Source organism: Pseudonaja textilis, chromosome 2 (genome assembly GCF_049901715.1).
Source record: "Pseudonaja textilis isolate UNSWEBS1 chromosome 2, rPseTex1.2, whole genome shotgun sequence".
Taxonomy (NCBI): Eukaryota; Metazoa; Chordata; class Lepidosauria; order Squamata; family Elapidae; genus Pseudonaja; species Pseudonaja textilis.
The window spans coordinates 81,280,323-81,410,506 of record NC_141991.1 but is presented as its reverse complement, the minus strand read 5'-3'; the positions used below and the strand labels follow the sequence as shown (position 1 = coordinate 81,410,506).

Below are 130,184 nucleotides of genomic sequence, written 5' to 3'. Positions count from 1 at the left end.
CCTTTATTAGTCCTTTATTTCAGAAAGCTGTTCACTAGATTTATGTAATTGATTTATTCTTGTTGCTTTTCTCTTGAATTTTCCTTGGTAAAGCAAAATTATAAATGTGACCTTTTATTTTATGAACCTCTTTCAGGTTTGGCTCTTCTTCAGGCTTGTCCTTTATTTTTTCCAAGGAAATATGGTCACCGTAACTATAATTCAATTCATACCAAATTATGGATTGGAATCTGTGAACACAGGTCATCTCTTATTTATCCAGTATTATTTAACAGCATCAAAGATACTGAAAGTATAGAATAGCTATGAACCAGAAAGAGTTCCCTAGCAATAGCACTTAGACTTATATATCACTTCACAGTGCTTTACAGCCCTTTCTAAGTGGTTTACAGAATCAGCATATTGCCCCCAACAATCTGGGTCCTCATTTTACCGACCTTAGAAGGATGGAAGGCTGAGTCAACCTTGAGCCGGTGAGAATCAAACTGCCAAACTTCAGGCAGACAGCAGTCAGCAGAAGTAGCCTGCAGTACTGCATTCCTACCACTGCGCCACACTGGCTCTTAAGTAAATGAATTCTAGAGGTTTATAATGATATTCATCTAGTCAGGAGCCCTTGAACGGGGCGGCTGTGACTTGCTCTTAGCAGTCCTGACATTAATACAGAATTTCCCTCTTCCTCTAATACTGTTGAAGGTCAGCCTCAGGATGGAGTAAAATCAATGAGATTTTGCCCCTCATTTCTTTGGAAGGAAGTCAGGTGCCTGCATTGCCTTGGAATAGAGACAAATGGAAGCAAGAGAAGGATGGGTAATGGGGATAGCAAATTCCACCCCAGACTAGTTTTCTGCACAATGTTTTCTCATGAATCATGTAAATGCTGTCTGCTGAGCCTGGTGACGCCACCCACATCAGCTAGCACCAAAACTGAAATGAAGCAAACAAACATTTTCAGTACTACTTCATTGCATTGTGCCTTGAAAATCCTGGGTTTTTTCCACTATATAGTTCCAAAAGAATGCAGCGCCAAGCTACCATATGGTCAGTTATTAACTGTTTTGCCACATCCTACTTTCAAACACCCACTATCATTTACACATTATTTTAAGTGATTTTGCCTTAACTGAAGGACAAGTAAAGGGTGCCAGGTATGTAAAGCATGGATTGGATCCCTAATTGATAGGTCAGAGGTGAGCAGTAAAAGTACACACGTTTATTTAAAAATAAGTGCCACACTGTTCTCTGAGTTATAGGCCAGATCGACACCTTCTGACTGAGCTGCATAAGTCTACGCCATTCAACATTTCTTGAGTACAAGAACAGACATAAAGGTCCCCAATCTCTCCTCACCCCATGCATATACACTTGAGCCAGAGTTTGGAAGTTGGATGTTGGTTCAAGTTAGTTCAAAAATACTATTTTCCCTCGTGAGCTACCATAAATATCCCAATAATTGATGTACAACTAGAATCATTCCAATTGCAATGGAAAGTGCACGCTGAAAAGGAGAACATGTGTGTGTGCATGCGTGTATCTTGGCAGAAACACTATGGTTTCCCAAAGTAGTACTATGTTTCAGAGAAAGAAACCCAAAATAAGAGACTGTACAGTCCAGAATTGGATCTGGAGCAGTGGTGGGATTCAAAAATTTTTACTATTGGTTCTGTGGGCATGGCTTGGTGGACATGGAAGGTGAAGGATACTGGAAAATCCCATTCCCTCCCCACTCCTGGGGGAAGGTTACTACAAAATCCCATTCCCTCCCAACGCCACTAACCTGTTTTCCAGCTCCTTTCTCCTCTGCAGGGCAACAAAAGAAGACCCATCTGATCAGCTGGGACTCTGGAGGCAGAGAATAGATGGGGCGGAGCCAGTCAGAGATAGTATTTGCCGGTTCTTTGAACTATTCAAAATTTCCACTACCGGTTCTCCAGAACTGATCAGAACCTGCTGAATACCACCTCTGTACACATTCCTCTCTCCAATGGGTGTTTGCTCCTAGCCTGCTGGGCTGCTATGTTCTCAGCTGGTCAGTAGCTTCCATTTCTTCCAATTGATCCAACAATAGTCCATAAGGAACATGGAATCTAGTAATCCCCTTGCCACCATATTGTCCACATCCCCACCTTTTCTGTTAACACACTTCAGTCTTTCGTTTCATCCTTTTATCTCCCAGAGGGTGTGAAGCATACTGTATTTTCTTCTTTTTCCTACTCTGTGCCCACCATACTACAATTATGGCTCCCTTTCTGTTAAAAAAAATATTTACATTGAAACATAGTCACACCGGAACAAAGCTACGAAACTTTGACAAATGCAACTTCTTTGCTTTTGTGAAATGAATTCTTCATTACCCTGCTGTTTTTATGGACCTACAGTTGAATGAAGAAACATCTTTTCCTTCTTTTAGTCACCATTTTATCAAAACAAAAATGCTATGATGGGGAGGAACAGAAAAGACTTGAGTTAGTCTCAAACAAGAGAACGTGGGAAGGGGCTTGGGAAGACATCCATGTGTGAAAATGTCTCAGAAAGCAAAGGAAAAGAACTAGTGAGAGATGAACAATCTGCAAAAGAAAACAACAGACAACAGATGCATCCGCCCTGAACACAGACTGGCCAGCAAGGGCTTCTGGTGTCCCTAGTCCAGATTGAGTACCAACCTGGCCCCATTACCAAACTATTCGGTCCCAACTGTAATTTGTTAAGTCCGCTTTGGAACAGCCCAAGGGACTAGCCACTTGAGGGACCTTGTGACCATAAAGCACACTAATAGTAATAAGGGAGAGGGTATAGAAAACCCTGCTTGCTTCTCTCTACTGGATGATTAGGATTTTGTCCCCTGGATCTGTTAACTTTAATTCAGAGATTCTGCAGATGTTGACTATTTCAGTTATTTGAAAAAATGAGAACTTTTTCAGAGACATTATTAACTCTGCTTGAGCCTGGGGCCCTGGATATGTAAGGCAGCCTTATTATCTACCAGAGGCAGACCTCTGTAGTTTTAAACTCATCTGCTCTCTTTCATTCCCCCCCATTCCATGTTTAAGCATTTTAAACACTTCGAAACATTTCCTGCAAGGTGAAAGAGCACCTTCTAGTGGCCAAAATCACCCCTTCCTTCTTATTCCATCTGGCCTTCTAGCTGGGAATCAAGTAACTACCCTTATCTTTTTTTGGTAAGCGCAGTAGAGTGCAGGAAAGCGCAACCACAGCTTATATGCAAAGGGGGAGAAAAAAACCAACAACTCCAGATAAAATCTCAGTAGCAGTCCAATCCTATAAATACCTGTTCCCAGGTAAGTAGGTTAAAGTTGACAGGGCAGGTATATTAGGAGGTATCAAATTGGAGCTGCAGAAATCCGAGTGACCACTAGATACAGGTAGTCCCCACAATTGAGCCCAAAATTTATGTTGCTGAGCAAGACGGTGTTGTTAAGTGAATTTTGCCTCATTTCACAAATTTTCTTGTCCCAGTTAAGTGACTCATTGCAGTTTAGTTAGTAACACATCTGTTAAGTGAATCTTACCTCCCCATTGACTTTGTCAGAAAGTCCCCAAAGGTGATCACATGACTTCAGCACAATTCAACCCTCATAAACACTTACCAGATGCCAAGGGTCTGAATTTTGTTCCCATGACCACACACAGGGATGCTGCAGTGGTTGGAAGTGTGAAAAATGATCATAAGCACTTTTTTCAAGGCCATTGTAACTTCAAACAGTTTCTAAAGGAATAGTTGTAAGTCAACGACTACCTGTAGTAGCAAAGAATAAAATATCTCTTTATACTTCTGCATCCATGAAATGACACCCAGACTTCTGGTAACCTTGTATAGCTGAAAATCTCAACCTTGTAGTCCTTTTTGTCTCTACCTCACAATCTTGTTTTGCCTATAAACAAGTTGTGTGCTATTTGATTCGTCCTCAACGGAACGTTTATACCACAAACACCTGAATCCTGTTCTCCCTTTGGGAGGGAGAGCAATTGCTGTTGTTTTTATTATCGTTCCATCTCAAGCCTTATGTTACAACCTCTGGATTACTGTCCCATTTCAAACCAATCTCAGAGTTTCAAAGAGGATAGGAATAAGAGCACCAACAAGGGAGCAGGGCAGCCCAAAACCTGTCCAGTCCAGGCAAACATAGCAAGATTGAAAACATTCTGACCTTTTGTGCTACAGAAAGCCTGCATGAAAACGTTTATATGTTTATCAAAAAAATTTAAAAAAACTCCTCTTATGTAAATATTTTTTTTATTATAAAGCCCTAATCAACTTTATATAATGAGGTTTTATTATTGTTGCCATGCATTTTCTCTTTATATAGTATTGCTGTTTTATTTGAGGACTTTTTTAAAAAATTAACAGTATGACAGTATATCAAACATGAAATAAAATTGTACAGCAAAGCTTGAAACAATTAGCAGTGTGAAGGAGATTCCAGGTGATTTTTACAAGCCATGGCTACTGTTAAAAATTTGGTCATCACTTTGGAAATGGCTGAACTTCGATCTCATAGGAAGCAATATCTCCTAGGGCCTATGGAACACATTTACCTTCTTACTGAAGTGGTACCTATTTATCTACTCACCTTTGCATGGCTTTGAACTGCTAGGTGGGCAGGAAATGGGGCAAGTAATGGGAGCTCACCCTCATTGCTTGGGCGTTTGGGTCTTGAACCTGGACTGTCAGATTTCTAGCTGACAAACTTGGTGTCTTTAACCACTAAGCTATTGTGTCCTTCTCCCATTTTACTTCTGTGCAGCGTTATTAGATTTGTATCTTGTTCTCTCCTTCTATTTTTTTCAATGAGGTGGATTGGGCTGGGTTGAGAGATAATGTGTGGCTGAGAGTCATTCAGCTGCCTTTCATGCCTAAGAAGTCAAAATCTCCTGGTTTCTTGTTCAGTACCTTAATTGGTACACCAGACTGGCCCTCTTTGGATTTGTACGGAAGGAAAGACAACAGAAAAGCAAAAATATTGGTTCAAGTGAGAGGACAGGAGAATCTAGCACAGACTAAAGGCCTGTTTAGCCCAGCATCTCATAAAGATGCATGAAAGAAACTGAGTTATATCAGCAGTAGGGAACTTATCGCTCTTCAGCTATTCGATCCCAACAACTCACATTAGCTGCCAGGTTAAAATAGTGAAGATGGTTATTGCTGCCGCTGCTGCTCATATATGCTTCATTGTGTAAGACTTTTGAAAAGCTGTTGAGTACATCCAAGGTATCAAAGTCCATCTATGGAAATGATGCAGTTATCTTTCCCCAACCTCACCCATTATTATATTTGGAATGATCATGTTGCATGCAAATGTAAACTTTGCACCCATGAGTCATGATTAAGGCACTAATTGTGAATGGCTAAATTTGTATCCCCCCCCACCTTTCAGCTAAAATAAACATTTGGGGGCTAAATCAGTATTAGATTAAGCCAGCACATCCCTTTAAATCCTACCATCCAGATTTTGTTCACAAAGATCTGCAAATGTGTATTCAAGTTACTACCTCAGCCATTACATTTTGAAAAAAAAAATCTTGTCTCTGCATTATATCTACTTTCATTTCACAGGATCTGCAAATAAACTTGGAACAGTCAGTTATTATTTCTCATATACCTTTATTTCTACTGATAATTTGAAGTTAAACATTAATTATCCAATGAAAGAGCTTTTCTTATATAAAATATTGCGATTTTGATATAATGTGCAGTGTAAGTGGGGATAGAAATAGTGCTTGATGAATTCAACAACCAAAAGCAGTTGTTTGTTTGAAAGGCCCAGGTGGGTTGAGGGGAGAGGCAGAGAAATTGCTGAAGGAATAATTTACATGTGTATATACATATACACGTAATACACAGACAGACAGACAGACAGACAGACAGACAGACAGACAGACAGATATAGATATATATGTAGGTCTAGGTGTGTTCGGGTCTTTTCCCATGTAAGATTAAGAGTATCTTGGTGATGTTTCAGCGAGGTCTCACTTGCCATCCTCAGGCTGGTGCTTTCGGCTTCATGGCAGTGCAAAAGGGAAAAGACCCGAACACACCTAGACCTACATACCTGTACCCGTGAAAATCTATGAAAGCAAATATATTTGTTTTCTCAAGTTTTCGTGGGCACCCACATGTATGGCATTCAGCTTTGTTCGGGTATTTTCCCGCGTCATTGTAGTTGTGCTTTTAAAGTTGTAGCTACAACTTTAAAAGCACAACTACAATGATGTGGGAAAATACCCGAACAAAGCTGAATGCCATACACACACACACACACACACACACACACACAATATATGTATAGTGTCTGAGAGATTTGTATTAGGAAAAATTGGTTTCCAGTGGGTCTGGGCACACCATGAATATGATTTGAAAAGTGCTTCAGATCTCATGTGAACACTGAACATCTCTGCTATTAATTAAAGAAGGTTTCTGCATGGCCTTAAAAATGCAGTTAGTTGAAGGAAAGATATCAGTGAGGCAAAGACCTTTTTTTAATTAGCAAAAATGTGACTGCTCATCTCTGCACACGAGACAAAGCATCTTCTTCTGAATCATTTCCAAAGCATGCACAGTTTCCACAGCAGGAAGTACCTTTATCCTACATACTTTTGCATAAGGTGTTGGGGGGGGGAGGAATAAGACAACAAATGTAAGTCATATTTTATTGCCATTGGGAATTATATTTAATTTCCCAAATAGTAATATGTATGTATGTATGTATGTATGTATGTATGTATGTTATTCAGCTTTGTTCAGTTATTTTCCCATGTCATTATAGTTGTGCTTTTAAAGTTGTAGAACGCTTGCAGAATCTCATCTGCCATCATCAGGCTTCTGTATTGTGATGATGTAGCCTGATGATGGCAGATGAGATTCTGCCAAAACGCTGCTACAACTTTAAAAGCGCAACTATAATGATGTGGGAAAATACCCAAACAAAGCTGAATACCATACATGTAAGTACCCGTGAAAACTTAAGAATATATATATATATATATATATATAAAACAAGTGGAGTGGAGTGGAGTGGAGTGGAGTGGAGTGGAGTGGAGTGGAGTGGAGTAGAGTAGAGTAGAGTAGAGTAGAGTAGAGTAGAGTAGAGTAGAGTAGAGTAGAGTAGAGTAGAATAGAATGCAATTTCCTTCAAATTTCAATGTACTGCCCCTGTGGAAAGTCTGTGTGTATATCAGCCCACCCATCTCAACTGAAGCAAAGAGAATTCCTCTCTCCTGAAAAACAAATTGCTGTTAGTACCTGCCCTGATGCTTTTATTATATTGTTTGTATCTAAACAAATTGCAAATACCAAGGGTGTGTCATGAATATCTTTAGTGACATGCTTTTTTGTTGGTACTACCAGTTCAAAATATCCACTACGAGCAAATTGCTTGCTTTGATTCACATTCAAATAAAGCAACAAAGGACACCAAGGAAATGTAGGTCAAGCAACTTAAATATACAAAGCCACAGGGAAACATAAAGTTCTCCATGAAATGATGTTTTTTTTCACAGAATAAGCATATAGTAGTGATATTTCTGTCCCATGATTTGCGGGTTCCAAGCTGAATCTAGATCAATGGTCCTAGATAGCTTAAATTCTGTGTTCAAGAAGGTTCAGAATATAGCCTGATTTCTGATAAGGCATGTTCACAACAATGCCAGGAAAAGCTGAAAGAAATGGCTAACTGCCATCATTTCCTCACAAAAATGTGTATAAGATTTTCAGGCAGTATATGCTTATGTCATTGACCCCAAAAGAGCTCACTTTTAAGTACACACATGCACACGCACACGCACACGCGCACACACACACATTCTTACTTCTATGCTTCCTTAAAAACAAGTAGTACTGAATCTAAAGAGCATTAGTCACAGCAACTAGAAATAAAATATTGAAGAATTTTTTAAGAACTGTACTGCTGAGTAATCATGCAGTGGAATGCTACATAAGTATTTAGAATTTTCCAAAACAAAATTGTTTTGTAGTTCCTGGCCAAATAATACTTTACAATGAGATGAAAACTGGCTGTCTATGCTATTTGGCTGTCAAATAACTATGCTACCTACTTGTTGAAAGCCAAAAGAACAACAACTAATAAGTCACCCCAGAGTTCTCATTCGTGGCACATATGGACAGGTCCAACTTATCCTACTTTGGACACTGTTATTCAAAGATCCAGCACTCTGGAGAAGGTTCTAGTGCTGGAAAAGGCGGATGGAAAGAGAAGACCAGCAGCAAAATGAATGGATTTGGTTATAATGGCAATGAGTGTACCGCTGGGAGGCCTAAAGGTACAGGTTAGATATAGATTGTCATGGAGAAAGTGATAACTATGAGTCAAAAATGACTTGATGGCATATAATCAATCAGTTTAGTAGGACCTTTGAGAATTTTACATCACATTCTTAATCTCTTAAGGAAGAAAGATTTCCTCACTTCTCTAGACATTTCTTCCCATTGTCTTTCACATCTTTCTTACTCCACAACCTCTTGTATTGTAGTCTGTTAGCTATTGTTCCCTGGGAACAAGGAACAAGAAGTTTTCTTTGAATCCATTCAGATTCATGTGTTAAGAAGAAACAGCAAGAAAGAATAATCTACATACAAGCTTTATCTTAAAGGTCCTTTGGGTCTAATCTATTTCTTCTCTAACACCCTTTGCAAGGGATAGCAAGCAACCAACTGGTTTGAGTCATTAGATTGTCTAACTATGTCTAACTCAGAGGTAGGTTGCCTGTTACACTCTGAGCAGTAATATTACATGTTAGCTATCTTTTGAATAGGATGAATTATCTATAACTAATCCAATTCTCATTATATGAGAAGTATTTCTTCTGCAGAAGCAAATCATATTACCATATTGGGAAATGAAAACTAACCCTTCATGGAAAAGTTCCAATTGCTTTGTTTCAAGAGTTTTAATAATGCATAATAATATATTCCCTCCTAAGAAAGGAAATTACATTATCAGTTTTAGATGGCACATGTTTGCAGGTAAGGAAAACTGTACCTCAGAGGTGCAGTTTTTAGTGAAATAGAACCCCCCCCCCTGTTTTCTGACAGGAATTCACACTTATAAATAACATTGTGAAAAGTGGTCCAGTTTTATTAGCAATACTAATTATCAATATTAATTGGAATTTTTTTTAGTTCAAGATGGGGTACCTGACCTTTTTTTGGTTTTTTTCCCCACAACAACTGTGACATGAGCTGAGCTGAAAAAGATTTCTCAAAATCATCCAGCACTCCTGCATATATAAACAGTCAAAAGTGTTGGATTCATTAATTGCATATGACCAAGTTGTTGTCAATTGTTAGTGCCCATGTAGATTAGTATTAGAAAAGAATTGGCACCCCTCCCCTTTGTCTCAAAGAATCCCAATTTACCATGAAATATACTGAAACTGATACTGTAATATCCACCATTCTTTAGTCCATAATCCACAAAGCAGATACTTTGATGCATGACTTAACAAACATCACCGAAGTGGAGGGGTACTAATATTTTTGGATGCATCTGTACATGTTGAAAAGGCTCCCCTGATTTTATTTTCACATTTACAGGGTTTTATTTAAACAAAGCTGACTCTTCCTCCCATTTTTTTCCAATGAGAACGAAATAGATTGTTCTACCTCTATTATCACTGTCTTGTGTTCTTCCCATTCTAGAAGTATGAGAGAGGCTTTTTTAAAACAAGAACTGTGCAATCACCTGTAGCTTTTTAAATGTTCTCATTTTTTAGTATCAGAAATGAGTACTGCTGAAATAAATATAATTAGAGCAAAATGTTGCACAATTAAATGGCCAAGGGAAGGATGCTACTCTTGTGTATTGATGATTCTACTAAACTGGGAACCGCATTTCATTTAATGAATCTGGCTGATCCTAAAAGCTGTGATAATATGCCACGTTAAGTGTAGATTATCCAAATTCTGTAGATTGTGGTCCCTGGAAGTTATTTTAAAAAAATGTGAACAGTAAATATTTACATCTCCTCCATATTAAAGCACATTTACTGCCATATTTTGTAGAGTTTGATATATTATCCCATGCACACATGAACACACATATCCAAAAATAAGAAGCACTGCCTTTATTAATGCAAGGTTGATAACAAAACATTCTGAAAACCACTGACCTTGAAAAGAGTTTCACAGTAGTCCAGTGAAATGCCACAGTTGAAAATTGAAACTAGTAATGCGGATTAAACAACCAAACTATTGTAAACAGATATGCTAGCCTGTTTGTCCATTTTGTTGTAGAAGAACAATGGATTTTTAAAAAGATCATCTGTGGCATTCAAAACAGTTGTAAAGAAAACTACATCAGAGAAAGAGATGTGTCTTTAAAGCTGTTGACATTGCTATATTCCCAACCAAACAACGTGGATTTTGTAGGCATGCATGTATTCCACTCAAGATGCATTTGCTAAATCTGTCAGATGTACAAGTTTACAAATATATATTAGTTTATATTTTTGCTTTTCCGCATTACAAATGTGTAGTTAAATAATCATTTGGCTTTAAAGCATGGTCCTATAGATTTATGCTTCAGTTTTTACTTATATTTTTTCATTTTCCAAAGTATTTAAATGTCTTCCATGAAATATTTCATATATCTGTGAATGCATTTTAAAAGTCAAATCAGATAACAGCATTCGGTTAAGGAAGTTTTTTTCTAGGTAAGGTGATAGTACCAACAGGGATAATTATATTTCTGTTTGTAGCTGAACTATTAACTACAGTTACTACAATGGATGGTGATCTAGATTGTACCATCATGTTTCAGTTCATGCAAATTTTTCAGATTTAAATTGGCTTTGGCTTAAAAACATAATATAGAAATAAATTCCATCATGATAACAGCACTTATACATTGTACAAACAGCACTAGAAAGGCACAAAATTTCTGTATACATTTACTTGGAATGTTCTTCCCTGTAAACTCGTATCAGTTTTGCAGTCCTTATTTAATTCCACAGAGTAATTGATTGTATTAAATCAATATACACAAAACAACCATACATTTATTTGTAAAGTGGGATCATAGCCATCTCATTTATATAAGGCTTACATAACAATTTATGAAAAGCATTTTTAAATCTCTAAGGATTTGATGTTGAGAATTTCACAATAAATTTAAGATCCTATACTGAATAGGCTGAAACTGTAAACAGATTTATTTCAAATGTTTATACAATTAATAATATAAAAATAACTCCTTAAGTTGTTCCATTCCTTCTTGTGTAAAAATAAATATCCTAAATAGAAATTTTCTTACTATATTTTCAAATGTTTTTAGGACAGAATATTATAATTGTCAATATATTATCAACTCAAGGTAATTGTGCAATTAGGATTGTATGCTTTTTCTAAATAAAAAGTCTTAACTAGTCATATAACTGTTGCAATGAGGTAGAGGTATTAAACTTCTTTTGTTTTAAGTTGGCATGAGCTAGATTTATAATTTCATTACATATTCTACACACAGTAAATGCATAAATATATTTAATAGAGGCTTTTAATTTTTTATAAAATAAATTAGCCTTCAGTTGGCTGCTAAAAGCCACGTATATTCCTTTTTTCCAATTTATTTTTAAAAAGTTAATGGAAAAGTATCAGTCTGAAGTTTTAGATTGTAAACAAAAATATAGTTTTACTACAGTTGCCTTCTTTTCAATTGCATAAATCAGATCAGCTGAAAAATAGATTGATATAAAATGGGACCTTGTTCAATTATTGTACAACAAATATTTCCAAACCTAATAAATGGCACATCATTAGGAGAGGGGAGCTACTACAAATAAATGTGTTTAAATCTACTTTAATAGAATAGGATAGGATGCCAAGAAAAGATAAAAATATTTTTGTTCCCATAAGAGGACATTTAAAAGATTTTGAGAACAGCATGCATGAATAAAATATATTTTTGTTTTGAAATAAATTATCTTGTATATAATGTTAATTCTTAATTCTATCAGTGCTGACTCAAAAGTCTGTCCACTGATTTCAGCAGGATTTTTTCTCAAACACTGCAGGACTGTTGCCTTACTAAACTGATTTTCATGGAAATTTGCACCTAAATATTACCTTTTGTTGGAAAAAAACAACAACTCCCACCTAATGGATAAAATTCAGATGAAACTTCAACAATTCACATTTAATAAATGAGATTTGGTTTAAAAAAATCTGTCTTATCAAATGCTGGAAAGCAACAACTATCAAGTTAAAACACAATCCTATGAATAACCTTTCCTTTTTCCTCCTTAGACTTAAATTGAAACACACTCAAAAGTACAAAGCAAAATGTGTTTTTGTGAATGCGAGATCTACCCAAGTCTAATTAAATGTTGGTATTACTCGATTTCAGTGAGATAAGTGACCAAAAAACAATTCTGAAATTGGTCTATGTTTTGATGCAGTTTCCTTCTGTTCTTCCTCGAGGGCCTGAAACAAGGAAGAAGAAGAAGAAGAAAAAGCTCTTTGAGATTTCAACTTCCTCCTAGGGGCTGTGGCAATGTTAAGAAATTTATTGATGGGAGCCGGTTTCTTCAAGCCTTTTGTCAGTTCATAGAAAGCAATATCGTCAGATAAAAGCCCCAGGACAGTGCTGGTGGAACTCAAGATAGAAGCAGCCACTTTTATGTTCTTCTTGGTGGAAGGGTTCTGTCCGGGGTTGGTCTGAAGACCAGGGTCATTTAAGAGATGCCTGACTTTAAAAGAAGAGCCTTCTTTTAAATACTGGAATGGTTTCTTCCCACTGTAGTCTCTTAAATTGACTTTGGCATTGTAAACTTTGACCAACTGGGCAATAACTTCTTCCTGCCCATGGATAGCAGCAATATGGAGTGGAGTATAACCCCCGAAGGACTTAGCATTTACATCAAGGTGAATGCCTCCTTTCTCAGTCATTTCCATGACTTTGCTCAGTGTTCTGCAATTTCCACTTTTAGCTGCCCAGTGGAGAACTGTGAAGCCGTTCATGAAATCTCTTTTGCTGGCTAGGTTCAAGTCACTGAGGAGCAAGCCATGAAGTTGCTGGGACCACTGGCCAGCTGTGGCATTCACCACCCACTGGTGCTCAGCAGATTCCAAGGACCCATTGGCCGTGCTGTCCACCTCCTCACCCACCTTTAGTGGTTTTGACCCCTTCCTCGGGGATTTGGGCCCCATTTCATTCAGCTGCCGCCTCTTAGTCCGAGGGGAGGCAGACGGCAGGATGGCAGATCGATCCACTTGGAGACCATCTTGGATTGGGATACTGTCTTGCTCAGGACTCAACCCCTCCGATCTCTTAGCGTTGCTGGGAGGGGGCACCGAGCGCACCGGCAGCATGCAGGGCTTTGGGGAGGCACCTCTGGGGGCCAAAGGGTCTTTGACACGGGGAACTTTGAGGATTTCCGAGCCTCCCCTTTGAAAGAAGCTCTTCAACTGGATCACAGGGAGACTCCGATGCGCCTCAGGGTCCTCCTCCTCCTCCTCCTCCTCCTCTCCAGGCGAGCTCCGAGGCGACACCAAGCCGGCAGGGCAAGCGGGCGCTCCAGAATCGGCGCCTTCTGTTTCCTCATCAGACAGGTCCCCGAAGGCGATCGATCTCGGTTCCGCATCGGAGGAATCCGGGACCAACTGGTGCCTTTTTTTGAGCACGACCAACTTGATCCCCTCCGAGACCTGCACGACCGCCACGCTCTCGACCAAGTAGATGAAGCGCTGGCGGAGAGCAGCTCGCACCTCCGGCGAAGCCTCGGGCACGTCCAACAGCGGCTTGAAGTGGCCGAGCAGCAGCGACTTGCGCACCTTACCGCCGTGTTTCCGAAGGAAGCCCACCAGGGCGGCTTGATTCAAGAATTCAGCCATGCCCGGTACGGCCAGCTGAGGGGATACGGAAAGGGCGGACGACGGGCGTGGGAGCCGCGGAGAAAGAGAGCGAGAGAGACGGTGACCGCTCCCCGGGAGGCTCCAGCCACCTGCCGCCGCTTCCTCGGCTGTGGAGGAATCTCTCTCTGGCGCCCTCCTTTCCAGCTGGCCGAGAACGCCCGAGGTAAAGTGCGGGACAAACACCGCCCGCCGCGCAGCCGGCTGGGATTTGTAGTGAGCAACACACCTGAGTTCGAACGGCGCGTTTTTTTTCTGAAGCCCAAGGCGGCTCCTCAGGCGCAGCCGCAGATCGTCCTGCCTCCGCTTTGCCTCCACGAGCAACAGGCGGCTCCCGCCTCCCGTCCCACCACGTGCGTCAAACTAAGACGAGAAGCGCCCCCGCCCCCCAATTCCTTGCTTTGGGAAGAACAGACCCCACCCCACCCCAAAAGCAGGGGAGCGTTTCTGTGCTTTTGCAGCTCCCCCCGAGATGCGCGCAGCCGTCTTGGTATGGCCCAGGTAAATCAACTGCTCAGTGTGGTAAAGAGGCCTGGGCAGCAAAATAACTGGCAGCTAGTTATTTTGAAGCACTCCCAGTCACTCTTTTACGCCTTTTAATATATGGCACTGCGTGGGCTTGGCAGGAGGAATCGTTCTGTTGACATAGAAATATGCTCTGGAAGATAGTGTTGGTCTGCAGCTCTCTGCAGTGTCAGAGAGTGCCAGCCTCCTAGAAAGGAGCAAATAGGTGTGAATATAATACAGAAACGCCCTTTCTGCTGGTGCCATACATTCCCACCCTTCTCCCATCACTTTGCCTCTGTCTAAAGCAAGAATGGGCTTTGGGGAGCCCACTTGGTGCCCTTCTCCAATTGATGCTGTCTAATAGAGAATATATGTGCTTCAGGGTTGAACTGTGTCTCAGTGCTTGCTTGCTTGCTTGCAGACGTTTCATTACTGGCTAGGTAACATCATTAGTGCTGGTGATTTGCTCCCTTTATACAGTATACAGTCACTTGCCCTGCCAGTGTTGGTGGAGGCATGGTCTTCTTCATAGTTCTTGAGCCACAGTGGTGCAGTGGTTTTAGAGTGCAGTACTGCAGGCTACTTTTGCTGACTGCTGGATGCCTGCAATTTGGCAGTTCAAATCTCACCAAGCTCAAGGTTCATTCAGCCTTCCATCCTTCTGAGGTTGGTAAAATGAGCACCCAGATTGTTGGGGGGGCAGTATGCTGACTCTGTAAACTGCTTAGAGAGGGCTATAAAGTGATATATAAGTCTAAGTGCTATTGTTATTAGGATATTGTTTTCTGTTTCTTTGGCATTCATTCCTGCTTATCTGGCTGGTGAGGAATGTGTTCTGGGCTTTTTGTTTCCTTTTTACCTTTCTTATTGTCTGTTTTGAATTGTTTGTAAATGTGGTTTATCTCTATGTGTCTGTTGATGGCTGATGTGTCTGAGTGCCAGGTTTAAAGGAATTCCCTCATGTTTATGGATTTAGCTTGGTCTAGGATATTGAGTTTCCCAGTTGACACTAAGATTGAGTCTGTCCCCATATTGTGAAATTAAGGAGTTTTCATTGCGTCTTCTGACTGTTGGTTGATATTCATGGATGTGATCTGCTAGTCTTCTGCCTGCCTGCCTGCCTGCCTGCCCTACATAGGTAGTGGCTGTTACAGTGTTTTGTAGATTACTCATGCTCCTCCCCCACCCCCAGGCCCACTGAGTCTTACTTAAGAAGTTTTGGAGGGCTTTAGTTGGATTGTGTGCTATGGTGATGCTACATGCTTGTAATAGTGAGTGCTTATTTCTGAGATACTTTTGATGTGTATCGGTGTTGTCCTTCTTCATAGCTTGAGATGGTTGCTGAAGTGGGTTGAATGGTTAGGCACTTTTTTTTAGATAAGTTGCCTGGATATCCATTTTGTGGAAGATGCTGGTCTGTTCCCTTTTTCTGGTGTTTTAGATTGCTGACGTGCGTTTGTGCTCATCTGAATAATGTTCTTACATAACTCTTCTTGGTTGTTACTTTGACAGTGGAGTGCTTGGATAGTGTGGGTGGGTTTTATTGATAGAGCTGTATTTTTAATGTGCTACCATTTCCTACGCTGCTGAGAATATCCAGGAAAGATAGTGTGTTGCTGTTGCGTAATTCCCTAATGGAATTTATTCTTTCTGATTGATGTTGCTGATTGTTTCATGTGTCTTCTCTTGTTGTTTCTTTTTTATTATGACGAAGGTGTCATCCACATACTGTATCCATATTTTTGATTGCATTTATGGCACTGCTATGGTATATGTGACCATCAACGGAAGCAGTATGCCTCCATCTCATAATTGGGTAGACCAGGTTGCCCTGATAGACCGGTCCCACCAGAGAAAAAACACTAATGTATGATGGTAGTGCTATATTTCTAGATGTTGCATTAGAGTCTCTGCTAGGAGTCCTACGAGTGGTGATCCCATGGATGTTCCTTTGATGTATTGGTATATTTGACCATCCAACTGAAAGTAGATAGGCAGAAGTTGAAGAGATCTATGATTCTGGGTATTTTGGTCTTAATGTATTTGGTAAGGTAAGATGTGTTGTGTAGTACTGCTGCTTTGGATTCTTTCACTAGTTATGAGTTTATGGATTCAAATTGTGCGGTGACATCAAATAAAATTATAATCTTACCTTCTCTTATTGAGTCTGATTTTCTGGACCAACATAATGGGAAGTTGTTAGAGTATTTGCTCCCCTCTGTAAGATGTCCAAGCTTTTTTCCAATTTCTTTAGCTATGTTGTATGTTGGGGTTCCTGGTAATGATGTTAAAGAGATAGGTTGGACTTTTATATTTTGGGGCATTCATAGAAGCATGGGAGGATGGGACCACTGCTTTTCATCCACTCTCTTCTTCTTTTCTGATTTGGCCTGATTTGTTAACAGGCTTGATCAGGTTGTCTACTTCCTGTATTAGGTTGTGTTACAGGGATGTAGGTTTCTTTGTTTTCCAGTAATTCTTTGGCTTTTTGTATATATAGTGACATATCCATGATCATTGTGGTACATTCTTTAACTGCTAGGAAAGGGATGTTGGTTTGATCTTTCTATAAGTTTTTGTGGGCTGTGCTGTCCTCTGATTTGGTTCTTATTCTTTGTTCTTCTGATCTGTGATGCGATTGTCTGTGTTATGTTTCCTTGGGTCTCTATGGCAAGTCCAGTGATTTCAAATGCTGCTTCTAAGGCTGCAAAGTATTCTAACTAATTAGCATCATGTAATTACAGTGTAGTTTCTGGAAGATATCACATTCTGGGGAAAATTCTTTTTGAATTTTCTTTTTTAAGAATTTTGAGAATATTGTGTCTGCTGTCTTTAAGAAATAATTAAGTAGAGAGCTAGTGTGTTCCAAAGCAAAGTACCAGATATATCAGGGGCTCATTAAAGTCCAGCATGGTGGAAAATACCTGGAAGAGCTATGGCATACCTAGGCAGCCATTTGGGGAATAGGAAAACATCTCCCATGACAGCCTTTTGGTGACTGCATCTGTCATATGGTCTTAAAATTCCAAATGTGCCCACTGATGAATTTCTAAAGAAAAAATGCAAGGCAATGAAATGAGATAATGCAGATTCAGAGGCCAATTATATTGCCTTAGAGTAGGCATACCTCTATGCCATTGTAAGGGTGTGAGAAAGAATTAAGGGTCTGAGGCAATTCATATGGCCATGAATGTTCCCATCAATAAGCAAATGTCAAACAACTGATGTCTTTAGATATAAGCACAACATTTAAAAAAATATTTTATAAATATTATTAATCCATTTTCAAACCAACTTACATAAAATCACAGATTTGTACTTTCTATTGAGTTATAGTTTGGTTAGTGATTAAAGAGCCACGGTGGCACAGTGGTTAGAATGCAGTACTGCAGGCTACTTCTGCTGACTGCCAATTGCCTACAATTTGGCAGTTCAAATCTCACCAGGCTTAATGTTGACTCAGCCTTCCATCCTTCTGAGGTGGGTAAAATGAGGGCCCAGATTGTTGGGGGCAATATGCTGTCTCTGTAAACTGCTTAGAGAGGGCTGTAAAAGCACTGTGAAGTGGTATAAGTCTAGGTGCTATTGCTGTTAGTGTTTAAAGGACTGATCTAGAAACTAGAAAACTGGTGAGTTCTAGTACTGCCTTAGGCATGAACTTTGGGTAGGTGACTTTGGGCCAGTCATTCTTTCTCAGCCCAACTCATCTCACAGGGTAGTTGTTGTGGGGGAAATGGGAAGAAAAAGGAGTATTTGGTATATTCACCACCTTGAGCTACTTGTACAGTAATAAAGGTGGGATTTCAGATCTAATAAATAAATATACTAACCACTTGGAATTTAACATGTTCAAAACAGGGATATAAATGAGCAAATCCTTGAAATAAATTCAGAACTCATAATGGCTGTTCTAAGAGACCACTTGCACTGATATTTTTCTGTTCATCTGAATACTATAGGAGGTATTAAAAATCATCTGAAGGTGGTGATGGATGAGGAGAAACAATGAAAATGTAATCCAGCTAAAAATAATCTAAAAGCAAATACAAACTGAGCAAAGTTACACTTAAAAATATGCACAATAAAATTGAGGCCTCTGCCTTAGTTTCTGTTGTTTTTATGGAGCCAAATTTTGTTAGATTTAGTAGGAAATAAAATGACCACAGTATGAACAAATGTGTTCTTTAAAGGCAAGACAGCAAAGAATACATATGGCAAAACTGCCTTGGCTGGTAAAATGTTTGCTTGATTTATTTCTCCCAGGATTTCCTTAAGTAATTAATTATTTTTGTTCCCAGTTATTATGCCAAAAAACCACAGCTTTCAGAACAATTCCTGAAGCTTAGAAAATGAAGTTCCTTTTATCCTTAAGGTGTCCTTAAGAAGTATCTGCTTAAGCTGCAGTTTTAAGGAACGCCTAGCATGCCTATTTATTTGGAAGAACATTTATACCAGGAATCTGCACCCTTTGAGGTTGAAGGACCCATTTTGAATTTTGGGAGCATTTTATGGGCACAAAATTGCTGCCATAGTGAACATGACTAGTCATCTATGGACATTCTCAGTTATCCAGGTCATCGTTGTCCAAAAGGTGCTTTTTCAAGAAGCAACTGGACTTTTTTGCTTTGCTTTGAAGACGTTGCACTTCTCATCCTAAAAGCTTCTTCAGAGTTGAAGAAGCTTTTAGGATGAGAAGCAAAACATCTTCAAAGCAAAACCAGAAAGTCCAGTTGCCTCTTGAAAAAGCATCTATGGGACAGTGTGACTAGTCACAAATCTCCTACCCAACAAGAAGCAAGTTGGTGAACTTGGATCCCCACTATAGTTTCTAGACAGGGGTCCTTGGTTGTTTTCTTGAAGATGCTTCATCATCCAAACTAGGTAACGTCACCAGTACTAGTCAATGATTGGGTAATGAAACATCTGCCAGAAAACGATGCTCAGAGAGCACCAGGAATCCTTCATTTCAACCCTGAACTACAACTACTCATTTTTAATTTTCTACACTCTCGGGACATGTTTCTGCAACAGTGATGTCTATAATAGGGGTGTCCAACTCACATCATCACATTGTCGTCCCGTCACGTATCATGACTCCGCCCCCTTTGCTAAAATGAGGGTGGGCGTGGCGTGCTTGTGATGCATCCAGCCCATGGGCTGAGAGTTGGACACCCCTGGTCTATAACTAAGGAAAACAGGGACTGATTTTCATGGTTTTATTTTTATCCTGTACTGAACTTAGTTATAACTGGGTTAAATTAAAAAAAAACAAAACACTGCTGCTGCTATTAATTTCTAGGCATCGTAGGAACTGTTTGATTAAGATATTCTAAGTTAAGGCAACCGCCAGTACTCCTAACAGTAATAGGACTGGTGGTAGGACATGTACTTATAAAATACCATTATAAGAAGTGCAGTTACCAACGTTCTTAGAACATCCCAAAAGGCTCTAAGATAATCTTAACTCTTTTCCATAGAGCTGTCTCGAGCGTCCAGGTTGGGAGGAGCTCCAGTCTCAGCTCTCACAGGCTGAGCTTGAGATTGAGGAACGCCCCTCACCATCACGTGGTCCTCGGGCGCTCCCCTTTTTTTGCTCAGCCTCGTGGCAGTCAGGCTGTTTTTCTCTTGCTCCGGTCGTTCAGCATTCTAGTTTTTTTTTTCTTATCGCTTCTAAGTGGACCTTCCAGCAGGCAGTGCAGGAACTCAGGTTGGAACTCCCCAGGGAGTGCTTTCTATACTGAAGGAACCGTTTCATTAAGGGGAAAACCGAGCGCGCCGAGCGCTGCCCCCTTCGCTTTGCCGCCTAATCGCTCCGTGCGAAGCCGCTTCGCTTCCTCCTGCCTTTTTCGCTCTAGCCGCCGTTTCCCCCGCGAACGCTTCTTTAGTCCAGGGAATCACTTCCCTGTTTCTCCCAAAGGGTTTTTTTCTCTTGTTTTCCCTGGGAGTTTACCGCCGCTGGGGTTGCCTCCGTTACTTGCGGCCTCCATTTTGGGCCCCCTGTGGCGTCCGCCATCTTGGGTGTGCCCAGGAACAGCCGCCAACTTGCGAGTGGCCGCATGGCCGTCCGCCATTGCCAGAGGCCCTTTTTACAGGCCGTATCCTTAATTGATCACTAGGCAGCCTGGGACTGCCTACATCTCAGCCTGCTCTTCATCCTACTGACAGGCCTCCTGCAGAAATAAGGGTCCGTTGGCTCCGCAGCCCTTCCCCCAGCAGGCGAGGTAGCAGCTCTGCCACCCCCCTTCCCCGGTCTGTCCGGCAGGGGTAGCTGCCTGGCGTTCACCTTCTGGCTGATTGGCTTCTGCGCTAGGCCCTGCTTCGTACCAAATCTCTATTTTAAACAAAAAAAATTTTTTGACTAAAAGGGGGGCGCGAAACGTGCGCTGGGATTCCCGGCCTCTACGTAGGCCGCATCCAGACGTGCCTCCAGCTTGCATTACTTCCAATTCCATCTTGCTTGTGGCCCCAGGGCCGTCTGCCACCGCTAGAGGCCTACCTGCAGGCTGCGTTGTTTTTGATTCCTGGGCAGATCCTCGGACTGCCCAAATCCTTGCTGGTACCTTGCAATCCTACCTTGGTACTCCTCTAGATATAAGAATCTCTGGCTCCATAGCCTCTCCCCAGCAAGGGAGTTAGCAGCTCTGCCATTCCCCTTCCCCGGTCCGCCCGGCAGGGGCAGCTTATTGGCGTTCATTCTGGCTGATTGGCCCCTGGGCTAGGCCCTACTTCTCAACAACATTGCAAAACATCTCTGTTGCCTTTGATAAAAGGGGGGTGCGATACGAGCACTGGGAGTCCCGGCCTCTGTTTAGGCCGTATCCAGACCCGTTAACCGCCTCGCATTAATCAAAATTTTTTCCTTTTTTTCTCCTCTCCAGATGGCAGACGACAATACCTCTCGTGGCACTTCCCTGAAGGCCAAGGCTAAATCCCACCACCTGCGCAAACAGGCACAGGGAGCATCCAAAGCCTCCCAAAGGGATGCCCTCAGGCGACACAGGGCCCTTGAAAGGGAGATTGACAGATGCTCTAAAGAGTCAAGCTCTGTGCCTCTGGACCCTTCCACTCCCTCAACCTCCACCCATCCTCCTCTCCCCTCCTCCCCTGCTTCTGCTTCTTCCTCACAGCCTGGACAGGCCCCTGAGGCCACCTTACCCACCACTGCTGTAGGACTGCGCCCGGAGGAGCCTCACCCACCCCCCATGGTGGAAATCCCCAAAAACCTGAAGCAAGCGATGGAGCTGGCCATCCGGCAAGGGATAGCGCAACAGATTCAGCAGCTGGCCGGTCTGGCTCCTCGGCCTGCGGCCCCCGAGGCTCAAGGATCAGCGGCTTCGCATGGTCAGGCAGCTCCCCACGGGGACTTGACCTTACCCTTGGAGATGGAGGAGATGGAGGCCCAGGAACCCGGGGACCCTACCCTCTTTGGGGACGAGGAGGACCTCGAAATGGGGTCTCTCATAGACAGTGAGCTCTTCTCGGGAACAGGCCCCCTAGAAGGGGACATGTCGGAGGACGAGGGCCTCTCTCCAAGCCAGCCCGCTTTTTGGGGCTCTTTAAACCGCACCTATTCAGGTCCCTCCTGTTCAAGGCCAGGAATACCTCGGGCCTGAACCCCACCCCCACCCAATCCAGCGGCGTCGGGGGTTCCTCCCGACTCTATTTTCTCCCAGCCTGTGGTGGAAACCGAAGTGATTCCTGTCCCACCCATATTCTCTGACATGGTCTCAAGGCAGTTAGCCTCCTCGGGGCCCCCTCCCCCCCCCAACGCCCAGGACAAGCGGTTTTTTAATCTGGAACCGCAGTTCTCTACCTTGCTCGATCCCCTCCCTGTGGACGAGCCCGTAGTAGGTCTGGCTTCCCGCTCAACTCCCAGCGAGTCACTCGAGGCTCTCCAGCCCGAGGACAAACGAGCTGAACTGGCCCTGCGCTGCGCTCACCTCTCTGACGCCTGGGCAGTCAGGGCTTCCACTGCCGCGTCTTTTTTCACCAGGTCTTCCATCAAGTGGCTCCAGCAGCTCAAGCAGCATGTTCCCGCAGCTAATCTCAGAGCGCACCAGGACATTGCTAAGATCCTGGCCGCGGCCGAGTTCTCGGCAGACGCCACCTTCCAGGCTGCAAAATTCTCCACCAGGGCCATTTCGTCCCAGGTCACTGCCCGTCGTCTACTCTGGCTCCGCCACTGGCAAGCGGACGTAAAAAACAAGGCTAAGCTAGCATCAGCCCCCATCTCTGGGGGGAAGCTATTTGGACCGGTTCTCGATCCATTCCTGGCCAAGACCCGTAACAAACGCAAGTATCTCCCTTCCCTTTCTAGGAGGTCTGACTTCAGAGGTTCCTCTCCCTCTTCTCGCCAGGGTTCTTCCCGTTCCTCCTCCTTTTCCAGATACTACCAATCCTCTCCCTACAGGCCTCCCTACCGATCGGAACTGGACAGGTCCGGAGGTACCTCTTCCAGGAAGCCCTCCCGGGGATCCGGGAGAGGTTCGTTCCATCGTTCCCGATAATGCAGTCGCCCCCAGGTGGCTGCCCTCCAAAAAAAAAAAACGAGAAGAAGGAGAGCAAGAAAGCCAATCCCCCTTCGGCTTCTCACCTAGTCAGTCTCTACTCTGACTTTTAACCCCTGCCTGATGCAGGCTCCTAGCCCGGAGCACTCTTGCCCTCCTCACCTTGCCCCAGGGCAACTGGCCGGCAACACATTTACCCCCATCCCATGTTAGCTGGGGTTCCTCTCTGTGCTCCCGGTCTTCACAGCCTCATAATCCAGGTACACGGATCTCTAGTCCTCACTACAACCCTTATTCCCAGCCAAGGCGGCCCTCGGCCAGCTGGGCCCTTGAGCAAGGCCATCCGCCTCGCCGTTGGGCGGAACCGAACCTGGCTCCCACCAGGACAGGCCACAGTTTCGGGAACTCGCTACGTCCATGCAATTTGGTTCTCCGGGGCCACCCTGATCCTAGCGGAGGGGCCCCTCCTCCTCTCCTGGGTCATGGAGGTAGCCCATTGCCGGGTCCCCTCGGCCCTTGGATTTTAGGGCACCTCCACGCCTCCCCTCCATCACTCTGACCTAGAGTTCTCTCAGGGGGGTCCTCAACAAGGGTCTATCTCATAATACCCTAGGGCGCCATATCGCTATCCTCGCAACGGTGGCTCTCCGGTCATTGAGGGTTCCTCCCCTCGACCCCGGCTAGGTCTCCCTCAGGGAAGATTCCCACCCTTGCCCCTGCCCGGGCTCCTCGACCCGGGTCCCTAACAGGGTCCTGGCCGATCTTTCCTAGTCTCCTTGCTACACGGTCCCAGTAAACATCTGCTGGCGTCCCCGGCAGGGCTGCCTTCTGGACAGCCCCGCCTCCTTCATTAGGCCCTCTTGTTGAGGCATTCCAACCTCCAGGGGGTTCTCCTGTCGGGCATGCCCTCCAGCGGGTCATCAGGGTTCCAGGAGAGGTTCTGTTCCAGACGGGAGCCCACCCGCAGGACTAGCCAAGCTTTGGTATGTCCCAACCTGGACGCTCGAGACAGCTCTATGGAAAAGGGGCGTTGGTTCTTACCTGATACGCTTCTTTTCGTAGAGCTGTCGAGAGCGTCCAGCCCCACCCGTAGGCCGTCTGGTGGGAAACCTTGCTGTTCGACCGAGCGAACTAATATTTTTTTCCTGAGTATGATGAGAACAGGACTTTCCTTCTCGTCTTCGCAAAAACTGGGGAGCGCCCGAGGACCACGTGATGGTGAGGGGGTGTTCCTCAATCTCAAGCTCAGCCTGTGAGAGCCGAGACTGGAGCTCCTCCCAACCTGGACGCTCTCGACAGCTCTACGAAAAGAAGCGTATCAGGTAAGAACCAACGCCCCTTTTACTTGCAATTGGAAAAAAAAAGGCAGAAGTGAATTCCATAACCCTGACCAACCTTTAGTGAGGTTAAGCTCATTAATGGAAGGGTGGGGGCTCTATTCCAGTCTAAACTGGCTGCAACCATGGGCACTGGCAGCTGCACTCAAAGTTAACCCAGTCAGTTTGAAATCACTTTGCAAAGAGATTGGCTGATTGAGGTGGCTTGGTCTACCTCAGCTTTTTTGCCATGGCAGAACAACTTGCCTCTGCTGGCAAATCTGCACATTCTTCATATTAACTATTTGATTAATATTAAATAGCGATTAAATACATTTGAATTTTGTTCTGACTCTGCCCATTTTACTTGGAATGTAGCCCTGAGTGTGTTACTCAAAGGCCAACTCCCAGAAACTTCTCTGCTTGACATAATTGTCTAGAGTGAAACTTTACTCCACTGTCATATGTAGACAGACTGTCCTCCTATAGACCCTTCACATCATTTGGGTCCCTGTTGTCTTTTCTGTCACTGTCAGAGTTGGAGGCATTGAAAAGCCTCACTGCTCTATTGGGCCACTCTTTTAAGAACAGCCTTTGACTGAGAGAAATGCCTGCAAAATTCAGTTTAAACTCCTTGATGTCATTGGATGTTTATTTTAAAGTGTGACTGGATTATAGGCTGTGTGCAACTTCATATTCCCTCTTACAATTCAAAGTTCAAATGGAGGGAGGGAAGGAGGGAGGGGGGGAAAAAAAAAGAGAGAGAGAGAGAGAGAGAGGTCATTTTTGTCCAAACCAATTTGCAACAAATTCTGTGCTTTCCATGCTAATACTCTCTTAATATAATGTAATCCTCATGTTGTCTTTTCAAGTTTACAGGCTTATTGTGAAATTTTGTAGCCCTGCCTTTCACTTTATTGATGCATTTACCCCACCATTTGCCTAGGATCTTCTGGTGTATGTGGGACTTTTATAATAACATCTAGATATGAAGGTTTGTTCCCGGAAGTGCACTTTATCTAAACATGGAACTACATTAAAACCTACATTACCAGCCCACCCCATCTTTCTGTTTGGTTAAGTAAATATATAGGAATACAATAAACAGTCTTTCAAACTAGTTAACAAAATACACAGAAGCAATGTTATTAATTAAAACAACTGCAGGGCTCTTAAGGGAGTATCCCGTAAGGGTGTGTCTGAATGTATTCCTTTTCTCCTTATAATGATAGGGCCTCTCAGGCATTTGATGGACTTTTCCCTTCCAGACAAGACTGTAACATTTACAGATGGTCGGCATTGTGACAAAAGGGAATTCAACAGATTACATACAGTAAATCTCTCTTCCCCCTCCCTTCCCTCCCTCTGATATTTGTTGAGCTGCTTGGTGATAAATATAAATGTTATCTGGTGAGAGCAGAGATTAAACAAAATAAGGAGTGGAAATTTAAGTGTCATTCTCTATTGTAGATTTTTAATGCTAAATTACATGCTGGCATTGTTGCGTTGCTCCAGTCTTCCACTGTTGGGAGCAGTTGGATGCAGAGTTGGATGCAGAGATCTAGATATGTACAACGTGAAAAGCATACTTTTCAAAATCCATGAACCGGTACTATAATGTGTCAAAATATATTAAATAATGAGATTTCGGTGGTGCAGTGGTTAGAATGCAGTACTGCAGGCTACTTCTGCTGATCACTGGTTGCCAGCAGTCTGGCAGTTTGGGTCTCACGGGCTCAAGGTTGACTCAGCTTTCCATCCTTCAGAGGTGGGTAAAATGAGGACCCAGATTGTTGGGAGCAATATGCTGACTCTGTAAACAGCTTAGAGAAGGCTGTAAAGTACTGTGAAATGGTATATAAGTCTAAGTGCTATTGCTGTTGCTATTCCACAGACCTTTACCATTGAGTCCGGGAAGAAGCAAGACCAAGCTTACAATGCAAGCTGATGTAGGCTTAATATAGGCTTAATCAAAAATAAATTCCCATTGGATTTTAAAATACAAAAGCACTCAAGATATGAATTATTATTAATGCAGATAAAAGAGGATTTGGAAATAGGAATCTCTGGCCCAAAGTGCTTGCTGTTTCAACATCAGAGGAAGGGTAAGTGAAATACAGGTAGGACGAATGAAAGAGAACAATGTGTGTATGTGCGTATTTCAGTTTATGCTTGCTCTTTGTAAAGGTCACAGAGGACAAATGACTATGTCAAAAACATAATCTTTTAGTTTAACCTAAAAGTTCAGGGTCAGTATGAGAATATTTCTATCCTGATATTCTTTCATAACCAAACTTTACTGCAAGCATTTGAAGTATTTTTCCTATGTTGTACGAAAAATGTAGCACTGTGTTGCAGTACTGTTGGAAAAAGGAGTAGCAAAGGCATAATACAAGTTTTTCCTTGAAGCTTGAATGTTACTGAACAGAAAATTGAACATTTTCTTCGCGAATGGTGGAAAAGCTGGTCCTTATTCTTCATCTGTGAGAGTAATAGGGTGGCATTTTTAAGACTTCAAATCAGAACTGATCTGCTCCTGGAATACGATCTTCTATTTTATGGGCAATGGAATCATAACAGTCAGAGCTATCAAATTATTATATTTTCCTTTGGAACAAAGGATATGCTGTGTGAAGGCAAACAGTTCTTCAATTGTTTAGGGGAGAGAGTGGCAAATTTTGAATAGACCAAAATAAATAAATAAAAATAAGATAGCTTGAGGAAGAGACAACATTCACAGATAAAAGGCACCATTTAAGTAGAGATTCACATGAATCAAGAGCCAATTCTACAGTGTATTGTGCCATGGAAAATAGTGGACAATATCACACATTGTTTTTCAAGAAGGCAAAGACATCACTGAATTGTGTTATTGTTGAAGTATAATATTTTGTCTAAGCTAAGTATTTTATTTAAAGTGGAGTTATACTTGAGATGGACTTGACCTGATCAATATTGTGAGATGATATTTTTCAGAATTCAGGTGGAGAAATCATAAGACAAGATTTCAATCTTCATTTTTTTTTTGTTCTGTAGGAAAAGGAATATGGAATTCCGAGTGTCTACAGTTCAGCTTTTTAAGATATAGAGGGGAGAATTATGGAAATGTGGTATTTTTTCAGCTGCTTTCAGAAATAATAAGAAAGAATTATATGACATTCATTTTCTGAATTATGTATATGCGGTTTTGATTTCCATGCCTGGGTAAATATGAGAGAACAGGATGGGGATAATTTTGTTGAGAGACATGGAATTTGACATATTACTGTAAGTATTCTCTAGAACAAGTTTGTCAAACTCACGGCCTGCGGTCCGGATGTGTCACGTGCTGGCCATGGCCACACCTGGTTTAGCAAAGGGGAAAAAAGTCCTGATACGTCATGTGATGACACCACGATGACACGAGTTTCATACCCTGATCTAGAAGAAGAATAGAAGTTAATGATGATGATGAGCTTTAAATTTCTGCTTGAAGGATTGAAAATCGAAGTGGAAATACAAATGATAAACCAAGAGAACAATCTGGGCAATTAATTTTTATTGGATTTACAAAAGAAGAAGCCTTTGGGATGGAGAAAAATAAAAAAAATTGAGAAGACACCAAACCCCGCAACAACAAATAAATTAAAGATCAAAATTATTAGAAGTAAAAGGAAGGGATATTTTTGTTTGACCAAAGTTAAAGTCAGACATTTTTCTATAAAGCTCTGGTAACTCATTAGGTATTTTTTGCTGATACCATTACTGAAAAGTTGATGATTTATGAATTTGCATTTAGATAAGAGATAGGTTATACAGGAAGAAGAGATGTTTCTTTGTAACTGTTTAGGGGTGAAGAGTTATTTGTTTATATCATGATGAAAATAAAAAATCATTTATCTTACTTTCTCCTTTCTCTTTTTATTTTTTCTTTTCTTTTTAATTTTTTTCCTATTCCTCTTTTTTGAGTTTAGTTTGTATTTGCTTTTACTATAGTAATTAAAATCTTCAATACAATTTATTTTTAAAAAGGAGAAGGATTAAATTGCATATTGTACTAGATTAGTTAGAAGTCAAATGACTACTAAAAGTATTTCCTTTTGTGTGCAGGAAGTTAAATGAAAATGGTACAAGAAATTAAACACTAATAAGAAGAGGCTTTCCCCCCCCTGAGATTCTACTGGAATAAGAATGGAGGTAAAAAGCGGGGGTGTAAATGACTTGCTTGTACAAAATTCAGCTCTTATTTTAATTTATTTAAATCCATCGGTCAATCAAAGATAAGGAAATACAATATGTGTATCATTATGAACGATGTCTAGGTGTCCAAACTGTAAATGATACATTACAGAAATGTATTCCTCTGTTCCAGAGAAATTTTCTTTCTACTGCATATGCCCACACTGTGAGTCAGAATACAGTGTTGGGGTTCTCTACTTTATAAAGTGAGATGCCTAGATCACAAGCTCTTCACAAGGTAATTATGAAGGGGAAAATAATTTCTATCGAAACAAGGGAGGTGCAGTTAAATGTAACAGAATCTACAATTATTTAGGATGCAGGATAACTGGATTATAAGTTGCCTCACTGATTCAAGCATAGCCACAATAAGAATACAGTGACATAGAAGTGCATTTAACTTAACTGGATTGGTATATCTTTGGGCAAGTTTGTTGCTCTTGTCCATTTAGCATCTATGTAGGATACAAAGGCACACTGTCATTGGTTTCTCAGAACACGGATCTTCTTGAGTAGCTAAACCTTCAAGGAGATGGTTTTGTTCACGTTTGCTTAAACATGGGTAACAATTGTGGAATTAAGGTTATGATTTAAACAGAAGAGATGTGTGCGTGAGGTTACCTGCAAAAGTATCAGGATCCTGTGTCCCTTACACACAAGTGATATAAGTATGGAGAGCAGACAAAGGATAGGCATTTAATATTCTTGTATAAAAGAACATTATGATATGTCATGGAAAGTTGACCTATAGCTAAAATGAACAGTCACAAACCAGGAACGTATGGAATTTATATTTTTGACACTGCCCTGTGGCCTTCTTGTTTTAGATTGTAACCTCACTATGGCATGTGATGAGATCTTATCAAGAGTCGAACTTTTTACTTTTTAGATACTTAGATACTTTCAGGTACTTGCAGCCTCATGCATTGCCATCTTACCAGAAGTTGGATACTAACTTAGCTAGCACAATCCATCTAAGTAAAGGTTCATTAAATAATTAACTGAAACCAGAAGAAGAAAATTATTTCATTTACTGATCAGCGTGTGACATGAAAATGTTTGTACCGCTCATGTATAAAGAATTATATTATGCAGTCAATTTATCTCATGTTTTTGTATAACCTGGGATTGCATATATACATTCAGAATATTAAGACCCATTAAACAAAATTTATTTCATTAATGAATAAGACTACATGGAAATGTAGATTCTAAAACAGAAATAAAAATTACCAGAGAATATACAAGTAGTCCTTGTTTAGAGATGGTTTTGTTTAGCAATCATTCACAGTTATGATGGTGATGAAAATATGGGGGTTATGACTAACCCTCACATTGATTACTTTTGCAGGTCTGTAAACAAAGAGAAGCTGAAGTAAGATCATAAGCACAGTTGTGTTATATTGTGAATGCTTTGCTTAACAACAGAGTGGCCAGTCTCAATTGTAATCACTAAACAAGGACTACCTTTATATGCATAGAATAAAAACTTGAATATGACCAGAAAAAAACACAAACCACAAATCAGCCAGCGTCAGCTAGTCAAACAATTGATATCCAGTTCTTTGTTTATAAGCTTATATTGCATCTTTCCTTGCTTAGGGCTGATAGCAGTTGTTTTTTGAAGTGTTTGTTGTTGTTGTAACTATTGCTAGTTTTTGTCTAAATTTATAAGTGGCAACCATTACCTTATAGGGAAGAAATAATTAAGGAAATAGGTAAGGAAATAAGATATTTTTAGACAAACAGAACAACAGTTAGGTTTTTCCTTTTATTAGATATATTCTGATAAATATGCAGCATATTTCCTTTTCCCCATAGATTTCAAGAGTAGTTACTTTTGATTAACCCATCCCACATTATATTCATAGACAGACCTTTAGTTCTCTTCATTTTGCTTTCTGTTTTCCAGATATAATGTTAGCTCAAGAAGGCTTGAGGGTTTAGAGAAGGTTTAAAAATTAGATTTTAAACATGCTGAATTTGGTACTAGCACACCAGAACCTTCCCTGTTTTTGTTATTTTCATCTATAGCTGAATGTCAGGATTTGGTAAAAGGGTTAGAATTTGGTGAAAACTATGTTCTGACTCACTCTTTGACCGGGAAAAAATGGGGTTTGATGTTTTGGAAAATGGAAATGTGCAAAAAAAATGGGATGAGCATTGTTTGGTTGAGGCATCTCTGTGTTCCCCTATGTCACATATATTGGTTCCAGTTGTTGGGTTGACAGTGCTGTGTGCAAGACTGTTAGGAATAACATAGGTTATCTTACTGGAATAAACTATTTAATTAGCACTGTGTATCTGTTTTACTGAGTGTAAGCTACAAAAACGTTTATCTCACATATTTTGCCTGACTGACTGACTGCTGTGCAGATTCTGCTAGGGTGTATCCCTAACAAAGACTCACAAATGTACCTTTGTGAATACAAATATACAAATATTATGCCCTATATACTAAAACAGTCTATAAACAGCCTCTAAATCCAGGATGCCACTAGGCGGGGATAAGCCATTGTTATCCTCAATACACTATAGTTCCTGTTTGAATATAAACAGGCAAGAAAAATTAGGAAGTGATTCCTAAATCTTGTGAATAAAGGAAAAGTATTAGGAACAAATACTTTAGGAGACTGTAGCAAATTTATGTATTGACATTGTAGTTTTAACTGTAGAATGTGTTATTGTGTAACAAATGAAAAGCATCCCATAAGAAGGCAAAACATAAGAGACCTAATACAATGACACAAAAATAAAAATGGCATTTTACATTGTAGCAGAGTAAAAAGAATGAATATACATATTGTATCCTGATCTTTGATTGTAATAATACATCTGATATACAGCTAGTCCTTGACTTACAACAGTTCATTTAGTTTGACGTTACAACGGCAACTGAAAAAAGTAATTTATGACCTTTTTCACAGGATTGTTGCAGCATCCCCATGGTCATGCGATAAAAATTCAGTCACTTGACAACTGACTTATATTTATGACGGTTGCAGTGTCAGGGGATCCTCTTTTGAGACCTTTTTTCTTTTTTCTATGCTATTGAAGCAAAATGTTATGCTAGGATTGTGCTGAAAGAACACTCTAGAACAAGGGCTGCCCACTGGGCTGCCCTAGAAACAGCAAAGGATCAGCCCGCGGTGCCTCTGCCAGTGAAAATGGGGCATTGCCCCCCCCGTTTTCACTGGCAGAGGGCTAGCAAAACAAGCTAAAAACAAAAGGAGAAATGTTTCTCCTTTTGCTGAACATGCAAGATGGGTCAGGAAAGGAGAAAGGGAAAGAGGGAAGACAAAGAAAAAGAAGAAAAGAGAGGAAGAGAGCAAAGAAGGAAAAATAAGGAAAGAGGGGAAGGAAGAAGAAAGGGGAAGGAAGAGGGAAGGAAAAAGAAGAAAAGGAAGGAAGAAGGAAGGAAGGAGATTATAATGTGAGTGAGTGAGGGTCTGAATGAAGACCTTCTTTAGGTCAACATGAATGATGTCGAACCAGCCATGCCCACCCTGGCCACACCTACAAACCATCCCCCGGCCCTCCGAGGTCAAACACAACCCTGATGCAGCCCTCAATGAAATAGAGTTTTGACAACCCTATTCTAGAAACTATTAGAATTAAAGGATTGTTGAGACACAATGCCATATACAGTAATGGAGCCATTCTGCTTCATTGGCATCCTTGAACATTTGCCTCTTCCAAGTATTGGGCTATTTATCTACTTGAATTGAACTGTCAACAAAGAAACAGCAACAATAAAGCCCAAAGACCCAAGAGATACTGATGAAAAATAATTCTCAGTGCAGTTTTTAAGATGTGCCTTCAGGGATATACAACCAGCGTTGTTTCATGGTTGGGTTGCTAGGCTAAGACTGAGGAAATTACAATGAAGTCCCCTTCAGATTGAATTTATCTCCTGGGGGTTGTGTGAATATGCCCAATGTTCTCTTGACAGCAACACAGAAATGTTTGCCATCGCCTTCTTTCAGTCTAGTTTGTAATGCTGGCCTTCCAGGTGGTTTCTCATCCAAATATGGTATGTCTTTGATTCATTTTTGGAGATCAGCCAAGATCAGCCAAGCTACTTGGCATGACTCAGATTTTAAATCTCTGCTCAGATACAACATTCACTGGATGATACTGGCCTAGAGGGTATATCTTATCTCATGTATTTGTTATGAAGTTAAAATGCTGGGGGAAAGAGAAGCTACCAGCACCTTGAATTTTGTTGAGGAACATAAAAATATGAATGCAATAAATAAATGATACTATATATGTCTTTTGGAGAATGTTCTACTTAGCTCACTGAGATTTGTTCCTAAATAAATGAGCATAGAACTACAGCATCTGAGTCTTGTTTTGGAGATAAGGTTGGACAAAATTTAAAAACATCTGCAATAAGAATTTCTATGATCCCACAAAACTGTTGACTTGAGATATAGTAATTAAATAGAATCAGGTTTCCAGTCCTATTCAACCCACAGTTTATGGCCCACATACCATCATCACACTATCCTTGTAGAATAGAATAGAATAAAATAGAATAGAATAGAATAGAATATTGGCCAAGTGTGATTGGATACACAAGGAATTTGTCTTGGTGTAAATACTCTCAGTACACATAAAAGATACATTCATCAAGAATCAAGAATCATAACGTACAACACTTAATGACAGTCATAGGGTACAATCAACAATCAAATCATACTAGGAAGCAGTCAAGTGGGAGGGGATGGGTGATAAGGAGTGGTGAGAAAGATTAACAGTAATAGTAGTGTATACTTTGTAAATAGTTAAACAGTGTTGAGGGAATTATTTGTTTAGCAGAGTGATAGCTTTTGGGGAAAAAACTGTTGTTTTTTGTGAGCCTCAAATTCTAGAGTATATAGCTTTAGAATGTGCCACTTTGTTTTTTTGATGTGTTATCTTTCAGATCTTTTTGGATTTTCCCAGGTGTTTTTTTATTTTCTCCAGGCCCCACCTGCTTTAAAAGAACGTTCTCCTTTGCATGATATTAGCAAGGGTTTTCTCCCCAAAACTGTTGCCCATTTCTGCAATATCCCAATAAAGCTTCCTTTTACATTAAGCAACTTTTTAAAGACAAATTATTACCTCTCTGGACCCCTGCACTCTGAAGTTAAGGAACATCAGACTTCCTTACAGAGCTGTTGCAAAGCGATGATGCTATATGTTAAAACGAATGGCGCTAGAACATGATCATCATAAATTGATGTTACTTTTATAGCTCTCTTACACACACACATCCGCACAGACCCGCCAAACAGATTGCCCAAATCCTGCCTGGGATCGAGGCAAGCAAAAGGCGATCGTTCCCAGCATTCCTTCGATGGAATGCCGGATAGCCGCAATTAAACGCGGGGCTTTTCTCGCCTCTCCGCCGCGACTTCAGCAGCCGGAGAGGCTCGCGGTGGTGGTGGGGTTTCCCTCCCCAAAGCGCCCTCCTTGACTTTCCCCACGGCTGGGAGCCCCGGGCGCCAAGGGGCGGGCCGCTTCTGCGTTCTCCTCAGCCGACGAGGGGGAGTTTCCAGGAAGTGGCCATATTGGATTCATTCAGTTGCATCAATCGAAAGAGGAGAGCAGGTTTGGGGTGAGACGACTTTTTTTTTTGGTTTGTTTGTTCTGGCGCCGGAGAAGGAACTCCTGGCCACTGACCTTCGGAGGTGCCCGGCTATGGCTGCCACGGACTTGGATCGGTTTTCTGTGAGTAACAAGACTGCGCTGTCCGTCCCTGCCCCCCCCCTCCCGCTGGCATTAGGACAAGGGTAGAGGCGGAGTGCGCGCTCGCCTTTCGCCCGGCGTTAGGAAAGAGCTGGATAGGTTTGGAGCAGCCCCGTCCGCCGCGTTGGTGGATCGGGGAAATCGGCTGGGTAAGGTGGAGGGAGGAGGCTTAGATCCCTGTACCCGGGCACTGGGATCTTTTTGCTTGATCTCTGTCTCTCTTGAGAGAGACTTGCGGGGGCCAAGATAGCGTTAGAGCTCGGCTGAAAGGGAGTCGCCTTCTGTTGCGAAAGCGCTTGTACCTTAAGCGCACTCCTGAATCGGGAGTAGTTACTACTACTGCCCCCAGCTTAAAATGAGGTTTTGGGTTTGAAGCAGGAAGGTGGCTCGTACCGGGGAAATATCTAGGACCCGAGCGGAAGGTCTGGTAATTTACTTAAAAGAGTGTGTATAAACAAGGTGTGCAAACTGAACACCGAGGATCTTGTCCATATGCATAACCAAACGCTCTAGTTTAGTTGATTTGGTCCCTGTGGCCAAGGAAGCATTGAGCTGTTAGGATGACACCTATTATCTCTTTTCTCCGGTTGTTGGGAATCTGAGCTTTCCAATGGATTCTGCCTTGCAGTATTTTTTTTTTTTTTACAGTTCTGCTATGGTAGATCACTGGTTGGGCTCCAGCTAGCAATGATACTAATAGCTGTAATTGTGAGCATATGTATTACCCAGTCCTTGAGATGTTTACATCAAATAAGGTCACATTTCCTTCAGAGGAATTTCTTTCACCCCAGTCAACCCTAGTGAACCCCACTGAAAGCAGAAACTAATGTGTGCAACTGGTAAAAAAAAAAAAAGGCAGCTGTGTTTAATTGTGGACCCATCTTTCACAGGTAATGGAATGAATGAGATTTCCCCTTGTATTTAATGACACCTACTTAGTAGCATGAACAATATCTATAGTTGTTGAGCTTTCCTGCTTACAGATTAAGGCTATCTGGTCTGGTTTGCAAAAAAATAATAATGAATAATTTCTAGATGACACTAAAGGACACTTAACTTTTTGCTACCAATTAATGGTTATTCAATTTTTTTCCAGATTTGATTTGGGAACTCTACTATGTTGTCTTTGGGTTTTAAATGTATTCAAATAGAGTTAGTGGACCCAAATTAATGTTCTATTTGATGGATTTTATTCCAAGGGATTTGATTTTATAGATAAATTGATAATGCTACATGTATTCCACTGAACAATTACTTCAACTGTAGAAGCCCATTGTTTCTGTGAAGATACGTTTTATTAATAATATTGCCCTTACATTTGAGGCAACAACTTCAGGATGGAAACCAGTTCAGAGTTTTAGCTACAAGAATTTTTCTTTTTAAGCGTTTAAGCATTTTAAGCATTTCTTTCTGCAAATGATTTCTTAGAAATCTGCAATACATTGGGTAAGGTAGAGCTCACTCAACATGGATGAATGAAGCTTGATGTTTGTGGTGCATTCCAAATAACCAGTTCAGGCTGTCTTTCTAATCTTTTTAAAGTAGCTCTGCATAGGAATGGGGTATTTATTTTTCTCTAATCTTTCAGTATTCTGCATGTCCTTTGCAAAACAAACAGCTGTTTCCCCCACTTTCCATGAAACATTTTACAAGCTGATTGTCAGACTTCTATCTGTGCCATTATGTTATCTCGAATACAGCTAATGTTTTGTTTGGGTGGCCAGATGTCTTTGGCCACTGCAATCCTTAATTGTGTAAATGTTGGCATTCCAACAAGACAGAAGTAAGGAATGCCTTTCAAAGCCAACCCTGTGCACATCTCTGAGTGGTAAATTCAATTAAAGGTTGGATTTGCACATTCATAAAACACATACTAGACTGTGGCTGGCTGTGTTTGGGATCTCAGATGGAAAATGAGGAGCGTGTTCTGTATACTGACATGTTGAGTGTGAAAGAACACTCTTGTTGAGAATAATTGGAATATTATGTACATATTGTGCAGCTGCCTGCATATATTGAATACATTGTATAAGGAGTGAATACATGACTCTCAGTGGAAAACTTTGATTAAAGGAATTTGGCATTGCCTGTAAGTTTGTAGAGTTTCTGACTGCTCAGTTGAGTAATTACATGATTTCCCGCAGTGCCTTTTAACTTGTGCTGTTGCACCCAAGCATTTTCTCCTCCCATCTGGAGACATCTCTCTTTGGCATCCCTTGGCAGTAGCTAATTGGAACTCTGTGTCATTAAAAACATGCATTTTGGTTTATGGCAGCCACACAAATAGCAGCTTGGGTTTGGCAAGTTGGGTTCTCTGGCAGTTGTTCAAAATGCCAATTCTTTAAATGAATTTTGTTAACAAAATCTTGGAAAATTCATCTTGAGATGAGGGAAAACTAGTGGGAATCAATTTTGACAATAATACTGGTAGATTTGAATGTTTAAAGCAATGGCTTCTTGGAGAATGTGTGAAAAAGATAGTCTGGGTTCATATTTATTTATTTGTTTGCATCCTACCATAAACATACTTTTAAGCCTTTGTTTAAAGGGTTATGTATTTCTGTTTTCATCATGTTTGCTTGTTCAGGCATTGTTTTCCATGGCAGTTCTCCACTAGTTGTTGCTGAATTGCCTGCCTTAGATTGATAAGATCTATTAATGGAAACTAAAACAGTATTGTGTACCATGGTGTTCCTTGGGAGAAAATAATTTTAATATTTTCTCTAGGGTGTTTGATATTCATGTGGATTTGAAGGGTGGGGTGGCCCAAGGCAACTAAGAAGGATACCAAAAAAAATTATGACTCTTTTAGTGAGTTGCGGCATATGCTTGCAAGTGTCTAATGTATGCGAACAGTGAACCAGCCAAACTGAGAAGCAGCAAATTGGTTTGAAGTGAGATTGTGGAAAGGTGATCACACACAAAATATATTAAGGAAACAAATAGTGCATCAATTGAAATGTTGCCTCTTACCTTTAAAGCCTGTGATTTAGCTCCTATCTGATGTAATTCTAAAGGATTTGAAAAATCAGTTTAATTGTTTGGATGAGTCTGGAAAAAAAAAAGCCCTACTGGATTGTCTGATAGATGAGGAGGCATCCAACAGAAGCTGTTACATATGGAGAATGAAATTGTCAGTAAAAATAAAGCTTTGCTCTTCAAGACATCAATCATTTAGAGGCATATGGTCATTAGGGATATACACACACACACACACACACACACACACACACACACACACACAGGGCATCCTTGTGCCCAGTAACACATCCTTTTTCTACCTGTCCTTTTAACTATAAAGTGAAAATCTAAAATTAAAGTGTTTAAAATTTTTAAAATAGGTTTTGCATTTTTTCTGAAGTTTGGAAAAAAACATATGTTTGTTAGTAATATCTCTCATTTATAGAATTCATCAATATACTAAAAGAGTTTTGGATTTTGCAAGCCTGGAATAGAGGGTAGCTACTATACGGTATTTTTCGGAGTATAAGACCTACTTTTTCCACCCCCAAAAGGGGGTGGAAATGTCTGTGTGTCTTATACAGTGAATGTTGCAGAAGTCCCGCCCACCTGCCAGCCCTGACCCTTCAGCCTCTGCCTCCCAGCAGTTTGCCTCCTTGCAACAAACAGCCTGGTCAGCTTCAGCACAAGTCTGATTAGCAGAAGCAGCTGATTGTCGGTTGGATCGGCCTGACGATTAGCTGTTTCAGGCTGCAGGGATTGTCATCGTCTGATGCCACCTCTGCATGCCCCATTTTCAGCCTCCACATCCCATTTTTGGCCTCTGCGCACCCCATTTTTGGCCTCCACGTGCCCCATTTTTGGCCCATTCTGATCCCCGCCATCTGGACAGGGCCAAAAACGGGGCGCAGAGAGGCCAAAAACAGAGCATGCAGAGGCTGAAAACAGGATACAGAGGCCAAAAATGATGCGCATGGAGGCAGCAATAGGCGATGGCAATCCCTGCAGCCTGAAAAAGCTGATAATTGGGAGGCCCATCCAAGGAGGCAAATGGCTGGGAGGCAGAGGCAGTTTTTTTCCCCCTTGTTTTCCTCTCCAGAAAATTAGCTCCAAAAAATACAGTAATTATTTTGCTCAGGCCAAAGATGAATCTGTTTTCAACAGATACTGGAAATAGTTCTGTATCCATATTTAATTGATCTCTTTTTTGATAAAAAGGCAAGGAAGAGGATTTACAAGCCATTTGGTCAGATTCCTTTGCAAGATTTGTCGCAAGTGATATGTCACAGGTCTTAAAAAGACATTAGTTTTGAAATAAGAAAGGTAAAAATAGTATTTTTTTACAGTTTTGCTTTGATGCCTTGAAAGCTTGCTCACATGGTTGTGATATTTCTAGCTCAGAGGAAAATTATTTCCATACATATGTTAGAAGCACTTGAAGTTGAAAATGTAACAAAGAGATAAATTAAGTATTGCTTAGGCTGAGCTTGATCTTTTTTAAAAATGGTCTAAAAGAATGTTTAGAACAGCTGAAGCATACAGGTGGCATGTACTGTATAATTATTCCCATACTGTAGATGATTGGTGATGTTCAAAAACTTACTTTATGGTTAAGTTCTAATGGAATTTGAATAATGAACAACAAGGTAAATATTCTAAACTAAAGCAATGATAGAAACAGTTTCATGAATTAACACTTTCCCTTCCAAATTGCAGGTGTCTTTTCTCTCTTTTTTCCTCACACATATGTTTTTTTTTTTTTTGAACTTCCAAAGTTTTCTGAATAAGAATATGCAGCTTGGGGAACTTTTGGGGAGAACTAACTTGGGATTTTTTTTTAATAGCTTCTGTTGAAAGGACAGAGTAGCAAAATGGGTTGATGTCATCTGGGTATTTAATTGTAACATATTTTGACCTAAATCTCTGTGCAAAACCTGGTGCCTGTAGAGATTTTGGATTTCAACAAATGACTCCCTTGTCCTTCAAGGACTTTCTCAAAAAACCAAGCATCCTGTGAAGGTAACAGTCTTTCTTGATAATAGGTTAATGATGGCAAATTATGAAAATGTGATTCTTCTGAAGTTGTTTACATGTAAACTGTATGTGTAAGGTAGCCATAAAAATAGCATATGGGTATAATAATCTTTCTATCTGACCTTGTTACAAAAGATTTTCAAAGCACAGTAGAATATTTTGGATGCAACAATGTCTTGCTGGCCTCCAGATAACATCAATACTAATTAGTGATGTGGCCAACTAATAATCTCTGTACATTCATGAAGCTCCGTAGCTGGTTTGACATAAAGCATGATTTTTAATGTTATCTTCCTACTGGAGGGAGCAAACATTTTCTTTCTCATCTATCATCTATCTATCTATCCGTCTTCCTTCCTTCCTTCCTTCCTTCCTGCTGTATATATATTCTAAAAAGAACTATGATTGCCTTGCTACATATGTTTGAAAGTCATGTTGACCTTCATGGGACTTTCAGCTGAACAAAACAAAAATAAGATTGTGCTGTACCTTTCATTGAAAGATTTGGAAATTTGAATTTTCCCTTTGCTTACATGCCAAGAAGGTTACCAAGTACTTTTAAAATATTTTTTACTTATTTACCATTACTAAAATAAAGATGAGAGAGCTCCATAGGCTGAGAGCTTTATATATATAGTATTCAGCTTTGTCCGGGTATTTTCCCATGTCATTATAGTTAAGTTGTAGCAATGTTTTGGCAGAATCTCACGACTTCCACAAAAGCAAAATCACTGGCCTGATCCACAAAAACACATTGAGACATAATGGAGACTTAGAAGATGAACAGACCTATGGAACAGCTGTCCTGCCCTACATAAGAGGTACTACAGACAAAATCAGTAAGATACTACACAGGCATCACATCAAGATTGCCTTCAAAACAGACAGAAAAATAGCAGCCATCCTAAGAAACCCCAAAGATAAAACTGACCTGGAAAACTAAGGCATATATTAAGTTCCCTGTGCATCATGCCCGGCCACATACATTGGACAGACCAATAAAAGAATAAGTACCCGCCTGGATGAACACAAAAATGCAGTAAAAAAGCTGGAACACACTTCCTCACTAGTCCAACACATGAAAGCCACAGGTCATAGCATCGACTTCAATGGCACCAAAACCCTAGCCACTATAGAAAACCCCAGCTACAGAATTATCAGAGAAGCCATAGAGATTGAAAGAAGACCTGAAAGCATGAATAGAAGAGATGACTCCACCAGACTGTCAATTATCTGGAAGCCTGCACTCACAAACAAAAAAATCTCCACACCACTAGCAGGCAAACACCTGGGCACAAACAGATCCCCCCTGATACCTCCAGCTCAAACACACCCCAACCAGGCACCCAGATGAAACCTAGCTTCCTATTAAATGATAGCCGCCCGTTTACTCGGAGCCAAGCCGCAGTAAAAGCCTCCAATACAGGAAACACAATGTTGCCAGCCAACCAAGACAAAAAAAGCCACAAAACAGACAGAAGATATTAGAAACACCAATCAAGCAGAACACAGCAAACTCCAAGACCAATCAACACAGACCAAGACTCCCAAACATTCAGGATGAGGAAAAAAACCATTCTGGCACAGCAGTAGGCTAGCCCCAAATTTAAAACAGAAATGGCTGTGAAAGTCTAACTCACAGACGAACACAATACAGAAGCCTGATGATGGCAGATGAGTTTCTGCCGAAACGTTGCTACAACTTTAAAAACACAACTACAATGACGTGGGAAAATACCTGAACAAAGCTGAATATATATATATATATATCCATCCATCCATCCATCCATCCATCCATCCATCCATCCATAATTCTGCTATGGGTAGTTCAAATAACCTCTTCCCAGTTGAGGATCACTTTTGATTCTTGAGTAAACAGTGAAATTGTGAACGTGTGTAAGAAGTAGTACACATAAAGTTCTGTAGATCTTGTTCATACTTATTCACAGTATTAAAAATTTCAGTCCTGGATTTAACATTCATGAATTCCTTCATCTTCATTTGAATTGTTGATAAATCAAATATGATCTTTTCACCTATACTCAGAACCAAACTGTTCTTGGTTGTCTATTCACTGTAAATGGACAATACAATAATTTTCCGAAATAAGCATGTTAGGGCATTTAGTAGACGATTTCATGATAACTTTAAGTTCAGGTCATAGTAGATAGTAGGGAGATAATATTCCTTCCTCAGAAAGTGAAATCTTTGCATAATGTGTCCAAAATATGACAATTTGATTATCTGTGCCTTGAGTGATTTCTTTGTTTTCTTGGATAGCCGTAGTATTCTCAAGAGACTTCTCCAATATCAAAGTTCGGAAACATCAATATGCTTTCTATTTTGCTTATTCAGAGCTCAGATTTGCTTCTCAGAAGTGTCATACATTGACTGTATGATGCTGATCTTTTTAGGTATGAATATATTATATGCTATTTATCAGTTAACAATTTATTATTTTACTTTTTAATGTGCAGAATATATGTTTACAATGCAGAATTGAACTTATTAGAAAATAAAGCTCTTTGAGTTTAAAGGACTTCTTAGCAAACATATTTAGCATTGAAGAACATGTGATGCTGGAAACCTCAATTTCTCAGTTTGAGTGAGGTTGAAAACCTCAACTTACCAATTTAAATGTACTGAAAACTCCTTAGCTGACCACAGTGTACTGAAGAAAGCGAGAGAGAAAGAAAAAGAGAGTGCACACGAAGGGAAAATGCATTGAGTTCTTAGAAATAGTTGTCTATGCTATTTATTATATTCTTGTAAGGAAGTTTTCATGGGTTATTCTTGAGTCTCTCAAGCGTTAAGAATGCTGTTGAAAACACAGTAAATTCTCAAAATAAAAGGTCCTTTAGCAGTTCTGTGTGACCTAGAAAATAGCAGTGTATGATATCCTGAAGAACAAAGACTGAGTCACATCTTAAACATACAGTTGTAAATATCCAGTGTGAATTACCTGCTCTTCAGTAACAGCATGGAACTATGCATTGCAAGCACTGAAAATAAATATAGTTTTTTTTAAAAAAAATCACTCTTCTGTAGTGCTTACTCTCAGCTTGACCCTTTCCCTTTTCCATTGGAGTTTTAGAAAACCTTGTAAAAGATTATTTTACTTGAGCATGTATGTATTGTTGGTGTAACTCCCAAAGGTCCTTGTTCAAAAGGTAATTAGACTGTTTTGGATGAGTTCTAACTCATCCAAGCAACTTCTTCAGTCAGACCTGAAGAAGCTTCTTGGATGAGAAGTGAAACATCTTCAAGGAAAAACAAAAGTCCAGTTGCTTTTTGAAAAAGTACTTTGGAATGACTGAGAATCACCTGGATGACTGAGAATCTCCATGGATATTTTGCTGGTGATACTGGATTATTGACATTCTTTTAAAAAAAGGAGTTCAGGTTCTATTGGCTTAGTATCTACAGGTAGTCCTTGACTTACAGTCATTCATTTAGTGATTATTTGAAGTTACAACAGCACCAAAAAAGGACTCATGACCATTTTTCACATGTATGGCCATTGCAGTCATGCGATCAAAATTCGGATATTAGCAATTGGCGTGTATTTATGATGATTGCAGTGTTCCAGGGTCATCGCCTTTTGCGACATTCTGACAAGCAAAGTCAGAGGGGAATCCGGATTCACTTAACAACTGTGACAAAGGTTGTAAAATGGGACAAAACAAATATCTCACTTAGCAACAGAAATGCTGAGTTTAGTTGTGATAGTAAGTCGGGGATTATCCGTATTTCCATTCCTTAGTGCTGTGGCTGAACTTTGGAGCACCCAGCAAGGGAATCCCTTCTGGCCATCTGTTCTCTGTGTGATTTATGTAGGATGGTTTTGTGTGGAAGGCAGAACTATTTTCCTCCTCTTTAGTGGATCCTATCAAAACTTGTTCACTGGAAATGACCCTGTTATGAATATATATGAAAGAGACTTGCTCTTATACATACATACACACACACACACACACACACACACACACACACACACACATATATATATATATACACATACATACATACATACACACACACACACACACACACACACATACACACACACACACACATATATACACACACATACATACCGTGTTTCTCACAAAATAAGGCCGGGCCTTATTTTTTTTTTGACCCCTGAAAAAATGGCTACTCTGTCTTTTCGGGGGTGACTTAATTTCCTCCCCCACCTAGAGCGGCCCATACGCATGTACCTTGCCACGAGGGCGAGCGCACACACACATTCCCCTCGCCGCAGGGCCGCTTCTACTGGCCGATCGAAGTGGCTGGTGACTGCACTTGGGGAGCTTCCATTGCCCGAAAGAGACTGCCCTAAAGGCAAGGGGACACGGGTAGCCATGCCACGCCCTGAAGCGGATGGGGACTCTGCCTTCGGGGAGCTTCTATCGGCTATCAGGGTATTCTAGCCTAGGCTACCTGCAGGGCACTCCTAAAGACAAGTTGTCTCCCCACCCCCCACCCTTCCCCCCCATTTCTCTTCACCTCGTGTAGTTCTAACGAACGATGTGAGAAATGGCAGGGAAACGCATGGTTTAAATAGGCCTAAATTTGGGGGGCGGGGCTTAATTTTACCTTATGCCTAGAAATCATGCTGGGCTTTCCTATTGGTGGAGGCCATAGTGTTGGAGAAACACGGTATGTACTTTTTTCTTTTAAGAATTTAGTGTGTATTTTTAAGGGAATGTACCAAGCAGAATTCGATTGAAAATAGGTATGTGGTATAAAATAGAGGTTAGAAAATGAATGTTAGAACTGTAAAGGTGTAACTTAAATTTTTAAACAAGATTTGAAAAAAGATACAAAGGTATTACACTCCAGTCTAGTAATTACAGGGGAAGATTTGTTTTATGAGAAAAGATAATATGAAATTATAAACAGGACAGACAAAAGTATAAAAACATTGATTAGAAAGATTTTAAAAATTAGAAAAAGATATGTAATTGAATTAAGAAAGGAATGAGATAATTTAAAATATGGCTATAGGAAGTTAAAAAAAGGGAAAAGCTATTGAAAAAATTGAGAAAATAGTTATAAGATATGGATTAGAATGTATAAGATAAATATGTATTGAGTTTATGTGTGTATGGAGAAGTGATAACCCGGGGCCATGCTGTTTGTATTTATATGTGTTGTGAAAACTTAAATAAAACTTTTATCAAAAAAAAAGAAAGAAAGAAAGAGACTTGCTAAAGTGGCAGCCTTTGGTGAATATTTTGTCCCTTCTTGTTAACTGTTGACCCGTCTGAAACATTTTACATACAGTGGGGTCAGGATAAGCATGTTGAGTGACTTGGGGAAGTTTCCATTGCTTCCAAATCTGTCATCTCTTTCACACTATCCGCCCACCCTCTTGGCTGAATGCAAAAATGTAAGTGAAGGAATTATAAGAAGCTGATACCAACATTGGATAATGTGAGAAGACGGACTTTCCACACAGAACTTGAAAACATTTGCACGGTTGGGCTTAGCTAGCTGCATAATTATACTGCAAAGCTTCGCGATGACAGCAAGCCCTTGGCAAATAAAGGAATTAATTTTTAAAAAAGGTTCAACAATGTTACAAACATCTGATACTGGAGTGTGAGAACTGGTTATATGCTACTGTGCTCTCATTTCATAGCAGGCCACAACTGTGAAATCTTCTGAGGGTTGGTGTGGGAAAGTTGATGGGTGTGATTTCTTCTTCTTCTTTTGATTGCCTTAGAACTGGCTTTTCATATTAGTTACCTTATAAAAGATACAAGGAAGGAAGGGAAATCTAAAGCAGTTGAGAAAGCTGTAGGGTAGATTTTTTTTTCTCACCACGGCATATTTTTGCTTTCTTTAGTGCCTGAATTATTTTTTACTTTGGCTAACCAAAGCATGCTTGTATCTTGGTTGCTTTGCCCTAGGGAATTTCTTTATAGGGACAGCATTCTTTGCAATGATAAAAAGCAGCTCATAATTGAAACAGACGGATAAGGATTAAAACAGAAAGAAAAATTTAGTACAATAGAAATCACCAGCTCTTACTGTACCCAGGAATATATGGATGAATCAAAATGCTCCTGTGATCTTGGAATCATTTATTGCTACTAATATATTTCTATACTGATGGTTACTTGTCTCGTGCTAGTTTTAACAAACCTTCTCAAAGAAGGTTGAACAATTGAAATAATTCAGATTATTAAACACCAGCTGGTCACCAAAATGATCATTGTAGAGCTTTTTAAAAAGCCACTAAGCATGTCCTCTTTTATTTCTAAAAATGCATCGCACAGCCTAGGAGACCCCTCGTGGGACTGAATAAGCCATGAAGATCATGTAGAAGAGGTCACTCTCTAAGATGAGTTGTATCAAAGGGAGTGCAATGAGATACCAGTGAGATGAGCCTGGCTAAAATTTGAGTGAGCTCAGTGTTCTGAGTCACATACAAAATGGGTAAACCATACATAGAAGGGATTGTAGTAGTAATTTTAGGGGTTACTACCACTACAACGTTAGGTGGTTTTCTAATCCAAATGGACCCAGATAGTGTATCAGCTAAAGCTGTTAGAAAGCATTCCTAGCTGCTCTGTCAATTTGGGATTCTGAAGTCAGGGTCCAAATCCAGAAGCACCTGCATTTGCTCTTCTGGAGGATTGTGATCAATTCTAGAGCAGGAACATGCTTTTCTTTCTCTCCCACGGCAGCTCCATCTTCTTTGCATTCACCTTTCCTGCAGTTAGTGCTGGTCTGTGTCAAGGTGAACAGGTCCCCACCTCATTTGACACCCTGTCCAAGCAGTCTCTGAGAATCGGACACGACTGAATGGAAGAAAAATAAATCTTCATTGGAAGGAGAATGCAAGTGTATATCTTGTTGCATTTCCTTTATCAAACACCACAGCCATAGGCAGCAGTCAGGAATGTTAGATTAGTAAACGAGGAAAGGAAACTATTGTTTTTCCCTGCAGTGGAGTATGAGTAAGTGGCAGATGTAGGGTTGTAGAAAGAGGCAGGAGGCGGGATGAGCCTGTTGTTTTGAGATAGAATGCCCGAGTTTCATCAGAAATGTCAAACAGAAGCAGATGTGGGAAACCAGATTAGACAGCTATATTTGAACAAGATGAAAATGCATGTTTCCCCATTGCCGAAAAGAACCTCAACGAATCCAGTCAGATAGAATTTTAAAACCTCCAAAAACTATAGGTAGTTCTCAGCTTAAAACCAAAACTAGGCTTGAAAAATCGTTGTGGTTGTAAGTTGAGGCACTCAAGTGACTTCATCTTCCACATTTTTTTGCAGTGGCCATTAAGTGTATCACCGCAACCATTAAGCAAATCACATGGATTTTTTTTTTTTAGCAAATAACACAGTTGTTAGATAAAGCTGTTCTTCCAAATGGGTGGGGTGGGGGGTTTATTTTTTTGCTGGTTTAACATCAGAAAGATCATGTGACCATTGGACACTGCAATCAGTCATAAATGTGAGGATCAGAGCTGGGTAGAATACTATCCAGTATGGCATGGAGCATTATTGTCACTTCCTGTTACCTTAGCTTTGTACCAAGGGGTGGGATTCTACCAGTTCAGCCCAGTTCGGGTGAACCAATAGCTCCAAGGATCAGCTGGCAGCAAACCGGTTTGATTTGCTCTGATGATCAGCTGTTGGGCCTGCCTGCCCGCCTGGGCTCTAGGCTGTGCTTTATATCCTGCTTTTCAAGCTCAGCTGATTTGTGCAGCACAATGGATTGCCAGGCGTCAGCTGTTTAACACACAGGGATTGCTGGGGAAGGTCAGTAGCAAATGCGTGCACGAAGCAGACACTTAGTGAACCGGTTGTTACACTGGTTGAATCACACCCCTGATTGTACCTCTGTTGATGCAGCCCAAAACTGCACTGGCTGTTTTGGTAGCTAGGGCATATTGATGGATCATGTTTAATGTGTGGTCTACCAAAACCCCCAGGGTAGAGGGGTCAGATGGGCATAACAAGAAACCTCCCAAGTTGCCTGCACTGCCATATTTTGAACCGTTTGCTTCATTGGAAGATTAGGCTATAGGGAAGGCTTTAGATCAACGGTGTCCATCCTTTCCAGCTCTGTGGACCAGTGGTGGTGGCGGGAGTGGTGTGCAGAGGGAGGATGATTTTGTGTGCACATATGCTGCTTGCACAAATGTAATTTGTGAGCTTGGGCACTCACTGCTTATGTGGCCCTGTTCCCAACTGGCCATGGCCTGGCATCAGGCCATAGCCTGGCAGTTGGGGACCCTTGCTTTAGATGTTTCCTGAAACCATGAGTCCAGGCTCCAACACAGGGATCAGAAAAGAGTGGTTCTTCATAAGCTCATGATTTTCACATTTAGATTTTAAATCTGAATTAAGGGAGCAATGCTGGTGCCAAGTTGAATATCAGTATGGTGGAAGTTACAAAACAATCACATTACAGAGAATTTTAATGGGGATAATCATTTCCTCTTAAACTGTGGTTGCCTCAGTTAGCCCACAATTCTGAACAAGGTGCCTGAGCTTTAGACATGGTAAGCTTTAGATTAGACATAGCTGCTTCTTGGTTGTGTTAATGATTTGGGTTTGATGTTCCTCTGCTGCTTTGTATTTTAACTTTTGCAATGTTTGTAATTGTTTGTAATTCATTTTAATTCTGTTCACCAACCAGAGTCATTGTTGAGATGGGTGGTCATATAAATTGGATGGATGGATGAACAAACAAACAAACAAAATGCTTCAGGATGCATGCAAGCACCAGCATAGCCCCCCTGTCTTTAACCAAAGGAGCCACACCTTTTCTGCAGCAGGTACAATCCTAGGAAAAGGTGCATATGTTTTAATAAATTGTAGCAAGGCTTTGTTCACAAGCAGTTCTAAAGCTAAAATCAACACCGCTGCTCAGAGTCAGTAAATGGTGGTTGTCTGAGATCTTTAGAATAAAGTTTTTCAGTAGCCAAAGTCAAGACAAAAGGCAGCATCGTTTCTGTTTCTCTCTGGATCCTCTGATTAACTTGTTGCCTTAATTTTTCCTTGTGTCTTTGAGGATCACAGCTTGTTTGGCTTGCCTTCTTGGAGTTGTTTTTACTGCTACCTCATTGTTTTACTCACTTAAAAAAAACACACCACCACCTACTATCCCTTCTGCTGAATTTTGTGCTCAGACAGGATATAGTCACCATGGGAGAAAAAGTTTGTACTTTCCCCCACACCCCCAGCGGTCTCTCTGATGGGTGACCCTGATCTGACATGCATATCAGCTTCATCTGAATGGCAGTAATATTTCATTTTTTAGTTTCTCAGATATATGCACTGAATGCCTTTCAGTTTGTTTGGTTTGGCATTCTGTGAATATTTCAATCATCAGAATTGTGCAAAGTAAACAGGAAAAACCACATTACGACAGTCCAGGGGATAAAAGCAAAGAAGAAATATAGATTCACGTGTCTAATGGAGGCCATTTGGATTATAATTCTGTTATTCCTAGAAAAGTTGGGGGTATCCAAAGATGCACTGAGTACTGAGTTCGTGGCTCTTGAATATTCACTCTTCTGATTGAATAAAGTTTGGGACCCCTTGCAGCTAGGGTATAAAAATCTAAAAGCAGAGTACAGCCATTTCTTATGCAGAACTGTTTGTACTTACATGTGCTACACAGTTTGAATAAACAGCATTTTGCAGTCACACTGTGAAAATTCAGCAGCACAATACTTGAATCTGAATGGCATGATTTTTAGATTAAAATAGGAACTCTGGTACAGTCCTGTTCCTGTTCATAACATCTCCCACCCAATTTCGATAGGACATTGTCCCTTCCCTCATTGGAGGGTTTTCTGCACTCTTACTAACCAATCGGGAGACTTAAGCGCGGCCTTTGACCTGAAAAATATTGCTCATCACAGGATCCAGGGACCCTTTTGCACAAATGTAATATAGTAGATAGAGAAGGGATCCTGTACCAATAACCAGAGATGCTTTAAAAAAATCAACAGGACTTCCTTGGTTTTTCTTGGAAGATGTTTTGCTTCTTATCCAAGAAGCTTCTTCAATTCTCATGGAACAGTGAACTGAAGAAGCTGCTTGGATAAGAAGCAAAATGTCTTCCAGGAAAAACAAAATTCTGTTGTCCTTTGAAAAAGCACTGTTGGGTTAACTATGACCTGGATGGCTGAGAATCTGCGTAGGAAAGGGATCCTGTAGCAGTGGTGGGATTCAAATTTTTTTTACTACCCGTTCTATGGGCATGGCTTGGCGGGCGTGGAAGGTGAAGGATACTGTAAAATCCCCTTTCTCACCCCACTCCTGGGGGAAGATTACTGCAAAATCCCATTCCCTCCCTAGCCTTTAATCTGCTTTCCAGCTCCATTCTCCCGTGCAGGGCAACACAAGAAGACCCAGCCCATCACCTGGTACTTGGGAGGCAGAGAATAGATGGGGGTGGAGCCAGTCAGAGGTGGTATTTGCTGGTTCTCCGAACTACTCAAAATTTCCACTACCGGTTCTTCAGAACTGGTCAGAACCTGCTGAATACCACCTCTGTCCTGTAGGTATTTTGGACAACAGGTCCTTCAATTCTTTGTCATGGTGGCCAAGATGGGATAGATTTTAAAATTTGAGCAGGGAAGCCTTTATCTTCCTGCTCAGTTTGGAAGTATGTTTTCCTTTTTTGCTCTGACCCTCCCCCCGCCAGAGTTTCCGTGAGGGTAAATCTCACAAATGCATTCCTTGAAGAAAGGGCGTTCCACTGAAGGCCAGGGGCTTAAGCATTACATTCCCTGGAATTTGTCTCATCCAGTTTTAAGCCAAACCACGGCTCTCCCATTTGAAGTCCTAGATTTCAGGTTTGTGTGATGTGTTAGAAGAATATTTTTTTCAGCACTAAGGAGGTCTGCGCCTCACAGTGCAGGTTGAGCATACTATCAGAGCTCCAACAAATCCACCCTCATTCAAATCAAAAGTCTCTAGCTGCATCTCAGAGAAAAGTAAATTGATTTATTAGGAGTGGCCATGTTGGTGTAAGCTGGATGCAGCTGATACTAAATTACATCATACATTTCACCCTTGACCCTGGTCTTCCCCCCGCCCCATGGGTGTGACTTCTCCAATGGGACACATCCATCTCCAAGAGTCATCCATCATGCTCTCCAATAACCTTCTTATGCTCCGACAACTTTGGGCTGCTGGGTTGATTATCTAGGCATTTAAGGAATGCCTTGTTTTCCCCCCACTCCCTTTTTCTGGCAGCTCAAAAGACTAAAGGAGTATCTTTTTAGTTGACACATACCTTCTAAGATGTTTCTTGAGCAGGGCTTGTTAACATTACTAATTAGGCTGATTTCCTTTTATTTTCCAGGGTATTCTCATTTGGGGAATGAAATCCTTGTCCTGCTAAAATTATGAACTCTCTCATGCTTTAAGGTCATTCTGGAGGAAATGTCTTTCATTCTTTCGTTGCTTGGTTTCCAGCTGCATGTTTAAAGCCCTCCCAAAGCCTGGAGCGGGGGATCTAAAGAAATATGGCTGTGGACAGCAATGGAAGCCTAATTGGCTTCACTTATACCTGGCCACTTGAAGATAATGGTGGGGATTCATATTTCAGGTTTTCTTCAAATACAGTAGGTGGCTGTATTTGGAATTCAGCATGGAAAACTAGTGTTGTGCAGTGTTGTCTTTTCTCTTTTCTGGAGTCATAAAATTGAAGCGTCAACAGAGTCATGAAATAATCCGAATCCCAACATCAAACTGAATTGGAACCCAGGTTAATTAGTTCTTTTAAGCACAAGAGTGGAATGAGATGGGTCCCTAAATTGCCATCCATAAATGCAACAACAAATCCAACGGGGCAGCATTCTTTATTCTGCATCATTTCTGAAACTTGACCCAAACTTTTGAATGACTGTATGTGGATTAAGAGAGGGTAGAATTTGATCTGAATTATTTTGTTTAACCTGGAGAAGATGCCGCTGGTTTTTTCTGTAGACTTCTTGTTTCTTAGCCTTTGCAATTCTTAGGATATGTGGACTTCCATTCCCAGAATTCTGCTGCCAGACTGCACATAATAAAATTGCTAGGTTTTTCAAACCCTGTCTTACAGAATGACTTAGAGAGCTCTGTGAGTGGTTGGTGGATAGAAGAATAGGCATTGATAGTACCTTTAGAGATCCATAGCCCATGAACTGACTTGTAAATACATCTTCCCCAGCCTGCCTATTGGTACCAAGTTGAGGAATGTTATATTTTTTCATTTGCTCTTGATTTTGATTGCTTAAAATACAGTATAGTTGGCGGAGGAACAAAATGCAGATTTGTTAAAAATATGTGTTTTTTAGAAGTCCAGTTTTTCACAAGGTAATTGGATGATTTTTATTATGTGGAAAAGCATTCTGTATCCGTTCAGAATTGTTTCTTTGTGTATCTGGTGTTTTGGGTTTCTCTCTTCAACTCTACACTCATTTCTTTTGCTCAGAAATATTTTTTGAGGGAAGCAAAAGCTCTGGTAGAGAACAGAGTGCTTGCTTCTATTCTGCTTAGCTCTTTGAATGTCTTACCTGGTTTGTTTCCATGTATCTTTGGTATGTTGGCTCCATTTCTGTTTTAGTTGAGGAAACAGTAATAAATCAGGACTGTTCTTTGTTTCCATATACGAAATGTGTGGCTTAATTTATAGGAAAGCCGAAGCTATAATTTGATCTCGATGAGATGTATTATTTTGTCCAACTTTATAGTCAGGTATATTGTGGCCTTGCATTCACATCTACCGAAGCTATTAACTTAATCCAGAGTAAAAGAAAGGACAAGGGTGTGAGCGTGGAATCATTTCTTTGCCAGAAGCGTGGGTGTGTATAATGGGCTCTGCAACCTGGAGAAGGCTTGTTTCTAGACCAAGTAGTTATTTCACAACTGAAGCTTTTGCTAACTGTAGTACTGTGTGGCTTGATGGCAATTAAGATGTGAGGAATTAAGCAATCGTTAAGGCAAAGGTAAGCAATGCATTTGCATTAAGAACAAATTCAAGATTAGTCTTTAATATATGCAGGCGATTAAATGTGACACATGCCTTTATTAAGCAGAAAATGTGCCTTTTATAGAAGGCAGCGCAACGCCATTATATTGTAGTTAGCTCTTTTCCAAGGATGCTAAGAATAAGTCACTTTATTGTAGTCAGGTTCATTCGAATGAGACCCAATAAGCCACTAGAGGTAGTCCTCCGCTTATGACCACATTTGAGACCAGAACTTCTGTTGCTAAGTGATGCAGTTGTTAAGTGAGTCATGCCTGATTTTGACTTTGTGCCACTGTCATTAAGTGAATCCTGTGGTTGTTAAATAAATCCAATTTCCCCCATTGCCTTTGCTTGTCAGAAGCCCCTTGGAAAGGTGGCATAGGATGATGGCATGTCCCTGGGGCATTGCAACCTTGCTAAGCCTGAATTTTGATCAGATGACCATGGGGAAGCTGCAGTGATCATAAATCCAAGGACCTGTCATAAGCCATTTTTTTCAACACTCATAACTTCAAATTATTGTTAAAGGAATGATCTTAAGTTGAGGACTACCTCTATAGAACATCCCAGTAGGAATAGTCAAGGCAGAGAAATATTGGTTTTCTTCAGGGGTGGGTTTCAATCTTTTTAACAACCGGTTCTGTGGGTGTGATTTAGTTGGTGGGCATGGCTTGGTGGTCATGTGACTGGCTAGGCGTGGCCAACTCAACATCACTTACATTGAGGCACGCATCTCCTCGCCTGGCCTCATGACTGTGGGGATGCTGCAACAGTCATAAGTATGAAAAATGGTCATAAGTCACTTTTTTCAGTGCCATTGTAACTTTGAATGGTCACTCGACACAAGCAAACTACCAGCAAAGGAGGGAAAAAAACCTTCAGAGAAGTTCCAGAGACAGGAAGTCTAGTCCTGCCAAGAATGTAATAAGGGTTAATGGAGAGGCAGTTTCTGTAAGCAACACCAGAATGTTTCCTTCCTGCCTTCCTTACAGGATTAGGCCAGTAATTTCTTCTAACAATCAGTTCTCCGAACTGCTTAGAATGTTAACAACCGGTTCTAGAGAATAAGTGCAAACCTGTAGAATCCCACCCCTGGTTTTCTTTGTAAATAAGTACATACATCATTTTTATTTATATAAATTTCATATTTTCAAAACAGCCATCTCCCTCAGACAGTATATTCTAACATGGTTTGTTCAGTTTCAGCTTCACATATTATGTGAAGCCAGTTTAACCAGGATTGTAAACTGTGGTTAATGGCTTAGAGCAGGGGTGTCAAACTGGCGGCCCATGGGTTGGATGCGCCACATGCAAACCATGCCCACCCCAGCTCTACGAATGGGCAAAACGTCACGTGACAGTAATGTGACGTGGCAAGTTTGACACCCATGTCTTAAGAGTGATACTCATGCCGCAAGTGTAACTTCAACAAACTTAAGGTTTAATCAGAGCATGGCAAAGCTCATTCTATGATATAAATCTATCTACCTTTGTGGATTACACAAAACCACTCTTTAGGAATGCAACAATGAGTTTTGGGATCATGAGTTTTGTATCCTTCCTATCTTTTGTTGTGAGGTCCTAGAAAACATTCTGTTTAAGTCAACCCAGTTTACTCTGTGCAGCGAGGCCAACAGCTTTATTAGTTTTGCTTCTGGGTAACAGGGTTGGAAGTGTGTTTGTTTAGATTTAGGGAGAAGTAGCATTTGCTAATAATTGTATAATTAAATATGGCAAAGAAAGTCTCCAGTCTTTATGCCAGAGGAGCAATGAGGACTGGAGAAGTGGGTATGATTTTAAATGAACATTTATTGCATGGAAACAAGTTTTTCAAAGCATGGGTATAACTTCATGGCTAGAAAAATATGTGAATTTGGGATGTCCTTGCCACATTTATAGCACTTTTATCCATTGAGATTTGGCATAAAAGTGGTTTTGACTAATTCCATAATGCTTCAATTTGTCATTTGAACAATAAGCAGTATAAACTGATTCCTTTCCACGTTGCATTTCAAAGGGATGGAATTTTGATTTCTTAAAAGATTTAACCTGTGGATTAGCAATTGTGTTGCCTGGAATGGTTTTTTAAAAAATTATTTTCAGAAAAGAATTGATCTGTTTCAAATACAAGTTTAAGCATTGTGATAACTGAGTTGACTACTCTGAGGAGCTGTATAATGAATATGTGATTAACTTAATTTGAATATTTTTATGTCATTTTGTAACATAGATCAAACAGAAGAAAATGATCAAGCTGCAAGTATTTTTTTTCCTGTGGGGAAATTGTAGTATTATTTAACAAGCTAATAAATACGGACATAAAAGTTACTTGCAATTGTTTATGTTGCACAAAAGATCATAACATTTCCCTGCATTCGTATGATACTTTGGAACATCCGTCATCCTTTGTCACTTACAAGGCCACTCACATTTAGAGAAGTTTTATAATTCAACCTCCTTGGAAGGCCTCCTTAGTATTTTTAGAATGCATATGGGAAATAATACATGTACATGTTTTGCCTGTGAATGTTTATCTTCCTATAGAAAACATATGGGTAAACTTCTGCATCCTCATTTAGCACTGGGTTTCTTGCTGTAATTCTGCCAGAATGTATAATGAATAAGCAATTAAACCCAAAGAAGCCAATTGGGTTTCTTCAGGTTTCTGTTTTTTTAATCTTGGGAAAACAAGATAAAGAAGATAAACAAGATATGAAGAAAACAGGTTGGACTTTTTTTAAATAAGTGTGAACATGGTAATTGTTTCTAATTTTTCAGTCTAGTAGAAAGGGACATCCAGTTTTCACAGCAATATGGGCAACTTTTGTGAAGCATTGAATCCCATTCAGTTTTGTGACATGTGTTGAGAGCTTCCAATCAATAGATTCAGGCAGGGGAAAAAAAACCAAAATATTTCTGAAATGTGACTTATCACATGACTTAAGAGTGACTTAAGAGTCATTCATCATAAATTCATACTCCCATGTGTGTTTATTGTATTGTCACACTTTATCCCAATTGGTCTTGATATTATAGAGTGACAATTTTTAACAGAGTCACTACCAGTTTTGTAGCACTAGCCCTGAAATTTGGTGGCAGATGAGGAGAAGGTTGTTGCAATTGTTAATTCACAAATTGATGGAAGGCTGTTTTTATAAAAGACCAGCCTGAAGCTCCTGTTTCCGGTGCATAGACCTGCCCACCTTATCAATTAATATTAAGGCTGTTAGAAAGAAACTAAAAAAAAGTATCTCTACCTAAATTAATAAGGAGATTAATTGATACTAAATGGAAAATAATTCAGTAGCTGCCATTTTTATAATATCATCCCGTAGTCCCTCTTCCCAAGAGAAGAGTCTTGAAAATCTTGCTTGGAAGGAATTACTTTCAGTTTGAGTTAACAAAGGCAGTTTCTTAGGAAAAGGCTGTAGGGTTATCATCTTGATGCTTTCCCAGTTGTCAGAGAATGGATAGAAAGAAGCCAGTTAACATATGCAGCTGAGGAATGAAAAGAGTTCTCTTGACTACTACACAAACACAATGCAACCTGTAATTACAAGACTTTATGTGTATAAACTCCTTTATACAGGTAGTCCTTGAATGATTACAATTGGGACCAGAATTTCCACTGCTAAGGAAGGGATGTTGTTACGTGAGTAACACGCAATTTTATGACCTTTTTTTTTTTTTGCTACAGTTGTGAAACAAATTCTGCAGTGGTTAATTGAATTATGGGATCGTTAAGCAAACCAGACTTTCCCATTGATTTTCCTTGTTGGAAGCCCGCTGGGAGAGTTGTAAGAGGTGACCACTTGACCTGTTGGACACTGCAGCTCTCATAAATACATGCTGGTTTCCAAGCACCTAAATTTTGATCATGTGACTGTCGGGATGCTGGGATGGTCCTTTTGTGGGGAGAAAAAAATTAAATTTAATACTGTAAGAGATTTTGTCATGTCCCTGTTGGAGTCTGACTCTGAAGGAGAGATGGAACAGGACAGGGAGTGGGATTGTGGCTCCTGTGGTTGTGGAGGAAACTGGGGAAGGGCACAGGCTGGATGGGCATTCAAAGGTAGACCCAGGCCCATCCCCTCTTCATCCTAGGACACGCAGGGAGGAGCGGATAAGGGAGAAACATGAGTGGCATGGTCTGGGGGGGGGGGAAGGGGCACTGATCCCCTTCATGGGCTGCAGCTGGGAGGACTGTTTAAAAGGACAAACTGTGCAGGGCAAAGTTGCTGGAAGCAAAGTGTGCATTATTCTTGTTGGAGTGTATCTGTGTTTTGGATTCCTCCCAACGGTGGTTGCTGCATTATCTGGTAGAAGTCTGCAATTAATCTTCCTTGCCTGCCGTAGTAATTCCTTCACTGTGGTTTGTGTTGGTTTTTTTTTTTTTTTTTTCAAATTAACTTTACTTTGGGTGCAGACTGCATTTACTCCCTCCATAAACTGTTTGATATCCAGCCGAGGATAATTGGACATTGGGGCCAAGTTGGAGGCATTAAAGGGTCTTTATTCTATTTTTGTGACTTGGTTGTTTTTGTGTCATGCCCCGAGTCATCACAGATTTTGCTTGAACTCGGAACTCCTATATCTTCTCTAGGCCAGGGATCTCTAACCTTGGCAACTTTAAGACCTGTGGACTTCAAGTCCCCAGAATTCTGGGATTTGAAGTCCACAGGTCTTGAAGTTGCCAAGGTTGGAGACCCCTGCTCTAGGCATCATTTTGCTAACATACCATTTGGGGACTTTACATGATCCTAATGAAGAAGTTGTAGTCATTCACTCTCTCGCTTATTGAAATAGGAGAAGGTTAGTTGTTTATTTAGCCTTTGTGGACCTTTTGGAGAATTTTTCTCCTTTAGCTAAATCAGCTTGCTTGGTACGTCAGAGAGCCTTCTGTACATTGACTGGGACAGCTTTACTGCCTGTGCATGGTAGACATTTCTCTGAAAGGTCAGAGAATGTCATTGCTAACAGAGCATCTGCTTGGCTGAGCAAAAGCAAATTGCCTTTGTGTGTGTTTTCAGTAGCATCACTTTATGCTCTGCAGACAGCAGAGCATAAAGAGTCTGTTGACTGTTTAAATATATCTTGGAGCAAAAGCTAAGGGTTAGGGGAAACCTACGGGTTAGGGAAAGGGCAGCAAAGTGATTTATTATAATCCCACTAATCATTGGTGGGCAGCAATTGATTTAACAACCGGTTCTGTGAGCGCATGCTTCACGAGAGGCACAGCATTCAATAAGCACCAATTTGAACTTCTCTAGCTCACTTTCTAGCCTTCCCGGGTAAGTAGAACAGCTGAGGTGCGGTAATCCACATTGTGGAATCAGCTGAGCTGCAAAAGAAGGAAATATAAGATAGGATAGGGTGGGGCCGAACCAGCGGCAACCCACCACTGCCACTAATAGTAAAACTTGCTGTAGGTGGCTGTGGTGGATGGCAGAAGATAACCTTCCCCAACCTATCACTGTTCCAGATGCTTTTTCAGTTGGTACTAACATAGGACATAGGTAGGTATTCAACACATAATGGAGGACATCAGACTGGGTAAGGCTGCCATAACCAGAGTGGGATATTACCACTGGTATATTTATTTATGAAATGTGTTGGAAGTGGGGGGGAGTGTTTAAGAAAATAAAAGAGCAAATTCAATGTAAAATGTCTGCTTATGTGAAGCTTTTTAAAATGTTTTCATGATGACGATGTTTTTTACAGTGGCTATATAGCAGTTGTGGGTTTAACCGAATCTTATGCAAATCTACATACATTTGCATGTTTGTATATATTTTGGTTCTTGGGATTTGCTTGCTGCTTTTAAAAGCTACTATTTTTGAAATATTTTGTAGGTAGATTTTTTGTTTGGGTGGTGTCTATTACTTTTATATAAATAAATATCTCACTTGGCACCTTGCTTTCCCCATCTAAAAAGCAATAGGATTTTATTTTGTGAGCCCTGAAATTATAGCAATACTTTGAACATTTTTCTGCTTCATTCTAACAAAATTACTGTGCAAAGAATTTTTCGCTTTGGAACTGCACTGTCTGCAAGAGAGAACAAACTGAGAAGAATATAAATCTTCTCATGTTCTTTCTAAAGTCACACAATCTGTCCAAGTTGGCTACTGTGTTGCTCAATATAGATGCCATCTGGATTATTTGCTTTTTGGAAGTAATTTTTTTACTTGTTATTAAGGAGGTAGTTGTTTGAACAGAATTTTTGGTGGCTTTGTTCTATCATTATAATTTGTGATAGATACCTGTTTGGTTAGGTACAAGAATATTTTGTTTGGAAATGAAGTAGAAATGAAGCAACCTGGAATTAAGGAGAAACTTCCTAACTGTGAGAACAATTAACCAGTGGAACGGCTTGCCTTCAGAAGTTGTGGGTGCTTCATCACTGGAGGTTTTTAAGAAGAGACTAGACAGCCACTTATCTGAAACACCATAATATAGGTTCTCCTGCTTGATCAGGGGGCTGGGCTAGAAGACCTCCCAGGTCCCCTCCAGCTCTATTTTGAATTGAAGTGAAGCCTCAGTTCTCCCTGAGTTGGTCAAAAGAATCTGTGGTACTTACCATTTTATATAGTGAATTATTCCTAAATAAAGAGATGAGGATTTCTCCTTGATTATTTTAGATTGCTGAAGAGAAACATTCTTCCTCCAGTACGGAAAACAGCAACAGCAGCAAAAAATGTGTGAGGTGTAATTTGTTCCACAAACAATTTAACCTTTCAGTTTCACACATAAAACATTTTAGCCCTTGGGCTGGTTTTACTCATATCTGGAAAAACTAGAACTGGTCAGTGCTTGGTGCAATATTATTGCACCTTTTAAAAACTGCCAGATTTTCTGCCTGCAGTTAATCATTAAGAATAAGTCATTGCAAAGTCATCTCTGGCTAACAAGTCTGCATTTAATAGGTGGATTACAGTTGATGGGAGTTGCTGAGGCCACATTTTCTGCATCGACAGAAAGCAGCACAGACTAGACAGAACTGCTTTTTCTGTTTGTGTTCTGGAAAGCTTCAAATATTTGACCAGCCAGCATTAGACAAATCTGGATGGTTGGGAAGATGGGGGTGGGATGAGGCCTGAAGGAAGTATGACTACTTCCTAAAATGTCCACACGTAAAAAGTTTTAGACATTGGGAATGAATGTATCTGCAATGCTCCCTTGTGTTTTAGCTGTAGAATAAGTATGATGATAACTTTAGAATGCCATTGAGCAGTTTGCCAACTGAGAAATATCAAAGGAGCAATGGACTGCACTGCCATCACAATTCAGTATATTTAGTTGAATAAAGTTGTTTTAAGGATGTATGTGTCCAGAGTCACTTGTTGAAATGAGCAGCTGTAAAAATTAAATGAAAATAAACACCCCAAAAGTTTATAGGAGCTGTATGCAGCAGTCATTCCTAGCTGATATTTTGTCTGTTATGGTATACATAACAGACATGGTATACATCTCTTCTGTGATGCTCACGTTTTTCTTTGCTCAGTGCATACATTCCTCTGCAATTCTGTGCCCATAAATTAAAGAGGGTTAGACTCCTTTTCATATATACCATCCATCCATCCATCCATCCGTCCAATTTTTATAGCCACCCGTCTAATCCAGACATTTGAGGCAGCAAAAAATTAATTTTAAAAAATTATTAAAGCAAAAAACAAACAAACCCAACTAAAGCAGCACTGAGACTCAATAAAAACATGAAACCACTAGAACTGTCATGCTAATATCCAGATCCCAATGCTTAAAAGAAGAACCAGGTCTTTGCAGCCTTCTGGAGAGCCAAGAGGTTAGGGTCTGTCCATATTTCAGCAGGGAGGCTGTTCCAATGTGACCACTAGTATATAAAATGAGAGCGAATCCCACTCTCTTCTAACACTGATGATGTTACTTAGTTTGGTAATCAAATGTCTGCAAGAAAACAACCGTGCTCAGAGAGCACTAAGGACCCCACAGTGTTGGTTATGCTTCATGTGTATCCTGGAAATAATTTTTTTCTCATGGGCATCAGCTTTTAAAGCCTTGACCCTCTTTCCAAAATTGTTGCTTATGTCCTGCCAGAGTTTTCTGAAATTGAAATAGCAGTCTTTATTAGTTATTTATGCCAATAGATTTACACTGTGGATACATCCTCCAAGTAATTGGCACCCTGATGGCTTAACCAGGTCAGAGACTGTTTTCTGCTGGTTTATTTTTAAAATAATCAATGGGTCCTGTAAAGTGCTCTAAATTTTCTAATTTGAATGCACAACTAATTGCTATCACTTTGAAAGTTAAGGAACGTGTGTCTTCATAAAAATATAATTTGAAATATTTTGGTTTCCTGGTAGAATGATGGGCCCTTGCTAATTTCACTTGATGATTTATCTGTCACATAAGACCAAATTGCTTATCACGGCATAGTAATGCAGCACTGGATAATTTCAAATAATACAGCCAATCTCCTAATTTTCATATGGTCTGTGAAATAAACACACACACATATGGGTCTGAATTTACAGAACATATTTAAGGTAGTTGTCAAGATGCTATACTCAAGAATTGTGAAGTAATCTGTGGATTTGACTACATTTCCAAGATTGGTAACCGCTGAAGATACATTTACCAGTCTCCTGATGAAATTGGTCATTTTTACTTACTGCATTATTGTGAGAGAATGTGTATAGGTATGTATTATCTCGGTTTGAAGTCCATTCCAATGTTTTGGATTCAATTTGGAAGAATTACATTGGAATTATGCACAAATTCAAATGCACCACCTATTTGTGATTCATTAAAACAGCTTCATTTGCAGCAAATGAAGTTGCTTTAATGAGCCACAAACTGGTTCTACATTTGTGCGCTGACACCACATCTTTCAAGGTACTTTTTCCAATTTGAACATGTAGCATTGCACAGCCATACTAAATATCGTTTTTTACGGTTTGCGCTTTATAGCTTGCAAGCTTATTCTTGGACATTTGGTGGTGGGTTTCTCTGAAAGGGAAGAACCCCTCTGAAAACATTTTTGTTTTACAGCAGGTCTAAAGATGTGACAGAATAAATCAGTAAAACTAATAGAATAGAATAGAATTCTTTATTGGTCAAGTTGTGGTGGGACACACAAAGAATTTGTCTTGGTGCAAATACTCTCAGTTTACATAAAAGAAGAGATGCATTCGTCAAGAATCATAAGGTACAACACTTAATGATCAGGCATGCAGATCAGTTTCTCTATGCTAGATAATTCTTACACAGAACAGAGAGAATAACAGTATCCCAACATAGGAGCTGGAATAGTATAATGACTTAGTAGAAGAGAATATATGCAGCTTAGGGTCGAACTGCAGAGTCCTTGCTGCTCTCTGAGCTTGATAGAAAGAGAGAGGGAACATTTAATGTAGATAATTGCCAATTTTTAATGCTTTTTATGTTTCCTGTTTTTTTTAAAAAAACAACAACACATAGTTTCTATTTTAAGGTTTATACCCTTACCTGAAGTTTGGTTTTCGTTGGACTGTTAATTCTGTCATGTAATTAATGATGAAAAGATGAGTTAAGTTTGGGTTTCTTCTGCCTCCAATGTATTTGGAGGCCTCTTGCCTTAGTACTTTTTCATGGAATTAGAGAGTCCCCCTGGTATCAAAATTAGAGGCCAATTAAATTATTCCCGATGTAATAGATCATGCTGGATGACAAGACAAGAAAGGAGGACATTAGGAACAGATTCTTTATAACACAAATTAAATTAATGTGGTTTTGCTGAGACAGCATATCCACAATTATTTGGAGATGGGAGTGTGATTGATTAACTGGCTTGTAGTTCAAATCCTAAAATCCCCCATCCTTTTGTTCACTTAATATCCTTACTTGAAGATCCGAGCTTCATTTCTGCAGCCCGCCTCAGGAGTTCCCTTCTGTGTGTGCTCTTTCGCTTTGCCCCTTAATGACCCACTCAAAACAACTACAATTGGGGGAGCTGAGATTGTGGTCATGTGGGCATCATGTGAGCATCTGACTTAACTATCACTTTATTCAACAATTGAGATTTTGGTCCCAATTGTGGTCATAAGTCAAGGACTACCTATAATAAAAACTTTAATCTGTGGAGTGACCAACAAATTTGATCTAAATTTATATTCTTGTTTTTTTTTTAGTTTTTAGCGGTAGAAATAATAATAAAAACCTTTCTCTTTTAACCCTCAGCCTTTGTCAACTTCACAGCTGCTTTGGCAACAGGCAAGAAGGATTCCGAATATAGATCTATTGTGAAGCATCTAAATATAGTTTCAGTTATTCAGTTTTCCAGCCATTTTCACAGAGAAAACTGACCACTTGGTTTTGGAATATCCACCTGTACATATTCAGACCATGATCTTTGATTTCAGAGCGGACTTATTATTATTGTTTGAACATTTGCTCTTCCTTGCAAGATCAAAAACTGCTTTGAAACCTTTTGCATTCCAAATGCAGCTTGCTGTGATACTTGAAACAAATCAAAAGCCTTTCTTTCAAAGTACAACATTAGAGACGAGACCTCTTTATTAATTTACAGATTACAAGTGTTTATATCCTACCCTTCAAACAACAAATCTAACACATCTTGCAGAAGAAGCTTACAAGCAATATAAACTATTCTTACTATATAGTTTTACAAACAAACAAAAAATTATTAGATGCTTTTCTTATGGCATTTGGTGGGATAATGCTGTGGATGGATGTGGGTTGAGTAGAGCAGGCTTTTGGGATAATTTTGATTTCCTTTCTTTTTGCCTCCATTCCCTTCAGCAATCCCTGTTCTCACTTGACCATCAGAAAGTAAATGGATCTTATTTTTTTAATACATCTAGGAATGCATTGTTACTGTAGGTCAGGGTCCCCAAATTTGGCAGCTTTAAGACTTGTGGACTTCAACTCCCAGAACTCCCAAATGTTAAAGTTGCCAAGTTTGGAGGCCTCTGCTGTAGGAGATAACCAGGCTGAGCCTGAGGGAGGGGTCAAATGCATCATCAGTCATGAATCCTTTCATGTCCATAAGTGATCCCACCTTGAATTCCATTGACTTTTATCAACCACCAATTTGTTTTGGTGGTTTAGTAGTTCAGATTCTTGTAGAGAGCTTAAGTTTGCAATACATCTTTATACCCACTTGAACTGCCTGGATCTTCTGATTTTCCTTGTGCTTGACAGATATTAGTGACATTTTGGTAACCATTGTGACAGACCCCTCCCATCCAAGCTGTATTTGATTACAGTTTGGCAAAGTGAGACATCACTTGACTATTTTCAACCCTGATCTCCTCTTCTTAAACCTTATAAGAAGGAATATATCCTTTGGACAATTGCATACATGAATAAGAAATAAGTTAGTAACAAGCCCACTTTAATCTTTTCTGTAAGCGTCTGCTCTTTATATACAGTAGTTCATTTTTGACCCAAGGCCAAAAGGTAGTTAACTATTTGAATAATGTTATTTTCCCAAAAATAGTTGGAGACAATGTAAAAATCTAATTTATTTAAAATTACAGTGACCCAGAATTATATTAAATGGAATGAATGCTTTTCATATGATTGCTACCCATGTTTTCTATAAGTTAAAATATCAATTTGCTTGCAATTATTGGAGGACACATGGAGTCCTCATTTGATCTTGGGCTCTCAGCTTGTATATTGTTGTGACATTCAGGGCAGAGGAGCCTTTGACTTGTTCATTATTAAATAGTTTATAGTCAGCATTCCAAACAGCTCCTCTGTTTCTGTGTGGTCCAAGATAGCATTGAAGGAGAAAAGTGCTCTCTTTGTAAAGGATGCGCGCCTGTCATTCACTGTGACAGATCTCTTTCCAAGCTGTATTTTTGAAAAGCTCTGCAGCTAAAAGACTGATATTTGCAGCAATGAAAAATAAAGGCACGGTCCATTTATTCAATGGATTGTAGACCCAATTGCACTTGCCACTTATGAGCAGATTGTCTGTAGACATAGTTTTGTAGGGACGAGTATAATAAAATATGGGACTGGTATATACAGAATGCAGTAGAATATAAATATACATACACATATATAAATGTATTAGAGATATGTCTGTACTGGAATAATATTTGAATTAGACAACTGTACATAGAATTGTAATTCATTGTTGTTATAATGACATTCTGTTCCCACCCCCCCTTTTTTCATATTTTTCACTTGTTTGTTAAAGCACTTTTTAATATTTTTTCCTCCTCTTTGACAATTTATTGATCATCATCACTATTTTCTTTGTGTTTTGCTCTTTTTTTTTCTTTTTTGGTTATGAATTTAAAAAACAATGAATAAATACAAGCTTTGTTTGTCTTGCTTCTTCATGGGAAAACCAAAACTGACAGAAATGGGTACCAGCCTAAAGCAGGGCTCACTTTGCATTAACAGAATTGGAACAAAAGACCCACCTCATTTGAGGCCAAAAAAAAGACACCCCCCCAAAAAAAGTGATGAGTCCCACTTGAAGAATCAAGATGTGCTTTCTGACTGCATCGAAGTGTTTCCTTTGACGCCACTTTTGAAAGAAATATCCTTCTGGGTTCAGTTCCAAGTGGGGAAAAAGACACTGGAAACATGGAGGCTATTTGGAAAGATGGTTTAATGGTGGACAGCAGGACCACATGGCTTGGAGCTCCAAAGTGAAAAAGAAAGGATGATCACATACTTCAAGTTGAGAAGGTCAAGAAGGGAAGACCACGATGCTGAGAGACTTTTATATAACCTCTGTTGGGCCCCTCCTTAGTGTTTCCTGTTCCTATGTAAGAAATATATCCCATTGGCTGTCAGACTCCCAGGGGTGGGGGTCTTAGCTAACTTTGTAAACTTTGTCTGGACCACATGGCTTCACCTGAGTGTTGGCTGATACAGTCTTTCCAGGCCAGGTGGTGAGATGGGTAGACCCTTTATTATGTAGAATACTCTGGCCTAGGCCTTAATGGCCCATTAGCAAAGGTGAGGGGGCTGAGTTTCTGCTTCCCTGAGTTTCTGCTTTACTCTTTTTAGAGGAAATATTCTGCCTTTTTAATATTTCCCAGGATATTTCATTTTTCTAGGAGAGGGGTGGGTGTTAACTTCCTACACAACTAAGTCAGGGGTGTCAAATTCATGTCATCACATCGGCTTCATATGACGTATTGGGACTTTTTCCTCCTTCGCTAAACCGGGTGGGGGCGTGGCCAGTGTGTGATGCATTTGGGCCGCGGGCTGCCAGTTTCACAGCCCTGCGCTGTTATGCCATACCACAGCAGAGCATCCCTTTGAGACCTTGGATAGGCTGGACTTTAAAAAAAAATTAACTTCCTTGAATGCAGATATTATACTTTACTCCTTTAACAAGAACAGGGGCCAATGATTAAAGTAGTCAAGATTTAAGACTGTATTGATTCACCGCAATTTGAAAAGTAGAGTCTTGTATTAATGATATTCTCTTAGCATGCTCCATGTGGTGGACAAAATATATGCACTGAAATATATAAACAAATTCTTATAGCCAAATCAGTAATTTTCAACATTGGGAATATGAATGTTAGAAAACAATATTATTTTAAAATAAATATATCAATATCCAGAGGGGAGATAGCTGAAAAGGATTGGGTGGTCAACTACAAATTGAACAAATCGTTGCCCCAAAGGCACGTTTCCTGTTTCCCTTTCCAGATGATCTGAGTTTGAGACTTCAGGCTTAGCAGTGAGAGAGCTCTTTTCTAAACCTGCCTAGCACGGATTCTGGCTGTTGCCTAGGAACATCTCTCTGGTCTTTTGGTGCATTCATATTCTAATCATAGCACTTTGGCAAAGCTTGTTTACTTCCTTTCCAGGCTGTGGAGATGACAGAACCTTTGCATATTTCTTGGGTTTTTTTAATTGTTCAGAATATCAAATCATTTACATATTAAACAAAGTGAGGGTGAAGAGTTCCTAGCACATAAGACAGCATTTGTTAGTCAAAATATATTGTATATACAGTAGTTCTATGAACATTCATAAATATATTGTTCATAGTCTGATAGTAGAAGTAGTTTTGAAAAAAATAACTTTTCTGGTTTCCTGTGGTGTGGAAAGAAGGGTTTTTCAGATGGCCAAAACAAAAAGGCCTGGTAAATCATGAAATACATTCATTCCTTCATACCACCATGATTACCAAACTATACATTACACAAACATTTAATGTACTATTTTGAAAAGTATAATGTGGGAGACAAAACTGGGACATTAATAGAAGGGGAGTAATCTTTCTCCTGTATGCGACAGTCCTGCAAAACATCAGGTTCTCTCCCCCCCTCTCTCTCCCCCTCCCTCCCTCTCCCTCTCCTTCCCTCCCTCCCTCACACACACAGCCTTGCCAAGAGAGTGAAACAAATGTCAGTCGAAATGGCCTCCTCGAGACTATGTAACATCTTTTTGTCTGTGATTTTCATTAACAGTAGGGTTGGATAATGTACAAAATCCAACTCCATTGTTCCCACTTAGTGCTTGTGTTCTGAAAATCAATGTAGAAATCCTATGACTAGACAGCTACAAAATTCAGCTCAAATCTATTATAGGTGTCTTGTTAATGGATGGATATGTTATGCACAGGAAGTCCTTGTGTAAGTTGCAGCAAATGGACTAAGGCTCAACAGCAATCTTTCTAATTTTCACTCAGTTTAAACTTTTTGAAAGAGGTGTTTCCTCTTGATTTCCTATACATAGAAAGAGGCTTGACTGTGGTTCAGCCTTTAGTCTTATCACCTGTATTTCTCTTCTTTCTCCTCCATGTGTGTTGGAGAAATTCTGGTCCAGGCAGGGTCTGCTTCAGTGCAAAGGAATCTATTGTATATTGCATACAACTGTAATTGTAAGAGAAGCAGCATGGACACAATTCAGAACTATTGATAGTTGCCAAGAGTTGTTTTCACCTTCACTACGGACTCTTTCATGCATCCTTTATATCTTTCCAGGAGTCTGCTTTTTAGTTTTACAGTATAAATTAATAAAGGTTAGGAAAGAGTTACATATGTTTATGCTAGATTAACTTTATTTGGGATGTCATATATAGATGGGATGTCACTTGGTATATATTTAGATTTTGGCAAAATTTTATATAGAGACAAATTTTCCATCATTAGTCATTAACATGCCAGATATTCACACAAGTAAATGGTCTCTGCAGATGTGCCTTATAAACATGTACAGCCTATTTATATTAAGACCAGTTTTGCTGAAGATCCTAATTTATGCATTTGAGCTTTCTTGATTGAGCAACTAGTTGCATTATTTAATTTAAATGTTATGTGACAACTTGCAGTAAAATATACTATGAAATACAAGAATTACGCTGCTCTTAATGCTACTGTTTTATCCTTTCTGATTTTGTGGTTTATACATGGCTTAAAGTCAAAATACTTTCTAGCCATCTAATAAACTAATCATCTGGGAAAGTGTCAGTTTATTTCTCCATGCTGAGAGAAAAAGAACAGATGGAAGGGAATGAGAAAGAAATGAGAGCAGAACCGAGATATTGCTTTAAGAAGGGAAATAGATAGTTCAAGATGACAAGATAACATGATTCATTACTGTCATCGTGAATATTGTTGGATACGTTCAGCCTGTCCACCAAATCGTTTCTTTAATGGTGTGTAATAGAGGAAGGCTCCTAGTATCCTGTTTCCATGTTTCCATCTCTATTCTGCTACTACTATGTACTGTTATTTTATGTAAGGAATTAAAGCTGCAATCACCAAAAACTTTTTCTTTGGCCTCTCCGTGCTAATAACCCACTGTATTTCAATTAATTGTGTACTGATAGACAGACATCATGTTTCTCCCTCCTTCTCCCTCTCTCCCTTTCCCTCCCTCCCTCCCTTGGTCTCTTTCTCCCCACCCCCACCCCTGGTCTGTGCCCCAATTTTGACATTTGCTGATCTTTAACAACTGAACATCGAGCCATCCATTTTTGCTAGTTGAGATTTATGGCTTGCTCTGCTGTGGATATAAGGATTGATTGGGAGTGTGCTGGGTGCACATCAATCTGGAAGTTGCCTGCAGTAACATTCCCACAAATATAAGGCAAAATTTGCTTATGAACATAGTTTTTTATAGCAAAGTCTGAGAAAACGTATTAAAGATTTCTTTGATGTAACATGATTCAGATCTGAAATATTTTAGAAAATAACTACAAATGATAAATCAGTAAAAAATTAATATCAAGACTGATAGTTGATTGTGTATTTTACAACTTATGCGAATAGATTATGCTACCAGAAGTTGTAATGTCAGCCAACCTCAATGGTTTTAAATGAGGACTGGATAGCTTCATGATCAGTGGCTACCAATAGTAATTCCTAAAGTAATTCATGTCTGAAATACAGCAAGATCCTTGGGAGGCAATTGTCCTTTCAACAAAGTGGCACGATGTAGTCTTTGATCTCTTTAATTCTCTGTAATCTGCACCGCCTTTTCTTTCCTGGGCATTTGTCTGTAATTAATAGCGTGTCTGGAATGTGGCATATAAAAACATGATCATTCTTTGAATGACCATCTGGAAAGATCCTTCTTCAGTTAGGGAGCTTGCTGCATTTCAAGTAAAGTGGTTGGGTTTTCATTGCATTTTTGAGATGATGATGATGATGATGTAATTTCCACCAAATAACCCCTGCAAAATGGTGTCATTCTTTTTAATAGAATGAAGAGAAAAGAAACCTATCTTTGGGAGGCCATGTTGGATTTGACAGTCTTCCTGATCAACTGGTCAGCAAATCAGTGGTGCAAGGTTTCAGCTTCAACATCCTCTGTGTAGGTCAGTAAAGTGCTTATTACGAAGAGAAATGCTTAGCATCTGAATAATTGCCAGAAGTTGCCACTTGTAAGGATGAAGGGGAAAGCTTACTAGAAATGTACCCAAAAGTCCGTTGCACCATCTCAGCTAAAAGATCAGGCAGAAGATGATATAAAACTTGTAAGGGAGCTTCCTGTATTCTTCTACTATTAGCTAGGTTCCCACATCACTTTAAACCATAATGTAATTAATTTGGATTTTTGCCCTACAGTTTTATGGGAACTTATCTGTTCTGACTTACGCAATACATTGTGTCAGTATTCCCAATTGGTTTTTCAAATCGAAACAACTACAGTATAGCTAATGTGCTAAGAAATTAAACTTTCCAAGTGTGTATTATCACATGCTGTGTCTTGGAATGAAGCTAACTCTTTTTCCAGAATCTTGACCTTGTTTGCATTTTTTTTTTTTTTGAGTGAGAACAGAACCCAGTTTGAAACATTTACGTGAATAAAGTCATTTTACTCCATTGAGCAAATGAACTTTTGGTAATCAGAATGAAATCTTAGCAATCTAATTCTGTCATCCTTCTGGCTCCTTATGTGTCCAGGGTTGAGTTTCTACAATTGCTGGCTTGTGAAGTATAGAAATTGTGGGCTTTACAATATTTAATGGCTTGTTAAACAAACTGTTTAGTTTTAGATACCTAAAATATTTTTTTATTTATGGAAAAAGTCTTTACATGATTTTAAGCTGTGCTTTGAAAGATATTTACATTTCTAAGTTTCAGCTTTTACTTGCTGGTCTTCATAGTCTGTCACAAGATGTAACATAATGCCTTTACTGTGAAAAGGAACATTTTAAGCTTTGGTTTTAAACTCCTCCCTCACAGTTTAAGTTTCTTGATATGTTCTGCAGTGATAAATTGAACAAATACATGAAGATGGGTTGCTGTATTAGACAATCTGGGCCAGCTATGAATGTTTCTTTGTCCTTTAATTGTACTTTGGTGCCACTCCAATAATTCAGTTCCTTATCTTTAATGAAAGTTTAGTTTAGTGAAAAGAAGGAATGGGGATGACATGGTAGCAATGTTCCAATATCTAAAGAGGATGCCACAAAGAAAAGGGAGTCGATCTATTCTTCAAAGCATCAGAAAGCAGGACAAGAAGCAATGGATGGGAACTAATCAAGGAGGGAATGAACCTAGAAATAAGGAGAAATTTCTTGACATTGAGAACAATTAACCAGTAGAAGAGCTTTCCTAAAGAAATTGTGGGTAAGAAGAGACAGCCACTTGTCTGAAATGGGGTAGGCCTCCTAAATCAGGGGTTGCTAACCTTTTGGACCTCTGGGACCACCAAACTCGCCATCATCAGGTTTCTGTATTGTGTTTGTCTATGAGTCAGACTTTTACAGTTGTTAAATTTGGGGCTAGCCTACTGCTGTGCAAGAATGGTTTTTTTCTTCATCCTGATTGGTTGGGAGTCTTGGTCTGTGTTTATTGGTCTTGGAGTTTGCTGTGTTCTGCTTGATCAGTGTTTCTAATATCTTCTGTCTGTTTTGTGGCTTTTTTTGTGTCTTGATTGGCTGGCAACATTGTGTTCCTATATTGGAGGCTTTTAGTGCAGTTTGGCTCCAAGTAAATGGACGGCCATCATTTGTTAGGAAGCTAGGTTTCATCTGGGTGCCTGGTTGGGGTGGGTTTGAGCTGGAGGTATCAGGGGGGATCTGTTTGTGCCCAGGTGTTTGCCTGGCTAGTGGTGTGAAGATTTTTTTGTTTGTGAGTGCAGGCTTCCAGATAATTGACAGTCTGGTGGAGTCATCTCTTCTATTCATGCTTTCAGGTCTTTTTTCAATCTCTATGGCTTCTCTGATAATTCTGTAGCTGGGGTTTTCTATAGTGGCTAGGGTTTTGGTGCCATTGAAGTCGATGCTATGACCTGTGGCTTTCATGTGATGGACTAATGAGGAAGTGTTTTCCAGATTTTTTACTGCATTTTTGTGTTCATCCAGGCGGGTACTTATTCTTCTATTGGTCTGTCCAATGTATGTGGCCGGGCATGATGCACAGGGAACTTCATATATGCCTTGGTTTTCCAGGTCAATTTTATCTTTGGGGTTTCTAAGGATGGCTGCTATTTTTCTGTCTGTTTTGAAGGCAGTCTTGATGTGATGCCTGTGTAGTATCTTACTGATTTTGTCTGTAGTATCTCTTATGTAGGGCAGGACAGCTGTTCCATAGGTCTGTTCATCTTCTAGGTCTCCATTATGTCTCAGTGTGTTTTTGTGGATCAAGCCGGTGATTTTGCTTTTGTGGAAGCCGTTGGCTGTCAGTACTTTAGTCAGGGTGCATAGGGTGCATGTGTTCCTCCAATACCGGAACACAACGTTGCCAGCCAACCAAGACAAAAAAAGCCACAAAACAGACAGAAGATATTAGAAACACCAATCAAGCAGAACACAGCAAACCCCAAGACCAATAAACACAGACCAAGACTCCCAACCAATCAGGATGAAGAAAAAAACCATTCTGGCACAGCAGTAGGCTAGCCCCAAATTTAAAACTGAAACAACTGTAAAAGTCTGACTTACAGACGAACACAATACAGAAGCCTGCCGAAACGTTGCTACAACTTTAAAAGCACAACTATAATGATGTGGGAAAATACCTGAACAAAGCTGAATACCATACATGTAAGTACCCGCAAAAACTTAAGAAAACATATACATACATACATATATACATACATACATATGATCTAACCTCCCTCCCTCCCCCCCTCTCACACACACACAAAAAAACACAAAAACACACAGAGGCAGGAGTGGGATTCAAATTTCTTAACAACCGGTTCTGTGGGCGTGCCCTAATTTGTGGGTGTGGCTTGGTGGTCATGTGTCTGTCTTGGCATGGCATATATTATAAATATTTATATAAATATTGAATTTTTTTATAAAAAAGAGCAACATTTACTCAAAATCAGGCAAAACAGGCTGGCAGATTGACTTGCTCACAGAAGCACAGGTTCATTCAGAGATCTGTGAGATTGGCTATCTGGGTCTATCACATAAAATTTGCTTACAAGCAAACTCATAAAATTTGCTAGCAAGAAAACCCACAAAATTAACTCGCAACACACCATGTATGTAAATATTGCTTTTTTATTTAAAAAAAAGAGGAACTTTTACCCCAAATCAGGCAGAACAGACAGGCAGATTGAGTTGCTCACAGAATCACAGATTCATTCAGAGCTTTCTGCCATCGGCTAGCTGAGTCTGTCACATAAAATTTGCTTGCGAGCAAACTCACAAAATTAACTCACAACACACCATGTATGTAAATATTTCTTTTTTTTAATAAAAAAAGAACTTTTACCCAAAAGCAGGCAGGCAGATTGGGTTGCTCACAGAATCACAGATTCACTTAGAGATCTGTGTTTCTACCATCGGCTAGCTGAGTCTGCACTGCTTCGGTCCTAAGAAAGGCTCGAGCCGAAGATCTAAAGATTAGCTAGAAAGCAAGAAATCCCAACAATTTCCTGCTTTCTAGCTAATCTAAATCTCCCAACACAGCAGAACAGCTGATGGTCGGAAAAAGGAAAAATAGCAACTTAGCAGGCAAGTTTGCCAGGAAAGGAATGAGTGGGTGGGGAGAGTTTCTGCGGGCCATGTGGGCGGCGCAGTCTTGTGTTCCCGTGCAGCCTGGATTAGTTGCTTTGGGGGGGTGCTCTGGAGGTGACATTTCTCTACGGACCACCAAAATTTTCTCACGGACCACCAGTGGGCTGCGGACCACTGGTTAGCAACTGCTGTCCTAGATGACCTCCAAAGTTCCTTCCAACTCTATCTTTTTTTTTCTTGCACATGCATGAAATAGCTGCCTGCCATACCCAGGAGCTAATATTTCTAGATTCATTTTCTATTCATTTCTACACTCACGTGATCTTCTAACTTAGCCCCATCGAGGATTTTTTGTGCTTGTCCATGTGTTGTTATGATTCTTATATTTGTATTTGCTAGTTTTTTCATCTACTGCTGTGTGCCACTCAAAGTTACCTTTGTTGAAATGAGCAGCTATATAAATTTGATAGATTGATAGATAGATAGACAAAGAAAGAATTAAAATGTACAGAAATTCCTGAAAGGATGCCATTAACTATAATTTTAAAGTCTTTTTTTTTTAAAGATGGGGATATATTTGTCATAATGAAAACTAGAGTACTATTCTGGCACTATAGTTTGTTATGGATCAGGTTGAGATTCTGCAGAGGTTTTGCCTTACTCTTTTCCATTTTATAGTTGGAAAAGCATCCCAAGTCCATAGTACAAAGGACTAAGCTTTATAAATTGCTGAAAATGTAAATATGAAAAAAATAGTATTATGTTTCTTCAGGATGCTATTTTCCTTTTTTAGCATTTGTCAGTCACCATTGGAATAAACATTTTAATATTTTTTTAGGTGAAACCGGCATTGGGAAATCTACCCTTATGAACACTCTTTTTAACACAACATTTGAGACAGAGGAAGCTAGTCATTATGAGCACACAGTCTGTTTACGGCCACGAACGTATGATCTGCAGGAAAGCAATGTCCACCTGAAACTGACCATTGTAGATGCTGTGGGATTTGGAGATCAGATAAATAAAGATGAAAGGCAAGTCACTTTCCAATTTGGTCCAGAAACCTTTGCATTGTTTTGATGAGAAAAGGATGTGTATATTCTACCTGGAATACAAGACTTTATTTATTGAGCTTGTGATCGGCTACTTATAATATCTGCAATGAAAAGCTTAGACAATACAGCAGTCAGAAAAAAGAAAACAGAAATAGGAAATTTCAGATGTCAGCCAGATAAAATACAATCCATTGCCATCTTGTGGCTAAGCTGTAACATTATCTATACAGTTGCCAGATACAATAACATTTCCATGAAAGGCTCTACTTTTTTTGATTCTGAGCTTGCAAGTCATTCGCAATTTCTCCACAGGCTCTAATGTAAATTGCTGGGTTGTGCACATGTGGAAAGGAAGATGAAAGAGTAAGGCTTTGGAGTTATTTTTCCCTCAGATAATCCTGATTCCCTTCCTCCCATTTCCCCACAGAACTAGTCTGTTGGAATCAAGTTGTGTTCATTTCATTTGAGAGCTGCTATACCACTTCTTTCAAAATTTAAGGCAAGGGTGCTAGTATCTTCTCTTATGTTCCAATGCTGAACAGCAACAGGAGAGTGCTGTTGTTTTTATATCTCACATGTGAGATTCCCAGAAGATCATCATAGGCAAACAGGAGTGATTTAATTCTGGCTTTGCCTTCCATGGTGTTCAATTCCCAGAGGTTATTGAATGACTTCCGGGGTTCTGTAACTGGTGGGCTTCATGTACAGCAAAACTTGTATTTCAAGTCAAAACGTAGAAAATGTCCTAGACCCGTGATGGCAAAACTATGGCACGCGTGTCACAGGTGGCACGCAGAACCATTTGTGCCGGCACATGAGCTGCAGGCAAACTTATCTCACTGCACATGTGAGCACCTCACAGCTGGTTTTCAGCCAGTTTGAGGCCTGTTTCGGCTTCTCAAAGGCTTGAGGAAGGCTTCTGCAGGCTTCTACAAGCTTTGTAGGCCAAAATCTAGTCCCGTTTCGTCACTTCTGTTTTTTTTCAGAAAAACAGGAAGTGATGAAACAGGGCTAGATTTTGGCCTGCAAAGCTTGTAGAAGCCTTCAGAAGCCTTCCTCAAGCCTTTGGGAGGCCTCAAACAGTCCAAAAATCAGCTGTGAGGCACAGTGCAGGTAAGGGGATGGTGGGGTGTGGGGTGGAGGGATTGCACACGCATGTGTAGGGGATGGGGGGCGCATTGCCTTCTGGGTGCTGGCACGTGAGTGTGAGTGTGCAAGCATGCACTCAATTTTTGGTGCAGGAGCCCAAAAAGGTTAGCCACCCCTGTCCTAGACTGAGGTTTCTGCAGTTAATCCATAATTTGATTGGTAAAGCACTTGAGAATCCAATACTACTCTAAAGAAGAATTTAAAGCCAAGGTTTTTAGGGTGACCTGAAATTGATGAGATATGCTTGCTACTTTTATTGCAAGGAACCTCTCTGGTCAAGTTGTTGGTGCCCCCCCCCCCAATCGTGTTGATTTAGTCATGGCATTTATATCCAGCCTTTGCTCCAAGAGATTAGGTCATCAAACACTCCCTCTTTCGGTTTTTATCCTTTCAACAATCTCGTAAAATAGATTGCTCTGAGAGATTGACCGGTCCCAAGTCACTCCGTGAACTTCCATGATTTCCAGTGGCTGTACTATGCATAACTTTGTCGCTTGTACCCTGTTTCTCCAACAATAGGGCCTCCCCCAATAGGAAGTCCCAGCATGTTTTATAGGCATGAAATGAAATTAAGCCCCTCCTCCCAAATTAAGGCCTATATTAAAACATGTGAAATGGGGGAATGGGAGGGGCTTGCCGTTAGGAAGTACTTTTGTTGCACACCCGGATATGGTGCGTTGACCCAGATACGAAGTGCCCCACCAATGCCGAGGTCAACATCCAAGCTGTCTCTGCCCGCCCGCCCGAAGATGCAAGGGGCGGGGGAATGAAGTCACCCCCGAAAAGACGACCTAGCCATTTTTTCGGTGCTCCAAAAAAAAAAAAAAAAGGACCCGGCCTTATTATATGAGAAACACGGTATCCTTATGATTTATATTGACTATTTCTTAGTATGATTTGATTGCTTATTGTACCCTATGACTGTCATTAAGTGTCGTACCTTATGATTCTTGACTCTTGATGAATGTATCTTTTCTTTTACGTACACTGAGAGCATTTGCACCAAGACAAATTCCTTGTGTGTCCAATCACACTTGGCCAATAAAGAATTCTATTCTATTTTATTCTATTCTATTCTATTCTATTCTATTCTATTCTATTCTATTCTATTCTATTCTATCCCATCCCATCCCATCCCATCCCATCCCATCCCATCCCATCCCATCCCATCCCATTCTATCCATAGAGATTTTTCACAAAACGAAGCAGCCATAGGTCATGGCTGTCTGAGTAGAAGGTGCACATGAGGAGGAGGCTGGGCAACTGGAAAAGTATTTACTGCTTGTAGAAGGCTATTCATTCCACTTGCTTCTGTGCAATCGATCTGTAGTTCGGGGGTACAGGTAGTCCTCGACTTACAACAGTTCATTTGGTGACAGCTAAAAGTTACAACGGCACTGAAAAAAAGTGACTCATGACCATTTCTCACCATTTCTCTGCGACCTTTACAGCATCCCCGTGACTATGTCATCAAGATTCAGATGCTTGGCAACTGGTTCATCTTTATGGCCATTGCTGTGACCTGTGATGACCTTTTGCAACCCTCTCACAAGCAAAACCAATGGGGAAGCCAGATTCATTTATCCAACTGGGTTGCTAACTTATGAACTGCAGTAATTCACTTAACAATTGTGGCAAGAAACGTAAAATGGGACAAAACTCACTGAGCTATTGTCTCACTTAACAACAGCAATTTTGGGCTCAATTGTGGTCATAAATTGAGGACTATCTGTAGTCGGGTTAGAGCTAACTGTAATCCTGGTATTAGAATGCATGATTACTGGATACTGTCAGATTGTAATTCTTGGTGGGTGTGCACCAATGCAGTCAATAGTGTAAAATCTTTGAAGGTGAAATCCAGCACCTTAGCACTTTGTACATGCATAGTCTTTTGGTTTAATCTGTTTCAGCCAGCACTAGAAGTTTTTCAGCATGTTAGTGTTTGGTCATTGTTCATGCATGATACCATTCAAGTTGCTAATGGAATTTGTTTTTAGTTACAGGCCAATAGTAGATTATATTGACACGCAGTTTGAAAATTATTTACAAGAAGAGCTAAAAATCCGGCGTTCCCTTTTTAATTATCACGATACAAGAATCCATGTCTGCCTTTATTTTATCACCCCAACTGGCCATTCATTGAAGTCCTTGGATCTGGTGACCATGAAAAAGCTGGATAGTAAAGTAAGTATCCCTACATCACCACAAGTATTGGCTTTTATTTTTGTCTACTTGTCTTCCTTCTTACTTATTATCTATCTTAATGATGCCTTTGGTTGGGAGTTTTCCTACAGTTGTCTGCAAGCATAAACGAATATCAAATAATTTCAACAAAAACCCTGACCTTTCTCTTTATCAAAAGATCTTCTTTTCTACCTCCCCTCAGAAGAATGGCATAAACACACTCTTCCCAGTTTTTATGAGACTCTATTACCTTCACTTTATTGGAATCATTTTAACCAAACTGCTGACTGTTTTTCCGTTACTTTGGCAATTCAGAAATGTTGAAGCAGCTTGAACATTATAAGCTGCATCCTACCGAGATGTGAACAAAAGAAAGTGAGGGTGATTGTATTTGGAGATGAGTCATTATTGTTGTCCTTAGAACATTTCAGCAGAGAGATAAAGCCCATGATTCAGGTTCTATGAGTTGCAGATGTTCTGATGTTGAAAGCCAATAGGATATAAAACATTGCTGTGGGAGCATCTGAAGAAGCAGCCTTTTTGTGATGTGGTAGTCAAACATAGGGCCTCCTCACAACACTGGCAATTGCCAATTGTTCCCATGCTGCCTGTGTTGGGGGTGGGGGGGAAACCTAGCTGACAACTAGTCATTTAATTTATTACATGGTGATCAAAGAGGAACAGCCGGTCTTCTGAAGTTCACGCTGAGAGGAGAACAAGAGGCACACTACAAAGGTCACTGATGCAAAGAGATTCATGTGCACAAAATAAAATGATAATGCTCATCCCAATTAGTAGACATTTTAAAATGTAAAAGAAACAAAAAAAATAGTGCTATTTCTAAATAGTAAGGTAAAGGTAAAGGTTCCCCTCGCACATACGTGCTAGTCGTTTCCAGCTCTAGAGGGCGGTGCTCATCTCAGTTACAAAGCCGAAGAGCCAGCACTGTCCAAAGACGTCTCCATAGTCAAGTGGCTGGCATGACTGAATGCCCAAAGGCACATGGAATGCTGTTACATTCCCACCAAGGTGGTCCCTATTTTTCTATTTGCATTTTTACATGTTTGGAACTGCTAGGTTGGCAGAAGCTGGGACAAGTAATGGGAGCTCACTCTGTTATGTGGTGCTAGGGATTCGAACTGCCGACCTTTCTGATCGACAAGCTCAGCGTCTTAGCCACTGAGCCACTTCATCCCCTTTAAATAGTAGCAGCATTTAATCTGCTAGAAAATACTGATGAGGTTTCTCACCCGAGGACAGTGGTGGCAAACCGTTTGGGCTTGGCGTATCAAAATAATTTTTAGAAGTGCCCACCTTGATTCTGCTGGCGTGTCATACACCAACACACATGGATGGACAAAAGAGGAATAATAACAAAGAGCAATGAATTATATACATTTAATATTTAATAACTAAGTGCATAATTGTAAATGTTAATTTGAAATTCCCATCTGAGGATCTGAGCTCAGGATTGCAGACAATCTAGGCATCGGAAAATGCTCTTGTGTGGTCTTGTAGTCTCTAAAAAGAGCGGGAAAGCACTTCCTGTTCTCATGTGATTTTCAAAGACTCCAGAAGGTGTGTGAGAACAGAGTCCTCTTGTGCCACTTTCAGAGGGAGGCCTGACATTTCACCAAAAATGACATGCAGTGTTGCTTGTGACACACATGTCATAGGTTTACCATCACTGTCCTAGAACAACCAGATACAGGTTTCAAAAATCCAACCAATAGGTGTTAGCAAAGGGGTGAAGAAACACCTTCACTCTTTGTTATCAATTAGTGGCCTGGATTTTAAGCCGTGCTATTCAAAACAGAAGAACATAGTTGGAAAGGATCTTGGAGGTCTTTGAGTCCAACCTCCTGCTCAAACAGGAGCCCGTATACCATTTCAGACAAATGGCTGTCCAATCTCTTCTTAAAAACATCCCGTGATGGAGCACCCACAAATTCTGAAGGCAAACCAGAAGTTCATTCACTGTAGATTTTGTTATCTAATATGCTATTGATTTTGCAGTTGGGCTGCACGCTAGATATGTAGATGTTGACCATTTGTATGTGACTGTAACTTTCTGGACATGATTATTTCCTTGGCCTTGGAGCGATTTCATGTAGTATGGGATCATGCACAAATCAGTCTGAGAGGTATCAGTGGTTGTGGTAGTAATTGAAATTTTTCATATAATATCAGATCGTCCTGTCACTTGGTAAGCGTTAACAACTTTCAAGTTCGACTCGGGTCATAAAACTTCTAGATATTTTAAGAGATTTTCTGCTGAAGAGGAGAAGAGCACAATCTTAATCCTTGTTTTGCTTAATCCTGATATGGATTACAGAGGAGAATCCCATAAACCTCATTCCCATGGATGGAATGGGCCTTGTCTCTAGATGAAGGCTTGTCTCTAGGTGAAAGTTGGGCTGTTTTGTGGTCTATCTTCTCTTTTCTGTGCTTTAATTGTGGGGGCTGGCCCTAAAGCGCTCCAGGTGAGGAAGGATGCAGGTTTAAATAATTGATCTTGCATCAAAACAACAGATCAGAAATTAGTTATAAAATGAGGGGAAACTAGGGATGTAAACCTCTGCCACAAAACCTCTGTTATATTTCACTCTCTGTTATTTCTGCCCAGCTCAAGCAGAATGAGTATTCCTCCAAATAATAAACTTCTTTTTTTCTTAAAGATGCAACTATTACTTTGAATTTGGTTTCTTTTAATAATCTGCAGTGGTAGACAAGAAATAAAGTTATGGGAAAGATTGAAAAATGAAAATATTTGATATTTAATTAAGTTGGAATTTCTTTTCTACTTAATTTATTTTTAAGGCCCTGATGCCTTCCTCTTCTGAGACATATGTGATTTAGATATGACATGTACTGGCTGGAGATCGAACGTCTTCTCAGCAAAGATTTATATTTTATTAAGCATCTGACATTGTGTTCCAATGTTCAGCAGAATCAGCAGGATGATGTCAAACTTGAGTAGACAGTCTGGATTTTCTATGATATTAAGGAATCTTGTTCAGAAGTGTGACTTCATCAGTGGGTGACCTTTTTACCCAGCCTGCTCTCCCATTGTGCATTTGTGTGCAGCTGAACTCATAACCAAACCAGCTGCTGCCTCCTGTATCTAATTACTTCTAGACAGCCAAAAAACTCATCTTCAAAACTGAATTCCTCAGTTAAATAATAGGTGGTTGGAACTGCAGTTGAAACAGTCTAGTCAAACTGGAACTGATCCACCTCTAGCAGTTCATAAGGAATAAGAGAACGTTAGCAGGAATCAACCCTTTCTGCTTTGCTGTTCAAATGGAACTCATGTATATATATATAGCACAGTAAAGTATAGTGCCAAATACTTGCCTCTATAGGAGGATTTTTGTGTCTGACTCTTGTTAAATAAGAATAAAAAGGTGTGCCTCTTTTTTCTAGCTCCAGGCTTGGTTTTTCCTTGAGTTATTTCCAGAGCTCGGGATTTAAACTCTAAGCTCAAGAAATAGTACAGGAATAGTACTAGACAAAGCTGAAAAGACTACAAGATATAATGAGACTTCAAAGTGATGTATATTTAAGAGTAGTAGATTCCCTGTTAGGAGATCTCCAGCAAATAATTTGATAAAACTTACCCAGTTTGCCCTGATTTTTACAGAGAAGCTGAATTGGATCTGAAACCAAACATCAGCTTGCTCTGTAGCAAATTGCTATTCGATAAAAGTAATTCCAGAACCTCTGCAGATTCATATTTTTTATATATATATATAGTTTATATATATATATATATAGTTTTTTGTATTCTAGCCAGTGATGGTAATATCCTCACTGTAAAAAGAACAAGAACAAGATCTGGTTGTCTTTGTTAAAGGCAAGCAGTATGATCCAGCTATTAAAAAGATGAATATTATTTTGGAGTACATAAACCAGAACATAAAAGTCTGGGTCATGAAAAGTCATTCTTCCCAGCTTTTATTCTCTGTTGAGATCTCCATGTCCAGTTCTGGGCACCACAGTTCTCAAAGGACAATAACAGATTGGGACAAGTTCAGAGAAGCGCGATCAAACTAGGGAAGGGTCTGGAAAAAACCAACCCTATGACAAATGGTTACAAAAAAATCTGTCTATATTTGGTCTACAGAAAAGAGGAGACATATGATAGTAGTCTTCAAATATTTGGAAGGCTGTCATGTAGAAACAGAAGTGAAATTCCTTTCCGTTGTCTCAAGAGAGCAGGATCAGAATCCAAGGGCTAAAACTACGGGGAAGGTAGTTTAGTTAGATACTAGAAGGGACTTCATGACTGCATGCACTGTCAATCAGTGGAACAAGCTACCACATTATGTGATGAGTTCTTCTTTACCAGAGATCTTCAAAAAGCCATTGGACGATCGTAAATACTGAGATTGAGAAATAGTGCTCTAGTAAATCCTGCAGTAGGCAGGGAGTTTATTTATTCATATATACAACCTGTAGCCCTTCCAGTTCCTAGCAACTCTGGATTGCTTACAATTAAAGTGGGGGGGGGGCATGGCGGACCCACAAAGAATCATGAACAGCCTCAGAAGGAAAATATAACCAAACGAAACGAGCCAGCAGAGGTTCAACCTTCTTTCTGCTCCAAAACGTGGGAGAACAGCCAGGTCTTTAATAGTTTCCTGTATGTCATGAGGATTGGAGTGATCTGGATCTCTGGAGGGATGTAATTCTAGAGTGTAAGAGCCACAACAGAGGAATTGAATTAGACGACCTCTATGATCTTCCAGCTCTTATGATTCTGGGCACCCTTCCATTGGAATTTGTTGGAGATCTTTGTGTTTTTGTTTCTACAGCCATTAAGGAAAGTGTTTATGTGGCCAGGTGTTCAACTTGAAACTTAATTTCAGTGAAGTGGTGTGATTATAAGACCGCTTTTAGACTTCCTGCTGGTAGATTTTTTTTGGCACACACAAACATTTTTTCTCACTTAAAAGGATAAAAACTAAACATACCCATTTTGTAAAACTAATTGGGAAGCCAGTGAATGAAAAGTCAAGCAGTTTCCTATAAGAAGTGTTAACATTTTTATTGGTTGCCAACTGTTTCCAAATTCCATTACTTCATAAAGCTCTCCAGGATGTTAAAGGCAAAAGCTGGGATGTGAAATACCATATGCAGGAAAACGGGAGTTTTGCTTTTCTTGGATCTTCAGAAAAGCTCCTCTGCAATCAGGAAGTTCTCCATGGTGGTCAAATTTATATACTACAAGATATCTGGCAGCTATCTGGAAATAATCTCTTGCCATATGTGCATGATGCCTATATGAAGAGATTGGATCCACAGGCATTACTCCCTTGGGGTCCAAATTGCCTGCATGTGATGTGTAACTTCTGTGATTGAAAGTTGAGTTGAGGCCAAAAGTCAGAAGGGCTGGTCTACAATTTTCTCCTTTTCCATTTTACTTCCTCCTCACCTCAAGCCCTCAATGATGTACAGGGAGTCCTTATCATATGACCAAAATTGTGATCGGCATTTTGGTCACTAAGTGATATGGACATTCCATCATGTGACCAGACCTGATTTTATGACTATTTTATTGGGGTCATTGCATGAATCATTAAACAAATCCAGCTGACCTCATTGATTTTGCTTGTCAAAAGCTGTCTGGGAAGGTTGCAAATCATGACTCTGTGGCTGTAGGCCATTGCAACTGATCTTAAATGCAAGCTGGTTGCCAAGTACCCAAAACACAATTGTGACCATAGGAGACGTACAACAGTCATAATATTGAGGACAAGCTGAAAGTAACTTTTTCCAGTACCATTGTAACACATCATTAAATGAATGTTCACACATTGAGGACTACATATAAAGATTATATCTGGTTTTGGGGATTAGTTGGATATATCACTACAGAGCATAGGGCTATCTGCAACCTGGCAGTATTCGGGTTTTCATTCAGTGAATCATTGGAGCTGAAAAGATTAGCATTAACGTTTAGGGTAAAAGCAAGATTGAAAGGAACATTCTTCTGAACCTTCCTCTTCAGTTTTTGGCTTTACATTTTGAAGGAGAGCAGTGGTTTCCAAAAGCATCATTGAAAAATGCTTTCCTAGCGTCCAGGCAGATTCCCATCCACCTTATCGCTGTTCCAAAGGACAGCAGGAAAGAGGAGCCAAAACAGTGTCATGTCCAAGGGAAAGGGAAGAAGGAGCTAATACGGGGGAGAATGAGCCCTACCATCTCACGCTGAGTCTCTCTCAAGGGGTCCCTGCATCCCTTCTGATCCAGCAAATGTAGGAAAGAGGACAGATACAAGCCTCCCCAGCCCTAAGCAGTCCTTGAAGGAGATGGGCAATCTACAAACATGAAAAATGAATGAATGAAAACTGTATTTACTGCCAAAGAAAATTATGGAAAGATTAAGCACTGCAGCCATCAATAATGTGGTGGCTGATCCTGCAAAGACTCAGGTGAGAAGAGAGCTGAAAACAACTCAGGTGGTTCCATTAGACTGCAGCCCTATTAATAGATTGCATCAATCAGTTGGAGCCAGAATAATTCAATGGAGCTGAGTCAGTTCATTCAATTCCAAAGGGCCTTCGATTTGAGGAGTTCTTAATCTTCATAGGACATCACCATTTCATCACCATCTTCCTGTTGTTCAAATCCAGCAGTTGTATGCACAACAGGGAAAAATACCTTGTCAAAATTTCTGGCAATCACCCAAAATGTTATATTTCTTGAAGCAGGCATAGAACTTATGTCAGAGATAATTGAAGAACTGGCTTGTACTGCTTAAGGATCAAGGACATGGATAGGTATTCCATTTTGATAGCAGATTCATAAATATGAATCTTAGGGATGGGTTGGATGTTGCTAAAATGACAGATATTAATTAATTTTTTGTTAATACATCATACTGAGCAAATTCAAAAACATCCTGCAGATCCAGGCATGCAGATAGATTAAACTCTACAATAAAATGTATTTAATCAGTTGCAGAGCATTTTTACAGGAGTTTTATTTTGTATTATTGCTCTGGTTGAGAATCAGTTAATGAAGGTATCCTGTAGATTTTGTGGAATTATAGCTCCTGTCATGTTGGACCTTTGGCCATGCCAATTATGGCTGCTGGAAGCTCCAGGCCTGAGCATCTGAAGGCACTGGGTTTGGCATGGAACTTGAAATTTATTGTGGTTATGAATGCTACTTTCCCCTTTCAATTCCGTTGAGTGTGTAGGTCAGAAGTTTCCAAACTTGGCAACTTTAAGACTTCTGGACTTCAACTCCCAGCTGGCTGGAGAATTCTGAAAGTTGAAGTCTACATGTCTTAAAGTTGCCAAGTTTGGGGACCCTGGTGTAAGTGGTATTCAAAGGGGCAGCATGGTTTCACCAAGCATGGTTTTGATTGAAACGTCCCTTTCAAGAGGTGTCCTAGATTGCCATGTCACTTTTCTTTGAAGTGCTGATCCAAGGGGTCCAAAGTCATTTGATCTGGAGCAAAAAAAAAAAAAAAGACTTTCTGGACTTCCATGGGCTTTCTGTCCATGTTCGGTGATCTGTCTCTAGTACCCAGATTGAATCATTCCACTTTTTTGCTTGGGAGAGCAGCTCACTATTTTGGGTCAAGATGTATCCTGGATCACAGTCTGGATCAAGGTAGGGCAAGATTGCTCAGCAGAAGATACAGTCAGGCAATTTCCTTCTTCAGAGCTGAAAAAGACCGTACTTTCTAAACCAGCGTTTCCCAATCTCAGCAACTCCTAGAATTCTACACTGAATATGTCCTGCCCCTGGTGGAGACTGACTCTGAGGGAGAGGAGGAACAGCCGACAGGGAGTGGAAGTGTGACTCCAAGGTTGAGGAGGAGGCTAGGGAAGGGCAGAGGTCGGCTGGGCAGTCAGAGGAGGACCCAGGACCATCCCCTCTCCATCCTAGGGCACACAGGGAAGAGAGGGTAAGGGAGAGACATGGTCTACTGGGGAGGAGAGGGCCTTGATCCTCTTCATGGATAAGAGGATAAGAGGACTGGATAAGAGGACGGACATGCATACGGGCGAGTGCTGGAAACAAAGCGTGGAAATTTCTCTAGTTTATTGTTCTTCTCTGAGTTTGCCATCCTTCCCAGTGTGTGTTCTGATATCTGTGGATGTCTTCAAGCCCTTATTTGGCCTGGTTTGTGTTGTTTTTTACTCTATATAATTTAAACGGCATTTCCTCCTTCTTGTAACTACTTGTGTGGGAGTTTTTTGTCTCCAATCAAGGATATTTAGAATTTGGAAGCAAGGTGAAGGAATAAAAGGGGCTTCACCTGTTTTTGTAACTGTGTTTATTTTATATCTGGGTCATCACAGAATGTAACAAGTAGCTTGTTTATCAGAGTAGGGAGAGTTTTCTCTAGAGTAGACAATGTTCTTTTCAAAAATCCTTGCTTACTTGTTTCATAATCTCTGTATTTTTGCACCTGCCCCTTCTTTTGATGTTTCAACAAAAGCAATTCATATTCAGCAGCATACAAAGAACATGTTATTCTTTTGGTCAGCCTGTGTTGCAGAATGTTTTTTAAGACCACATGTTTTTAACAAATCTCATGCATTCCTCATATTCTCCCTGTAGCAAAAAAACCTAAAATGAAATAGCTTTCAAAAGAGAATAGGAAAGATATAACTTAAGCTGCATCTATATATAACTATTTAATTCACACCTTTATTATTAAGTTAAAGCTATTTTGTGTTATGAAGAATTGTGAAAAAGTATAGAGTTAATTTGCTTCAGAAATCATTTAGCCCTAACCACTTCACATTTTTATATATTTATTTCAACTATGAATTGCATTTCTAGATTTTTGAGGTATTTATTACTGTGATCTTTTTAATTTATATTTGCTGTTTTTAAAGTCTCGCTTTTTATCTATTGTGCTCTAACTAGAGTTGCCTTTGGTGAGATGAGCTTCTATATTAATTTTATAAATAATCAAACAAATAAATGTTAGATTTAAGTTTTCCTAACGGATTCAGATCCTGTCTACCAGGACAACAGCAAACAAACCCTTTACAAAAATTTACAGAGACAGTTATATGTTTTCCCAGTCGTTGTTTCTGCAAGCTATACGTATATGTCTCTTTTCACTATTCTTCATCACTTTGTTTCCAGTTCTTTTACATCTTGATAGGCCTTCTCAGAACTTATTCTAGTTTGTTCATATCTTTTAACATTAATCTTTTAGTCACTGTCATTTAATGTTTAATTCTGCCTGCACTCCTAATTGGCATTAATCTATTCTGTAGTTAATTCATGACTGTTTACAGAAAGCCCAGGTTTTTAATTATTTCTTGTTTTTTTCACTGCTCTCCAGGTAAACATTATTCCCATCATTGCCAAGGCTGACACTATTTCTAAGAGTGAATTGCACAAGTTTAAGATTAAGATCATGAGCGAACTGGTCAGTAACGGAGTACAGATTTATCAGTTCCCTACTGATGATGATGCTGTATCTGAGATTAACTCTGTGATGAATGTAAGTAACATGTTCTTCTGTAGACTTTCTATGCTTCTGTACAGTAGAACCTCTGATCATGAACGGCCGATTTTCCCTTCCGCACCATTTTTTTTGTAAGTGCCGAATTTCAAAAATTATTATTGGGTTGTGACCAAAGTTATGGAATGAATTATGGTCATGACCAGAGGTTCTACTGTATTTATAGCAGTGACCCTGAGAAATTGTATGTTGTGTTTGCTGGTGAATGCCATTATAATAACATTTATTCCTACCATTTCTCGAATGGATATGCAAGGAAGCAGTGGCAGTCTCTCAGTCTGGAGTGGTTGCCATTTAAGACAATCCAGTGATTTGGTGTGGAATATAATCTTTCTCCCTTGATACATTTCATATTTAATGTACGTTTAGAATGGAATCTGAATTTGTAATACAGTCTGGAAAGTCACTATAAAGTCCTTCATATTGGATAAATTTTAGATTGAGAATATTTAAATAATTTTTGACATATATTGTGTTAGAACAAAACATTAGTCAGATTGATGGATGTAACTATTCTGTATTTCAGTAAAGGGAAGAGAAGGAGAAAGAAAAAATGATCTGCCATCATCTGAGGGAGCAAAATGTTTCTATTGTTTTTTTAATTTGTTATTACATTTGTAACTTGTCTTTGCTTTGCACAACTCAAGACATCATACTTAATGCTCCCACTGCCTATTTCTCCTCAGTAACAATCCTGTGAGGTGGCTTATGTTAGAAGCCACAGTCTCCCAATTTCTAATCCAGCACCTTAGTTAGCCCCTATGCCAAATTGACTTTTTTTTCCACCCTGTTTATTAGTGTATTACATTTTATCCCATTTAGCATGGAATTCAAATTTCTTGCAGTAATCCCAACAAGAAGTAAATTGTGCTAGGAGAAAAAAAAATACTGTTAATTTGATCAGTGATGAGCAATTAAAAAAAGCAATACAAAATTAAAATCAAATAGATGAGATAACACACAAGCATAAAAAAGACAAAATACCAAATAAAAATGTATCATACTGTACAGTACTATAATTACCTCAGCAAGTGTAAATATATATGTTACCTAAAACAAAGATACCTAATGTGTTAAACTTGATGTAATGAATAAAAACAGAAGTGGTTACTTCTGGGGGCAGTTATATCTTATTTTCATCATTGTAATACAGAATTTGGCTACTGCACAAGTGATAAGGGTTTTGCATTTTCTAGAAGATGGTTCATATAGAAATTATCTGGCCTTCCTGGTAATTTATATATGAGGGGAAGATATACTTAGACCTGGTATCCCCTATAGAATTTACCTTGTAGAAATGAGACAATTATTGGCCCTGACAACATGCTATGAGGCAGAAAAATCTCCTGGCTATTCTGCTAGTTTAGCTATTCCTGCAAGTAACTAGAATAGCAAACTATTGTTTAGCATGCCATAATGATTTGTAAAAACAAAAGGGTTTGTTCTGTTTGGCTCATTCTTCTATCTGTAATTGCTCAAAATAAACTTCTGTCTGTGGATGCAAAGATGTGGAATGCAGAGCTCCAAAAACATTATTCACAACACTGGTGGATTTAAAAATTCCATACATGATTTTATTGCAAATTCAGGAGTAGCCTTTTATTTAATGGGCTGCAGAATAATAATCTTTCAAAAATTAGGATTTGTTTTGTTTGTCTTGGCAGTCCTATCTTAACATCATGCTGATTCTATAGACATCAAAAAATTGTTTTCTATTAGGAAATTTGCATTAAAAGTAATTTTAAAAAAGTCCTCTTTGCCCTGAATTGCATATGCTATGTTTTTCCTCAAAGGCTCATCTGCCATTTGCTGTTGTGGGAAGCACAGAAGAAGTAAAAGTGGGAAATAAAATGGTGAGAGCTCGGCAGTATCCATGGGGTGTTGTACAAGGTAGGTTGTCATTGTAGACATGTTTAACAGTGGCACAAATCCTTGCATTTTGTAACTTGCTAAAGAATATTTATTGTTGCTGTTGTTCTTGTGGCTGATTGCACAGTGAACCAGATGTTTAGACTGGAATTGACATTTTTATTCACCTGTCAATTATTATCATATTTTTATCCACCTTTTAATCTATTTTAGTGTGTGTGTGTGTGAGAGAGAGAGAGAGAGAGACAGAGAGAGACAGAGACAGAGAGAGTGTGTGTAGGTTTGCGTGCATTATATTTGAATAAAAGAATAGTGCCCACTCAATAAATATTACAAGGAGTGGGCTTATGTAAACATAATTTGGGAAAGCCAGTGAATGTCATGATCATGAAACAATAATTCAGAAAGATCATTTCACTAACATTTTTGTTGTTTGTGTTGTTGCCTTAAGTGTTATTTTTTATATTCACCCGTGAATTTGGCTTTGCATACATTTTAATATTTAATAGATTATTTATTATCTTGCCACTCTTTGAATTACACTTTCATTTTTTTTACAAAGTTTGATTGTTTAAGTATCCTAAAAATTTTATTTGAGTTTTATCCCACTTTATTACTTTTTAAGTTTGCCAAGGTGGCAAATATAGCTAATACTCCTTCCTCCTCCTATTTTCCCCACAATAACAACCCTGTGTGGTAGGTTGGTCTGAGAAAGGATGACTGGTCCAAAGTCACCCGGTCGCTTTTGTGCCTGAGGCAGAATAAAACTCACAGTCTCCTGGTTTCTAGGTCATCACATTAAACACTAATTAAACTAACATCTGTGGAAAGGCATGCAAATGTTTGTACACATTAAATGGGAAGAGGGGTGTAATAGTTCAATAACACTGATATATGATTTGATCTTAATGTTTGTAATTGGTTCTGAAAAGTAGCTTCCAGTAGCCTAGGAATAATAGGATTTCAAAAATGATTTGCAACAAATGCTGGATAAATAAATCAGTCTCTGCTAGTCAGCAAAGCAGAGACGTCACGTTTCCGAGGCTTCCACATGATTGCTTTAACGATTCAAACAGAGTTGCTTTGTGTTCCCACACATGGCAAAACACCTCTTTCCACACAGATGCAAGCGGGGGAGCCCTTTTGAAGTGAGGGTGATGAACTTCTGAGCAAAATATACACAGGAGCCTGCAGTCTTATCACTATTTCTAATCTCTCTATTCCAACACTTTCACTTTTCTGGAAGATGCTGTTTTTATACGAATGCTGCATTAATCTTGCAAGAGGAGTGTGTGTTCACATACGTGCACGTGTGCAGATGCTTGCCTCTATGTGAACCAGTCAGTTTCTCCTATGCATTTTCACACCTGCTCTTTGTTTTAATAGTTGAAAATGAAAGCCACTGTGACTTTATGAAACTGCGGGAAATGCTGATACGAGTTAACATGGAAGACCTGAGAGAGCAAACTCATGCTCGCCATTATGAGCTTTATAGGCGGTGTAAGCTAGAAGAAATGGGCTTCAAGGATACAGATCCTGACAGCCAGCCATTCAGGTAAGAGAGCCTCACCTTACCCTCTCCCACCCACCCCCATTAATACACTAAAGGGAGCGGTGAAAACTGGATGTTCTTTTGGGGTCTGTGGGAGTGTTACCCTCAGTGTGTGGGGTTGACATGATATCTCTTCATGTTTTCTCCCTGCTGGTGTTTTCCCCTTTCTGACACATGGAAATTTTTTTCATGGGGTGTAAAAAAGATGCAATTTCAGACCTGTGTGACCTTGAATAGTTATCTTACATCTTTTTCTTTAATGCCTGGACAATTTGGAATTTGTGTTTCCCACCAGCCTTCAGGAAACGTACGAGACCAAAAGAAAAGAGTTCCTTTGTGAATTGCAAAAAAAAGAGGAAGAAATGAGACAGATGTTTGTGAACAAGGTCAAGGAGACGGAGTCTGAACTGAAAGAAAAGGAAAGAGAAGTGAGTACGGCAGAAAATGAGACTACCCAGACAAATCCCTACATTAGATAGGAATGAGTTTTTCTTTTTGTTTTGCCTGTATTGATCAAATGCTCTGAACAGGGAATCTCCAGATCCTTCTAATATTAAAAGGTTAAACTGGCTTAATATTCTCTTCCCACTGGTAGATCATTAAATCCCTCTGGAAATTTAGTATTAGGACACAAAACGCTTATATGCATGTGTGGGTATGCGTATGTATGCAAGCCAGTGCTTGTAAGAAGATGTTGGTTATTTATTTATTAAATTTGTTTGCCACCCTTCTCACTGTGGATGTTAAAGCTTAAGAGTCCTGCCATTTCTTTAGCTTACTTGATTTTGTTTTGTTTCAACAAAGTGAAGTTATGTAGGACTTAAAAGTCAGAAGACTGATTTTCCGGGGAGAAGGGTAACACAATTGTTACGTTTTAAAATGTTCCAAATTGATGGTATCACAGAGGATTATTACTTCCCATGAACCTGCTTATTTTACAATGATGGGATTGCCCATGTATCAATCAGTAAACTGTGGTAGAGTTCATACAGTGCTTGGCAGCAAGTCATTTCTTTAAAACAAAGGGAACTAGGGACTTTTTGTTTCCTCTGCTTCAATCAAACATGATGTACTTTAGCAGTATAAAAACAGCTATAAACCTGACCACACTACAGAATGCTTATATACATCCTCAAGGAAATAATCCAGTTAATTAAGAATAAGGGAGCATATAATTGCAGAAAAATGATATTTTAAGGGAAGGATTATCTTGAAATTGTAAAAGGAATTTTACCCAGAATATGTGGAATCCCTATGTTGAGTGGTCATGAAGCTTCCATAAAGGGGCTTTAAGCATGTAAATCTGAGCCCAAAGACAATACCCATGATGCATTTATCTTGCCTGAAAAACAGAATAACAGAGTGGGAAGGGACCTTGGAGGTCTTCTAGTCCAGCCCTCTGCTCAAGCAAGAGACCCAATACCATTGCAGACAAGTGGTTGTTCAGTCTTTTCTTAAAAGCCTCCAGTGATGGAGCTTGTAAAGGCAAGCCATTTCACTGGTTAATTGTTCTCACCGTTAGGAAATTTCTTCGTAATTCTAAGTTGTGTCTCTCCTTGATTAGTTTCCATCCATTGTTTCTTGCCTTGCCTTCGGATGCTTTGGAAAATAGTTGACCCCCTCTTCTTTGTGGCAGCACCTCAAATATTGGAACACTGCTATCATATCACACTTAGTCCTTCTTCTCACTAGACTAGACAAATCCAATTAATGTGACCGTTCTTCATGTTTTAGCTTCCAGCCCACTAATCACTTTTGTTGTTCTTTTCTGCATTCCTTCCAGCATCTCTACATTTTTATAATGTGGTGACCAAAACTGGATGCAGCATTCTAAGTGTGGTCCTACTAAGACTTTATAAAGCAGTACTAATACTTCACGTATTCTTTTAATGCAACCTCGGATTAGAATAGAATCATGCATGTCTTAAGCGCTAAAATGGGCACTTGTGTCCAGTGGCTGTACTGTGAATTTTCTTTGGTCCCTAGACCAAAGTAATGCTATTCGTAAACAGTAATGTAATGTGATGTGATGGTGGAGGATTCAGGATCAGGTTTTGGGCTCAATTTGTGAGGTTGGAGGATTTTTATGGGAGAACACTTAGGAACCCTTAGGGTTAAAGAAAAACTCTGTGAAATGTTTGTAAATTTGCTATGTAGTTGAAACATCCTACACAACTACTGTATTTCTTACTTAACGTATAGTCTGACATGATGTGTAATGCCTATTCTGGAGTAATCATTGGAAGACCTTTTTGCAGGCCAGAATTGGTTTCAATGCCAGACAGAGCCTGGATTAGATTTCCTTTCTTTCTTCCCCCCAACCCCTCAGCTGCATGACAAATTTGAACATCTCAAGCGAATACATCAGGAGGAAAAGAGGAAAGTGGAGGAGAAAAGAAGAGAGCTGGAGGAGGAGATGAATGCCTTCAACAGGCGGAAGGTGGCAGTTGAAACACTACAGTTTCAGAACCTGCAAGCCACTTCACAGCAGCCACTGAAGAAAGATAAAGACAAGAAAAAGTAAGCCACTTTGTCTACCTTTGCCAAGATCAGATGTTCACAGCTGATCATATAAACACGTTGCAACAGTTATTTGCAACAGTTTTGCAAATAATTTGCAACAATATTGGTAGAACAAATTATTTGCAACAATAAACAACAGTTGTTTAAACAAAACCAAACCTAAGGTTTACTTTGCCCATTTAGAACACTTTCAAATCCTAATAGTTATGATAAGCCAAAGGAATATCTTTTAAACTAATTGAAAAGAGACAAATGATTCATAGATCTGAGAAGATGCTTGATTATCCTGATTCCTGCAAGGAATGCTGGTTCTGCTAATCCCCCTGGAAGTTAATGAAGTTAGTTTTCTTTACTGTTTGGTTCTGCAATCTTTGATATTTGAGCAGTAGCAGAAGCACAGTATCTGGACACCAACAAAGTGAAGAGCAGAGAACAATGAATTGAGGAATAGAAGCACTTAGCATATACATGAGCACTTAACTTTAGAGTATGATTCATGCTCCATAAATGTGCAGTTATCCTTCTCCGGTGTGCTGGACGGAGAATCCAAGGCAAGGGTTAACTTTTCCTGTTCTGCTTAGAGACTGAGTCAATCAGATCTTTGGTCACGCCTCCTTTGCATGAGCATGCCCTGTTTTGACTCAGTCTTCAAACAGAGGAGACATGCAAAAGAGGTGCTGATGAACAGAAAGTGAAAGATTACTTGGATTCTCCGAAACATTTGATCCAGCTAAATTTATTTGCTGTTCAGGTTTTCATGAAGAGCCCTTTCCTGATGGTAGTTGCCCAAGATCTTTTCAATCAGGCATGCGGGATATCTGCTCTGCGAAAAATAAAAGCTAGTAAATGTGAAAATTGTTAAGTTGGATCAGTTATCAGATAATACTCTTAAAAAGTCTGCTGCTTGGATAGAGAGTTATCCTCTATTAGTTGTATGATTTGAATGACCTATAGCAGAACTTTCTCCATATTTAAATGCCGTGGATGTCTCAATAATCTTAGCATATTTTCTACTGCCTACATTCCATATGACACATTTTCAATATTTGCATTAATTCATCTTGTTTGTGCTGAATCAACAACTAAAAGCAAAATGTGTTTTTCCGGAGTTTACTACTTGATATAATTTCAGGTAAAAATGAAAGAGATTTAGAATATTTAAATTTTATGCATCTGATTGTGTTCCACAAAAGCTTAGACAGATCTTAATTTTTCTTACTTCCCAGGTTCCATAAAAATATTTTTGCTTTTGCTGAAAGAGACTAAAACAGCCACTCATCTGGAAGATTCTTAGGAGTTCATTGGCTACACAATTCTCATCCAGTGAATACCCTAACTTTGCATTAAGTAAAGGTCCATAAACCACCTTGAATAACTTTTTCAAGGGTGGCATAGAAACCTTTAATAGGTAAGAAAAGTATTTCCATGGATGAACATAATGCTTTGCCTATAACTGGATCTTTTTAGTTGCCAGAGTGGCTATACAGATAGAAAAGGCAGAATTGTTGTGAGGTAGGAAGATGTCCTTTGTCAAGCAAGGTCATTGCATCCTCCGTTTGAATGTTTATAGATACCTGGATGACCAGAGTCCTTCCCAAATGAACTTGGAAACCACATAAATTGAACCTGGGATCCAGTTAAAGGCAAAGTATTGTATTCATCGTTTTAATCTTTTGCAGCAAATATTTTTATGAAACCTGGGAAGTAAAATAAATTAAGATCTGTCTAAGCTTTTGTGGAACACAATCAGATGCATAAAATTTACAGCACTTTCTCAGATATGGTTATGGAGATTCTCAATCATCCAGGTCATGGTTGACCTAAAGATGTTTTTTCAAGAGGCAACTTCAAGTTGCTTCTTGGAAAAGCACCTTTGGGATTAGCATTAGTCTGTGTTGATAGTGCAATTATTAATTCTTCTAGTGTTTTAACAGATAACAGATAATCAGAGTTGGAAGGGACCTTGTAGGTCATCTAGTCCAACCCCACCCACCCCGCCCAAGCAGGAGACCCTACACCATTTCTGACAGATGGCAGTCCAATCTCTTATTGAAAGTTTCAAGTGATGGCGCTCCCACAACTTCCGAGGGCAAGCTGTTTCATTGGTTGATTGTTCTCACTGTCAGAAAGTTTCTCCTTATTTCCAGCTTAAATCTCTCCTTATTCAGTTTCCATCCATTATTCCTTGTCTGGCCTTCAGGTGCTTTAGAAAATAGCTTGACCCCTTCCTCTCTGTGGCAGCCCCTCAAATATTGGAAGACCACTATCATGTCTCCCCTGGTCCTTCTCTTCACTAGACTAGCCATGCCCAGTTCCTGTAACTGTTCTTCGTATGTTTTAGTCTCCAGTCCCCTAATCATCCTGGTTGCTCTTCTCTGTACTTCTTCTAGAGTCTCAACATCTTTTTTATAGTGTGGTGACCAAAACTGGCAATATTCTGGGTGTGGTCTTTATAGAGTGGTATTAGTACCTCACTTGATCTCGATTGTATCTCTCTGTTAATGCAATTTAGGATTGCATTGGCTTTTTTGGTTTTAATACGGCTTGATACGTTTTACCTTTTAAAAAAATGTTGTGAGCTTGATCATTTAGTATAAAGTCTCTAACTGCAGAGCTGGCTAATGATTACTTAGGTTTAAACGATACAATATTGTCCTTCATTTTTCTTAATTAGGAAATGGCCATTGTATATTTTATTATTTTGTAGTGTAGCTGAAGATACATTATACACTAGTAATAAGATAGGTAGGAATTGGGCTGCTAATAGAACCAATAAAAACTCAAATCAGATAAAATTTAAAATACAGATTCAAAATATCTATAAATAATTTAACTGAGGTGACCTTTTGCCACTATTTGAAAACCATGTTTGGCATTAGGGAGCATGAATCAGCCTATCTTCCACTCCCTTCTCCCACCCACCCACCCCCAGCTCATCCCAATTTAAAACTTAAAGCAACCTAGCCATTCTGTGCATCTGATGAAGTGAGCTATAGCTGACCAAAGCTTATGCCTTTGAATAAAATGTGCTAATATGAAAAGGCACTATCAGATTCACAGCTTTTACTACCATAGACTGACATACCCCTCCTCCTATAATGGAGGCTCATTTGTTGGAGTAAAATTAATCTTAAATTGCAATATATTATAACATCTACCTATTTTAGTAAGCAAGATTTTATGGTAACTTTTGCTAGAGTTATTTTTTTTTCATTATGGAATGTCTAAAATGAATTGGAACAAAGTTGCCGCTGTAGAAAAAGGATCCTTTTGCTGGCATAAATTGAAGCTCTGTGAAAAAGTTTGCATTGAAGGGGGTATAATTGTATTCATCTTCTGATTTTAATATATAGTGTGGTCTCCTATACTTATTTACCCTGAATAAATTGCCCTTCTTAACAGGCTGAAAGACAAGAAATGGATTGCTGAAAGAGCGTCTTTTTCAGCACCTTCAGATAGTTCCTTTGTTCTTTATTAATATATGAAGATTTAATCATCATTGCATTTCAAAGCTGTGGAAATTTGTCATCTGAGTTGGGATGAATGTCAGTATGGACATCTTCTATTGAATGATGCCCAGTTGATATTATCTGTTTGATTTATGTAATTCATAAGCAAGGATACAGTTTATTAAAAAGACACACACACACACATACATACATGCCTCAATTACAAACAAAATATAATTGAGTCAAAATCTCCATTCATAAAGAGGCTGCAACAGCACTCAGGTAATCAGAGTTGGAAGGGACCTTGTAGGTCATCTAGTCCAAACTCTTTCAAGGAATGTATAGTCCTATCTGAAATGACAAGAGAACATCATGCTCCCATTGTCATTATACTTTCAGAATTCAGCCTCGGCCCTTTGATCTTCCTCCAGCCTGCTACCCTGTGTCCAGAAACTGGTCAAGAGCATGAATTCAGTTCTCTTGATTCAGATGGTACCTAGCTCTGTTGCTCTGTAATCTCACATGTCAATGATACTTCACTCTGATTCCCTTAAGAATGGCTTCCAACAGCTTTCATAAAAAGCTGGATAATATGTTATATAAACAGTGGAATACTTTGGAGTTCCATAGCTGTCAGGAAATCAACATATAGTCACCTAATGCTAATCTGGGAATAAATTATCACTGTTGTAATGCTATACTCACAACCTACAAGGAAAGTTTAGGATATCATATTTAAAGGGAGTATGAAGAAATAAAAACAGAACAAAGGCACATTAATCCCCTGGGCAGTCAGTATTGATTTAATTGCCTAATCAGGCCTGAATGAGTTCAGTTATTCTTTTCTTTCAGGACTATCTTAATATCTTCAGTTTTAGCCGCTCTTCAAAGAGGAGATTAACCAACTGAACATTAAGTTATTAAGGACCAAAAGATCCAAATTGGATTTTTTGAGCAGGGGACATATGAGTTCTGTAGGGAATCTTGCCCATGACTCCCTTGCACAGATGCATTTACCATTTGGTAGTCCCATCCACTTATTTCATTTCACTTCTAGAATTTGTACGTTGTCTTCGACCACCTATTAATGTGTTCCAGCTAGACCAATCAGACAAAGAGGACGGGAGTTGAAAGAAAATGGACAGCTACTAGTATCTTGCCCATGTCCTCCTGTTTCAAGTAATTAATGCTTCAAATAGTTATTTCTTTTTAAAATACTCAGTTGCTCTGGCTGTTAAACTTACTATTTTCACTAAATGCAATGTTCCTGAACGTGGCAATCATCTGGATATCTTGGGACATAAGTAGGTACCACGTGCTGAATCCCTGCTGGTTTGAGATCTGAGAGATAGTCACTTTTGCTACCATAAATCTTAAGAAGTGGAAAAATACTAGGAATTGAACATGAGGCTTCATATATATCAATCTCATGTTTTATTAAGGTAAATTGGGTTGAGTCTAACTGCAATTACTTGCTGGCAGAATTTTGAGATGGGTGTAATTTGGTTGGGCATTTATGGCATGTCCTAAAAAGTCACATCATCCTTATTTTTTTCATGCTATTATGTTCTTATTATATTTGAGTTCTACAGTTTAATCCATGTTTTTTATGTTTTTGTTTCAGTTAATCTCACACATAGATTACAATGCCATGAGTGGACTCTGTATATTCATATGTATGTTAATTGTTGTTTTCCCACCTTGTGAATCCTTCTGCCATCCCACTGTGCAAAGGAAGCAGCACGAGAAACTCATCACCTGCCTTTTTTTCAAGAATGGATGGTGACCATGCAGGAAATTAGCATGATTAAGAAAAAGAATGATTTGCTTTGCCTTTGCAGATTCAAGGTGGAAATTCTTCACACATTTAGTTCTGAAATGTCGGGAAGGTAATTGCAGTGTAACATATTTGTTTTAAACTTTTGGAGTCACCATCTCTGTATCAAATGACCCTAAATATATCAAGTCAATTTTTAGGATGCAATATAGGTGGAAAGGTAGCAGTGTAAAAGTTACCATTAGTAACCTGTTTTGTTTTAAATTTTGCGATTTATTCTGAGGGAGAGATAACCAGAATATTACTTCTAATCAAAAGTTTTGAGGCAACATTCTTAACTTTATAGTGAAATAAGAAATATAGTAGGAGAAAGCTTTGCATTTCTGTTGGTGACTGAAATATTATTCAAGGCAAGTTTGAAGAGGATGCAAGTTTGCTGTAGGATCTAATTCCTTTAATTAATTCTCTTCTTCTCAAATTTTAAAATTGAAAATGGCTCCATAGTTAGTACTAGAACATAGAAAATCATACTTTACTTTTTTAAAAAAATATTCAACATTCATTTCTACCTTTTAAAGTTGGTTCTTCTCCCTCAGGTACACCTGTGGTTTGCCAAGGTGTGATTTGGCTATTTTAAAATAGTTCACAAGTATTGCAAATCTCAAGTACTTCAAGTACTATAATTTGTTGTATATGATAGAGGTCAGGCAAAACGAAAGTAACATTGATAGGGTTCTGAAAAAGATTAGGCCAATTAAGATTAGGCCAATTAAAATGATTAGAGTTTTTCAAATCCTATTTTGTGCTGATTTAAATTGTTACTTATGTACTGTACAGTCTACGTTTAAAATGTGTCTTTTCTCTTGTTATATGCTTTGGGAAATGTACAACTGAAATGTGAGTCTGAAAAGGCTGGCTTAGTACATGACAATCCTGGGATCCAGTTGGTTTGTTTATTGTCTATGGAGATCCAAACTAACACTGGATTCAAATGGACCTTGACAAAATGGCAAGATTTCTGATTATACAGTGTCTCCTGATGGAAAAATCAATTATAAAACATTCCTATTATATAAATAAAGCTGCCAGAAAATTGAACCAAGTTTAAGTGAAGTTTATGGAAACTTCACCTTACTGCCATTAAAAGATTCAAATTTCCTTTGCCAGAAAACTGGTAAGAAAACTAAATGCCCAACAGCTGTTAGTGCCAATTTGTGCACTGCGTGGAACTGGATGGACACATGTTTTCTTTCCCTTGCCTTTGTGTTGTCTGAGCAGCTGTTCACAGAACATTTTGCTTTGGAAGTGTTTTAATTGTCCTTCCATTTAAATTTTTGGCGGTGCTAGAGCATTACTTGCCTTTTTTTTTTTTTTGCTAAAACCTTTCCAAAAGTAGAATTTAACTATATATTTATCCTGAGGTTCTTTGTTTTGCACATTTTCTTGCAGAAGCTTCTTGCCTGGATGTTAAAATACTGTTTAGTCTTTTGTCACTTAATCTTTGGCCAACGTCTGAATATATTGAAAATCATGTTACAGTATTACTTGATATTTTTAAGAGAGGAAAAAAAACCTCATGAAAAAAAATCTGTAAGGGTACTTCTTAACTGCGAGCCTCTTCAAGTTATACTGTTTCAGGCTTGCATTTTAATCTTTTTCTTTCTTTCTTTTATAAAGGCTGTGCCTTTATTAAGATAAAATATATTTTCTAAAATGCAACTGGATAATTACTGAAGGTGAATTGCAGTGCAGTATAGATCTATGGTATTGTTTAGGTAGATAGTAGCAGTCCTGGTATATGATTAGTTAAAGGTGTAAAACAAAATTTCTTTGGGAGGCAAAATTAGGAGCCTGAAAATTAATGCATGCTAAGGAGACTGCAGGGCGGGCGGTAGAATAGAGTTCTATCAAATATGCAAAATGATGGCAGCTTGAGAGTTTTTCTAACAATTGTGAAAGCCAATAAGATCTGTTCTATGCAGAATATTTTTTTTTTGTCCAGTTGGTTTTCTGGACCTCAGTTTGATGCTGTTCTGTTTTGGAAACTAATTAAGGTGGGAATAATAATAAATATAAAATATATAGAAGGCATAGCGAAATGACAATATATGTCTGATGAAGACATTCAGAATGTATGTAACATTATATTAATTATTATAATATTAGTGTTATGTGAGTGCATATTTTATGTTGTGCTGCCTGTTATGTTATTTTCATTGAAATATGGGCCTCAATTTTGCTACCGTCTTTGTTAAACTATTTGTAATAGTCGCCCCCAGTGGAAACTAATATCCTTTTCTTGGTTGAGGTCTGATTTGGTACTTTGTATTTCTTTATGGGACCAAATTGCATTTAGTAGTTCTATTCATTGTTATTTAATAAGTTGCTAGCTATTATAATGTGACACTAACCTTAAATTAAATCTTAAATTAAGCTTGAAGATTTACCTCTGTTGTGTGAAGTAAGAAAAACAGGAAAACACAACAATCTATTTCCTACATTATTTTTTATAATGTTGGACTAGTGCAGAGCTGCATCTTCCATTGACTTTAATTACACCATGTTTTCCTGTTTTTCAAAATTTGTGTAATTTAAATAATGGTTCAGTATATGATCTATGTTTTCATGAGCAAAAACGTTCACTTGGACAATCATGCTGAATGATATTTTAAAGTGTCAAGAGGAGAACCCATCAACTTCTTTTAATGAAGTGTTATGTATTGTTCTTACATTATGGTTTTAGTAGTTTTTTAACCACTTTTTCAGCTTTCTTTGTACTTCTTTTTATTAAATATTACATTTCATTTTAAGTTCCGTGCTTTTATTTTTACACATTTCATTCAATTCTAACTTGTTCTTGCAACATATTATGTAAATATAACATTTGCACCCTTAAAGCTGATGTGCCTTGGGTAAAACCATATTCTCATTGATGCCAGCAATCCTGAGCAATTTTTTATGGTGGAATTGAGGGTTTTCTGTATTTTAAAAAGAGACTATTTCATAATCAGGTTTCAGTTACTAGAGAAGAACACATTGTTAGCCTCAAAGACTTTAGCTAGGAACCTAAGGAGATACTACTCTGGTGGAATTGCCTTAGTTGCGGGGAGACCCTGAGCTGAACAATGCTCCAGTTGTGGAAAATAAAATATAGAGATTTCAGTTCTCAAAATCCTGAAAATACATTTTTAAGATGGGGTAAGAAAATATAAGCGATATGCGTTCAGGAGGATAAAAATGTAGGATTGAACTCAAAACAGTTTGAATAGTGGGGTTATTTTTTTAAAAAAGAATATAATATCAATTGGTAAGGCCAACTATAATGAACAATAACTATAATTATAGTTCTTATGAAAATGGATTGGTAATAATGCTTTTTCTTACTACTACAGGTCCCATTCATTGTCCATGTCCCTTTCTTTAACCCATAGAACAGATATGGGAGACATGGAGGGTTGTGAACATGATGTTCTATGAACTGATATACAAATAGAACCATTAAGTATTTAATGGTTTTGTAATACTGGCACTATGGTAGTAAAAGTGTACATAACTTATAAGGAAGAGGAATAATGAATGAAATAGCAATTCCTAATCCATCTCATGGATGCTGGGTGACTTTTAGATCTCAACAGTCCTGCTGCTGCAGTGATCATATTTAATTCTGTTTTGCTGAATTAGACTGTCTTAAGCAAGACATAAGTTGTAATGCATTAGGTAACTATAGTATTAGATGGATATAAAAGTATTGATTAAATGCTAATTAGCAAGGATAATGCATCACAGAAAGAGTGCAAATTTTAAAATCGAGATGCAAATATATGAGATTAGTTCTAGTCCAAGATTTGTGCCATTTTGAAGAGATCACTGAAAGCATTTACTGTTACAGAAGTAGTTAAAGCAAATGTTGTCTATAAAGCAGCTTGCTTTCTGTAGTGAGATTTTAAAAATTATATTTGGAGTCAGGAGGAACCATTTGGTTTCTAGGGGGCCCATTCTTGTGTCGTATTCTAAGTCAGAGGTCTCCAAACTTGGCAACTTTAGGACTTGTGGACTTCAAATTCTGGGAATTGAAGTCCACAAGTCTTAAAGTTGAGGACTCCTGTTCTAAGTAGTAAAAAGAACTACAAGATGGTTCTGTCAATGAGCTTCTCATGTTGAAATCTATGTTTTGTGGTCAGAATCAAGGGAAAGTGCTGTCAGTTCAATTAAGGGATCGTCAAGGTGCCTTTGCCCACTAAGATATACTGAAATGGGAGCTTCTATCCCTATGCATCACAGGTCTAATTGGAATTTATATGATTCCTGGAGGTACAGAACTTATGTTAACCCAGTCTGCCACCCACCCCAAAGCTATTCTCAATTCTGCATGGCAATGATGATCTACCAACATTACAGTCTATTCACTCTCTGATCTCTTTTTTGTTTCATTCCTGGAAAGCCGCTGACCATTTTTGTCCATCTGAAGAAAATCACAATGCTGACATTTGAACGAGCAGCAGTGGTGTCTTTACAGTGTGTGTTTTCTTGCAGTATGTTTGATGTAATTAAGTGAGCCTGAAATCTAAATATTGTTTCTTGTTCTTTCTGTAGCTTCTTTAGTCTTCCCAGCTCCATTACATCAGGAAGATATGTAAATTAGAAGATTTATTAAGGCCCAAACATCTCATGCAGAAGAGTTTTAATTGGTGCTTCTACTTTTTTTAATGCTTGAAATGTATTCACAGAAGAGATTCTAAAGCAAGAATTGGTTTGGACGGCACTGCCTGACCAGGTTCCTTGATTAAGTAGAAACTGATCAATAAATGTTTAATTCACACTAAATGCATGGCATGTACTAAAATAATTTTAAAAAAAACACTAATAATCCTATGGGAGAAAGAAAGCCCAACAAAATATCCTAATGACAAGTTGAATACACTGAGAAGTTCAGAATGAATTTGATGTTTCAGCTATTGTTTTACTTCCATTGTAAACAGAGTTTTGATGTGTTTAGTTGGATCCATTAAAAATGCCTCTAGGTATAATGGATCAATTTTTTAAAAAACATGGTAATTTAGAAGCCCTACATGAGAAAAATCCTCACCTTTTAAAAAAAAACTAATATGTCACAGTGTGTTTCAAACTGGGACATCAAAGTTCATTTTAAATGATCTCTAACCTCTCTATGGAAGTCTAGAATCTCTTAGCACTAACTTTGCAGAAATTCCCCCTTATGCCTGTATGAGACATTTTGTATGAGAAGAAAATAACTTATTAAATTTCTGTGCCCAGCTCTAGAGGGACACTCCCGTTCTTGTCTCTTTAGACCATTTTTGTCTTCTCTGTTTCTGTATGTGCATCTGTTTTTTATTTAAAGCCACAATGCCCCAAAGCCTTTTCTGTCTCCAAAAAAATAAATCAAAATCTTTTTATGAACCATTTTTAAAGGACAACTAAATAGGAGAAGTGGAGAAATTCCATGGTTAATAGGATTGTTGTTAAGATCTTGAAATAAGACAACAAGAAAACCATCTACAGAACCCTTCCTTTAGCAAAATGGATAAAGTTTATGCATAACCCAAATGCATAGATCTTAACTGTTCTGGCATAAAACTTTTTAATGTGGGAAGCCAAATACATTCATTCAAGACTGTTGGGATAAGACAGAAATCTGAAGTGGAGTGTAGAAGGACTCTACATTAAGAACATTTGGGGGCAGGGAGAAGAGTTCTGTAAATTAGGCCAGCATATCCAAACTGACCTATAGTATTTGGATGAAAAGTGACAACAATTTAGTGCCCTATGTTGTTTTGAAGTGCACAGCAATGCCCCTCAGGACGAGCAGTAATAAGCTGAATCAGGAAAACTGCTGCCACATTTGGAAGGAAGCAAAGTGGCCACAAACATTGTTATCTCAAGGGGCCATAAGCTGGATGGAAGAGAGACCGAAATCATTAAATGAAAAAACTGAAGGGATCTTATTGCAGCAGTGGCAGTGACTGGCTGCTTTTGGTCAAATTTTCTAAAAATGAACAATGTGCACTGTCCTCCCCCTCCGCTTCCCAAGTTGCTGATTATGTGCAGAAGTGTTTGTTTTGAAGAGAGAATGGCATTCAGCATCTTTGATCACAAGAGCAATCTCTTGATAAACCCAGCTAAGAAATGCTTCACTTTTTTAAAGTTTCTAGCCTCCCCAAGACATCTACAAATTTGGAGGGCTAAGACATCTAGGACACTGTCATCTTGGAATTTATGAACATCCAGCTACCGTTGTTCTCTATCTTTCACATTTGTGGCAAGATAGAAGGGCACAAACAGTTGCCCCAGAAGGTTTTACAAACAAAAAGAAACAACTGAGCTCCAATTGAAGGCAAAGGAAATTCCGCTTTTGGCATGGGCAATGATGCATAGCCAGCTAAAATGTTCTTCAATTGAGGCCCCTTTTGGGAGCTGTTGATTAGGTCTTGAAATGGCAGAAATTGTTTCAGTGATGATACTTGAATTCAGCTGAAGCATTTGGGGGACCAGTTCCCAAGGAACAGATGTGCCCCCCCCACACACACACACACTATTCCTCATCACTCTGAACTGTGATTCCTGGAATAAAGCATTTTATATTCATTTATGAAAAACATAAATGCTGCTACATAATATCCAAAATATTTGTAGAATTATGTCAGAATAAAAGTGTTTAGCGTTCAAGCTTAGCCAAATGCAGATTTTCTCATGTTAGTCTGACATTAAATAATGTCCTCATGAGATCCACTGGAAACTCTTCCATCTGAGGAATGTACGTGACTGGGTAATATTAATTTCCCCATAGAACACACCGCCCTGATAGCTATAATTAAAAATCAAAATAAAATAGTGTTTTCATGGCAATTTGTTCGCTCCTTTTCACACCCTTTTCCCAACCCTTGAATTGTCTGATTTCCCACGTCCTTCAGAAGTAGACATAATACGTTCCATCCTAGAAGAAAGGATGCATTGGGTAGGTAGAGTTTGCAAACTGAAGGAAGTCTCAGGAGTTTGGTTGCTGGGATCATAGCCCATTGAATGCATGCCTGTTCAGAGGTTAAGATCTCTTCAGAGGTTCAAGGCACATTTCAGATAAAGTATCTATACAACTACAACGTTTTCAGTGCACTAGCTTGTTTTCTATTTGCAAAAGTCACAAGAACTATGCCTTACATCCAAGAGAAAAAGCAAAGTCAAAAAAGGCAAATTAGACCTAAGATTTTAAATTAGATTTTATTGAACAAAAACACCAACTTTTTTTTTTAAAAAAAGAGAAACCCCGAGATAGGTGATATTAAAAATATAAAAGGTCACAGTTTACAATGATGCTTTTGGTCCTATAATTTGAAAGGAACATCAAGGCATTTTTCCAAGCTGACCCTTAGGAAAACATCAAAGCATATGAAAAATACCAGATTTTACATTTTAATACATTGCATAACTTAAAACTCCTATGTCCCTTATTGTATCAACAATGTTCACATATAAGTAGTCCTTGGCTAAGGACCATAATTAAGCCTGGAATGACAGTTATAAGTTGTGTTGATTGTTAAACAAATCATCATGTGACTGATATTGCAAGATTTTTTTTTCTGGTGGTTGTTAAGTGAACACTATGGTTGTTAAGGGAACCATTGCCCACAATGGGCATTTTTGCTGGAAACCAGAAATAAGCACTAGTTTCTGGCAAAAAATGTAAAGTGCTGTCATGTTACCATGGGACACTGCAAACAACTGTAAATGTGGGCCAGCCGTCAAGTGCCCAAAATGTGGTCACATGACTGCGGAGGGGGAACGGGCACCCAAGTCAGTTTCTTTGGTCCATTGTAGCTTTGGTTGCTAAGCGACCAATCATAAGTCAAGGATTGCCTGCACTATGAAGCCGTCAAGGCACCATTTTGAGTTCTTGAGCACACACAAAACATAACGTTTGGGGAAAGACACAGCATTCAAACTGCTGCTGCTCTGATATATTCCAAAACAATATCTTTTGCTACACTTATTTCATTCACATGTTCATCAGGTATGCAATTATTTCAAGCGGACAATTTGAAAATGCTGCCTGGGTCAGCTGAAAGATGTGTGGAAGGGAGCTCACTTTCTAAATCACGGCTCTCCAACCTTGGCAACTTTAAGCCTGGCAGACTTCAACTCCCAGAATTCCCCATCTAGCAAAGTTTTGTTGGCTGGGGAATTCTGGGAGTTGAAGTCCACCAGGCTTAAAGTTGCCACGGTTGGAGACCTCTGTTCTAAATTTATGATATAATGAAACTAAAAATAATAAACACTTATCTACATTAGCATCTGTAGTATACTTGGAAACAGGTAAGGAATGAGAGCCATAGTTTTTTTTTTTTTTTTGTTACCTTGTTTCACAAGATTCATATGAAAAGCCCATACATCACAGTAGCATCAAATAGAAAAAAGATTCTTGGAAGCGAGAAACCAACTGTTAATCCTTTTAGGCCTGACTTAATCAGCAGTTTATTTATTTGCTGGATTTAGAAAGGCCATCCAACTCCACAAGACTCTGGGCAATAGACAGCATTGAGATATCACTTGGGGCGGGAGGGGGGGGAGAATAGCAAATTCAAAACAGTAAGCCGCTCTCAAAACTCATGCTAGTTTTTTCTCACTGCCTTATGCGTGCAAAGCTTTAAAAATACTCATTCACTCAGTTTATACAGCTGTCCATCTCAAGTTCATGACTCTGGGTGGCTGATAATAGTTTTTGAATAAAAGAACATCAAAAAATATTTGATGGTGATGTGGGTGGCATATTAATTCAATAAATAAAATGAAAGAATGAATAAAAAACAAGAAATGGCAGCACACATCTAAACCACAGTTGGGGTAATATCAAATTCATCAAAAACGAATCGACACACCCCAACCATTGTATGCGCTGAACCACCCATCCTGCCTCCCAGGCCTGGTGACAGAACCCTTATCTTTACAGTCTAGAAAAGGATGACGAAGTCAAGGCTAACCTAATCTCTGGGGAAGAGGGATGATATTCCTAAGAGTGGGCATAATGATCAGAAGGCTCTCTTCCTGGGCCCCACCAAATGGCACTTCCCTAATAAGAGATGAGACCCAGAGCGCGCCTATTCTGCCAGACTTGATGGGACAGTGGACATAAACAGGGAGAGGTGGTTGCTCTTGGCCCAATGCCACGAAGGGGTTTCTAGGTTGGAAACAGCAGCATGGAATGAACATGAAAGCATATTGGCAGCCAGTGTAGCTTGCAAAGCAGATGTGCAGCATGCATTGACCAATGCATTGATCATAACTGCCTGCGCCGCTGCATTCTGTATCAGCGGTAGCTTCGGGATGCTCTTCTAGGGCAGCCCCATGTAAAGTGCATGGCAAGATTGGGAATGCAGTAAGTAGTCCACCCAGAGTGATTGTGAATCGAGCCTCACAGTCCCAAAAGGAGTGCAATGGGTACACAAGATGGAGCTTGGGACACCCTTCCCAAATGGTTTGCATCTCCTGGAGAGACTCGAGCCACAGTTTTAGAACTTCAGATCTGCAGCCTTAGCCTCAGGCAAGAAAACTCCTGTGCCGAAATTCAACAAATGATAGGAGAGCCAAGCTAGTTTCTGAATACGGGTAGTCCTTGGTTTACAACAGTTCATTTAGTGACCGTTCAAACAGCATTGAAAAAAGTGACTTATGACCCATTTTTCACAGTTACTTTTGCAGCATCCCATGATCATGTGATCAAAATTCAGATGCTTGGCAACTGGTTCATATTTATGATGCTTGCAGTGTCTCGGTGTCATGGGATCCCCTTTTGGGACCTTCTGAACAAGCAAAGTTGACGGGAAAGCCAGATTCACTTAAAAATTGGATTACCGATTTAACAACTGCAGCGATTCACTTAACCGAGGCAAGAAAGATCACAAAATGGGAAAAACTCACTTAACAAATATCTCACAACAGAAATTTTGAGCTCGACTGTGGTCATAAGTTGAGGACTAGCTATATTAACAAACATCTTAAGCTGTCCTAGGAAGTTAAGCAAGTCCCTATTCCTCCCCGATCGATATTTTTAAGCGTGGGACATTTGAGGTTTGCCTTGCAGTTGCTCATAGTCCAAATATGTCCTTTTTAGCCTATATTGGTCTACAAATTTTTAAAGAAAAGGAAAGTTGAAAGCTACAGTATAGGCGATACTTTGGATTAATACACAGTCCTTGCCAATGAAATATTAGAAATAGCCTTGGCTTTGTCTGGTATTTGGTCCCTGTTTTGCTCTATGTGAACCTCTAATCCAGGGATGTCAAACTCAAGGCCCAGGGCCTGAATCTGGCCTGTGGGGTACTTAAGATCTGGTCCTCAGGGCCACCCTGGAAACAGCGAAGGACAGGCCTGCAGTGCCTCTGCCAGCGAAAACAGGCTCCCAAGCTCTGTTTTCAGCTGCCACAGCCTCCTGCAATCCTCTGCCAGTGAAAGCAGAACTCGGGAGGGTTCCCAAGCTCCATTTTCACTGGCCAAGGGTTGCAGGAGGCCCTGGAAGCTGACAAGGGAACTCGGGAGCCTGTTTTCGCTGACAGAGCACTCAGGCCACCACAGACCCCTCCGACAGGAGTGACGTTGAGCTGGCCATGCCCACCCTGGCCCCCTGAGGTCAAACACAACCCTGATGCTGCCCTCCATGAAATCGAGTTTGACACCCCGGCTCTAATCGATATGAGGGGCAGGTTGTAATGGCGGGCAAGCATTGATACTTTCCTCTGGCCCCTGAATATCATTATTTCCCATCTCACTGTTCGGTCCAGCTTCTGAGGTCCCACCTTCATTGTACAAGTATTTGAATCCATCATAGAATTCATCACTCCGCAGGTCATCCACATAAGCCTTGCCTCTGAGGAGTGAGTTTTGCATGTTAAACTGCACTTCTTTCTTCCCCATGGAATAATAGCAGGGCAGTCCTTCAGCCAGGTGAGTTTGGATGTTTTGATTTGCAGGGTTGAAAATGTAGACAGCGTTGGGGAGCTGGAAGCCCAGGATCTGCTGATCCACCAGTTCTTTGCAGTGGATGAATTTGGTGCTATCGATCTGCCACGTAATACAAATATGTGATAAAACCATTTTCTTCTCCTTTCCTTAATTTTTAACTGCTATCAGTAATTTATTTTTAAAAGTCTCTCCATTTAATTCCAGTAATTCCAGCAAGTTTGGTCTATAAAACCAGTCAAGTCTATCCTTGGACTCAGCGTCAACAAATGGAAAATCTGGATATGCTTTGGCCAAGTTCACACTTAACGTGAAACTTTTATGTCTTTTCATGTTAGAATTTCTTTTTAATGTTGTAAATGTACTTATAAATCACAATTAGGGTGACTGCTCTGCTTTAAAACTGCTTCTCCCTCAAGATAAACGATGTGAAATGAGTTATGAACCAATAGAAGTATTACACGGCAAATGTGGTTTATTTTTTTAGCTACAGACTCCTATCTTTGCATAGCATGGCAAGAAATGCTGCGTCTATCTTTTGTTTTCAAATCATCATGCAAATGCTCTATGATGGAACAATGCAGACAAGAAAGCAAAGCCTTATCCATTATCCTTGGGCATCTGAGCTGCAAATGTAGCTGCGCAACAATGGGAAAATCACAGGTTCCCAATTGTGGCTCTGTTTCATGAGAACTTTAATGCATCAATGAACCCCTAAAATTCTGGGAGTTAATAAGAGATGCATTATCATTTTTTTCAGTACTCAATGGTACCTTGGTATTAAGCAAGGTGGCATGATGGCTTAGCAATTAAAGACGCTGAGCTTGTCAGGTGGAAAGCTGACAGCCCAGATTCGAGAGTTGAGTGTCGCACAACAAGGTGAGTTCCCGTTCCTACCTAGCTCTTGTCCATCTAGCAGTTCGAAAGCATGCAAATCCAAGTAGATAAATAGGTACCACTTCGCTGGGAACATACCACAGCATTCTGCGTGAGCCTTTGGCATATAGTCATGCTGGCCACATGACCACAGAAAATGGCTTTGGACAAGGCTGGCTTCCTTGGCCAAGAAACGAAAATGAGCATTGTGCCCTAGAGTTGGACACAACTAGACAGGGAAACCTTTACCTTATTTAACAAGTACTAAACCACTCAAGTGGACAGGGACATGGGAGAATAATAGAAGGGTTTCATTTCTGTCTTTAATGCACCCAGCAAAGCGAAGTTCTCTATTAAAACTATAAGGTTTCATAGCAGTGAGTTCATAGTTATCGCTATGAATTATATTATTGACTAATATCCAAACTGACCACCCTGAAATTTCCTAAGACCTTGGGCACTATTATTGTTATTATTACTACTTGTTGCAGTGCTTTTGTTTTGTGGTTTGAATCCTGCTTTCCAGAATCACAACTGCAAGATGGGTGGCTATACAAATTGATGTAATAAAGAAATTAAAAAATCCGATTCCTGGGTTCACCAAGCCACCTATTACATGGCTGTGGGAAATGTGAACAGTTTATAAAGCTAGGTAAAGCAGCTTTATAGCAGCAGGCTAAAGACAGTGGTGCTAACAAATTCTCAGCTGCCAGAGCAAAGGCAATGCTCTGGTTGAGGTAAGAACATCTGGAATACCTGAAAATATGAACTATGCATGATCTCATGGTTCCATATAACCCACTAATGATTTTAATTCATCAGAACCTTAAATCCCATTAAACTAACGCTGGTCTTTTGCATTGGACAGAAACAGCATCCTAACAACTACTTGCAAGCACTCCTGAAAAATACATGGTTTTAAAATGTGCAATGTTTTCAAACGAACTTGTCACCTTGCTTGTTTGCTTTTTGAAACGTGGTGTTGGTCTCTGATTTAAGCTGCAGGGGCCAACCTGACTCCTACCTGTGCTTTTTTTAGCAGATCGGTAATTACAGGAAACCAATCAGGAGTCAGCTTCTCCAACTCTAAGGTGATGATCACCAAGGCCAGTGTGGAACCCTTAAACTGCAACACTTGGTGGCAGGCCATACAGTGCTGTAGCTGTTTGGTCAAGAACGCAGCATGGCGGGAAGGATTCCTCTGAGGTAGCCTAGTTAGTAATTGGGGCCACTTGGACATCACCATGGCATGGAACTGGAGAGAAGAGAAACAATCAGCATATTATATCATTCATATATATATATATAAATATAGATATACATATATGAATAAATGAACTTTGTACGTTTTCCTATGTCATTGACCAGAAGTGCAAACTAATTCTTACTAATGGCAGGAACCTCTAAAATCTATTATAATGGTTGGTCGCACAGTCAACCAGATATTTAAACTGGGATTATGATGTTCCATTGTTATAATTTTTGTGTCGTATTTGCCAAATATTGAGATGTTTAAGCTTACACTGAATGTAACTAATTCTGAATTCATTGCATTGTCGCAATTGGAAATTCAGAAAGTCCAAATTCTCCTTTATTTGTATAAATAAGTAAATAAGTAAATATTCAAGCCAGCACAAAGAAATAAATGAGAGTGATAAAAATCACTCATACAGGAATATAAAATTAACATCCTGGTTGGTTGAAACAGGAGATTTATCCAAAATTTTCCAGGATGGGAGGGAAAAACCCTACTTGTTCATGGTGAAGGAGGAGCATTAAGACACTATTGTATCACTTGCTTTTTTTGCCTTACTATAGCACATAGTAATTTCTTAAAAAGAAGTTTTCTTTCTATAAATGTTTAGCAGTTAAGATATATGACTTAAGTGCCAGGTCAGAATGATCTATTTTAACTAAAATGAGGGTCAAGTGCATTTATGCAGGGTGAGAAAAAAAAAAAGCTGATATGAGATGACCTATTTGTGAAATGTAGCAAAAATTTTGAAAGTTTTTTACATACAGTATTAAGATTCAGATAGTTAGAAATATTTTTGCATCATGCAAAAGAAAAAGAAAAAAAGACCTCTAGCGGACAGTATGAGTATCTCTTTTAAACATCCATTTCAGTTGTCCTTTCAAAATGGGAATTTACATTCGTAAATCAGCTTAAGTGTTTGGAATAAGTAGAATGTTCAAATGGAAATTCAGTATCTTTGTGGTAAAAAATACACTTTGAAATATTTGCAGTTAACTGCGAAGGTATAATTTGTGAGGCTAACTAGAAAGGGATATATGTTTACTAATGTTTTTTAAAAATCAGCTTAGTCTTTTAACCATCAAAAGGTTTAACGCTTACAATGTTTAAGAAATCCATTGATGTTGCTGTGTAAAGATCCCAATGAAGTTTATCAAGTATGATTCTTTCCATTCTCAAAATCTCAGCTGGAGAACATTTGCAATCACTCTGCTCTGCCAGCTTCTTTACTGATGGTATTATCTGTTCAAAAGCAAATGGAAACATAATAAAAGAAGCTCAGTTCTTATGAAGTATTGTGTAATGGTGATGTATGTACAATTCTCTAAAAGATGAAGAGTCGCTTTCTGGACTGTCCGTGTAATAAAATGAATAACACCTAAAGCAATTCTTCTGTGAAATCAAAACATCCAGGATGCTCAACTGTGTGTTACAAGACAATATTCTCATACATTTTAATAAAAATTAATTCATCCATACCAGTTCTTGATGTATGTGACTAAATCCACTTAAGTAACCTATACTGTGAAATGTAAAAAGTAGCCTCAGCTGTGTAATTGTAATCGGTATTTGAAGCTTTGGCACATAATTCAAAGTTTTGTGTTTTCCAAGCCACCAGTATTTGCTTAGAAATTGACCTACTCAACACCAATAGATACAATCTATACAAGCACAAACATACAATGGAGCCAATTTGGTGCAATGAGTAAGGCACCAGATTCAAAACCATGAGTTTCAGTTCTGCCTTAGGCACAAAGCCAGCTGGATAACCTTGGGCCAATCACTTTCTTTCAATCCTAGGAAGGAGGCAATGGCCAACTATTCTGACCCCCCCCCCCCCAAATAAATAAATAAATAAATAAATAAATTGGGAATTGACTTTTCCAGGCAGTCTCTGAGACTTGGACATGAGTAAGTGGAATGAAAAAAAATAATCTTATTGGCTTCTCTATTCCAATTTATACAAACACAATCTATACAATTATACAGTATAATAGCAATAGCACTTAGACTTGTATACCGCTTCACAGTGCTCCACAGCTCTCTCTAAATGGCTTACAGAGTCAGCATATTGCCCCCAACAATCCTGGTCCTCATTTTACTGACCCCGGCAAGATGGAAGGCTCAGACAACCTTCAACTGGTCGGGCTTGAACTCCTAGAGCAGGGGTCTCCAACCTTGGCAACTTTAAGCCTGGAGGACTTCAACTCCCAGAATTCCGCACCCAGCTGGGGAATTCTGGGAGTTGAAGTCCTCCAGGCTTAAAGTTGCCAAGGTTGGAGACACCTATCCTAGAGTGAACTCTGGCAATACTGCATTCTAACCACTGTGCCATCATGGTTTTAAACAGCTACACTTTAAAACTGACAATTTGAATAGTGTACATTTCTGATTTTTTTTCTCGGAAGGGTTTACTAGAAACTATCACCTCATTCAACCAACTAGAATCTGACAGGAGCCAGCCCCCATCACCAAAATCATGAATGAGGCATTGTAAGTCACAACCTTAAAGTTGTATTGGGAAAGACTAAGAAGACTGGTGAATGGGCCATTCCTTCAGGCCCATTTAATAATATCTTGTGCATTACTCAACACAGCCCAAATCTTTGCTTATTTCAAAAGATGCCTACCTCATCTTCTTCATTGATTTTTGCTGCTAGAAGGAGACAAGCTATTGCAATGCAACGGAGATGTTTCAACTGTGCCTAAAACAGAGAGATAAAGAATAAAAGACTGCTCTGTGCAAGTTGCTGAAAACGCACACATTGTATATATTACCTATACCTGAACATCAAGTAAGAAATCATCTAGAATGTATTTTATTTATTATTGAATTTATGCCACACCGTTCTGTCTTTTCAATCGCTCAAGACAGTTGACAGCAATAAAAATGATAGTGGGTAAGATGTAACATGAATAATATAAATAAAACTAAGGCCCTTTCTTGCACGCCTAATAACCAAGTACCTAACATGGTGGTCATTTTCAGAAGTACTTCTGCTGCTGATTCGTGGATCCAGGCAGATTTATCATGGAAGGAACCATCTTGTCAAGGAATCAGCCCCTCTACTATTCACCTCTTCAAAGGGTCTTAAATTATTCCTGGTGGGCAATTGGCAGCTAAAACAGATATTTTAGTCCAGCATCATGTGGTCCTTGTCCCTGCTAGTAGCTCACCCACTGCATTTTGCCCCAGTTGCAATTCCAGGCTCTTTTCAAGGGTAAGTCTGCATAAATCATGTTGCCTACTTGAGATGGACTGTAATCAAGGTTATGGATCACTGTTTATGAACCTAGCTGGCTCAGAAAAGTTGTGGTTGTACAAACATACTTCTTGTTGCAGCTACTACCTATAAATCCAGTGATCGCTGGACGAAAAGGAATTCCTACAACAATGTGTGAATTTCTGGGGGAGTTTCAGGACAAACTTCCCTTTAATCCAGCATTTTTTTTTCTTGTCAACAGCACTTCCATATAACACTGTAACTTCTTTTTCATGCTTTTTTACAAATCGCAATATCAACAGTGAAATAATCCTAGGTCATGGTGAAGGTTAGTATCATGGTGAAGGACCAGCTAGATCCAGGATCAAGTCTGATCTCGGCCATGGAACCCCATTGGTTGATTTTGACCCAGTCATTCTCTCTGTCCAAGCAAACTTACTGGTTTTGCTTTTAGAGGAGTAAAATATGAAACCCCATGAAAAAGCTGGTTTGAGTTCCTGGAAGGAAGTAGGGATATAAAATCTTAATAAATACCTACAGTACATAGGTACATAAATGATTACGTAATAAGCCTGCCATTATTTCCACACTTGGAATAAGCCTCAATGAACTTTTTACTAAGAAGACATGCCTAGGATTGAAGATGATTTAATCACCTGACATTATATGTGTGATGAGAGCTCCTTTGCATGTCTCACTTTTGATAGAAACAACTAGGAGGAGAATCCAGAGGTCCTTACCTTTACTGATGCCAGCAACCGGTTCAGAAAACTGACCGCCAAGGAAAACGTTTGAACGCAAAACCGAAAGAGTGAGCTTAATTTTCCAATCCACAAAACGGTTCTGTCATAAGAGAGTGGAGAAATATCGGTGCCCTAAAGAGAAAAACTGAATTAAAAACAAGCAGTACAGGTAGTCCTCAACGTATGACCACAATTGAGCCCAAAATTTATGTGGTTAAGTGAGACATTGGTCAAGCGGGTTTGCTCCCCTTTATAACTTTTCCTGCCACATTTGTTCGATTAAATTAGTAGCATGGTTGTTAAGTGAATCGGGCTTCCCGCTTCACTTTCCTTGCCAGAAGTTGTGAAAGAGGTTCACATGACACTGCAACTGTCATAAATGCGAGCCAGCTGTCAAGCATCCAAATGTAAATCACGTATCCATGGGGCTGCTGCAGCAGCCATAAGTGTGAAAAATGGTCATGTCGCTTTTTTCAGTGCCATTGTAGCTTTGAAAGGTCACTAAATGAACCATTGTAAGTCAAGGACTACCTGTATAATCATTTGGAATCTCTCTGAGTCCATTGATCATAATAGGGAGTGCCTGATAAAAATTGGGCATGTGCATTTTAAGATACCTGAGATGTTTCTCTACCTCACCATAATCAGGATAGGATAATACCCATCTTTGGAGGTTTAGATGCAGATCCTTTCCCCAGAAAAGTACAATTGCATTCATAGGTGTTGTCAAGGAAAGCAAGAACAGAGTATAATGTTTTCATTTATTTAATTTAAAACACGTATATACCTGCCCATCTTGTGTTGAACTCTGGTGACTCCCAATCAACAATTAAAACAATGTCAGTAAAGACAATGTCACATAACTCTATTAAAACATTAGAAACCTGGCACCATAGTTAAACCTCCTATATCCTAATTAAATCCTTTCAGATACTGCACCGTATCCCAACACTTGGGGGGAAAGACTGACTTTAAGTGCTTTGCAGAAGACTAGGAAGGCAGGGCAGGATCATAAAGGGATGCGGTGGCTCAGTGACTAAGACGCTGAGCTTGTCGATCAGAAAAGTCAGCAGTTTGGCGGTTTGAATCCCTAGCACTGCGTAATGGAGTGAGCTCCCGTTACTTGTCCCAGCTTCTGCCAATCTAGCAGTTCGAAAGCATGTAAAAATGCAAGTAGAAAAATAGAGACCACTTTGGTGGGAAGGTAACAGTGTTCGGTGCACCTTTGGCATTTAGTAATGACAGCCATCTGACCACGGAGACTCTTCGGACAGCGCTGGCTCTTTGGCTTTGTAACGGAGATGAGCACTGCCCCCTAGAGTCAGGAATGACTAGCACATATATGCGAGGGGAACCTTTTCCTTTAGGAGGGGGGAGTTGAACTTCAAGGGGATGGCAATTTCAAGGGGTAGGGGTTGATACCCTTCCTAGATCTCATGGGATGGCAATGTTTAAGGGAAGGAACTGGGACTAATGATCTGGTAGAACAGGTAGCTGTCCTTAGGAAGAGATGGCCCAGCAGATAACCTGACCCTAATGGGTCATGTAGTGCTTTAAAGTAATTACCAGCATCTTGAATTGCACCTGGAAGTAAACTAGGCACCAGTTCCTGCAGTGGAATGGTACATAGGTAAAGCTAGAAAACTAACCCACCACATTCTGGATCAGTTGTAGCTTCTAGGTGGCATTCAAGGACAGGTTCACTCTAGAATGCAATTTATTGTAATGATAGCAAGCATACACAAGCTGTTGCACACCACTGTGAACAAACATTGCATGTGGGAAAAAATGTGACCACCAATCTAGGTTTGGGGGATTACGAGGGCAATTCTAATCTCATGTGGCTCTCAAACTTCATTCAGTACAGATCACCTTTTCACATATGAGAACATACCTTCAATGTGAAGTTCTGGAAGACTGGAACCTTCCAGATCTTTGCTTCTCTTGCTAGAGCATACTCCAACACCAAAGCAAGATTCTGGCTCTCTGAAGGCCCAATGCACTTCATAGTAGTTAATCGATGGGTCTATTTTGGGCAGCAAGAACTATTATCTGGAAATTCAAAACAACTGTAAGACAGCCAGTGATTATTTTACTCTTAAAATAGCATTGTACACATAAATGAGTTGGATTGTAGACTATTATCAGTGGACAGCTTCATACCAACAAGGAGACATAGTTTTCAAGAGGATGAAACACTATTTGCTGTACCTTACAGTGAGGTTAGGAAACCTCAGGAAATTGATGAACAGATAGGTGTAGCATCCTTCACTTTGGCTATGATGATCAAAGGTCTTGGAATTTGAACTGAACCAGCATTTGCACTTAGAGCTGAAGAAGTTTCTTGGATGAGAAGAGAAGTGTCTTCAAAGAAAAATCAGAAAGTCCAGTTGTCTCTTGAAAAAGCACCTTTGGGATTTGCACTTCTGCTTTATACAAACACCATAATGACTTGATGAGGGACCAATTTTACATAGGCAGCATGCCTGCTATGCTGTGGTGATATATGCCCACAGGTATTTTGTAATGTAAATTAAATATACAGGAATAAACCATTGTTTTGTCAATGAGATGAGGTTATAAATACATATCTCATGCTAATCATAAAGAATAAACTTTTTGGTTTTGTTTTCTCCTTGGTGAGATAAGAATGCCACATAAAACCCATTCATTTTTAGCTTCACTCCCCCGCCCCGCCCCCCATCTCTTATAAGTGAAAGATATTCAGGGAAAGCCAAGTGAATGTTCTGTGGTCTCCACAGAGAAGATGCCTTGTATCACTTCACACAGTAATGGGCATTTTCATGGGATAAGCTGTTCACACTCAGGAGTTTAATCATACATTGAATTACTTTCAGCACAGAATTTATCCACCAGCTGGGAAATAGCGATGAAGAGAGAAATGTTAGAAAGCTGTACCATATCAGTTTTTCTACATCAGTAACAAACACAAAACATTTGATTCTATTGGCAGCAATTATCCAAGTGAAGATAAGAGAAGTAACTTAACATTTTGCTTGCATTGCTTCAAGAATGTTAGTCCATATATATAAAAAAAATTTGTTTCTAGTGCTACACATATTAAAAGGAAAGAAAAAATGCTGCCTATTACAAAGATTTGTTGGCCAAAATCTAAAAGGCATGTTTTACAAGAGAAAGCACATTCTCCACTGGTTTAAATCACGAGTGAGTTTAACTTCCCAGAGTTATAATTCTTTTAACTACACTGCATGCTAAAGACTTGGTATAAAGGTACATTATTCAAGGGCTAAGAGTAGAATCTAAAGGAACACCTCCAATTTTATAAGCAGCAACCATTGTAAAATTGAACATAGTAATATTAGAGATATGCTGCATATCTCAGACCAAACTTGAACAATATTGGGAAAAGATTAGACCACAAGAGCAAATGTCCCTGGCATTTAAGTATTTGCAACCAAATCTTTATTAAACAATACCTAGACTGATGCACTGATAGTAACTCATAATGAGGTTTGACTGGTTTTGTGTTTGGGTTATGTAGAATATTGCAAAATCTCTGCCATTGTGTTTATGAACCATGGTTTTCATAGATCAACCAATGTTGATGTCTAGTGGTTTAATAAAGCTAACTGGTATCTCACCATATTCAATAAACAGAAAATTAAAAATACATAAATAAATGCATTTCAAGCCATGTCCATTAGATTTACTATTGAAGAGAAAGTTGTTTTCCTCCATTATAGTTTTAACTGTTTTCTTTGACGGAGAGATCCACAATTTCTTATATATTCCATTTATATATCAGATTTGTTCTCATCGTGTTTCCAAAGACATTAAAGGACATGTGCTGAAAATTATATACCATATAATAATTAAAAGAGCAAAAACATCCACAGTAAAAGTACAATTATTTTTCATCTATAGGGTGCATTGCAATGTTGTACATTTCCATCTTCCTTATCTAACATCTAGTAAATTCCTAAGCACAAATCTTTCTTTTCAGATTGAAGCGACAGCAGGAAAATAGGCAAGCAGCCTGGGAAAAAAACATGATGTTCCTAATGAAGTGCAAGGCCATTTCATTTGCACTCAGCTGCTTGTATTAAGTAATATAACAGCACACCATAAGCTATTAAGACACGGCTATTGGCTATTAGTTAAGGCTCTTATGTCACTCGTTGAATACAAGATGGAAAAATGTCAGCTAATCCACTGCTTACATTGCCAGCAATAGTTAATGGCTCCCTATGCTATATCAACAATTGATAAAGGGCAGCACATTGCCTTCATTTTGTTTTTCCACACCCTCTTCTTTTTTATAGGCAAAAAAACTGGTGCCTCCTTTTGGGAATCTCCTTGTCACTTGGTTATACAGGTAGTCTTCAACTTATGACCACAATTGAGTCCAAAATTCCTGTTGTTAAGCAAGACATTTGTTAAGTGAATTTTGTCCCATTTTACGACCTTTCTTGCCTCAGTTGTTAAGTGAATCACTTCACTTGGTAAGTTAGTAATCCTGTTGTTAAGTGAATCTGGCTTCCCCATTGATTTTGCTTGTCAGAAAGTCACAAAAGAGTCTTGGGATGTAGCAACGGTCATAAATATGACCCAGTTGCCAAGCATCTGAATTTTGATCACATGATCACAGGAATCCTGGCAAGGTCGTAACTGTGAATAAGTCACTTTTTCCAGCACTGTTGTAACTTTGAATGGTCCCTAAAGGAACAGTTGTAAGTCAAGGACTGCTTGTACCCTATATTCTAATGCCCACTATATTTCTGAAGGACCAGGTGAGTCTGTTTCTTTTAGAGAAATCCCACAAATGCCTATAGACCTCTACTGTTAACTATTTCTCTCTCCAAAAGGTTTGTAAATGTCTAGTTTCAAGAAGCCAACATTTATGCATGGTGTGATAGAGGCAGTAAAAACAAGTCAAGTGTGAAGAGGAAAGAAATGACCCCAGACTATAAGAATATGCAACGGATTTCAAATAGCCTTCCTTCCTTATCCAGTTTGCATGATGAATGCTGCGACCACCAGTTGAACACAGATGTATGCAGAATACATAATCAAGAATGGAGTTAGGAGATTCCCACACTGCTCACTCAGGCATAAGGGAGGCGATAAATCACTAAAGCAAACAAGGGTTTTGTGCCATAAATGCCTGGGGTGGCTCCATTAATCTTGACTTGCCAGAAGCTGAGCAAGGCAGTTTGGGACGTACCAGGTCTCAATCCATGCCAATGAGCAACAGTCCACTCATGCATTCCAATTGTGAACTGTGCGACCGTGGCAGTCACACGAGAGAGTTCATGTACCCCCACGTTACCTATCATACCAAGATCACAACTGTTTTCCTAATCTGGTATTCAACAAAGTGGCTGGGCTGGAAGATGATAGGAGTTGGAGAATAATATTTCTAGAATTTATCAATGAAGCCTGAGTGATAGACAGGATTGGGTTAGCCATGATACTTATCTATCTGCTGAGTCAACAGCTAAAAGCTGTTAAGTATGACTGTCCTAAATATGGAGGATGAGGTGCCTATTCATATTTGTTTTTTTTATCAGTCCATGGCAATATTTTGCCAAATGTGATAAGAAAAATGACTTTTGACGTTCCTTTCCTTTGAGGTAGGATGTGCCTTCCAGTCTGTGTTGACTTCTGGCAACTATCTGGATTAATCCCTGCAGTTTTCTTGCCAAGGTTTTTCGAGAGTGATTGCCATTACTTCTTTTCTTGGACTGAGTGACTGGCCCATAGTCACCTAATTGGCTTTTTGCTTAAGGCAGGAGTAGAACTTCTGGTCTTATCCTAGTGTCTTAAGCACTACAAATTGACTTTTCTTTTCCTACACTGCTCTGTTTTTCAGGGTTTGTATTGGCTGATTTGAGGTGGATTCTAAAATTCCTTTCCTTTGGGAGTGGGGTGTGCCTTCCAGTCAAACTTGACTCCAGGTAATATGTCCCAAGAATCATTTGTACATGACATGTCCTCATAATGTTGCTTTTGTCTTGTGACAAAAAAAACCAGGGTTGAAACATTTTGAAGCTGGCTTTAGTGGCTACAGTTTTACTCCTCCCTCTATCCCAACATAGTTTTTCATGGATGTGATGTAGCATGAGTTTTGCCAAACTGGGTGGGTTCTGCAGGTCTTATGGGGCAAAATAACTTGCCAGACTTAAATCTATTGCAATGAGTTTTGTTTTGGCTTACTCCTTTTGGGAAGGGTTTCTTTCCTCGTTTGGTCAATTAGAAAAGCCACTATGAATCTTCCTCATGAGTAGCACCTAGGCCAGGAAAAAATGATTGGTTGGGTTCAAAGTCCCTCCCCCGCCCCCCCAACTTAGTCCCTTACAGAAAGGCCTTTTCCCCATTAGTTCCCTAAAGTAGTTTTATTCTCTGGAAGGGATTAAGGGAGAAGAAAACTTCTAATGCCCTCAGGCATCTACTCCTATCTTGATGCAGCAACTTGCAATCCTAGCTACTTTTTTTATAGTTCAGAGGGCAAGGCAGGGCTTGCCAAGCTGACATTCAGGAGCCTGAATCCTCTTGATTCCAGGAACTTTACACCAACAGGTTCCAGTTCCTGAAAACATTGAAAATCTGTGGTTTTAACACAGGTTGATGATGTAGCCATTAACTCAGTTCCTATTTTACCACTTTCAGAGCCAGTTTGGTGTAGTGGTTAAGGCATCAGGCTAGAAACCAGCTGGATGTCCTTGGGCCAGTCATTTTCTCAGCCCTGGGAAGGAAGTAATGGCAAACATTACTTCCTTCTGAAAAACCTTGCCAAGAAAACTGCAGGGACTTGCCTGGGGAGTTGCCAGGAATCTACAGTACACAAATACACACTGAGAATAAGTTGAGTGGTTTAGGTGGGTTACTGGGAACATGTTCCCTTGTTTTAGCTGCTGACACTGCCTTCCTTACCTGGCCATTTTGGCTTGGGCTGGACACCTGGCTTCTACACGGGTATCTGCCCATGTCATTTTGGTAGATCTTATCTGGAAACCTTACAAATACAGGTTTAGCACCGTTTCTAAAACATGATTCCAACACTCTTTGAAAGAGCTAGGCCTGTGTTTAAAAGGCAAGTACTCTCTTAAGAGAATGCTAGTCAGATGCTGCACTAAACATCAGTTTAGCCTGGGAGAAGAAGCCAGCTTCCAACCCTCTTTTCTATTAACACGGGCATTTATTTTACTACCAGGAAGGTCAGGGGGAAGAAAAGGAAAATATTCTGCCAGATGCAGATTGCTTATTCTGTCATAGTGACTGTATTGACCATTTGAGCAGGAGTCCAATGGTCCTTGAGTCTGCTGTTCAAAACATCCCCCACACTCACCCAGCCTTGCCAGGCCGTAATTAAAGAGAGGCATTGGTGATGGTTTTTCCCCCCATCAGCAGCTCATGCCAGGGGAGGCGAAGATGGCACTACTTGTTGGCCACATTATTGATTGCTTTATTAACAAGTGTCAAAGAAGCACAATTTATGCAGGCTTATGCAGGCTGGGGGACTGTACCAAAAGACATCTGGTTGGGCCCTTTCCAAGGTTCTCTTAAACAGTAGCATTGTAATAGTTTCAATTTATTGTAACTTTTTTGTTGTTGTATGCAACACAGGGAACTGCTTAAGAGTGAGGGAATTACCCACACCCACACCCACACCCAACCAAAAACGTATCCAAAAATCTCCAGGCAAGTCAGCAAATCTAAATTTATTGAATGTGGAACCTTTGCATAATTTATTAGAGTCTTTTGCAGAGCAAACCTTAATAAATATTTTATGGCATCACAAATGTGAGAGTTGCAATTTGACTCATGTTTGGATTTGGGGGCGGGGTAATTTAGTAAACGGAAACTTCTCCGCAAAATAAAATGCAAGGTATTGATTGACAGTGGCGGCTGGGTACTGAATTAACCAAGTTAATTCTGGATGTACAGTACCTTACATCGAAGCCTACTCTCAGCAGACGGTTTGGGTTTGGTTAAACTAAGCTGGTTGGTTAATCAAGATTAACCCAACATGGCATGTTGTGCAAATGCAGCCGCTGGAACTTGATGCGTCCTGCCGAACTGTGCGTTGTGAGCTGAGTGCGGGGTTGTGCAAATGCAGCGGCTGGATCTTAATGTGCCCTGCCTGACTATGTGGTGTGAGCTGATGTCCGTAGTGAAGCCGTCCCCGCAAACCCAGCTACAACAACCGTGAGCGCGCTGGGAAGAAAACAACAGGAAACAAAACACGTGACTCGGGTCATATGAGTGGCTGGTACTTTAAAAAAAAAAAAAGGAAGGAAGGAAGACAAAAAAACAAACAAGAGAAGTCGCGTTTGCAAAGCTGAGAGAAATGGGTCAACTCCATCAAGGAGGTCCCTTCCAAGAACGAGAGGAGAGGAGCGCGCGGCAGGCGATCTGAAATCTCCCTCTCCCTCAGACGGGCTCTTACCTCTAACTGGCACGACCCGAGGAGACCCTCCGTATCTTTGCTATGGTCGCTGCTCTCATCCTGGGTGGCTCCGTCTCTCGGCAAAGGTTCGATCGGCGAAAAGGAGGAGCAGCGGCAGGGGCTTCGACTCCGGCGGCTGGGGAGGGCTTGAAGTCACTAGCCCCTTCTTTAAGTCCCGAAACTCCTGGCGGGGAGAGCCGATCCGCCGGCGCGTCCCCTCCTAAGCGTTGGCGCCGAAGAGCAGCGAGGCAGCTCCCCTGTTGACAAACCCCCAACCGCACAAGACGGGACGGTCCTTCTGTGAGGGCGGGCTTCAAGCCCGCTTCAGGAGGCTCCGGTTCCCTATTCGCACAGGCCACGCCTCCGTGGGACTCTGTACGGAGCTGCCAAGGGTGTGTGTGTGTGAGAGAGAGAGAGAGAGAGAGAGAAGAAAGTGAGAGAAAATGAGGGGAAAGGAAGAAATGGCCTTCTGTGGTCCAGGTCTCTCCTCCTCTTCCAGAGCTGAAGAAGGTTCTTGGGTGAGAAGCTAAAGGTCTTCAAAGAAAAAAAAAAACAGAAAATCCGGTGTCTTCTTGAAAAAGCACCTTTGGGACAACCTTAGTTGGACTTAAGCGTAGTACACAAAATTATCTGCTACAATGTCCTGCCAGTCAATGAATACTTCAGCTTCAACCGCAACAACACAAGAGCACACAACAGATACAAACTCAATGTTTATCTCTCCATACTTGATTGCAGAAAGTACGACTTCAGCAACAGAGTGGTCGATGCCTGGAATGCACTACCTGACTCTGTAGTTACATTCTCTACCCCCCCACTCCTTTAAACTTAAACTATCCACTACTGACCTCCCCCCATTCCTAAGAGGTCTGTAAGGGGCATGCATAAGTGCACCATCGTGCCTCCTGTCCCTGTCCTATTGGACCCATTTAATCGTTTTTCTGTATTCTTACTCATGTTTATACTTATACCTATTATTTTGTAAGCGATTGACAAATCGAATCAAATCAATAAATAAATAGATAGATAAAATAAATAAATCTGGGTGACTGAGAATCTCCATAGAGGAAAGGAAGAAAAATGTCCTCGAAACTTCCTGTTTCACCATCTCAGGTTGTTTCTGCTACAACAAGCCAAAGTGAAAGGGGAGATTTCAAACCAAATAAACAAGCAGTAATAATATCCCTGGAAGCCCTCAACACACAACGGTTTGTTTAATGACTGGTTGAAGTTACAACGCACTGAAAAAAAGGTGACTTATGACCAGAGGTAGTATTCAGCCACCTCAGGCATGCATAGAATCAGTAGGAAAAAAATTGGAAACCTACCACTGTGTCAGGGCTCTGACAATCCAAAAAGGGGTAGCTTCCCACTCATCCTTCTGAATTCACAGGTGTGTTCCTTGATGGGTCGCCCTCCCTGCTTTAGGTTGCTGAGCTCATCTTCCACATACAGGTCCTCCTCTGCCTCCTCAAATCTGGCCTCTAGCAGTCGTAGGAAGTCATCTACATCCTGCAATTGGGGGTCCCTACTCTTATGGAGGGTTGGTAGCCATCTTCTTGCTTCTCCCTCCAACCCCTCGGAAATGGCGTGCACCATGGCTCTAGGGGAGGGGTGGACGTGTCCATAGCATTCTATGTGGATCTCAGCTGAGTCAAGGAATAGAGCTAGCTGGTCTGGGTCCCCATCAAATTTCCCCCTGAACTGGGGCGGTTCGTTGACAATTTTTCACACTTACAACCATTAGAGCATCCATGTGGCCATGTGATCAAAATTTATGATGGCTGCAGTGTCCCTGGGGTAACGTCATCAGTTTTTGTGACCTTCTAACCAGCAAAATGAATGGGAAAGCCAGGTTCACTTAACAACCATGTTATTAATTTTACAACCTCAGTGATTCACTTAACAACTGTGGCAAGAAAGGTAGAATGGGCAAAACTAACTTAACAAATATCTAATTTAGCAACATAAATTTTGGGCTCGATTGCGGTGGTAAGTCAAGGATTACCTGCATTGTTTTTATTGCTATTGTCAACTGTGGTTGTAAATTGAGGACTACCTGTATTTGTTTGAACTCGTCCTGTCTCAAGTCTTTTGAAACTGAAATATATTTATTGCAGAAATTCGTGGGAAGACAGTTCCAATAATTCTCAGCTAGCCCAGCCCTGGTGTCTCACTTATATTGTTTCTACTTCAAACATCTGGAAGCCATCACCAGTTTGGCCAGGAAGACTGTAAAAAAGGATCAAATCTCAGTCTTTTCAGTTTTTTGCAGACTTGGCTAGAGTAGCCAAGGATGGCAATCTCTTTTATTGAAAACAACATGTTTGTTTCATATCCCTGAGAAAAGGTACACTCATAAATGCAAACCAGTAGATCCATTTAACCAATGGGGTGCATACAAAAAGTACTACTGGGCCAATATTTTTGAGAAACCATATGTTACAAATAGATTACAGAGAATGTTTGCTCAGAGTTTACTTTGGAAGATGAAATAAGGAAATAATCATTGGTTCCCTGTATTTAGAAAAATGAAACTGGGATGTTTTCAGTTTTAGAGAATTTTACAGATACAGTACCTTCTTGCCTTAGGAAGCTCTCATGTTACTTTGCCAGCCTGCAGTGGCCTTTGCAAAAGAATTGTGTGGACAGCTATATTCACCGCTCTGAAAAAAACAAGTCATAAGCATATCCAAGCTCCTTTATAGAGGAGGACTCATTTAGGGAGGTTGATTCCAATTTCCAATTATTCCCTCTTTCCCTCCTCAGAAAGTTCATTAAATTATTTGAGGCGGAAGACATTTTGGAAAGATAGCACTTACATTTCTCTGATATCCATTCTCCTGTCTTCTAAATAAAAGTCCTGATTAAAATGTCATGCTGCCCGAGAGAAGGGTCCTTTGGCCTTAAATATGGTATAGATATGCCACATTTTTAGCAAAAAGCGCAAGTCACTTACTGGGAAAATATTTAAGGATTTTTGGAATCTGTTATGTCTGGAACATCATATCCCCTGAGATCAGATTAACCCTGATCCTGCTGGTCTTTCACAATGAATATTTGCTGTTTGCATCTGATATGATCTACTGTTAGAAATCATTTATTAGGAATTAAGCTTTGTTATTGGCTTCTGCTCGTATTATTGTATACTGTCAGATATTAGTTGTTAGGAATTCTAGCTTATTGTAGCCTTGATACTGATTGACATTAAGTGAGTGCAAAGTTTGTTATCTCACTTCTGTGTCTCGCTTCTGTTATTAGCTTAAAAGCTAGGCACATCCTTGAAAATATAGAAGAAACCGTTACCCAGGAATATCAGGCTACATAAATAAAGGAACCAGAGTAGGGAGTTTCCTGCCTCATAGATAGTACCAGAGCAGGGAATTACCTGAAAGCATTCTCCTTGAATAAACAACATGGCCAGGGAGGGAAACCCCCACTTCCTGACACAGGGCTATAGGGCTGCTCCATAGACAAGGAAGGCAGAGACAAAGAAACCTTTGAAGATAAAGACCCACATTGGTAACAAACCTTTATCTCAGATTGTGTAAATGTCTCTAATGGGGTAAAAATGTGTATAATACTCTGGGCCACTCTCGCAGAGGTGTGGCTATTTCTTACATGCTTTTTGCCTGTACTTTGGAAATAGATTTCACCAGTGGTGGGATTCAATTTTTTTTACTACTGGTTCTGTGGGTGTGGCTTGGTGAGTGTGGCAGGGGGAGGGTAATGTAAAATTCCAATTCCCTCCCCACTCCTGGGGGAAAGTTACTACAAAATCCCCCTTCCCTCCCCACCCCACTAAGCTGCTTTTCAGCTCTGTTCTCCTGTGCAGGGCAATAAAAGAAGACCAGCCAATCAGCTGGGACTCAGCTGGGAGGCAGAGAAGAGTCAGAGGTGATATTCGCGGGTTCTCCAAACTACTCAGAATTTCTACTATCAGTTCTCCAGAACTGATCAGAACCTGCTGAATACACCTCTGCATTTCACCCAGTTTTTGCTTTGGCCAAAAATAAAAGCTGTCTCACTCTCTTTGGCATCTCAGTGGCTCAGGGAAACTTCTGGGACCTTACAACAAAATGTTAATCTGAAAGTGTTCCTGGACCTGCTTATCAGGTTAAATGGCAGTTGAGATATCTCTGTTAATAGTTTTGTTTGGGTACAGGTGACCATTGTTGATTTTCTAATTCTTTAGTAATATTTATTCTATTTATTTTAATAGTGATGGCTTCATAGAGTTGCATTTACAAAATGGATGGTAATTTAAATGGAATGAATAAATAAATCTACATACTTGTAAAGAAACTTATAGCTGGGTTCCCTAACATTAGTGTTTTATGTGTGTCTGTATGATTTTGCCAATCTACTCAGATCTCTAAAGAAACATCTGCTGAGCCCATTCTGTGATCTTCATCCATTGCATCTTAAGTTATAAAAATTGTGGATCCTTGCCTAATTGTTGAAAAGAAGACTAACAAAGAATTATTGTGGCTCCAATTTTCCCTCCCCTGCTATTAGTAATATACTACTAATATAATAATTGCTAAAATCGAAAGAAATATAGCAAAAAAATCAAAATCCCATTAAAATCAATGATGTGTAGTTAGAATAGTTCAGACTATAGTAAAAGAAATTATAGTTTAGAATAACCAGGCATTGTTCACTAGTAACTATATAATGTATAAAAATCCCATTGTATCCCATTTCCACCCTATTATATCTATGGAAAAGATTTCAGATTGTGAAGCTCATCAGTTTAACTTTAGGTTCCCTAAACTTTAAATCTATTAAATATATTAGGCAGCCCTTTCCTTAAAAAAAAAAACACTCCCTGCTACAGTATGTGTTTCATTTAAGATTTTTTCTGTTTTGGGCATTTTAGAACACAACGGCGTTCAAATAAAAACATTTGAAAAATGATTTTTCAATAAAATTTTAAACTGATCTAGGCGGCAGAAAACTGATGAGGTATCCAGATGACCTTGAAAATAAGTTAAACGCCAATTCAGGAAATGCCTGTCAACACATTCTATCAGTAATGCATCATTAATGGAAATGGATGCTTGCTTTATTCTGTTAATTGATTTTTGTTTATTTTCTACAGTTAAACTCTGAAATTCTCCATGAATGAACTGTAAAAATAGCCACCTACTTGCTTTTAACCAGTATGTCAGGTTTTTACATTTTGGCACATCATTTAAAGTTTTCTCCCAAAGGCTAAACAGTTACATTTAAATTTGTTTGTCTTCTGTCTAATTTGAATGTGCCTAAGTAATAATGTGTTGCATGGTTTTGAAACACTGCAACTTTACAATCCTGTGCTGTATTTTCTAATTAGCCTTCCTCTTCTTTTCCTAAGAATTGCCAATTGTAATGACCTTAAAGACACAGTGAGCTATAATACTGTAGAATCATGTATTTCAACAGCTTTTTAAAATGATATTGCTTTATTAATTGCTTTCATATCAATATTGCTTTATTGCTCTGAATATTTCATAGATGTTGATTAATAAGCAAAAAGGTGTGCCAATTAAATCTGAACATTTTTGTGATTCTTTTTATAAAGGACATTACATGCATGTGTAACATATATATTTATCAGTTTATGGATCCATGGAATCTTGTTGCCTGTAGCAAAGCAGAGAAAATAGTTCAAATCCTGTGAGAAGTGTGTAACCTGGATAAAGCTATGCCAGGGATGAATAACTACGGCCCCTTTACGACCTGCGAACTTCAACTCCCAGAATTTCTCAGGCAGCCACACTCAGCCAATCATGGCTCAGGAATTCTGAGGGTTAAAGTCCACAGGTCATATAGGGGCCATAGTTCTCCACCCCTAAGCTATATGTTAGCAACAACACTGGCATGGGTCATTGCTCCAGAATGTGAACTGTGTCCAAAAAGTTCTAAGTTCAGCTCTGGAAAGGATGCTGGAAATTGTGAGTTAAATGATTCTGTAACAGAAGGTGCTAGAGTCTCAAATGTGCCCGGTCAGCTTTCACCTGTATAAATTTAATTTACGAGTCTGTAAAAATATCAGTCATCTTAATGGGGAAAGCAAAGTCCTATATACAAGGTTTGGGAAAGTCATGTTTATAAGCTACTAGGTAGCTACTACCTCAGCACCTGTTAACAGGAACATGACATGACAAAGAACCCACTTCTTTAAGATTAAGCCAGGGAAGGAGGATGGTGAACAGAGCATAGCAGGAAGGAAATAAACAAAATTCATTTCTACTGCTATCTGGTGGTCCTCTACATTTATGCAGCCCCAAGTGGATAATTAGGGAAGCAGAAAACAGGATCTGCCCACTACTCAGTTTCAGCAGCTGCGGTAGTTATTTCCTTATTTTCTGGTTTTTTACACTTGATTTCTATGGCCATTGTACTCAATAGGATAGAAAGGATTAAGATAAAAGATCCCACTGGGAGCACCTTGATTCCATACAGACAGCACCAAGCATCTCTAATGAAAACACCTTAATTGTTTTTGTAGAAAACAAAATACAAGAATGGAATAAAAACGAAAGCAATAGTATCTATACCCCTCCAACACAGAGACATACACCAGGTGTCTGGCAGGATGATTGCATTATACAACTTTAATAAAGAAGCCACCAATCTTACTCATCGTTCTTTAATTTTGAATGGCCTCTTATTTAACAAACATTTAAATGCAACTCTTTTTCAAAAAGTTGACAGTCTTGGTCTGAAGTCCCAAAGGTGCTTTTTCAAGAGACAACTGGATTTTTTCTTCAAAGAAAAACCAGAAAGTCCAGTTGCCTCTTGAAAAAGCACCTTTGGGACAATCATGACCGGGATGATTGAGAATTTCCATAGACTTCTTGACCTGAACAATAGTTTTTTAAAAGAGTGTCCCACGTTGATTCCGTGACAGCCATTTAACCACGTTTTCCCATTCAGGCTGAGGGTTCATAAAGAGGAAAGAAGCAAAGGGTGACAGACTCACACCTGCACACATCCTCACCCACCGAGGACAGGCTGGTAGACGTTATAATCCAAATAACATCCACTTTTTCCAATCAAGTTAATTCCGAGGCATTCATCCGGTTTA

The 130,184-nt window shown here is 39.5% G+C and overlaps 2 protein-coding genes across 9 annotated transcripts; one reads left to right on the top strand and one right to left on the bottom strand.

The window, feature by feature from the left end:
* Positions 1-10,086: 10,086 nt before the first annotated feature.
* SOWAHA (sosondowah ankyrin repeat domain family member A) lies at positions 10,087-14,003 on the bottom strand. Its single transcript, XM_026696117.2, has one exon. The coding sequence runs from the start codon at positions 13,862-13,864 to the stop codon at positions 12,374-12,376; it is 1,491 nt and encodes a 496-aa protein (XP_026551902.2). The 5' UTR covers positions 13,865-14,003; the 3' UTR covers positions 10,087-12,373.
* Positions 14,004-33,715: 19,712 nt separating this feature from the next.
* SEPTIN8 (septin 8) lies at positions 33,716-110,682 on the top strand. Of its 8 annotated transcripts, none has more exons than XM_087924440.1 (10): positions 33,716-34,035; positions 68,835-68,949; positions 73,391-73,586; positions 76,754-76,940; positions 86,263-86,424; positions 88,239-88,335; positions 89,701-89,869; positions 90,162-90,294; positions 92,196-92,386; positions 110,496-110,682. In XM_087924440.1, the coding sequence occupies exons 3-10, from the start codon at positions 73,420-73,422 to the stop codon at positions 110,659-110,661; spliced, it is 1,272 nt and encodes a 423-aa protein (XP_087780566.1). In that variant the 5' UTR covers positions 33,716-34,035; positions 68,835-68,949; positions 73,391-73,419; the 3' UTR covers positions 110,662-110,682. The 8 variants fall into 8 exon arrangements, with proteins under 8 accessions (XP_087780566.1, XP_087780564.1, XP_087780562.1 ...); XM_087924438.1 differs by having other exon boundaries at positions 33,763-34,148; positions 76,760-76,940; XM_087924436.1 differs by having other exon boundaries at positions 33,763-34,148.
* The last annotated feature ends 19,502 nt before the right edge of the window (positions 110,683-130,184 follow it).

Coding starts and splice junctions, on each gene's coding strand:
- SOWAHA (XM_026696117.2), bottom strand. CDS start 13,864: ATGGCTGAATTCTTGAATCAAGCCGCCCTGGTGGGCTTCCTTCGGAAA.
- SEPTIN8 (XM_087924436.1), top strand. CDS start 34,119: ATGGCTGCCACGGACTTGGATCGGTTTTCT. Junction 73,587..76,753: donor CAGATAAATAAAGATGAAAG/GCAAGTCACTTT, acceptor ATTTGTTTTTAG/TTACAGGCCAATAGTAGATT. Junction 86,425..88,238: donor AGATTAACTCTGTGATGAAT/GTAAGTAACATG, acceptor TTTTCCTCAAAG/GCTCATCTGCCATTTGCTGT.